The sequence below is a fragment of a genome, unplaced genomic scaffold (assembly GCF_019419815.1).
Source record: "Pyrus x bretschneideri cultivar Hongxiangsu unplaced genomic scaffold, Pyrus_bretschneideri_v1 Contig3, whole genome shotgun sequence".
Taxonomy (NCBI): domain Eukaryota; kingdom Viridiplantae; phylum Streptophyta; class Magnoliopsida; order Rosales; family Rosaceae; genus Pyrus; species Pyrus x bretschneideri.
In genome coordinates, this window is record NW_025999612.1 from 9,123,339 (window position 1) to 9,243,325 (window position 119,987).

At 38.0% G+C, this 119,987-nt stretch overlaps 19 protein-coding genes and 1 pseudogene across 26 annotated transcripts; 10 read left to right on the forward strand and 10 right to left on the reverse strand.

Moving 5' to 3' along the window:
- Positions 1 to 5,556: 5,556 nt before the first annotated feature.
- Positions 5,557 to 7,675, reverse strand: LOC103926772 (cytochrome P450 736A117-like). Its single transcript, XM_009335642.3, has 2 exons — positions 6,646 to 7,675; positions 5,557 to 6,369 (listed from the first exon to the last, which is right to left on the reverse strand). The coding sequence occupies exons 1-2, from the start codon at positions 7,636 to 7,638 to the stop codon at positions 5,758 to 5,760; spliced, it is 1,605 nt and encodes a 534-aa protein (XP_009333917.2). The 5' UTR covers positions 7,639 to 7,675; the 3' UTR covers positions 5,557 to 5,757.
- A 618-nt stretch (positions 7,676 to 8,293) lies between these two features.
- Positions 8,294 to 10,582, reverse strand: LOC103926775 (cytochrome P450 736A117). The gene is made up of 2 exons (XM_009335647.3): positions 9,348 to 10,582; positions 8,294 to 9,057 (listed from the first exon to the last, which is right to left on the reverse strand). The coding sequence occupies exons 1-2, from the start codon at positions 10,266 to 10,268 to the stop codon at positions 8,449 to 8,451; spliced, it is 1,530 nt and encodes a 509-aa protein (XP_009333922.2). The 5' UTR covers positions 10,269 to 10,582; the 3' UTR covers positions 8,294 to 8,448.
- Positions 10,583 to 15,239: 4,657 nt separating this feature from the next.
- LOC103926802 lies at positions 15,240 to 17,183 on the reverse strand (annotated as a pseudogene).
- A 3,213-nt stretch (positions 17,184 to 20,396) lies between these two features.
- LOC103926776 (serine/threonine-protein kinase AFC2) lies at positions 20,397 to 23,969 on the forward strand. Of its 3 annotated transcripts, XM_009335650.3 has the most exons (11): positions 20,397 to 20,583; positions 21,374 to 21,566; positions 21,774 to 21,954; positions 22,071 to 22,119; positions 22,216 to 22,330; positions 22,587 to 22,681; positions 22,809 to 22,965; positions 23,052 to 23,116; positions 23,206 to 23,303; positions 23,397 to 23,499; positions 23,616 to 23,969. In XM_009335650.3, the coding sequence occupies exons 1-11, from the start codon at positions 20,485 to 20,487 to the stop codon at positions 23,760 to 23,762; spliced, it is 1,302 nt and encodes a 433-aa protein (XP_009333925.2). In that variant the 5' UTR covers positions 20,397 to 20,484; the 3' UTR covers positions 23,763 to 23,969. The 3 variants fall into 3 exon arrangements, with proteins under 3 accessions (XP_009333925.2, XP_048445500.1, XP_048445501.1); XM_048589543.1 differs by lacking the exon at positions 21,374 to 21,566 and having other exon boundaries at positions 20,444 to 20,583; XM_048589544.1 differs by lacking the exons at positions 20,397 to 20,583; positions 21,374 to 21,566; positions 22,071 to 22,119; positions 22,216 to 22,330 and having other exon boundaries at positions 21,798 to 21,954.
- Positions 23,970 to 24,463: 494 nt separating this feature from the next.
- Positions 24,464 to 25,575, forward strand: LOC125479744 (phenylacetaldehyde oxime monooxygenase CYP71AN24-like). Its single transcript, XM_048589545.1, has one exon. The coding sequence runs from the start codon at positions 24,892 to 24,894 to the stop codon at positions 25,333 to 25,335; it is 444 nt and encodes a 147-aa protein (XP_048445502.1). The 5' UTR covers positions 24,464 to 24,891; the 3' UTR covers positions 25,336 to 25,575.
- A 366-nt stretch (positions 25,576 to 25,941) lies between these two features.
- On the forward strand, positions 25,942 to 27,132 carry LOC103926803. The gene has a single exon (XM_009335679.2). It carries the CDS (start codon positions 25,942 to 25,944, stop codon positions 27,130 to 27,132), a length of 1,191 nt encoding a protein of 396 aa, XP_009333954.2.
- Positions 27,133 to 31,838: 4,706 nt separating this feature from the next.
- On the forward strand, positions 31,839 to 34,266 carry LOC103926777 (phenylacetaldehyde oxime monooxygenase CYP71AN24-like). The gene is made up of 3 exons (XM_009335652.3): positions 31,839 to 31,854; positions 32,136 to 33,085; positions 33,428 to 34,266. Exons 1-3 carry the CDS (start codon positions 31,839 to 31,841, stop codon positions 34,046 to 34,048), a joined length of 1,587 nt encoding a protein of 528 aa, XP_009333927.2. The 3' UTR covers positions 34,049 to 34,266.
- A 4,295-nt stretch (positions 34,267 to 38,561) lies between these two features.
- Positions 38,562 to 42,765, forward strand: LOC103926778 (quinolinate synthase, chloroplastic). The gene is made up of 7 exons (XM_009335653.3): positions 38,562 to 39,480; positions 39,789 to 40,073; positions 40,293 to 40,511; positions 40,635 to 40,814; positions 40,978 to 41,478; positions 41,800 to 41,964; positions 42,055 to 42,765. The coding sequence occupies exons 1-7, from the start codon at positions 38,692 to 38,694 to the stop codon at positions 42,133 to 42,135; spliced, it is 2,220 nt and encodes a 739-aa protein (XP_009333928.2). The 5' UTR covers positions 38,562 to 38,691; the 3' UTR covers positions 42,136 to 42,765.
- A 486-nt stretch (positions 42,766 to 43,251) lies between these two features.
- On the reverse strand, positions 43,252 to 45,023 carry LOC103926779 (high-affinity nitrate transporter 3.2). Its single transcript, XM_009335654.3, has 2 exons — positions 44,890 to 45,023; positions 43,252 to 43,936 (listed from the first exon to the last, which is right to left on the reverse strand). The coding sequence occupies exons 1-2, from the start codon at positions 45,020 to 45,022 to the stop codon at positions 43,455 to 43,457; spliced, it is 615 nt and encodes a 204-aa protein (XP_009333929.2). The 5' UTR covers position 45,023; the 3' UTR covers positions 43,252 to 43,454.
- A 6,070-nt stretch (positions 45,024 to 51,093) lies between these two features.
- LOC103926780 lies at positions 51,094 to 52,116 on the reverse strand. The gene has a single exon (XM_009335655.3). It carries the CDS (start codon positions 52,114 to 52,116, stop codon positions 51,094 to 51,096), a length of 1,023 nt encoding a protein of 340 aa, XP_009333930.2.
- A 1,934-nt stretch (positions 52,117 to 54,050) lies between these two features.
- Positions 54,051 to 57,061, forward strand: LOC103926781 (39S ribosomal protein L19, mitochondrial). Its single transcript, XM_009335657.3, has 5 exons — positions 54,051 to 54,444; positions 55,287 to 55,526; positions 55,615 to 55,701; positions 55,820 to 55,953; positions 56,619 to 57,061. Exons 1-5 carry the CDS (start codon positions 54,205 to 54,207, stop codon positions 56,725 to 56,727), a joined length of 810 nt encoding a protein of 269 aa, XP_009333932.2. The 5' UTR covers positions 54,051 to 54,204; the 3' UTR covers positions 56,728 to 57,061.
- Positions 57,062 to 58,443: 1,382 nt separating this feature from the next.
- Positions 58,444 to 62,436, forward strand: LOC103926788 (probable serine/threonine-protein kinase WNK3). Of its 2 annotated transcripts, XM_009335665.3 has the most exons (8): positions 58,445 to 58,809; positions 59,030 to 59,067; positions 59,241 to 59,468; positions 59,569 to 59,792; positions 59,899 to 60,056; positions 60,515 to 60,695; positions 60,771 to 60,905; positions 61,028 to 62,436. In XM_009335665.3, the coding sequence occupies exons 1-8, from the start codon at positions 58,723 to 58,725 to the stop codon at positions 61,867 to 61,869; spliced, it is 1,893 nt and encodes a 630-aa protein (XP_009333940.2). In that variant the 5' UTR covers positions 58,445 to 58,722; the 3' UTR covers positions 61,870 to 62,436. The 2 variants fall into 2 exon arrangements, with proteins under 2 accessions (XP_048445481.1, XP_009333940.2); XM_048589524.1 differs by having other exon boundaries at positions 58,444 to 58,809; positions 60,515 to 60,905.
- A 1,049-nt stretch (positions 62,437 to 63,485) lies between these two features.
- On the forward strand, positions 63,486 to 65,093 carry LOC103926787 (elongation factor Tu, chloroplastic). Its single transcript, XM_018642470.2, is given in 2 exon segments — positions 63,486 to 64,449; positions 64,452 to 65,093. Coding segments are annotated over 2 exon segments (1,452 nt in total). The 5' UTR covers positions 63,486 to 63,491; the 3' UTR covers positions 64,946 to 65,093.
- Positions 65,094 to 65,365: 272 nt separating this feature from the next.
- LOC103926786 (protein DEHYDRATION-INDUCED 19 homolog 5-like) lies at positions 65,366 to 69,310 on the reverse strand. 2 transcript variants are annotated; one of them, XM_048589525.1, is made up of 6 exons: positions 69,054 to 69,310; positions 68,145 to 68,556; positions 67,449 to 67,591; positions 67,192 to 67,269; positions 66,873 to 67,087; positions 65,366 to 65,736 (listed from the first exon to the last, which is right to left on the reverse strand). In XM_048589525.1, exons 2-6 carry the CDS (start codon positions 68,377 to 68,379, stop codon positions 65,625 to 65,627), a joined length of 783 nt encoding a protein of 260 aa, XP_048445482.1. In that variant the 5' UTR covers positions 68,380 to 68,556; positions 69,054 to 69,310; the 3' UTR covers positions 65,366 to 65,624. The 2 variants fall into 2 exon arrangements, with proteins under 2 accessions (XP_048445482.1, XP_009333936.2); XM_009335661.3 differs by lacking the exon at positions 68,145 to 68,556 and having other exon boundaries at positions 69,054 to 69,300.
- Positions 69,311 to 78,572: 9,262 nt separating this feature from the next.
- Positions 78,573 to 80,677, forward strand: LOC103926785 (pentatricopeptide repeat-containing protein At3g48250, chloroplastic). Its single transcript, XM_009335658.2, has one exon. The coding sequence runs from the start codon at positions 78,577 to 78,579 to the stop codon at positions 80,575 to 80,577; it is 2,001 nt and encodes a 666-aa protein (XP_009333933.2). The 5' UTR covers positions 78,573 to 78,576; the 3' UTR covers positions 80,578 to 80,677.
- Positions 80,678 to 80,796: 119 nt separating this feature from the next.
- On the reverse strand, positions 80,797 to 84,249 carry LOC103926784 (pachytene checkpoint protein 2 homolog). Its single transcript, XM_048589617.1, has 14 exons — positions 83,935 to 84,249; positions 83,736 to 83,799; positions 83,438 to 83,544; positions 83,142 to 83,209; positions 82,958 to 83,061; positions 82,763 to 82,867; positions 82,554 to 82,643; positions 82,382 to 82,457; positions 82,201 to 82,270; positions 82,041 to 82,111; positions 81,802 to 81,892; positions 81,374 to 81,501; positions 81,124 to 81,249; positions 80,797 to 81,028 (listed from the first exon to the last, which is right to left on the reverse strand). Exons 1-14 carry the CDS (start codon positions 84,068 to 84,070, stop codon positions 80,888 to 80,890), a joined length of 1,377 nt encoding a protein of 458 aa, XP_048445574.1. The 5' UTR covers positions 84,071 to 84,249; the 3' UTR covers positions 80,797 to 80,887.
- A 1,769-nt stretch (positions 84,250 to 86,018) lies between these two features.
- LOC125479702 lies at positions 86,019 to 86,505 on the forward strand. Its single transcript, XM_048589424.1, has 2 exons — positions 86,019 to 86,358; positions 86,498 to 86,505. Exons 1-2 carry the CDS (start codon positions 86,019 to 86,021, stop codon positions 86,503 to 86,505), a joined length of 348 nt encoding a protein of 115 aa, XP_048445381.1.
- Positions 86,506 to 100,205: 13,700 nt separating this feature from the next.
- LOC103926790 (serine/threonine-protein kinase STY13) lies at positions 100,206 to 103,634 on the reverse strand. Its single transcript, XM_009335667.3, has 7 exons — positions 103,155 to 103,634; positions 102,827 to 102,961; positions 102,174 to 102,306; positions 101,841 to 102,036; positions 101,082 to 101,206; positions 100,837 to 100,995; positions 100,206 to 100,722 (listed from the first exon to the last, which is right to left on the reverse strand). Exons 2-7 carry the CDS (start codon positions 102,955 to 102,957, stop codon positions 100,408 to 100,410), a joined length of 1,059 nt encoding a protein of 352 aa, XP_009333942.1. The 5' UTR covers positions 102,958 to 102,961; positions 103,155 to 103,634; the 3' UTR covers positions 100,206 to 100,407.
- A 1,093-nt stretch (positions 103,635 to 104,727) lies between these two features.
- LOC103926791 (protein JOKA2) lies at positions 104,728 to 108,886 on the reverse strand. Of its 3 annotated transcripts, XM_018642469.2 has the most exons (8): positions 108,722 to 108,884; positions 107,279 to 107,915; positions 106,795 to 107,170; positions 106,575 to 106,698; positions 106,232 to 106,480; positions 105,910 to 106,059; positions 105,149 to 105,772; positions 104,728 to 105,056 (listed from the first exon to the last, which is right to left on the reverse strand). In XM_018642469.2, the coding sequence occupies exons 1-8, from the start codon at positions 108,743 to 108,745 to the stop codon at positions 104,958 to 104,960; spliced, it is 2,283 nt and encodes a 760-aa protein (XP_018497985.2). In that variant the 5' UTR covers positions 108,746 to 108,884; the 3' UTR covers positions 104,728 to 104,957. The 3 variants fall into 3 exon arrangements, with proteins under 3 accessions (XP_018497985.2, XP_048445272.1, XP_018497983.2); XM_048589315.1 differs by having other exon boundaries at positions 106,804 to 107,915; positions 108,722 to 108,886; XM_018642467.2 differs by having other exon boundaries at positions 106,795 to 107,915; positions 108,722 to 108,885.
- Positions 108,887 to 109,882: 996 nt separating this feature from the next.
- Positions 109,883 to 117,932, reverse strand: LOC103926793 (C2 and GRAM domain-containing protein At5g50170). Of its 2 annotated transcripts, XM_018642476.2 has the most exons (11): positions 117,239 to 117,932; positions 114,150 to 115,358; positions 113,842 to 114,024; positions 113,481 to 113,764; positions 113,169 to 113,285; positions 112,618 to 112,880; positions 112,336 to 112,510; positions 111,852 to 112,127; positions 110,948 to 111,768; positions 110,299 to 110,619; positions 109,883 to 110,189 (listed from the first exon to the last, which is right to left on the reverse strand). In XM_018642476.2, the coding sequence occupies exons 1-9, from the start codon at positions 117,588 to 117,590 to the stop codon at positions 111,556 to 111,558; spliced, it is 3,072 nt and encodes a 1,023-aa protein (XP_018497992.2). In that variant the 5' UTR covers positions 117,591 to 117,932; the 3' UTR covers positions 109,883 to 110,189; positions 110,299 to 110,619; positions 110,948 to 111,555. The 2 variants fall into 2 exon arrangements, with proteins under 2 accessions (XP_018497992.2, XP_018497991.2); XM_018642475.2 differs by having other exon boundaries at positions 109,883 to 110,619.
- Between the last annotated feature and the right edge of the window lie 2,055 nt (positions 117,933 to 119,987).

The window sequence follows — 119,987 nt, forward strand, 5'->3', positions numbered from 1 at the left end:
CTGGAGAAGTCATCAACAAAGGAGACAAAATAATGGCTACCTCCCCAAGATGCATTCTTGGAAGGTCCCCAAACATCAGTGTGAACATAATCAAGAATGTTTTTAGTGTGGTGAATAGCAGTGCCAAATTTTACCCTAGTTTGCTTACCAAACACACAATGCTCACAGAATTCCAATTTGCATGCCTTTGCACCTTTCAACAAGCCTTGCTTCACCAATCCTTGCAACGCTTTTTCACCAGCATGCCCTAGACACATATGCCATAACCTTGTGGTGTCTGTGCTATCGTCAATAGCTTCGGTTATGGCTGCTCCACCAATAATTGTACTTCCCTGCAAGAAATACAAGTTATTTCGTCTTATACCTTTCATCACCACCAGTGCCCCGTACACAGCTTTAAGAACTCCACTCTTCATGGTGATCTTAAGACCCTTGGATTCCAAAGCTCCCAGAGAGATAAGGTTTTTCTTCATATCCGGTATATACCGAACATCACTTAATTCTCTGACTGTTCCATCATGCATCTTCAAACAAATTTTTCCTATCCCTTGTGTTTTGCAGGCATTATCATTACCCATCAAAACAACTCCACCATCCAGCTCCTCGAAGCTAGAAAACCATTCTCGAATGGGACATATATGATAGGTGCAGCCTGAATCCAAAATCCACTCCTTGGAGTGACCATTAGTAGATGAACTAGCCAAAGCAAACTCGAGATCATTATCTCCTTGGTTTACAATATTTGCTTCAGGGCCCGCTTTCTCCTTCTCTTTGTTCTTCAATTTGGGGCAATCTCTCTTCCAATGACCCTTTTGGCGGCAAAAGGCACATTCATCTTTAGCAGGAAACTTCCCTCGTGACTTTGAACGAGATTTTCCCCGTTTCACATATTTTCTTTCCACTGTTCGACCCCTTGCAACAAGTGCCTCGGTTTGTGAATTGTGAGTCTTTAGTTCTTTCTTACGACACTCATGATTCACCAATGCCGCAGACACCTCATCAAGTTTCACCTCGGTTTTTCCATACAACAAAGTAGTTGTCAAATGATCATAATCATCAGGCAATGAATTTAACAAACATAATGCCTTGTCCTCGTCAGGAATTTTCACATCAAGGTTTGCTAAATCGGCAAGTATTTTATTATAATCATTGAGGTGTTCATGCATAGAAATACATGGACTATACTGAAAACGGAAGAGTCGTTTCTTCAGGAAGAGCCGATTTTCTGCGCTCTTGGTCATATACTTTTCCTCCAATTTTGTCCATAACTCCTTGGCAGAAGTTTCCTTCATATACGGGTATTTCAACTCATTGTCAAGAAATGATCGAATAGCAGCACAAGCATGAAGATTAATTCGCGTCCACTGCTTGTCCTCAATATCTTCTGGTTTCTCTTCCAGAACCATATCCAACTCTTGTTGATACAAGACATCCATAACTTCACATTGCCACATACCAAAATTATTAGAGCCATTGAATTTATCAACCTCTAACCTTGTAGTAGCAATTTGGTGTCTGTTGGATGTAGGTGCCGACTCCTTCTTCTTCACAGGTTCACCTTCATCTCCAGCCATTTTCTTCGGCACTATTCACGGGAATGCAGCGCCAAGAAATTTTCCCTTTTTTTTTCTTCACTCCCACGAAAAAAAACAAAGCCCTAGTCGAAAAACTGGGCTCTGATACCACTTGTTGTGCGGAAGCTTCAACAAGTGTGAGTGAAATATAATAAACCCTAGAAACTGATAACAGATAAATAGAACAATACCAACAAGAACACCAAGATTTATACTGGTTCGGCAATGCCTACATCCAGTTTGGAGACGACGGAGTATTTCACTATAATCAATGAGAACATACAATAGTGTTTATCACTCAATTTCCCAAAGATCCGAATAACCCAAGCTCACACACTTACAATAGGAAGAGAAAACCAAAAATACAAAGCAAGACAATTTGAGAAAATTCTTCTCTATGCCGAATGGCTTCTTGCTATTTTTCTTTCTTCCTTGTTGTTTTTGAGTTATGCCTACACCTCCTTTTATAGGCCAAGGCCTCTCATTAAGTAATAAAGAGTTAGGCATAAGTGCATCCATTTTTTTTCTTATTTCCCACATGTAGCATGCCAACCATAAAAATAGCCGAAATCATTTGTTGGTTTTAGACTACTTTGTTTGAGCCAATAATCAACACCTTATGCATTTTATTGAAGAATATGGTGTGAATTCTGGTCAATGTATTAGTAAAGGTAAATCTCGTATTTATGTTGGGAAATCGGCTTCTACGCGTCGTTTGCGTATTTTATCCTGACACAATGTCTTTGAAGGTGAGCTTCCATTTACTTATTCGGGGGTTCCTATTTTTAAAGGCAAACCTAAGAGGGCATATTTTCAAGCCAAATAAAATACGTTCTCGTCTTTCTCAATGGCAAGGTCACTCTCTCTCAATGGCTGGTCAAGTTACTTTAGTCAAGTCAGTTGTGGTAAACATGTTGTCTCATACTTTCTCGGTTTATTCTTGGCCACCTACAATATTAAAACAGGTTCGTAGTTGGACTCGAAATTTCATTTGGACGGGATGTGCTAATTCTTGTGGATTTTCTATTGTGGAATGGAAAAAATGTTGTGTTCCCGTAAATGAAGGACGTCTTGGCATTCGGAATTTTTCAGCTTTAAATAAGGCCTTTTTATTGAAAAAGTTTTGGGATATTTTGGTTACCTCATCTATGGCTTCACGGTTTTTTCAAGGTTGGTTTTTTAATTGTCTTGGACAGACGTGTTCTACATACAAGAGTTCCTCCATTTGGCCTGGTTTACGCCTCTTTTTTCAGATATTTTTCATGGATCAAAATGGGTGATAGGTAATGGTAAAGTATTAATTTTTGGCATGCGAGATTGTTAGATTTTCCAATAGTTGATAGGCTTGGTATGCCACCAAATTTATGTAAGACTTTTCGAGCTAAAGTTTCTGATTTTATTGTGGATGGTTGTTGGATTCCCCCACCTACTCTACATTCATGGCTAGTGCCCATTTGGGATGATATTTCTTCTATTGGGCTTCCTTCAAAGAATGGGATTGATGACAAAATAGTTTGGTTGTTTGCTTCAAATGGTGACCTTTCTTTATCTTTGGCTTATGATTTTAAACTTAATAAACAACCAGTGGTTCAATGGGATCAATGGGTTTGGCAATCTTGCTTTCGCCCTCGTAATTCGGTTACATTGTGGAAGTATTTACATGGTAAGATGTTAACTGATGATCTCTTGCAGCAAAGAGGTTTTGCTATAGCATCTATGTGCTCTCTTTATTATGAAGGTATGGAAACTGCTTCACATATTTTCTTTGAGTGCTCTTTTACATGTAAAATTTGGTCTTCTGCTTTGGAATTATTCAGAGTTCAATATTTATTTCAAGATATTTTTAGCTTTTTCCATTATCCTTTACAACAAGGTTTTGGTACCCAAGTGCAACTGCTTTGGTGGGGTATGATTGGAGTTGGTTTTTATTCTATTTGGCATGCTCGCAACGCTGTTCGTTTTCATGAGGAGATTGTTTCCATCAATTATGTTGTAAGGTCTATTAAATGTCAACTCCTTGAAATTGATTTTCTCAATTCCGGCTGTATGAAGAATTCTGTGGAAGAGCTTTGCATTCTTCATTCTATTAGTGTCGTGGACGTCCTGCTAAGGCTCCAAAAATTATTGAGGTGTTGTGGCGTCCGCCTTCTCAGTCTTGGATCAAAGTGAATACTGATGGTGCTGCAAGAGGTTCCCTTGGTGTGGCTGCATTTGGTGGTATCTTTCGAGATTTTACAAGTAATTCTCTTGGTTGTTTTGCGGGTTCAATAGGCTTAGCCTCTTCTTCGGATGCCGAACTACATGCTGTTATTCATGTTGTATCTTTAGCTTGGGATAAAGGTTGGCATTCCTTATGGATTGAATGTGACTCCTCATTGGTTGTTCATCTTCTCTCTTCATCCTCACCTTCCTTGACATCTATCCCATGGAGGTTTTTGGGCAATTGGCATAATTGTCAAATTTTAATATCCTCCATGCAGGTTCAAATTTCTCATATTTTTAGAGAGGGTAATCAAGTTGCTGATTGTTTGGCCAATTATGGTGTTGAGCACCTCGGTGTCCATTGGTGGGATTCATGCCCTCCTTGTGCTGCAGCTACTTATTCTCATAACCTTTCTAAGCCTCCTTGTTATAGGTTTTGCTAAAAGAGGTTTTCAATTGTTGTTATGAATTATTTAATGGTCTAGGTTTAGCCTCATGTCCCCCCTGACATATTGTATTTTTCTTGTTTATCAATAAATTCTCCTCAAAGTCTCTTCCCATGATAGTAATGCTGGAGTGGCCAAATTAAAAAAAAAAAAAGAAATATTCTTGGAACAACAATTTATAATGTTAGTATAAAAATTAATATTAAATTGTGAAGTAATAGAGAGTTATACTTTAAAAGAATCTTTTTATCATTTCTCCAGCATTAAATGAATTCAAAGCCTAACCCTTGTCTAAATTGAGTACCTTCCTTACTCTGGATTTATCCCTTAGATACTGCAGCTGTCTTTTTCCAATGGTACAGCTATGGAATAGACAAATGATTTGATCAATTGTTTGATATAGGCTATAGCCTATATAGAAACAAAAGGATGAGGATCATTTCCAGATTTTTTTTATGAAAATTCTAATAATTCTTAAATTTTGGTCGTTTATAGTACCTTGTACAATCAGTTTTATTTATGTTTAATTTAAAATAAGTAAATTTAAAATAATTTATGATCACAAGATATACGATAAATAGTTAAAAATCCTTACAACTTGAATCCGGATGGGATCCAAATCTGAAACAAAATGCACAGGTACATTTATGATATAAGCTATAGCCTAAATCTAAGAGGTATGAGACTGAGAGATTCCAGTTTAAAACTTTCTTTCAACGTTGTTGAAAAGAGAAAGAGGTTTTTTGATATGGGTTCAAAATAACAAAAAATTGAACTTATTTTAAAAATTAAAAATCACTAAAAATTAAATTTATTTTAAAAGATGATCTATAAAATTGAACCTATTTCAAATTTTCCCAAACAGAAATACCAATCAACCACAGCTTTCGGTGGTTTAGATTTTTAGTTTGACTGTCTAAAAATTTAGGAAAGGTAATACCATTATTGTTATTGCAGGTACCCCACAATATTCTGAACTTAGACTTCCATTGAAAGCGCCCAAAACCTAACCCTACGGTCCCTACCCAGATTATCTTCCACAATCTTCTGAATTTCTCTCTCTTAGACTTTTCAACAAAATGCGCCGCCATGGACGATGAAAAACGAATCAGGATTGTCTTGGTGAGGATAATAAAGATTCGTAAATTATATCTATTCATTGGTACAATGTGCGGTAAAAAATTATTTTAAATATTTTTATTTAAAATTAAATACAACAGTGTTTAATAAAAATTAACTGCATAATATACGATAAATGAATACAATTTATGAATTCTCAAGATTCTCCTCACCAAAGAATCCAGAGAGGATCTTGTTGGAGGGATAACAAACCCTTGAAGGAAATACCATGAATTAAGAAATTCCCAACACAACACATAAAATTCACACTCATGATAATGGCACGCATGTTGTGCTATGCTAGTTTGGCAGCGACGGACAGAGCGAACATAATAGGTGAGGATAGAAGGCTTAGAGCCTTAGACATAAAATACAAGGGCCAATACACGTACATTAGAGGATAAGGCCTCTATCTTTCAACATAAATATGGAATAGCAACAGCTCTGAGAGGATATTTTCTGTGTACTGTTATACCCGTAGATTCAGTCGTATCTAAATCCTCCCCACTTGCTCCACCAGGCAACTCCCAGTCGAACTTGTGCACGATATTTGCCAAGGCAATCTCATTAACAGTCATGCCAAACTGAATTCCAGGACAGACCCTCCTACCAGCACCAAATGGAATTAACTGAAAGTCATTCCCTTTATAATCTACCTCACTATTCAAGAACCTTTCTGGCTCGAACTCCTCTGGATTTTCATATAGTTTGGGATCTCTTCCAATTTGCCATGCATTGACCATAACGTGTGTCTTGGCTTTAATTTTGTATCCACCTATTTCCGCATCTTGGGTCGCAATCCTGGGCAACAGTAGTGGAACTGGTGGATGTAAGCGAAGAGTCTCGGTTATCACCGCCTTCAAGTAGTGCATTTCAATCGAATCATCTTCTGTTATGAGTTCTTCCTTTCGGACTATTTCACGTACCTCATTCTGCAACTTTTTCATGACCCTAGGATGCCTTAAAAGCTCGGTCATTGCCCACTCTAGGACTGTAGATGCTGTATGAGTGCCAGCAGTAAACATATCCTGCAACAGGTTATATTATTAATTAAAGTATTACAAATACATATTATTACATGGAGGGAGAATTGTAGTCAGTTTTAACGGAAAAATAGCAGTGGGAAGCACGACAACTTATCCGATTTGATTTACTTCTTAACTTATAACAGTATACAATGCTAATGTGGTTTATATATCACTGGAGTTCTTGTTTTTCAGCTATCGAATATCTTATATATGTACTAATCAGTCTGTTAAATAACTTTCTAACAGAAACACAGGGAGAGAGAGAGAGATGATTACCAAGATGAGAGCTTTTATAGTAACTGTATCAATAGAAAAACCAGGCAAGTTTTCTTTCTGAATTGCAAGCAAAACATCGACAAAATCCGCTTGGTCATCGTCTCCAGTCTTTGGACTCCGATCCATATGCTCTTGGACCACTTTATCTAAAAAGTCATCAAACTTCTTAGCCACCTTGTCGAACTTGGCTTCCAAACCGTTGACACTGCTCAACCAAGAAAGCCATGGGATATAGTCCCCAATTTTAGTAGTTCCCAATAACTCAAAGAACTCCCGCAAAAGTCCCTCAAACTTCATCCCACCTTCACCACTGTACTTCCTCCCCAGAGCCACTCTAGATACAACATCATTGGAAAGCCTCAGAAACATTTCGCTTAAATTCAAAACTGATGGTGATGATTTCATTATGTCGCTGATCATGGAGTTGGTTTCCTCTTCTCTCACAAAGCGAAAAGAGCGAACCCTTTTGTTGCTCAAAAGATGTATGACACATATACTTTTCACCTTCCTCCAATACTCACCATAAGGAGCAGATGCAACGTCTTTACAGTTGTAGAGAAGCTTCTCAAAGTTGGTGGACCTGGGTCGATCAGAAAATGTGTGGTCATGGGTTTTCATGATCTCCTGAGCTGCCTGAGCCGAAGAGACAACAAGGACCGGGACACGTCCGAAGTGAAGAAGCATGAGAGGGCCATGACGTTGAGATAATTTTTGCAGTGAGCGATGAGGATCCAAGCCTATTTGGTGAAAGTTTCCGATGATAGGGAGCTTCGGTGGAGAAGGTGGTGATGAGGTTTTGTTGGTGGTTGTGGTGGAGGAGTACCATCTGTATATGAGGATGATGAAAATGGCCAGCATTGTGAAGGCCAAAGGTTGCAAAAAGGAGGAGGTTTCATTCTCCAGCATCATAGTCCTATTTGGGAGAAGAAAATTTATGGCCAGTAGTGCGGGTGTGTTTGCTGCGCTTGTGTATTTATACAAGGTATAGGTCATCCATGATTTCACAAGCTTACATATATATCAAAGAGTGCTGATGTACTAACTCGCTAGTAACTTAAATGCCGCACTAATCACTCATCTAGATCTACTTTAAAATATTTTTCATGATTTATGAGTGATGACAAATAGGCGAACATAATGTAGTCAATAAACAATGAAATATTCACAACAATAACTAAAGGGCTAAACGATTTCCGATTTGAGTGAACTTGTACAAGAATGATTTACGAATGATTACCTAAAAACTCAACGGTTTGGATCATTGGATATATTTTGGAGTTGGACAAACCAAGTACATTATTAGTACATTATTAGAGCAATTTGGAGCCACATAAGAGTTGGTGGACTCAATGAGTTTGTTTCTTTTGTTTATCTTCCAGCATGTGGACGTAAAGAAATTCTCGGACAGTATAAAGGTCTTACCTGTCCCACCATACTCGGAGGTGCCTTTGCTTTCTTGTCCGCTCAGTGAAACGGACACACGATTTTTAACTTGTTCTCTTTTTTCTTCAGAGGATGTGTTTGGTCGACTAGTTAAATTTTCTTGTGGAGAAAGACAAGAAACTTTTGAAGTGCTTTAGGAAAGTAGAGCGTTTAACTTTTGATTTTGAAGTTTAGTAGCTCGATGGAGTTGCAAGAAAAAACAAAATCCAATCTAACACCAAGTTCTATTGACAAACGTTTTATATAAGGATGACAATCTAATTTCGTACAAGATTATTCCTACAAATAAATATAAACATTTTAGATACTTTAAACATGTAAATCTTCACAGGAACACAAAATGGAAATACAAAAGTTCCACTAGAACCTTGGTATTGCCATAGCTACAAGGGGAGCTTTTCGATGGATGACAAGACCGGTGCATTCTACCATGCTTAAATCTTTTGCTCTTGCTCCGTCGGGCAATGTCCAGTCAAATTTGTGCACAAGATTTGCTAACACAATCTCATTGGTGGCCATGGCAAACAAGGATCCAGGGCAACCCCTTCTTCCAGCTCCAAATGGGATTAATTCGAAGTCATTCCCTTTGAAATCCACCGAAGAATTCAGAAACCTATCTGGTTTAAACTCCTCTGGTTCATCCCACAATGAGGGGTCTCTTCCAATTGTCCAAGCATTGATTATGACCATTGTTCTTGCTGCTACGTCGTAGCCCCTTATTTTAGTTGCTTGAGTTGATTCACGAGGAACTAGTAACGGTATTGGAGGATGCAACCGAAGTGTCTCTTTGATCACGGCTTTTAAGTAGGGAGTTTTATCTAAATCACTTTCTGTTATGTCTGGTTTTCCAGTAGCAATTCCCATCAACTCATTTTGCAGTTTCTCCAACACTCTTGGATGCCTTATTAGTTCGGTCATTGCCCACTCTAGAACCGTGTAGCTAGTATCAGTTCCGCCACCAAAAATATCCTGCAAGAAACAAGAAAAAAACCTTAGTTCACCCAAAATCAATTCGCAATGGATGGAGAGGTAGATTTTTCACAGGAAGAGATTTTCGCACTCCCCTTTTGTTCCCGTGCACTCTCCCCTTTTTTCTAGCCTTTTTATTACAACAACGGAGAATCAAGGGACAAAAACAAGGTGATAAGTGCAGAAGGAGAAGAAAAAAGAGTATAAAGTTATGATACAAGTTCTTAAACAATTGAAGTTATGGAGGTTTCTTGCTAGCTAGGAGTTGTGGAGACAGAGAAGAGACTTACCAAGATGATACCCTTGATGCTATCTCTATCAAAGGAAAAGCCAGCCGTGTTTTGCTTTTGAATTTGGAGCAGGACATCCACAAGATCCTTCTTATCTTCACCTTCAACACTCGAATTATTACCGCAGTTTTCGCCTTTTGTGTCAAGACTACACATATGCTCTTCAACTACAGAATCCAGAAACTCATCAAACTCTCTAGCAACCTTCTCCACTCTTGTGTCTAACCCGTTAACGCGACTAACCCAACCGAGTAGTGGAATAAAATCCCCCACATAAAAACCACCCAACAAGATCATAAACTCCTCAAGCAATTTCTTGAACTTCCTTGCAGCTTCACCTCCACTATACTTTTTCCCGAAAGCCACCCGACAGATCACATCATTAGTAAGTGAAATAAACAATTCACTTAAATTCACAGGCAACGACGACATAGAAGACTGTTTCACATTCTTAGTCAGCAAGGCTAGTTCTTCTTCTCGTACTGCTCGAAAAGACTGAACCCTTTTGCTCGTTAAAAGCTGCAGCACGCAGATGCTTCTCATTTGCCTCCAATACTCACCGTAAGGAGCTGAGGACACACTCTTAGATCCGTAGAGAAGTCTATCGGCAATTGTTGATCTTGGTCTGTTGGCAAAAATGCTATCATTCGTTTTCATGATCTCACGAGCAGCGTCGGCAGATGAAATGATGAGAACTGGTCTCGCGCCAAAATGAAGCACCATGAGCTCGCCATAGCGCTGAGCTAATCGTTGTAGGGATCGGTGAGGGTACGTGCCTAGTTGGTGGAGGTTTCCGAGTATTGGGAGCCTTGGCGGTGAAGGAGGCAAGTGTTTCAGTGAAATTGTAGTGCTCCAAAGCCGTTTGATGATGAAGATTGTGAAAATCAGGCAGGGAAGGACAATTAGAAACAGGTGCAACATAGCTAGTGGTTGCTCACTAACTATGATCTCAATGTCAAATGTTTGATTTTCCTTGTACGATATTTGGTCGTGCTGATCATATTCATATATAGGTCACGAGGACAACACATTGATGGGGTGGAAGTAGGTGCGGTCCGTCTCTGAATTATTATATACTAGTCTCTTGCCACACGTATTTATAATCTTTTATTTTTCTGTTGAAATTTTAATGGGAGAGGGGAAATTTGAGTACTATGAAAGCTTCACCTATTGTGTCTTCTCCCTCTATATATAGATGAAATTCTAATGAAAGAGGCTTTTTTTTTTTTTTTGTCAAACGATATATTTGTTAGATTAGATGTTAGATTAGCCGTCAACGGGATTCGACCCACGCCGTCATGCAAGGAATAACACATTGCCACCATTATGATAAAGGGCTATTAAGAATGACAATTTGAGTATTACAAAAGCTTCGTCTTTTTTGCCTTCTCTTTTTATATATATATATATATATATATATATATATATATATATATATATATAGATTAAGTAAAAAAAAAAAAGGGAATAATATAATATAGTGCTGGCCTTCAATACACAAATATTATTTGGTCACATCCATACGAAACGTATCCGGCCTACTATCTCACACCACCTAATAAGAGTTAATTTGTTAATTAGTGCGTGGTACAGCCACTTGAAAATGTTGTATAAAAAATACAATATGGCTAAAAGTTGGAAATGGAGCCATGTGTGATGGTGATCTTTCGTTGGCACTCGTGGAAATTTTGGCAGCTTGTTCAATTTAGTATAGAAAATTGCAGGCACTGAAGAGTTCCTTATGTGAGTTCATCAAACACTATTAAGGTGCAAGAGCTAAGTAAATTGAGTTGTAGGAAGAGTTGGACTTTATTGGGGTTTTAATGTCCGGAAAAAATAAAACATATTAGAGGGAAAAGTCATTAAAGTGTTGTAAAATCGACGATGTGTGTACAGTGGAATAAATAAAACAAGATACAAAATTTACGAGGTTCCTCTACAGTCAGTATGACTGGAGTACGTCATCGGGCAGCAGTGATGCTTTCACAATAATTTGGAATAATAGGAGTACAAAGATAACTCTATGTATTCTCTCATCTCCTCTTCCTCTCTTTCTTTCTCTGCTCTCTATTGATAGCAATCGGAGTGCTCTATTTATAGAGCAACTCCGTATTATTACATTTTGAATATTTACACCACACCTTTGACAAATGATCTCCACATATCAATATTCTGCCAAGGTTTTCAACACTGTGGCAATGTTTTCAATGTTGTGGCAAGGTTTTCAATACTGTGGGCATTCATTACCCACTAGTATTTTTAACATAAAGCTATATCTAAATTATTTATTAATAAAACTATTTTTGTCAATTAAAAGATGACGAAAAGATTATTTAGTCTTTTATAACCCAAAAAAAATAATGGGCAGTAATGCAATTTCATAGATCTCAATTTTACTGTTTTTTATTGATGCCTCACTTACAGATGGTGATGTTAAAATATATTAATATTAAAAAAAATACAATAAAAAAAATTAAAAAAAAAACCTCCCACTCTCACTCCCACCCACGTTGTATTTCCCTCCCTTCTTTTCATTTTAAAAATAAAAACAAAAAAGTGTGCAAGTATATGCTAATTTGTAATTAAGGAAGCAGCTAACTTGGTGACAAATTGAAGGCCACTACCTTCTAATGAGAGAGGGCAGTTAGCAAAACATAGAAAGTAGTTGGTCCCTCTTGTACATATATACTGGTTTTAGAGTGCTTGCCCCATTGTTGTCTGGAAAACCTTGCTGTTAGTACAAGAGGAGAGAAGACGAACTTGCTGCTGCATATGAATGTCTTGGAGTGCAGGTTAGTCTCCATGATATAGTATTGGTATACTAGGGACGTTTACTGTGACAGAATTTGTAGCATCATGGATTAGGGTTTACTGCGAGTTTGCTGTAGAAAGTAGAAGCAGAGCTCTACCCCTGTTTCTGAAAACAACGCATTATTTTCATAGCAAAGCATCTCCAAACTAGCCCGAAAATTAATATTCAATGAAGAGATTGGCAGCCCTTACAACTTCAGAGAAAATCGGCTAATACCTCTTATGAAAATACAAATACACTATATTATGTTATGCTTAAGAAAATAAAATGATACAAAAAATACAAACAAATGCCACGTTTCTCAATATATATATTGGGAGATTATATAACAAAAGATAAATCCAATTGGTTCAGACTAGCTACCTAAAAATGTAGTGGCTAGAAAATATACAAACGGCCAAAGGTAATGCAAGGAAAACTAAATTTGTGGACAAAATTTTGTAAACTAAATAATGTATGAAAGTTGATTACTAAATTATTACTTAAGATTAATGTGTTTACTCTTTATTGATAACACATAATTTAATTTGCAAATTTAGTCTACCTGCCATTACCAAGAAAAAGTTAGAAATGGAGCCATGTATGATGGTGATCTTTCTGTTTGCGCTCGGGGAAATTTTCGCAGCCGCAGAAGTTTCTGCCCTTAGCCGTGATTAGAAATGGAGCCATATATCGAATAATCGAGTATGTGGTAGGCTACATGATGGTGAATTATATATTAATTAAGCAATGAGATACGTGTATAATACTATCATGTTAGCCGAAGCCCGAAGGGTATGTTGTAAATTAATTTTGGTGTTTCTTCTGGGGTTCTTGGTGTCCCTTTTTTGATCCATGATACCTCTTCGAGAAGAGAATGACAAGATGTATGAAACAACATTTTACTTCGATGATACAAGAAAAATTTTATTGATAATGGAAAAGAAGTCACATCTAGTCAGGGTAGACATAAACCTCACCCTTGATACAACAAAAAAAAAAAAAAAGAGAATACATGAAAAAGAAGGGGGACATAAACATTACCCTCTAGAACCAAAAACAAGAATGATACAAAAAAAAAAAGAGGAGAGAGGGGAGGGGGACATGAAAACCTAAGAGCATATCCAAATGAGATATCAAATAGACGAACATAGTGTTATCAATAAACAATGAAATATTCACAACAATAACTAAAAGGCTAAACATTTACCATTTGAGTGAAATACTATAAGGATGATCTATAAATAATTACTGAAAAATTAAACAGTTGGGATCATGAAATATATTTTGGAGCCGGACCACCCAAGTACATAATTAGAGCAATTTGGAGCCACGTGAGGGTTGGTGGACTCAATGAGTTATTTTGAAGTGCTGTAGGAACCAGAGCGTTTAACTTTTGAGTTTGAGTTTGAAGTTCAGTAGCTCGTTGGTGTTGCAAGAAAAATCAAAATTCAATCTAACACCAAGTTCTATTGACAAAAACATTTTATTTGAGTATGGTAATATAATTTCGTTCTTTTCGAAATTTCTTGAATAAGTATGATTGTGCATCGGGACAGTTTGTTAAATGCAACTAAGAGTACTTTTTGCCCATCCTAGAGAGCATGTCTCAAGACATCTTGGCCTTCCTTTAGGTCCCCATGGCTGGACAACTTAAATTGGTACAGTCTATTTATCAAAGCTTGTTTTATACATAGTTTCTCATTTTGTCAATTGTCAGCTTGACTTTTAGAGCATCTTTCTACGTGCGCAAGGAATCTTATGCTAATTAGAGCTTATTTTGGGGTTTAATTTTCTGATATCATTCTTCTCACCAAGGCGGAAAATATATAATGTACAAGAGTGATTTACAAGGAAAGAAACATCAAAAACCTAATTACAATTTGATTACAAGGACTCAAATAGGTAACTAAACTAATTACAAAATGTCAACTCTCCAACATTTTATTTGGTAAGGGGACTTGGCTTCCCGAGAGTTGATAACTGTTGATTAGAGTATGCATTGTGGACCTAAACATGATGGTGGGCTTGGTCTTCAAGATTTAGTTTCTTTAAACTTGATGGCTATACTCTTCTTTATGTGGTTCTTTTGCTCGTCAGCATTCTCCTCTTTAGCCTTACAAAAAATAAAATATCTATTTACGGTTCTATGCATGGCATGGTTTGAAGCGTGCTTTGCCTATTCTGAATAATAATAGTTGTTGAATTATTGGTAATGGAATGTCAATTTCCTTCTGTTCGACAACGGTTGGATGACCCAATTATCTTTTGTCATTTCACCTCAGGTTCTTCCTCGAAATTTAGATGCTATTGAAGCTCAAAGTTGGTTTTTGGCAGATTATTTATAATTTTGTTCCCTTCTGTGGTGCAATAAAGATTACGTCTACCTTTGGCTTTAAATGTAGAGGATGAAAATTTGATTTGGGAGCCCTCGCCTACTAGGAACTTTTCCTTGTCTTCTGATTATCATCTTATTCAAAGGAAACATGGTGATTGTGCTTGGATTAAAGTAATTTGGCGACATTTTATTCCGCCACACCTATCAATTTTGGCATGTAGCTTTGTCATGATAGACTTCCCATCGAGGTACACTCCAACGATGTGATATTTCTTTGGCATCCATTTGTTCTATTATAATTCTGAGGAATCTACTGCTAATCTTTTCTTTTGTTGTCAGATATCTAAGAAGATTTGGAAGCGGTTAGCATGTCAGTTTGGTACCTACTTGCCTCTTTTAGATACTTTGGCTATTTTTATTTTTTGGATATCTACATATGTAAGCCTTTTTCTCAACAGTTGAACAATCTCTAAATTTCGCTCATTTTTCAACTATTTCAGCTTGGAAAGCTCGTAATAAGTTTCTTTTTTAGGGTTGGCCAATCCATTTTCATCATCTTGCATGTCTATCAATTCTGGAATCATTTATGGTGGGAAGTTTATTCCTGGTTACTCTAAAAGTTTCAACACTCATATCATCTCTTATTTGGGGATCCTACCTATCTTTCACAAGGCGTCTACTATTTTTCCTGGTTCATGTTCCCACTCTCCCCCCAACGAACTACTTGTAACTTCATTTTTCGTTATCAACAAAATTCCGCTCGTACTGCCAAAATTTTCTAGAAAAAAAAATTCGTACAAGTTTATTCCTACAATAAATATAAAGAAACATTTCAGATACTTAACCATGTAAATCTTCACAGGACCACAAAATGGGAAAACGAAAGTTCTACGAAAACCTTGGTGTTGCCATAACTACAAGGGGAACTTTTCGACGGATGACAAGACCGGTAAATTCGGTCATGCTTAAATCTTCTGCTCTTGCTCCGTCGGGCAATGTCCAGTCAAATTTGTGCACAAGATTTGCTAACACAATCTCATTGGTAGCCATGGCAAACAAGGATCCAGGGCAACCCCTTCTTCCAGCTCCAAATGGGATTAATTCGAAGTCATGCCCTTTGAAATCCACCGAAGAATTCAGAAACCTCTCCGGTTTAAACTCCTCTGGCTCATCCCACAGTGACGGGTCTCTTCCAATTGTCCAAGCATTGATTATGATCATTGTTCTTGCTGCTATGTCGTAGCCCCTTATTTCAGCTGCTTGAGTTGATTCGCGAGGAACTAGTAACGGTATTGGAGGATGCAACTGAAGTGTCTCTTTGATCACGTCTTTTAAGTAGGGAGTTTGATCTAAATCACCTTCTGTTATGTCTGGTTTTCCATTAGCAACTCCCATCACCTCATTTTGCAGTTTCTCCAACACTCTTGGATGCCTTAAGAGTTCGGTCATTGCCCACTCTAGAACCGTGTAGCTAGTATCAGTTCCGCCATCAAAAATATCCTGCAAGAAACAAGAAAAAGACCTTAGTTCACCCAAAATCAATTAGCGATGGATGGAGAGATACAATTTATACAGTTCACTGATTTTCGCACTCTCCTTTTGTCCCCCGTGCACTCACCCTTTTTTCTTGCCTTTGGATTGAATATATCAAACGAAAATCAAGGGACAAAAACAAGGTGATAAGTGCAGAAGGAGAAAAGGAGAGAATAAGTTCATGATGCAAGTACCTTAAACAAGTGAAGTTACGGAGGTTTCTTGCTAGCAAGGAGTTGTGGAGACAGGGAAGAGGATGATGCCTTTGATGCTATCTCTATCAATCGAAAAGCCAGCCGTGTTTTGCTTTTGAATTTGGAGCAGGACATCCACAAGATCCTTCTTATCTTCACCTTCAACGCTCGAATTATTATCGCAGTTTTTGCCTTTCGCGTCAACACTACACATATGCTCTTCAACTACAGAATCCAGAAACTCATTAAATTCTCTAGCGACCTTCTTCACTCGTGTCTAACCCATTAACGCGACTAATCCAACCGAGCCGTGGAATAAAATCCCCCACATAAAAACCACCCAACAAGATCACAAACTCCCCAAGCAACTTCTTGAACTTCCTTGCAGCTTCGCCTCCACTATACTTTTTCCCGAAAGCCACCCGACATGTCACATCCATCATTAGTAAGTGAAATAAACAATTCACTTAAATTCACAGGCAACGACGGCATAGAAGACTGTTTCACATTCTTAGTCAGCAAGGCTAGTTCTTCTTCTCGTACTGCTCGAAAAGACTGAATCCTTATGCTATTTAAAAGCTGCACCACGCAGATGCTTCTAATTTGCCTCCAATACTCACCGTAAGGAGCTGAGGACACACTCGTAGCGTCATAGGGAAATCTATCGGCAATTGTTGATCTCGGTCTGTTGGCGAAAATGCTATCATTTGTTTTCATGATCTCACGAGCGGTGTCTGCAGATGAAACGATGAGAACTGGTCTCGCTCCAAAATGAAGCACCTTGAGCTCGCCATAGCGCTGAGCTAGTCGTTGTAGGGATCGGTGAGGGTACGTGCCTAGTTGGTGGAGGTTTCCGAGTATTGGGAGCCTTGGCGGTGAAGGAAGCAAGCGTTTCGGTGAAATTGTAGTGCTCCAAAGCCGTTTGTGATGAAGATTGTGAAAATCAGGAAGGGAAGGACAGTTAGAAATAGGTGCAACATATCTAGTGGTTGCTCACTAACAAAGATCTCAGTGCGAATGTTTGATTTGCATTTTATAATATTTGGTCATGCTAATCATATTCATCTATATAGGTGTTTTTTACTTCTGTTAAATCTAAAGTGAACCGATTGCAATAGGAGAATGGTCTAATTCTTATCATGTAAAATTTTTTTTAAGAATAATGTTATTCATACCATATTTCTATACCATCCTAGGTGACATCTGATATGAACAACCAAGTCACTTGAAAAATTTGCAAAACCCAAGGAAATGAATGAAAAAGACTCTTCGTATACCACAATCATCATTTAATTAACTAGTTTTTCTTAATTATTAGTTTATTAAATAATGAACTAAATTTAAAAATTTAATTAATTCAAATGATGTGGTTATCCACATCAAATGTCATCTAAGATGATATAAAAATATGATATAAAAATATGATATAAATAACATTACCTTTTTTTTTTTAATTCTCTAATGTGAGTTTCAAACTTTCAACTCGTTTTTTCACAAAACACGAGGACACATTGATGTCATGAAAGTATTATAAGTTGAAAAACGGATAATACAGTGCCGGTCTTCAATACACAACTATTATTTGGTTACATCCATGGGATACGTGTCCTACCATATGAGTAGTGCGAGGTACAGCACCTGAAAATGTAGCATAGAAAGTATAATTTGTCTAAAGTTAGGAATGGAGCCATGTGAGATTTTGGTCCTTCGTTTGCGCTATGGAAAATATTCGCAGCCATCGAAGTTTCATCTATCAATTATATCTTTAATATTATATTTAAAATTACTATTTAAATCGAATTCAACCGTTTTTATCAATTCATTCGGCTAACCTACCTCATATAAATCAAAAGTTCGAATTTTCAAATCGTTAGAATTCAAACACTAAGATCCAAAGATTCTTTGATTCAAAATTTATATTTCGTACCAGCCGATTAAGCATCATCATGTTAATGTCATATCATATGGCATGGAACTTCCGCATAAAAAATTAATAAAAAAAAGACCACGACATTAGAATATTAGAAAGAAAAAACCAAAACATGATATTATTCACCATGTTGATGTCATATCATATAGCGTGTAGCTTACTCGAAAAAAAAAAAAAACTTTAAAGAAAAAATCAAAACTTTTTCTTTTAAAAAAAGATATTATATACATTAAAAAAAGTAGAAGGGTGAGTTTAGCTCCACATTAGACTAGTTATAATATTATGGTTGAAATTTAACTTTAATGAGAATAGAACATGAAACCTTTTATTAACAAAAAGAAGTATATCAGAAATTATAGTACTAGGTGACAAAAAATAAAAAAAACTGAGCCATTAAAAATATTATAAAAACCAAAACATGATTTTTTTCAGCATGTTTATGTCATATCATATGGCGTGTAGCTACCCCAAAAAAAAATAAAAAGGACCAAGACATTAACGTGTGATGGTGATCTTGGAGAACTGAGATTTTTTTTTTTTTTTTTTTGATAAAAGATAAGTTTCTTATCAAAACAACATAATTACAAGAGAAATACCCAGTTATAATATCCATACAACACAAAAGTGGACCCTCAAAGTAAAACAAAAAACCCAAAACCAGGTTTTGAGCCCAACACCAAAAAAATGAAACAAACCCTAACAAGTTGTAATTTCCATCGTTGCTAGACCACCTCCTACCCACCATCTTAGACCGTCGCCCCCAACAATCGCATGAGATCAAGCCAAACATGGTCCTGAATTGGATGAAGAAGAAACACTTACATCCTCCAAAGAGCAACATTGAAATCTCCACCACAAATCGAAAGAAACATGTGGGAAGAACCAGCCCACAAATGACAGTGCCAACGAAAGCAAAGAGAAAGAAGGAGGTGGTGGTGTAAACACTTGAGCCGAAGCTCTACGCATCTGCCAGGGAGACCGCGAGAAATCGCGTTGAAGATTTGTTCAATCTAGTATAGAAAATTACAAGCATTTATTTCATGTAATTTTCTTGCTCCAAAAGGGCATAAATTATGGATTGACACTCAATCTATGTGAGTTGATATAAACTAGCTCTTCATTTAGTAATACCTCTTTCTTAATATTAAAGAAATCTCGAGTTTGAATACTCCTCACTTATTCCATAAGGAAAATAACATAACATTACAGAACAAATCATGTAAGACAACCTCAACCAACATACAACTGTTATGGAGACTTCACGTGTAGCAGAACAAGCATGAGCATTATCCACTAAGTGACCTTTAACAGCTACAACATCAGCCAAAAAATTGACTTCACGATAAACATGATGGAGATAAATATAATCAAGGGAAGATGCCAAGGACTTGGTGCCTTATATAATATTCTTTTTATGAGATTTATAAACATTGCAATTTTGGCTTGTTGATTTTCCCTATTGAGAGATTATATTCATACACCTCAAATTACTTTTCTCACACCTTTTTAATTTTTTATTATTTTCTACACACCACTAACACTTGATAGAAAAATATTACAAAATTAAAAAGGTGTGAGAGAAGTAATTTGGGGTGTGTGAATATAATCTCCTTTCCTTTTATATCACCTATACCGATCATAATAGATTCAGGGTCAAGTGGTGGAATTTTATTATTTTCAACTCATTGTGTATCGAGTTCAAATTCCTTATAGCAGTATTACTGCATTTAATAAAAAAATATAGTAAAAAATTCCCATTATCTCATCATCTATATCATAAAAATAAGGATGATGCAATTCACACACTTATTTCAGACAACCTTTGTTAATTTTTTTGTCATTGATCTTCTTCAATTCATTTGATCCTACAACTGAAAATTAATCAGGAGCGTGAGAAGTAAAAAAGAGTGTTTGGATAACGCTATCTTAAAATAAAAGAGGCAAATGGGCCACTTACTTGATTGTTTGAGGCCCAATATTTAGTCCTTTACCCATTATATTATGATTCGCTTTCTTGGGTATATCCAACTCCCCCCAAATAATATTCCGCGGAAGAATAAAGCTAACTTAACCACAGTTAAATCCCAACCCAAAAATCTAACGACGGTCAAAACAAAACCCTCGATGAGCTGGGATAACAAAAGGATCGGTCAGACATATGGACAAGAAAGCAACACGTGGACGGTCAGATCTCAACCGAACCGTGTTACGCATTATTTGTTTGGTTAAAATTAGGGTTAGCTGTTGGCCTCTCTCTAACGCATCCCAAACTTTTTCTTCCCCAATCCCTCGAATTCATCCGATTTCTCGTCAATTTTGTTGGAAGATCTTTTATTTCCCGATCTGCGATCATGGAGACTGAGCGCGTGACGGAGTTTCCTTTCGCTCACTTGGATCGCCGCCCTCGAAAGAGGGCGCGTTTGGGCTGGGATGTTCCTCAGGCCCCAAAGGTAGTATCTTTGTTCTTCAACTTTTCGGTCCGATTCAAAACATTTGTGGGTTTTATCTGATGAATTGATTTTCTGGTTTATGCTATTATATTTGATGATTTAAAGATTTTATGTATTTTATTGTTCTAGATCTGATATTAAAGTTTCAAAATTTATCAAAATTGGTAAATTTTTTGGAAGGTTATATGTAAATTTCCAGATTTTGGATCGGAGCGTGGATATACTGATTGAATCTATGTGATTTATGAGTTTTCAGTTTTTTACGTCGATTTACAGAAAATCTATCTATTTAGGAACTTATTTGTAAATTTAGGAAAATTTTCATTCAATATTTTCAAAGGGCTACTAATATGATCTTAGGAAGCTTGGATTTTAAAATATTAGGGATTAATCTGTACTTTTATCTGGTATTGTCAGTAAAACAAGCGAATCCTTAGAAACCCTTTTGGTTAAATAATTTTTGGTAAGTTGATATAGAGGTAATCAGCTTGATTTATTGAAGATTTTTATTGTTGTGTTATGTAATTTTATATTTGAGAATTTCTTGAAGGAAGATGTTGATATATGTGCATATTGTTGTTGGGAACGGTTGGTTATATTCTTTAATGTTTTAAATTTATATTTGCCTGTAATGTTTGTTCTCTAGTCTTCCTCGTAATTTATTAGCTTTGGTTATGATTTATATGAGATTCTGATTGGACTTGAGGGGTATGGACTGGGATGCAGTATTGGGGTTGGCAGAATTTTGAATTAATATGTTAAATTGTCATGAATGGATGGATGTGTGTAGGCTCAGGTAGGAATATTTTGTGGGCAAGAGCTTGGGAATGTGACAAGCTTTGCATCATTCGTGGCACCCTCAGAGCCCACTACTATTTCTCTATTTGATAAGGAAGTGGCTCGAAATGGTTCCCCCCCATGGAGAGAGGATGACAAAGATGGACATTACATGTTTTCGCTTGGAGAAAATTTAACATCTCGCTGTAATTACACAATCAACACAATAACTTATGTTCATTTTAGATTGCAATTGTTTTTCTGGTTATTTAATCCTCTAGTTTCTGATGTTTCAAGGAATTTTAGTGCTGGCCAGTTTTCTAACTCAATTCTTTATACGTTTTTTTATATTGGAATTTGTGAACTTTACAATTTAAGTTGTGGAGTTTAATTGTTGTTTTCACTTCTTTCAGACAAAATTCAGAGCAAAATGGGTGAAGGTACCTTTGGCCAGGTGTTGGAATGCTGGGACAGAGAAAGAAAGGAAATGGTTGCAATAAAAATTGTTCGCGGCATTAAGAAATATCGTGAAGCAGCAATGATTGAAATTGAAGTGCTGCAACAGCTTGGTAAACATGATAAAGGTGGCAACCGGTAAGTAGTAGTTGCTAATTTTCAACTTTTTACTGACAAGGAGTGTTTGAATAAGCTTTTTCTTGAACTTTTTTGCATTACTTGTTTGCATTGTTAAATGGGTTCATTCCTTGCAGTTGTGTGCAATTACGGAACTGGTTTGACTATCGTAACCATATCTGTATTGTAAGTATTAGATTAGTTTGTGATGGATTGATTTCCCCAATTCACAAATAATTTGGGGGTTAAAACTTGTTCGTGAAATTCAAATGGTTTTAACAGGTATTTGAGAAGCTTGGACCAAGCTTATACGATTTTCTCAAGAAAAACAATTACCGCTCATTTCCCATTGACCTTGTCCGTGAGATTGGCAGACAACTCTTGGAATGTGTAGCATGTGTGTAGTAATACCTAAGCTAGTCCCTTTCTATCAAATATATATTGCTTCTCTTCATATTTTTCTTACATTGTCAAGAGGGATATATCAATATCAATGAATTTTCACTGTTATTAAAACTTTATTAAAACACATTGTATGGGCAGAGATATGCTCTTTTCATACCAATCAAGTTAGGATTTGTTAACTTAATTCAAAATTTTCTTTTTTTTTTATTGTGGTCCTGCTTTCTGTTGATATTCTCATTTCTATGCAGTTATGCACGATCTTCGTCTTATTCATACCGACTTGAAGCCAGAGAATGTACTCCTTGTTTCTCAGGATTATGTTAAAGTTCCTGATTACAATAAGGTGGTTGCCGATTTCTTTTCTCAGTTTCTTTATTTTGTCTTTTGATTATTTGATTTTTGAGCATTCTCTCCTCCTTTCTCTTGTACTTGTGGAAATTTCTGTAACATTCTATCAATTGCTGCTGCAGAGCTCATCTCGATCACCCAAAGATAGCTCCTATTTTAAGAGAATACCAAAGTCGAGTGCTATTAAGGTTATTGATTTTGGTAGCACAACTTATGAGCGTCAAGATCAAACCTATATTGTATCAACACGGCATTATCGTGCACCAGAGGTTATTCTTGGTGAGTGAACTCACTGTGTACTGATGTCTTTGTGCTGTAAGCCTGTAGGTAGACATAATATTTAATTATTTATGATGGTTTTGTAGGGCTGGGATGGACCTACCCTTGCGATGTATGGAGCATTGGTTGTATCCTGGTGGAGTTGTGCACGGTTTGTCTGCTAACTATATGCTTTTGGTTATCAATATCTTGTTGTAATAATGTAAGCCATATTTATGATGCTTGTGCTGCTTGGTGTAGGGTGAAGCCTTGTTTCAGACTCATGAGAATTTGGAGCACCTTGCCATGATGGAACGGGTACTTGGTCCCCTTCCCCAGCACATGTTGAAGAGCACAGAGTATGTGATGATAATAACATTTGTTCATAATCTTTTTGAAGCATGAAGTTGCTAAGTTTTTCTTACGTAACCTTTGCACCTCGAAATTTACAGCCGACATGCTGAGAAGTATGTTAGGAGGGGTAGATTAGATTGGCCAGAGGGTGCAGCTTCAAGAGAGAGTATCAGAGCTGTTCAGAAGCTTCCTCGGCTTCAGGTTTGTGGTTCACTGCCCTTCCGAATTTCTGTTTCCTACTTGGTAAACTGTTGGAGCCAACTCCACGTCATGTTTATACCTAAATGTCCTAACTCGTTTCTCATTTTTTGTTGCAGAATCTCATAATGCAGCACGTAGACCATTCCGCCGGGGATCTTATTCACCTCCTGCAGGGTCTGCTTAGGTACGACCCCTCAGATAGGCTTTCAGCTCGTGAAGCCCTCCGACATTCTTTTTTCACCAAGGACAGTCTAAGGAGATGAGTTTATTCTCGTTTTTGCGTTCTGCCGAGTGAAGTGTACATTGTATATACTATTACTGAGCGAGGGGTGGACACACCGGCTATTCCAGTTGAACTGCACGCGGCCGATTTATGTAGTGTAAAAGTCTGCTAACCAAAGTCTGCATTGTACAGAAATGACATTTCTACATTTTGTAAGAAATAAATTCATCATCATCCTACGTCTTCATGTTTTGGCCCAATTACAGTTCTTGATTGCTTGCTTACATGTACTCTCCTTGGTACCCAAGTAATGACCTTCTTACGACTTGCTCCCCAATGAATCACTTGTTCAAGTTAAATTGTCATTTCCTTGTTCTTCAAGTTAAATGAGCTACAGTACTGTAATTTCACTCTGAAGCTAGACCAGCCGGTCCGGCACGGTCGGTTTCTTCGATTTGATCGGCCCTTGTGCGAAAAAAATGTCTTTAAGAATCTTGGACCACCACCAAGCTTACTTCTTGGGCCACCGATGTGCGAGAATGTGAACCAGGGACAATAATGTGTGCAGTGTTTTATGTTCTGGCCCACACATGTCAAGTTTTACCGGGCACATGCTCATCAAGAGTTGACAACACTGTTCACTACCTTGTTTTTGTTGATGTGAGCTTTTCGCTTCCGCATTAAATCGTGACACCATCACGGATAGTACTAGACACATGCCATGCTAGCACATTCTCAAGAGTTGACAACACAAGTTTACTATGTTTTTGTTGATGTGGGCGCTTGTCAAATCCGCATTAAATCGTGACACCGTCACATGTACAACTAGACACGTGCCCATGCTAGCACATTCTCAAGAGTTCACAACACTAGTTCATTACCTTGTTTTTGTCGATGTGAGCGCTTTTTAGATCCACTTTAAATCGTGATACCGCCTTATATAGTACCAAATACATGCTCACGCTAGCACATTCCCCAGAGCTGACAACACTAGTTCACTACCTTGTTTTTTTGTTGACGTGAGCTTTTTCATATCCATATTATATCATGACACCGCCACATGTAGTACTAGACACTTGGTCGCGCTAGGACATTCCCAAGAGCTGACAAACACTAGTTCACTACCTTGTTTTTGTTGATGTGAGCGACTTTCAGATCCGCATTAAATCATGAAATGTGTCATCAAAGAAAACCTAAGACTCCATCCTCCGGCTCCACTTTTAATTCCTCATGAATCAACCGCGGACGTAAAACTGGGAGGCTACGATATCCCCACGAAAACAAGAGTGATGGTCGGTGCATTTTCCATACAGAAGGACCCCAAAGTATGGGACAGGCCGGAGGAGTTTCTCCTGGAGAGGTTCGAGGACAGCTACATTGATTTCAAAGGCCAGGACTTCCAACTCATCCCGTTCGGTTCTGGGAGAAGGGGTGCCTGGGAATCGCCTTTGGGGTTGTTTCGGCCAAACAACATTCTGTACTGGTTTGATTGGAAATTGCCTAGTACTAGTGGTAGTGAATTGCCCGCGGCCTTGGACATGACTGAAGTTTACGGGCTCACAGTCCGTAAGAAAGCACATCTGGTTCTTGAGCCGGTAGCCTACTCTCCTTGATCCCGGCATCCAGAGATTTCGTGCTTAATTTTCACTTAATCTAGTTGTTCTGTTGTTTTTGTTCAAGAAGAATTTGTTTCTGCCTTTCCGTTTAATAGAAACACTAATCCGAAGTAGAAGAAGGGTGAACTCGACAATCTAAGTGCTACAAGTCCGTTTCTGCTATACAAACATTGGATGGAATCGAATTCTTATCCTGAATTCGAATCCGAATTTGCTCTTAGTGGTGAGCATTACACCACATGAAGAGATTGACATGTGCCATGCAGGTTAACCATAGTTAGTTACTTTAATTTGCTAGTTTAAATTATAGATTTGATTAGCAACATCCTACGGTTGATAATGATGCAATATTTTGGAATAGTGCAATGAACGATATGAAGTATTGAAAGTTTTCATATATGGAAGGAAATCGTTGAAATAAAAAAAATAAGTAAATATGGCCTAATTGATTAGGGTTTGCAAAATTCCTTGGTACCCAAGTAAACAGCTTTTACCTTCTGCCCAAATATTCTCTTCTCCCGTAAAAAAAATGACTGAAAACCTCCCGTCAGTTATATGAAAGCAGCAAACACAAACCTAGCCCACAAAATTTCACAATTTGCAATGAGGTTGACGGCTTATCCGAACTCTTCGACTCTTATCGTTCCTCCGGACCTTAAAATTCCCAGCAGATCACTCTCTCTGATGGTTCCGAAATTCGAGAATGGGACAGCTCCAGCCAAGAGAACAGCAATGAGCATTAGTAGGAGTAGGAGCAGAACCCCTCTAATGGCAATGGGATTCAGTACTAATGAATGTACCTTCCAACTCTCCTCGGCTGACCCCTGCCTTGATATATTTTTCAACATCGTCGAACCAGCCGACTATGTAAACTACGGGCACTACGTGTTTGCAACTGGATCGATCAAAAGGCATCCACCAGCCGTAAAGGCGGAGGTGGAGGCCTCCTGTGAATATCTCAGGCAACTGCTGCCGCTGGCATGGTCCGACAATCCCCTGACCACCCTCAAACTCATATGTTACCTAAATGACTTTAATGGAAAATCCTATGAACAAGCGTTCTACACGGCCGCGGTTTGGCTCCACCAAAACCACCCCAAGACCCTGTTGTGCAACGTTGCGTCTTTTGGGAATATGTGCTTGCATAGCCTTGCAGAGATTCTGCACCGCCTCCTACAAGGCCAAGACGGTAGATGGGGGAGAGTACAGCCCCTCGGGAAACTGACCAAGAAGGCTGTAGAGATGTACGAGGGTGACCCGGATTATAAGTTGTTACATGACCATGTTACCGATGTTTTTGTGAAGCGCTTGGAGTCAGATATTCAAAAATTGAAGGGACAATTCAAGCATGATTACCTTAAATATTATGTGCGTGAAGACATCGATGATGATAGTGATGGTGATGATGATCAGAAGTATGCCGAGGTAACCCATGCTGCAGACTGCTTCCTTTCCGGAAACCATGATGAATCCCGTGCTCCACGGGCCACTTTGCTGTGGGAAAGCGTTGCGCGGAAGGTTTTCCCACCAGCATCATATGCGGAGGAATACAAGGAAGACTACGAGAGCAGAGTTGTAGACTGGCTGAGGAAAGAGGTTTTGGCTCCCTTATACAAGTACTCCTGTAGTGGCTACAACGGCTGGAAGAGCTGGGAGGTTAAGGAGGAGAAAGGACAAGTTTCGTTCAAGGATATTTGGGACAGGGAAAAAGGTTGGAAAGTTGACCGGCAGAACCATGTCATGGAAGCAGCCATCTCCGGCAAAGAGTATCAAAGTCTCGTTGTTGTGGACTGATCGATCCATCACAGTCATATTCAACATCTATTTCCAAGTCATTTTTTAGAGTATTCGTTTCTTTTCACCCTTTGTAGTTTACGTGATATAATAAGGGTCCCAGATATATTTTGAATTAATGGATTTCTGTTTTCTTTGCAATGTTTTTCTCTCGTAGGTTTCAATCCTTTGGTGTCAAGGAATGGATAGTCACTGAGTTCTTTGCAGTATTTTCTGCTATAATGATTGAATGATACTCCATCTTCTTCCTTGATGATATGGTCTCAAAGTATAAATTGTAGCAGTTGCTTGTTTGCCTAGACTCTTTAATGCATTTCAACTAACACTTTGCCAATGCCACCATATATCCTAGGCTAACTTGTTGACCAAACAATATATCTTGGCTATCTGTGGCCGAACCTTGGATGAGTTCAAGTTATGGGAGAAAACAGGTTTTCCTTCAAATCACTGCTGCACTATATAAGTGCACATTACCGTATGATGGATACACTATTTGTAACCTAATAGAAAAAGGGGGAACCCCAAATCTGAGTACTACAAACGCGTTCCCGTAAAATGTAATTATTCTATCGAGAAACAGGATCTGTGTTTTATGGAGAGATTCTTGTATGCGGACTGTCGTATGTAGTAGCTAGGTTGAAACAGTTCAAGTTTGTTAATAACCTTGTAGATGAAGGTGTGATAAAGTTTATGACGAGAAAAAGCTTTATAGTTTAAGTATCATGATGCAAAAAACAGATAATAATTGACACACAAAAAAAAAAAGCCATAAATCAAGTATTATGACGCGTTTTTGCGTCATTTAAGGGCATGGTATCGTGCTGGAAGTTATACCTAAAGCTAGAAATGACGAACGTGAAATGGTGACGGAACTAGGTTTAAGAACCAAAAAAAAAAAAAAAAAGGGATCAATGGCCAGGACTTTGAATTTAACGTCCCATTTGTTGCCCTGCTGCATTCAACTTTGGGTTTCCAGCAGTTGAATATATATGCGATTGCCTTGCCAAGCCAACCTTTTGTATACTGATTTGATTGGAAGCCGGCTAGTCATGACAATGCATCCCCATCCTCCATACTAATTTAATATGCTCTTTTTTGCATTCCTTTTCATCAACGATAATCTACATTAAATGCATCCCCCTCCTCCATGAAAATTCAAACTTGAGAGCAAATTGGAACCAAAACAAACTTTAATGTATACACTAGTGTATGCTTAAAGTCGAAGATCTCGTTGGTCTTGTAAGTGGTTGAAAAACTACGACTGCAATTTTCTTTAGGAAGTCGCATAGCAGTGAAGCTTAACAGACAAAGAAAACGGTGAAAAAGAAGAGAGACTTACTTGTCTTTGCTCTCCTAGTTCAGGAAGACGGAAATTGCCAGTTTGGCTGGTCCAACCAAGAAAAAACATTGAACTTTTTGGGTGGACTCTTTAATCCGCACTACAACAAATAAAAATGTTTTCCAGATTGATATATGATGCTAAATCGAGACCAACATAAAGAGGGCTGCTCGTTGGCTTTTCAAGACAAATCATAAGAATACCTTTACTTTACAGCCTGATTAATGCGCTAAGCGCACTTCTATGGCCCTTTGTTGAGCTAGAGTTTCTTTCTGAGAATGTGCCCTTATCTTCACTAGTAGATTGGCAAACCTATTGTGAACTCAATTCCCTGAACTACCTAAGCAATCTTACAATTGTGTAAGTCTACGTTATATCACTTCACTCACTTCAGTTTCACCAAAATGATAACTAACTTGTCCCACCAGAGTGCTGTCTAAAGCCATAGGCCATAAGCTGATGATCTCCTAGCGCAAAAGCCACTGATCAATAGTATACAAGCACCTCCGACACTTAATACCACATCTATATAAATAATGCTATTCTTTTTCCTTATAAATGAGAAATTTTAAATTCGAATATTATAAATAACAAGTTCCATACCTATTTATTTCATCGCTCCTTACTATAAATATATTTAAAATAAATAAAAAAAACAAAAAAAAAACAGTAAACACCTCGAGCCTCCTTCCTCTCCTCCTCTACACCATATTTTGCTACCCGCCGTAGACTGTAGTCCTTCTATGTCAATAAAACAAAACCTTATAAAATGATACATTGTCATTTGTCAACGTCTCTCTCATCTCTTTCATGCAGTTTTAACAAATATTATTATTTTCTTCTTCCTGTTTTCTCTTCTTTTACTATATATGAAGAAGTATACAGAGGAGCAATAATGCCATTGTTTTGTTTTTTGAATAAACCATATTATCTAGTCATTGTTTTTTTATTTAACAAATGATATTATCTACACTAAAAGAGAAAAAGTGAGCAAAACATCACAATAAACTAGTATTAATGTTAATCACATTCGCCATTATTATAAAGTGAATATTATTAACGTCTCTCTCCCTCCCTCTAATTGTCTCAACACACCTTTCACCCTTTCAATTCTCCGGCACTTAAATATCTCAACGGAATCGAGTTCAATCTCTTCGGATACTAATAGATTCTAACAAATTTCAAGGAAAAATGACCACACCAAATCAAATCGAATTTTGTAGATGACATTTTATCGCAGTGACAGAAAACAATAATGCACATATACTTTAGTACGGGTTTGATTCTCACTGATCTCCAACTCACTGATGCTATCATTTGTCACAAAAATAAAAATAAAAATAAAATCATGTTCCTATCTAATAGATAATCGTTGATAAAATAGTGATGCGGTCAATGTTGATTATCGTTAAAACTCAAAGTTTTCAAACCCTTTTCATTAATTTTTTTAAAAAAATAATATCATTTTCAAATATTATTTTTTAAGTTGGATGTGATACACATGTGAAAAGTTTAGTAGGAATGCCCGGAGGAAAGGGGCAAAATATAGAGATGCTAGCTAAGGCATATCCCTGCTACAAATTCAGATACTACAAAGAGAAATGCTGAGGGGACTTTTTCAAAAACGGAATTCTCCATGAACTTTTTGTCATTTTATATTTTTTCCACAATGTTTTATAATGTTGATACGAAAATTGATGTTAAACTGTAAGGTGGCAGATAGTTCATAAAAAATTTCACTTTGAGATAATCTCCTAACCTACTTTCTGAGTAACTGAGATATGAAAAATTTAATACACACACAAGGTGGTCCCTTTGTGTTGATGCAAAATCATCAATGCAATCCTAATAGTTGATAGAATAGGAAAATAAAAGGAAACGATCCCTCCTTTCTAGGGAGGAGGATCTCTTTTATTTGATTACTCATTTTCCTCCCTAGGAAGACAAAAACAATGTATTTTAGGGTGGTTCTTTAGGCACCTTCACATCTACATCTACATCTACCTATATCAAGCACGTACACACAAGCAAGCTTGAAGCTCATCATTTTATCATATAAATGTCATAATTAGAATGGTTGATTCTCGTTATTGTTGAATGAAAATCATTCATAAAAAAATTCATTTGATTTGGAGACCCTTTTGTCATCCGTATGTGATAAACCATCGACAGTTTTGGTATCAAGTAACATCATCACGATGAACTGTTAATTTATTTGATTCATATGGATGACTAAACGGGCTCCAAGCCAAATAAATTTCTCTTCAGACGATCTCTAAATAATGATAAAGAGAATAAATACAGTAAAATAATATTTGGGAAGTATATTCCACTCCATTAATATTTGTACATATTATTTATTGTTTTATATTAATATTTAACCTTATCCTTATATTGTTATAAAGATAACGTATAATAATTCATATGTTAAATATTATACTATTCTATGTATACTTAAGTGAGTGTATGCAGTGAAATATAGAGAAATAAATTTCTTAGTAAATTTTGTAAATCATATGACGTACTTGTTGATAATTGAATTATTACCTAAGTATTAATTAATGTACTTATTTATTACTAGTATTACACCATATAATTTATAAATTTTATCTTAGAAATTAGTCTATTTAATGTTACTCGTTATATATATACTTAAAAAGGGGTTGGAAGTGACCTTTTTACAAAGTCAGACAAACACTAACGCATATGCAATCTTAGTAGACAATAATCCAAATATAAAATTTTGCATAAAATCTAGATTCTGTGGACCCTACAGTAATGCTTCATGGTGATGATACTTCATTACAGTAATGTATGAAGCATGACTAACATATGGAGGAAGGATGCTTTTAACGCAACTCTGCATGCTTTGCTTTCTTTTTTTGAGTGCTTTTCCCAGCAGTTTTTTAGGTCCCTTGCTTTTTGTTTCCTGTTTCCACTTTCCAGAGAACTCGTGCACATGTGAATTCCCATTTAATTTTTTTTACTGGATTTGGGATCCATATGATCCATGGAAAAGAAATGGAAGAAGATCACATGGGGGTGTATGCGTGGGAAATCCAACCACTTCTAAGCAATGATTATTAATTTTTTCTTGGAAGTTCTAGACATTTGTCAAAACCCAGAAGTTAAGCGTTCAGACAAACCCAGCAACGAGAGCTAGAACAGCATGTTAAAAGAGACCAACCCCAGCCCATTCTACACAAATCCAGAAAATTCTAGCACCAAAGTCGGTGCATCATGCAGGCATATCAATATGCTAGATAATGCTAGCATTATCCTATTAAGTCGGTGGGTGTGTGTGTATAATAATGTGCCAGAAAGTCCTAGCAGCTTGTACAATTGTGTGGCTGCCATAAAAAGCCCAATGGCGGTGGGCAATTGTAGTCGGCAAAACCACACCTATAAATATGTATGCATGTGTGTTGTTAAGTAACCAATTAAGCTTGTAATCAAGCAAGCAATCAAGTGAGAGTGAGAAGAAAGAGTACTCTTGTAAGAGTGTGAGTGATTTAGAGTTTGTCTTTAGAAAGTGAGTGAATGTCATAGCTTTTAAGGTTGTGTCTTTGTGAGTTTGTGTTGTAATCTTTTGTGAGTGTAATACAAGTAATTTGTTTACTTTTGTTGTCTCTCCAACACTTGGGTTAGAGTTGTGTACTCTAAGTTTTTTCCCAACACGCAATTGCTATTCTAGCTCTTGTGTTTGAGCAGCTGCAGAAGAATGTCTTTCTTCTTCCTCTTATCGAACTTTCTGCTTTCATTCTGTTTTCTCTTACTAAATCATCGTCCAATGGCGATGAGAAACGCAAACTCAAGTTACCACCTTCCCCACCAAGGTTGCCATTGATTGGAAACCTTCACCAGTTAGGCACATTCCCACACCAATCTCTCCATGCTCTCTCGAAAAAGTATGGCGATTTAATGCTAGTGCACTTTGGGAAAGTTCCGACTTTGATCGTTTCATCTGCAGAGATGGCCAAGGAGGTGATGAAGACGCAGGACATTGCTTTCTGTAGCCGGCCAAAAGCCACTGCTTCGGGAATATTGTTCTATGACGGTCATGATGTTGCGTTTGCTCCTTACGGAGAGTACTGGAGGCAAGTTCGGAAAATATGTGTTCTTGAGCTTCTGAGTCTTAAGAGGGTGTCACAGTTTCAGTACGCAAGGGTGGAAGAGGTTTCGGAGTTGGTCGAGAAGATTCGCAAAGCGTCGAGCCTCAATGGCGGGGGTCCTATTGTCCTGAGTGATCTGCTGGTGGCAACCTCCAACAACATTATCTGCAGGTGTATTCTCGGACAGAAGTTTGAGGGCGAGGAGAACAAGTGGTTTGGAGAGGTGACAAAAGATTTGATGTGCCAACTCATGAGTTTCAGTTTTACGGATTACTTTGGTCCGAGGATGAATTGGCTCGACCGTGCTAGAGGCCACATTAAACATTTGACATCGATTTGGTCCGAGTTTGACAAGTTTTTCGACAAGTTGATTGCTGAACATCAGGCGGCAGAGAAAGAAGGCAAGCCTCGCAAGAAGGATTTCGTGGATGTTCTCCTCCAAGTTCAAAAGGAGGGCAATGACTTTGAGCTCAAAAGTGACCACCTCAAAGCACTTCTGCAGGTCCGTATATGTACTGGTTTGGTATTAAGGTGTTTTTATAAGAAGTGGGTATAAAAAAAATTGAACTTAAAAAGATGTTTGGTAAACACTTAAAAACAGCTTATTTTCACAGTTTTGGGTGAAAAAAAAAGCTGAAAACGTAAAGCAGCAAAAATGAGTCTATTCTCACAATACAGCAGAAGAAGTTTTTTTTTTTCAAAACACTGCAATACTAAACCAGCCCGCCCTCCATAGCTCTCACTCATTCACTGTCTCTAACATTGATTATATACATATATGTTTGTGTGTGTGTGTGTGTGTGTAGCTGAAGATTGACTTGGATTCTTAATTTTAAGATTTCAGGACATGTTTGTTGGAGGAAGTGATACTAGTTGGACTGCCATGATATGGTTGATGACAGAGCTTGCGAAAAATCCACGCGTGATGAAGAAAGTCCAGGAAGAGGTAAGAAGGGTGGTGGGGAACAAGGGATTTGTAGATGAGAATGTTGACATCCCCCAAATGGCCTACATGATATGTTGCATCAAAGAAAATATGAGAGTTCATCCTCCGGCGCCTCTTTTAGTTCCTCGCGAAACAAGTACAGACGTGAAATTGCGAGGCTACAACATCCCTGCGAAAACACGAGTGTTTGTGAGCGCATACTCAGTACAAAGGGACCCCAAAGTCTGGGACAACCCCGATGAGTTTTACCCTGAGAGGTTCGAGGAGAAGTCTGTTGGTTTTGTAGGTCAGGAGTTTGAACTCATCCCATTCGGTGCTGGGAGAAGGGTGTGCCCTGGACTCGGCTTTGGGGTTGCTTCTGCCGAATATGTGCTTTCCAACCTTCTGTATTGGTTTGATTGGAAACTGCCCAGTGGTGGTAAGGAATTGGCCGAGACCATGGACACCGATGAAGTTTACGGACTCACAGTCCACAAGAAAGCTCCTCTTAACCTTATCCCGGTCCCATACAACCCTTGATCCCTCCATCGAGATCTGTCGTTCTTATATATGCTTTTTATTAATTTTGTTGGTTGTTTCTGTTGCACCTAAATTTGCATTAGCAATTCTGCAATTGACAATGTTGTAATCCTCTATGGGACGTCATGTCACCGTGTAGAAATTGTAGCAGAAACATTGTTTTTTTATAATAATACGTATTTCAGATGTCGTAATTCACTTTTAATATTTGACAATTATGTAATTCGTTTTAGCTATCTCTTGAAACATCTTAAGAAAAAAAAAAAAAAGGATAGGTATGGAAAAATGGAGGGAGCAATGAAGCGGTGGCAGATGGCAGCTAGGTGTCAGATGTGAGTTCTTCCCACTTAAGATTGTAGCCATTACTTTCGCACTGGTGGTGAGAGTAGCCAATTTTCCCCTAGACTTTTGAAAAACAAGGAGCAATGAAGCGGTACGACTGGTAGTTGAAGAAAAGTAGCAACGAAACCTAAACTAAAAAAGCAGTAGATTGGTAGGAGATATAGCTAAGCAAAGTTGTACTAGCAGAATAAACACAGGAACTAGTACATGCCTGCTTCAGCAGGGATAAACAAGGTAACCGAGACGGCAAGGTTGATCCATTAACTAACTCGTGTTCTTGACTTGACGGATAGTTCTATCGTCATTTTGTACTCTGTGTGTCAAATTTGCATCATCTTTGCTTACTTCTGCAAAATTTGCTAGGAAGTTTTACACTCTGATTAACTAATGCTTGGCTGAGCATGCACCGATTACAGTGAACACGATTTTTACATCCTAAAAAATGTCGAATTCAGCGGCAATGGACCGAATTGTTGTTAATCAGAAGCAGAGGAAACAGGCGTATTGGTACCACATTTGTTTTGTTGACATTCACTAAATCAGGTGGCAAACTTCACTTACCCTCATCCCCGCCAAAGCTTCCGGTAGATGGGAACCTTTACCAGCAAGGCACACAACCCTACCGCTCTCTTCGAGCCGTCTCTGGATAATATGGCCCTCTGCTGCTCATGCACTCAGGCCATGCTCCGACTCGTGGTTTCGTCTTCAGAATTTGCCAGAGGTTATGAGGACTCGTGAACTGTTTTCTCCAACCGGCCTAAAACCTCAAAGTACTTCATGTCTTTTTTTAGCGTCTTTTTTCGAGTCTTTTTTAGGCCTTTCTTAAAATCTCTTTTTTTATAATCTCTTTCCGAGTATAAAAATGAAGAGGAATATTGTTATCTAAATAGTCAATGATGAGCGTGACAAATGAATTAAAGGCAAGAGAGAAATGGAATCCACCATCATTTCGGTAAACATGACAATCTTCACTTTTGACAATACCATCATATTCATAACGATTCGCAAATTGACCAAAATTCAATTGTCTAGATACATGCAATTAAAATAAAACCAACGAATAAAGACAGACAAAGCAACATAGTGACAACAATTCTAACTAAATTATAGATTGATAATATACTTTATAGATTTTCTAGTAGCACCACAATATTGTTGGCATTGAGATCTTTGGTTATTGGATCTGTAATCATTAAATTCTGATGCATGTCATACACCGAAACATAATAACAATTTTAACACTTCTAATAAAATAAAACTCATGCATCTCTACTTTCGTTCAACCATAGAAGAAAAAATACACAAAATGGAGGCATAAGCCGGCTTAGGTCAAGTTACAGTCCTTAAAGAGTAAATCTAGAATAAAATTTGGTGGAGAATCCAACCAAGCACAAGGAAGTTCGACAGAGGAACCATAACGGGCTAGGCGATGAGCGATGCCATTAGCTTGGCGGCGGACACAAGTACAACTAACCTCAACGGTAATTGAAAGCAAAGCTTTTGTATCCTCCACAATTAGTCCACTCGGAGACAAATTGGTCAAAGAATCCTTTAGTGCTTCAATAATTTGACGGGATCATAGTTAATCACTTGGACTTGGCCTTCTCCATAATTCCCCAATAATCTAAAGGATCCTTAAGCATTCCATAATTCCTAACCAAATTAAACCATGCGCAAGAAGAATTCACTTGGACTTGGCCTTGTCCATTTTTGCACAATGCCACAATCATAGTTAATTACCACTTACCCTTCGCGTCGGACCTGCCGCAGCACAGCCGCAAGTGTATACAAGAATTTTTCCTATTTGGTCCTTTATACTAAAAGAGGAAGAGCCCAAATCAGTTTTAACGAAACACTTTTGGTACTATTTATTTTTAACGAAAATAACATTTTTACTCTAAAAAGTCATTCTTGGTATCATTCACTTACAATACATTTTTGTCATTTTGATTGAAACTCAAAGTTTTCAAGTCATTTTCATTAGTTTTCCTAAAATAAAAGGAATTGCATCCCAGTCGGATCCACTTAGATCCCTACATATTAGTCATTCATCTTGTATCGTGCTGTCAGAAATTATTTGACTTTTTTTATTTAAAATTAAACACAAATAGTATCTAACAAAAATTAATCGCACAATATATAATAAACGGTTAGAATATGAAGATTTTTAAGATCTCCACAAAATGGATTAGAAGATGATTCATTTTCAAAATAAAAAGGGTAAGAAAAGTGCATTTGATGTGGGGCACGATGTGACTTTCGTTACTTGTACATCACGAACTTTTCCACTTCTTCCACCCTTGGCTACATGGCTACATGTACACTATACTTTCCTACTTTTCTTGTGTGCAAAGAGCCAAGAAATTGCATACAAGCCACATAATTCTTCGATTTGTAGTGGAAGGAAGAATAATTGTCACAAAAAATTTCTACCTCTCCTGAACAGAGGGTCTGAATCCTGCTAATTAAGGAATACGGACCGTTGAATTAAAATCTAACGGCTACAAACAAAAAGACTTTTTAAAAATTATAATAATTATAACCGTTGAATTTTGATCAAACGGTCTGTGTTTATTGGTCAGCATGATTCGGATCCTCTGCTTAGGAGAGGATCCAAATCCGGTCGAAATTATTCATGATTTGGTGGTCAATGATAGGAAATGTTGCATCATTTACACCACGACAATTGGGAAAAAAAGTGCATCAACCTGTATTATTTTTATTTTTTCTAAGAAATGATAAAAAGATGCCTTAAAGTGAGATTTTATGATTAAGAGCATTTTAGAAGAAGATGTCAAATTTAAAACATTAAAATGATATTTGATGACTTATGTTGCAATTTGACATTTTATATAATTTTTTGCTCCAAATATTTGAATACAAAATAACATTCATTATATATTGTATCACATTCATTAAAAAATTCAATAAATAAATTTGACACTGTTGTCACATTGGAGTCCATCTTGTCGAATCGATGATCAATATAAGTTTACTGGTCTGGCTCTTCAATCAACGATCTATTGCTCCCTCTTTTTTGAGGGTAGAAGGCTTTGCATTTAATTGACTTAACGTTATTTAAAAAATTAAAGACTCGGTTGGATAGAGTTTGGTGCGATTTTTTATAGTTATATGTCTATATATCAGTTTTGACATTTTCTTTAGAGATGCTCTTATATTTTTTATATGATATTGATACAAAAATTAATATTAAACTGTAAAGTACACAAAATTTGTGGAGACTCTCACTTAGATTTTTTTTTTAATTTTCTTTTTTTCGTGGTCATAATTTATCCTTCAAAAAAAAAAGAGACATTGATCGGTGTGGAGATCGTACCAATCAGGTAATTGTCGAGCATGACTTGACGCTACCCATATTCTTTTGGATTGATGTTTATCTAACTAGTTTTAGGATTGATGTTTATCAAATTAAGCACTCATCGCCTTTCAATTCTCAGTGATATTATTAAATCCAAACACCATATGAAGGGGAAAAAAAACACAATGAAAAGAATAGGCCGTTTTCCGAACACCATCTGCAGATCCACTTTGTGAGACCTACCTTACTGGCGAGAAACTTTTATAGCACAAGTACATTTTGTCATCATAGTGTTATGTGCTAATAATACATATTTCATATAAAAGCTACATATACCACATGGCATGAAACATAATCATACCTAACATGTATTATTAGTATATAACGTTACAATAGCAGTATACTCGTTTTATGAAAATAGTCTTCTAGGCGGATACCCTTTAATTGGTCATTCTGAAACTGATGAGTCCACTTACCAACTCCTGAATTTTGGTCCACGGAGATGTGCGCCCAATATTGTGAAAGGATGGGCGGATTTGGATTTTCTCATGTACTTAGAAATCTGAATCTTCTAATCAAATCACACTAACAATTGGATTCTGATCAAACGGTTACAAACGGAAAATTTCTTGAAAATTATAATAATTTCAATCATTGGATAAAAATTTAACGGTTGATGTGATTTTATCGGGAGACTCAGATTTGGGCTGCTATATGGTATTATTAATCCTTATTTTAATAAATTCGCGCGTAGTTTCATATATATTGGTAGGAACTTGCTGGGTTCTTGCCTTCTTGGACCTTGGTTGCCTAAATTCCCCTTTTCACTTAAATTTTCAATTTTATGGCAAAGTTCATTGGAGCAGCAAAATCCATTTAAAGCCTCTGCTTTCTGCCCCTCTGCCTCCACCACTCAATCAAAGCCTCCACTTTTAACCCCTCCTCTCGCTCTCTCTCTCTCTCTCTCTCTCTTCCCTCCCCAATGGATGCTTCCTCTACAACAACCATGGCGCTCAGAGTCTCCTCCTCCTCTTCCTCCGCCTCCTCCTATTCTTCTTTCAAGCCCAACAAGTCACTCCCTTTCAAGTTCAGCAGTTTCCGGCCACGTCCCCAGCCCACACCCTTCAAATCCCTCAAATGCATCCAAACGCCGCCGTCTTCCAATCCCAACCCATTAAAGCATCCGCCGCCGCCTCCCCAAAACCCTGGCTCAGCCTCCCCCTTCTCCTGCTCCGCCCTCACCCTCTCCTCTCAAACCTCCGAGCTCGGCCCCTTAAAGCTCCAAACTTTGATCTCCGAGTTCCAATCTCTCCTTGAGCCGATCGACAGAGTTAAACGCCTGTTGCACTACGCGGCTCTCCTCCCTCCGTTTGATGATTCGGGTCGGGTTGATTCGAACCGGGTCATGGGCTGCACGGCCCGGGTGTGGCTGCAGGCCGAGATGGACGAGGAGGGCAAGATGAGATTCGCAGCTGACAGCGATTCCGAGATCACCAGGGGCTTCTGCTCCTGCCTGGTTTCGGTGCTCGACGGCACGTCGCCGGAGGAGGTGTTGCGGGTCAAGACTGACGACTTGTCGTCACTCAATGTGGGATTGCCGGGCGCGCAGAGGTCTAGGATTAACACGTGGCATAATGTGCTGGTCAGTATGCAGAAAAAGACTAAGGCTTTGGTAGCCCAGCGGCATGGTACGCCGCCGTTCGAGCCTTTCCCGTCGCTCGTCGTCACCGCCGAGGGAATTCAGGCAAAAGGCAGCTTCGCTGAGGCCCAGGTTAGCATAATGGATTGTGTTTCTGGTTGATTTATATGATTATATTGCCTGTTAGAAGTGCTTTATTAGAAAAGTTTCGAAATTGGTGTTAAAATATTAAATGCTTCCTGTAAAAGCACTTCAAAGTGCTTCCTCAAAACCACTTCAAAGTGCTTATGCAGAAAATGGTTCTATGACCCAATTGCTAAATGTAGTCAGAAGCGTTTTTGGTTGTCATAAATCACTTTTAGCAGTTCGGAAAGCAGTTCAAAAGAGGCCCTCAATCATTTGTATTAGATTCCAAGTTTGATTTGTATATTAAATTGCAGGCGAGGTACTTGTCTCCTGATGAATCGAAGGTTGGGGAACTTGTTAATGTGTTGAGGGAAAAGAAAATTGGGGTTGTTGCCCATTTTTACATGGACCCAGAGGTTCAAGGTATTTTAACTGCTGCACAGAAACATTGGCCTCACATCCATATATCTGATTCTTTAGTCATGGCGGATTCTGCTGTGAACATGGCGAAAGCTGGTTGCCAATACATTACAGTCTTGGGTGTTGATTTTATGTCGGAAAATGTCCGAGCTATACTTGATCAGGCTGGATTTGAAAAGGTAGCTGCTTTGCTTCCATTCATGTTTTAGTAAGAAATGCGAATTATATGTTGCACTTGTTAAGTTGGTTTTGACTAGGGCGTTTACGATTGAATGGCTTGATATCTCAAAGGTTCGTTGGAAAATTATTATAGTAGAGTTAATGAGATGTTGGTTCGGTGCCGCAAACTGGTGAAGCAGTTGATAATATATTCATTTTTTCATATACTTTGATTGCAGGTTGGTGTGTACAGGATGTCAAATGAACGAATTGGATGTTCTTTGGCAGATGCTGCATCTAGCCCTTCGTATATGGGCTATCTTGAGGCAGCTTCTAGGTCTCCTCATTCGTTGCATGTTGTGTACATTAATACTTCTCTAGAGACAAAAGCATACGCCCATGAGATTGTGCCGACAATTACGTGTACATCTTCAAACGTTGTCCAAACCATTTTGCAGGTTACCGGAATTAAAACCTTTATCTTAATCGTATTGAAATTCCGCAATGTCCACAAAATCAACTGGTACTCATTTTCTTTCTTCTGGCTATTGTAATAATGTCTAGTTCCTCATCTTATACAGGCTTTTGTTCAAGTTCCAGATGCAAACATATGGTACGGGCCTGATTCTTACATGGGTGCAAATATTCGAGAATTACTTCAGCAGATGACTAAGATGACTGATGAAGAAATTGCTGAGATACATCCAAAACATAATAGAGACTCAATCATATCTTTGCTACCTCGCCTTCATTATTTTCAGGTAAGTCTACTTTTATGGCTTTCTGGAGAGCTATTCATAAATTCCTTTCAATTTAACTCAAGGATAGCGTCGGAAATTTTCTTTCTGCTGTTTTCCTTGCATTTTCTGATTGTGGTCCTCTCACTGCTTATTTATTGCTGATGATGCAAATTTCTTGTATCAGGATGGGACATGCATAGTACACCATTTATTTGGAAATGAAGTTGTCGACAGGATAAAAGAAATGTACTGTGATGCTTATCTAACTGCTCATTTCGAGGTCCCTGGAGAAATGTTTTCTTTGGCAATGGAAGCAAAGAGAAGAGGAATGGGGGTTGTGGGTTCTACCCAGAACATACTAGATTTCATAAAACAGAGAATTCAGGAGGCTTTGGATAGAAATGTCAATGAGCACCTTCAGTTTGTGTTAGGAACGGAATCTGGAATGGTGACTTCAATTGTAGCAGCAGTTCGTAGTTTGTTAGGTTCTGCGAGGTCTGGAGGAGCAGAAATTAATGTAGAAATTGTATTTCCAGTTTCATCAGACTCAGTGACAACGTCAAGTTCTTCCCCTGGCCTTGACTCTGTAAAAGTTGGTGATGTCATACTACCTGTCATACCTGGAGTTTCCAGTGGGGAGGGATGTTCCATCAACGGCGGCTGTGCTTCCTGTCCATACATGAAGGTCGGCGTTTCCTTTTTGGGGTTTGATTTTGATAATTTACATAGGTTTAACACATCCCAAATGTTTTCGAGCATGATATCTGATAATAATTTTGGAAAGTATAGGTAGGAATCAAGGATATTCTCGGAAAAGTACCTAAATCGTTAGTTTCACCCTTAATGGTTGCAAGAATAGTTTATACTGGGTTTTCTTCTGCAATAGTTTGTCTTGGCGATTCTTATTACAAATTAAATCAGTAGAGATAATTAAATATATTCAAGTTGGTGATTAGGACATGCTTGAGCTAAGGTTTCTCACGCAGTCTTTAATGTAAAATGCCAGATGAATTCTCTCACCTCCCTCCTGAAAGTTTGCCACCACCTGCCCGATGAGACAAATAATACCCTTTCCGCATATGAAGCAGGCCGTTTCAAACTGCAAACTCCCAATGGAAAGTTAGTTGCGGATGTTGGGTGCGAACCAATACTGCACATGAGGCACTTCCAGGTTAGTTCCTCAGGACAGTAAACATCTTAAACTATACATAAGTAGCTTCTTGAGATTTTGGATTCATCTTTTTGTGGATATCCTTTGCAGGCCTCTAAAAAGCTGCCGGAGAAGCTAATTTCCCAGATCATTCATCCGTCTGGTGACGGCAACTCGGTGCTGTTAAATTAAGTGAAAGCTTTAGCCTAAATGATAGCAACCTTGGACTGCAAGCAAGATTCTGAATCCTGAGGGAGGCTTTTTCTTCAAGCAAAGTATTCGTTTCCAAACCTTTGTTGCATCATTTCCTCAATTTATTTTTCATACGTGACAGTCTTGCAGTTTAACTGGTTTAATTACACACAGCATAGTTCAGAGTTTAGAGATCTATAGGAATGGAAGTTATAATAACCATCGATTTTTATATTCAATCCCACGATCAAGGAATTTGAGTTCTTCCCGAGTCTTGCCTTCTAAATCTCCATCCCCGGGACAAATGCTTATGGATACGTAGATGTTTATGATGGTAAGCTTTCACTTACTGGTACTGACCGAATGGCGAGCACAGATATGCAATTCATTCCTCAAGCAGACGTACGATAGACGGCATCAAGAAGTTAGTAACTATTTCTTCTGAATTTTGTGTATGTTATTTGGAGATGTGTGATTATCCACAATAGTTACGCATAAAGCTCGAAAGGGCTCGTTGTTAAATTGTTCTCTTCCCGCTGCATTGTGTTGGGAGAGTAGGCAAGTTTCTCATGTTCTGTAATCTGTACTCCTATGGGGAACGTTATATACAAATTCACTATTTGACTGTCATTACCTGTGTTGTTGCTGTGCATTCGTGCTCTGCAAAAACTTGGTCTGTTCCCTGAAAACCAGCTGAACTTTTGTTGTAATTTTGATACAAGCTATGTTGTGGGAGAGGTGAATCGAACATAGGACCTCGGTCTCGTCTCTCGGGTGTAAAGACAAATACTCTTAACACAAATTTCTTCTAGCTGACCTTTGACTAAATAGTTTCATACTAGTTTTCACTATGTTCATCCATTCCAAGTAGACATAGAAAGTGCAGGTTGATAGGCACGTCCGATCTTGCACACTTCCCAAACGAGTATCGAACACCTAATCTGAGTGCAATTTCGATGGTTCATAATTTTTTAAACCGTTAATGTATGGGAATCTCATAGTGAGACTAACACACATCAAAGATCAAAGCATTCACGATTTTAATCCGTTTTGATAAAAATATGACTTGTAACTCAATTGTTTAAGAATATTTACTCTAGCACTATTGCACCAGTCTTATGCGTTTACTCTAACGTCTGAAATTTTATAGCGTTTGCATCGAAAAGTACAATCACATTTTTTTCAAGTAAGTAAACATTACTATTTGTCACTCTAACATACCCTTTTTTCTTTAAATAAAAAAAAATAAAGAGAAAATAAACTCAAAACATGCAAATTATAATCCAGCATTTGACCAACTTGACCGCTGCATATTTCTTTTATGACGACTTTGCCCTTCTCTTCTCAGCAATAAAGAAACCAGCCAGGGACAAAACCGAGAAAGCACTGAAGACAACCGAAGCAATGTCAAGCGACAGGTGGCGCCCGGTGATTCCCTCGACCACAAACAAGTTGGCGGTCTTTTTAGTGTCGGTAGTCTGACCGTAAGCCACCTCCTGACCCGCGGCGTTGAAAGCGTAGGCGCGTACGAAGTAGGTGGCGCCCGGCACGTCGCGCTCGATGATCCAGTCGAAGCTGTCGTTGGACTTGTTGCTGGTGTACGGCCTTTCGACGATCTTGAACTGGCATGTCTTGTCCATGGCGAGGTTGTCCACGGTCTTCCTCCACCCGCGGTCGACTTGGCTCACCGGCGCGAAGCATAACTTGACCTTGATGGTCTTGAAGGTTGAGTCGGTGCCGGCTTCGTAGCTCTGGTTTAGACCCCATGAAACGGTGAGCTTGTCTATCCCTGCTTTCAGAACTGCAAAAAAAATTAATATGGATTAAGAATCTAATTTTAGATTACCTAGTTAATTAAAATAAAAAAATTAAAGAAAACCCAGTCGGGAAGTTGGGGTTTTGGAGTCGAAAGTTAAGAGACTTTTTGTGTATGTGTTTATGTGAGCTTTGTGAAGTGTGAAATTCATTAAGTAAATTGGAAAAATGAAGATTTTGGATCAGAAAATGGAAAGGTTCGTAAAATTTGAAGAAGAATGATGCTAAGGAAATTAAATGTGCAAATTAAATAATGTGTTATCAATAAGAATAAATACGTTTATTAATATTTAAATAATAAATTAATCATCAACTTCGCTAATTTTCAAAACTTTAACTACAAATTTAATCTTCTTAGCATTACTTATAGATTTGAAAGTTGGAGATTTTCGGTAATAATTTTGATGCTTCCGTTTTCTTTATACCGGTGGATAGAAAAAAGTGCAAGACATGAGTGTGAATAGAAAAAAAAATCATAATTCATTTTTCTTTCGTATTTCTGTTATATTTTAAAAAATATATAGAAACTAAATATAAAAAAAATCATAATTTGCAATGAAAAGATAAAAAAAAAAAAAAAAAAAAAAACCCAATTGAAAAAGAGAAAAAAGGGTTTTGACAGCAAAATTAATATAGGAAACCTTGTTGCAAAATAAGGAGTTTGGACTAGAAAGTTGGAGAAGTAATTTTGATTCTAGCATTTTCATCTTTTGCACTCCTCCTATTTCGTATTTTGATCGAACAAATCGAAGACAAACGAAGTGCAGAAGAGAGAAAGGAGTGCGGAAATCATATCCCTATTGAATTTTGTTTATCTTTCCTAATTCGGAAACTGTAAAATTCGTGACTTACCATGAAAATATAAAGAAACCCAATTGAGGAATCAAGATATTGAACTAGAAAGTTGGAAAAAGTTTTAAGTTAAATGTCTGTATTTACCCTGGTTTTCTGTGTGTGAAGCGGTGACAAAGAGACTATCCTTGAGAGAAGAAAAGAGGACAATCCCATAGGAGGTTTGGGATAAGCAAGAGAGCACAAGAAGTAAAGCCAACAAAATCCCATGCGATGCCATCTCGGAACTTTGACTTGCAAATCCCCAAAAGATTGAAACTTTAGAGAGAGAAACAGTGTGGAGAGAGAAAAAAACACTTTAGAATCTGATTCTGGAGGTGATGCTATGAACTGGCACTTGCTACCCTTTATACACAAGTCCCAAAATTAAAAATTGGGTTTTTGCTGAAGAGGTCAAAAGGGCCAAATTAGGGATTCAAAACATGCAGATAATTTAGTTAAAAAATAGTTTAATATTTGATTGGAGTGTTTAAGTGGCCCTAAAGTGCACCGAAAGGGTGGGGTTATGAGTTTTCATGTATAATTTTTTTTTCTTCTTAAAAAAAATAATATTATCTATACTAAGAGTATGAAAAAGTGTTCATAATAAGGTATTAATAATGTGGTTCAAATTCGCTTTTGGCAATGATCGAATTTAAGAACTCTTAGGTACAAGCGAAGAAGAATATCACTAGACAGTAGTAATAAGAACCAATATTTTGGTGTTAGAAGTATTAAAAATTCAAGGATTTTGTGCTGGATGTGTATGATTTTTCTTTATGAGTAATGTTAGAGAGACCAAATTTTTTAAATCAAGTTGCAAACTAAATGATGGGTTAGTAATAAGAAATAAGCACGTTAATCGATACTTAATTAATAATACAATCATCTATAACCATATTTTTTTAGTTTGTAAATTTATTTTAAAAAATTTGATGTCTTTAGCTTTACTCTTTGTTTATTGGTTGACTCTATGCGGGTTGAATTTTTTAATATGTTCCTACTTGTGTGGGTGTTGGGCGGGGTGGGGGAAGAGGTGAGAAGAAAAGATATGCAAAACATGGTGGCCTAATGTGTTCATTCTTTGTTTGTCCTTTATGTCTTGTGAAGGGCAAACAGTACGAGTCACCAAGTAAGTGGGAGACAAGAGTTGAGATTCATAAATAAAAAATATATTTGTATCATCTTTTATATTATGTCTTTAATAAAGATGAGTTACATATGTATTGATGGATCTTATCTTTATTAGAGAGATAATATAAATGACTGCATAAATATGTGGTAAATGTAGCATTACTGTTAAGAAATGATAAATCCACATTTTTCTAATTAATTTTGTTACTTTTGGTTGATATATGCAATTAAATTTAAGAAATAAATAGAATTATGTTGAGAATGAATCTCACATTGATAAAAGCTGAGACTTTGCACGTGCTTATAAGTAGGTGAGCTATTCTTCATATAAGCAATTGGTTTTATGGTGGGGCATCAACTTCTTCGTAGTATAAAAGCAAGTTGGCCCATGTGTGAAGTCCAATGGCCTTAGGTGCTCCACGTCACCCAAATTGTGTTGTGCATGTGTTAGGTTTGAAACTTTGCCACACATGATGAGACGTGTTAAGAATGAATCTCACATTGATGAGATAAAAGACTTTTCATGTGCTTATAAGTCGTTAAACTACTCAACATACTCCCCTTATTACCAATTGATTTTATATACGTGTAAAGCCCAATAGCCCCACGTGCTCCATGTCACCCGAGTTGTGTTGTGTAAGTGTTAGGTTTGAAAATTCGCTACACGTGATGAGACATGTTAAGAATGAATACAACATTGATGAGAGGAAAGACTTTTCATGTGCTTATAAGTCATTAAGCTACTCATCCTACTCCCTGTATTGCTAATTGATTTTATAGTGAAATCTCAATTTTCTTACTGTTTTCCAATAAAAAATTGTTATGGTTTGCATAGTGATCTCATAAACTCCATTCATATAAATTCTAATTTTAAAATTTTTTGATTCATTATTGCTAAATTGAAATTTTATAGTGCGCATAGATGTTTAAGTGGCAGAAAGCCTCCAATTTCATATTCAAACCAACTCTTTTGCTCTCAAAATTATGCAACCAAGTAAGAGACTCAAAAGATGTTATGCACAAATTATTGAAAAAATTAGACAACTGTGTACCTTTCTCAATCCAAAGTCAACGAAAATGCTTCATGATTTCCCAAAGTAATTTAAGAGATTATATCCATGATCAAACTTCAATACAGCTTATGCAAGCATAAGAGAAGATTAACATATTTTTCTTCTTTAACTAGATTCTAAAATCAATGAGAAGGATTAGAATAATGAAGATTATTTTTAATAATTGTAATTAATTTGGGTAATTTTTAGGTGAATTTAAGAATGACCCTTCTAAGTTGACGGGGCTAGTCACTCGTGATTAATTGTTTTCTTCATTTATGAAAAGAGTGAAATAAACACCGTAAAATAATATTTATAGACAGACAGACTATTTTATTCATAACAGAGACGTGAAAGTTAATAACATGTCATCTTCGCTAAACACAATAACGAAAACAAAAATATGTTGTTATTTCAGAAAACAAAATAATATATGATTCATATAAGAATTGCCACAAAAATGGAGCAGGTGTTTCTTGAAGCCAGCCCCAACCAAGCAGGTGTTTGCGATAAGTAGTGCAAGTTTGGACGTGTTCTGATGGTTTTGTCACAAACTCAGTGGCTTGAAGTATTCCTGATTTAGCATTTGGAATATGTACGGTCAAATCGTAGCTGCAGGTGCGGTTTCTATAGGATAATATTCAGTTCTGTAAGCCGAACTTGCAGGCCTTAAACATGGTTTTCTTTGGGCATCAAGGTTGGGTCTTGATCGTGTTCTGGCAGAATTAAGAAGGAGGTGGAAGGATATAATAGTTTCTTTCCTCTAGAAACTATTTTAATAGTTTCATTTTATAACCACAATTTTTCAATGCAGAAACAAATGTTTTTAATAAAATGAAGAACAAAATTCCTCTTAAGATTGTTCTCTCCTCATGTGAGAGTCTTTCTCACCGTTGTGTGAGTGGTCTTCGCTTTCGTAGATCCGCGTTGCCGTTAGCCTTAGTTGTGGCTAAGGTCGGTGACGATCCCATGATTTGTCTTTGTTTTCATATTTTCCTTGCTCTTCATGTTGCCTGCAATTTTTCTTGTTCTTGCCCTTCACAATCTCCTCCTTTCTATTCTCTTTCTGCCTTTGATTTCACCATTTTGAGTCCTAATCCCTAATCCTCCGTGTCCTCTATCCTCCTCGATCCATTCCCTTCCATCATCTCCATCATTTGGCTCCAGCATCTCTCTGCCATCCCCAATTCCGTTTAGGTACCGCCTATTTTCATCGCGATTGTTGCGAATGTATGAGAGTTTGTGTAGAGTTTGGGCTCAGGTGTTCGCACCACCACCTTTGTCGGCCCTTCCCTATGTTCGTCCTTGTTGGCGATGTTGTACATGAAATCTTTCTTCCCCCGTACTTCTTTGATTTCAGGAGGCCTAGATTATTAGAGTTTTTATGTGTTGTTTTTTTGTGGGTTGGGCTCCAAGGCTGGCTTTGGGCTTTGTCTTCTGTGTTTTTGAGCCCATCTGATTTTTTGTGCTTAACTTGTATTTGAGCCTCTATTGTACTTATTCCTTGTTGGTAATGAATTTTATATTTGTCCAAAAAAAAAATTCCTCATAATAATGAGGTATGTACTAATCCCAATTTGGGGTTTGACTATAATACTTATGTATTAAATACAATCATTCTCTAACGGTCAAATATGTTCATCTAAATATATGTATTTAATACAATCACTATCTGACTGAGATGGTGATTGTATTAAATGCATATGATGATTGTATTAAATACATGTAAGTAGAGGTAGAAAAATACCAAAAATCCTGAACCGAACCAAAAACGCCTGAAATCAAACCAAAAAGGAATAGTCTCAATTTTATGACCCCATACAAGAAAAAAAAAAAAAAAAAAAAAAGGAAAAGTGTTTCCAAGGTATCTACTAGTTTCATCCAATGGACACGATTTTAGTTTAGCGAAAATTTATTTTTTGTCTTTTATTCTCTTTTAATTTATTCAATTCAAATGCTGGAGATGAAAAAAATTAAATAGTGCGGAAATCACTAGCAATTGTGACTATCTTGTTTTCTTTGATCTACTCCAGATGTCTGGTAAAACGATCTCCAAGTGAAAAGATATACTATCTTGTTCTTTGATGAAAAGCAGAAAGTTGATCATGAACTAGAAAAGAAGGAAAACTTTCCAATGAATGGCAAAGCATATGAGTTGGCCGTCAAAATAGAATAATCTTGTAGTAGTTGAAGAAGCCCAATCAATAATTTGTGAAGGTGGAAAGTAAGTTTTTCTTCCTCAAAAACTGATTTTCTATTTCTCCTTTCTTTTTGCGGTGGAAAGGGGTTTACTTATAGCCCTTCCACCCGTGTTGTCATAGTTATTATCCGAGTGTATCTCTATCTCGTAAAAAGGATAGTTCGTGGTAATTACTATTAAAAAATTATATTTTGTAAACAAATTATTAAAAATAAGATATTATTTTATCTTTGTCTATTCTTTTTGAAGGCAGATTTTCTGCCCTTCTATTTGGACGCCATTCACTTCTTCTTTTATTTTATACAATCACGGTTAAATCACGTTAATATTTTATATTAATTTTTTTTTAAAATAATAAAATATAAAATTTTGACGTGATTTAATTAGAGAAATAAAAGGAATGAGAAGGAGCGCAGACATTCTGCCTCATTCTTTTTCTCCATCATCTCTCGAAACATCGACCTCTCCTCCCTCTTTTTCTTTGCCCCCTCTGTCTTCCTCTCTCTCAAAACTCTCCTCCCCGTCTATCTTCCCCTCAGAAAATCACAACCCACAAGACTAATCAACACTCCACGCAACCTCACGACGCCAAATCTCATCACACCGCTACCGGCTATTTCTGACCATCCTCATTTGAGCCCCATCAAATCCTAAATCTAACTCCGCCGCTGGTTGCACCCAACACCCAGAGCTTCGTCCCTCTTCGACAATGACGATGACCTTAGCTCTATCCCCCGCCGCACGGTCGACGAAATCCTCAATGACACCGATTCGTCCGCCTCATCGTCCACGCCCTCCTTCATTATCCACCGTCTCAATTTGGATTCCATGGTTGAACGTGGCTGACGACAACGTGTCTCAATTTGGATTCCATGGTTGAACGTGGCTGACGACAACGTGACGTCATACCACTTGAGTAAAGCTAAAATACAAAAGAATCTCTAAGAAAGTTGTCTTGCGAACGACTTGATCGGTTATTTCTATCGAAATTTTCTCCATACTGTGAAAAAAACAATATAAAAAGTAATGAAAGAGAAAAAAGAAGAGATTTTTAACGAAAAACTCTCGGTACTATTTATTTTAACAAAAAATTACATTTTTATAATAAAAAGTCAATTTTGATATTATTCATTTTACCCTTTATTTTGTTCTTATCGTTAAAATTTAAAGTTTTCAAATTATTTTCATTAGTTTTCTTAAAAAAGAAAAGTAAATAAATAAATTTATATATATTCATATGTGGTGCATATATGGAAAATGTTGCAATTAGAGGTTCAATCATCATCAACAACTCCTCTCAACTCTATCACATATCCAACATTTTATGCTAGTTACAGCCATTCATTAACCTTTCAACATATTATCTAATATTTCTTTATATTAAGTTTGAAGACATCACATTCACATATACACATGTTGGTAGAAGAAATTTGCTCAATTATCAATATTAAATCAAGAAAGAGGAAAGAGAAATTTTGTATAAAAAAATATATAATATGTGGAAAGATGCCTCTCTAGGTTGGAAACTTATTGGGCATTCATTTGTGTATTTTGTCTGTCTTTCTCCAATCCTGCCCATTTGTTCAATCCCAGCTGTAACTGACCTCCAACCCCTCTCCTTCTTGGGCCCCACCTCCTCTTTTAGCAATCCAATCCTCCAACACACAATCCAATCTGCATCCTCACCGTCCCATGCTGTCCCCATTCCTTGATGTCCCATTTCATTTGCCACCCTGGCTCATTCCTCTAGTGATGAAACCAATGATATTTCAAATCAATCACGTAATGTCATGTAAAAATATTAATGTACATGTTATGTGCGTGAATAACTTGAGGAATTGTCATCGTGCGAACTTGAAATACCGTCACAATAATGTCTTCGTAAGTGATGATGAGTATAGTCTACCAAGAGATGGATACATTTTCTCATTCAACCTTCCAGGCATAAAGAAACAAGCAAAACTCGGATGAACAAGCAGAACTTGCATTAATCCCTTCTACTGATGCAGAACTAGTCTGAGATGACAATGGAGTTGATGCCGATGAAGAAAATGGCAGCGAGGACGACGAGGTTCTCGATAACGGTGGCAGAGAGGTACTTGAAGCAGGCAAACTTGGCTTGAAAATAAACAATGCATGCCTTAATCCAGGACTAAAAAGCCAGTCATGGACATCCCAATAAACCTCAATTCTCAACTTGTTGATACGAATGGACTCATTACCTCTAAACTTCCATTGAAGATGCTTCACATGAACCACCAAATGCCCATCAACCCTAATCTCCAACTCCGGCTCCACCCCATTTAGGGTACTTCCACTCCCAATGCTCCCACCGCCACCGCCACCGCCGCCGCCGCCTCTGTGTTTGCATTCAATTGCAATTTCGTGCAGCCTGCCTTTCTCATAAAACTTTGCTTTTGTGGAAAACTTTTTCTTACCAAAAATGTGCTCTTTTTTAGAAACCAAAGTCGGATCGGTGAGGGCAGGTCTAAAACCTGTTTTTCTGTATGCATCTTTTTTGAGATCACCAAGAAGCAAAACAACTTCCTTCTCACAAAGAACCGCAACGTAGTACTCTGATTTGGGCTCCGTCCCGCCGTTGAATTTTGCTGCCTTGAGGTCCCAGAAGATCTCCACTGCTTTCCCATCAACCACAAAGCGCTTGGAGCCTTGCTTCCTCCAGAAGTACCATGGCTTGAGCTCAACTTTGAAGCTGTGTTGGGTGTGCTGCTGGGTTTGATCTCCATCCTGGCCCTCCATGGTCACCGATAGGCCATGGAGGAGCAGGTTTTTGCACCATGTGATCGTGATCAAACGGCTCTGATCAGCTATCTTGGCTCTGTACACTGACATGTAGACACTGTGGCCTGACCTAGCCACAGCTGATGCATCATCACTTAACTTCTCACCTGAGGAGAAGCAAGCAGGAATGCCAATGTGGTCTTGCATTTTTCGTCACCACGACGGATTCAGGATTTGAAAAATCAGGTGCGTTGAACGACGAATCCAAGACTCAAAAATGAGGTGCGACGAACCTTTTTAGCAGTGACAGATCCAGGATTTAAAACTGAAGCATATTTAAAGGAGTTTTCAAAGCAGAAAGTTTCTCAAGAGGATGAAAACCAAAGGAGCGGAAGATGAGGAACAGATTGGAGGAAGGAGAGTTGGGGGGAGAGGGGGGTTTTAAGATGGTGGGAGAGAGTGAGTGAAAGAACCTAGTCACAAGATGTGTTGAGTCACAGATGCTGCCAGAGGTGTGTTTGGCAGCATTGTTTAAAGAACAATTTCTAAACTGGCAGATAGACTGGCAGTGTATTTCTAACCTCTCTCTTACCTGGATTTCAATTTATTTATTTTGTTAATTGTACTTTAAATATATTACAATTTTCTTTGCAATTTTACAAAGACAACTTTATTGAATCCGAGGTGGTTTTGCTTCTGCTGCAAGCACTTAAATTACATAATTCCATGCATGGTTAAAAGCAGCAATAAGACCATTTGTCAACACATTATTTAGGGTTCAACCATGTAATTTGACTTCTGTAAAAAACGAAACCTTAAATAATGAGTCAAACTATCAATCAACCATCGATCAGCATATCATGCATTTCATAAAATATATAATTCATAGTCTCTCTAAAATCAACAAAAAAATCCAGTCAAAATTATATAACGTAAAAGAGTTGGGTATTTGGTTTGCTTCCCGATGTGGGTCTTGTGGATTTTTTATTGTTTGAGTAAGTGTTCATAAAGTTTGTATATGGGAGGCGCAACTTTTTTCAACTTTGTATACAAACATGTGTAGTAATTTAGGAGAGGAATCTAATACTCCGGGGGTGGTGGCGACAATTGCTGAGGAAAAAGTCTGAGGAATCTAATGTTTGTAGCTGCTGCAGATCTGGTCCAGCTAGCTTCCTCTTTACATCGCATTGCAGCCCTATGGCTGCCCACTAATGGTTGCATAATAATGCTTGGATAATCCTCTCTTTTTTACCTATAAATGATATCACTGTGACGGTTTCATTTCAAGTCAATCAAAGCATTATTATGTATCTTAATTTTAATATTTGTTTTACATGATAATGCTTAATTCACTTGACATACTGCTATAGTGATATCCAAGTTGATAGACCAAAGTTGAAATCCAAAATATCATTAGGCAAGGAATGAATCCAAACTTTCTCACATAACTTAGAATGACCTATATTAGCAAAAGCATCAACCAGCATAGTTAGTTGTCATTCTTGACATATCAAAATGTGTAAACTAATACACAGGGATTGAAAAATGGGCAAGTTCCACGTTGAAACTTGGTATGTCATACCTGAATATCTAGGTATGTTTTTTGTTGTTCAACTCAAATCTTCATCTAAACCGCATATAAAGAGGGATTAAAAAACAAGAGGATCCTCAAACATAAACAACTAGATATCATTCCCCATGTCATTCTCTTTCTTCACCTTTCTTACACGAACAATGATTGGTTACTGAAAGAAGAGCATAAGCTCATGTTGAAACCCCATTAAAAATTGACGTGTGTCTAAATAAGTAGGGTGATGTTGGTTCAAGTTTTAATTCTTTATTTTTGGACACGTGTCCAATTTTAATTACACTGATTGAATTCAGTCGGAGCTCCAGCTTTTCTTTCGGCAGCCAATCCTTATCCTTTTTACACATGCCTCATGAAATATTACATTTAAACTTTTATTTGGTATGTGAAGAAAAGGGCTAGTCATCTTCAGGCCCAAATTCAATTACTGGGCCAGATTATACCGTTGATGTAGGCCCGTTTGTACAATCCTTGGGCCCAAATCAGAGCCCTAATGCCTTGAAGCCAATGAGGGCATTTTCGTCCATCTACCCTGAACATAAACCCCATTTCCCAAGTGACCGTGGGTTTTGGGTAAGCCACTGGTCATCCCTCCCCGTTTGGTTCCCTAGAAAACCCAATAGAAAATTGCCTCCATTTTCTCGTTCCCGCACTCCATTTTCTCAGCAACCAAACAGAAAATTTGATTGCATACCCACTTCGTAAAAATGCAGTCTTTAAGCGCGAGCATCCGATTGGTCCGAAGACAGAGAATAGACAGCTCAAAAATTGCTCATTTTAGATCAATCGGAGCTTACCAATGGAGCAGCGGTTCTGGGTTTAGCTCGTCGGCGTCGGATCGTTTGGCGTCTGCCAAGAAATTGGGGGATTCTTCGGGGTTGGGGTCTCTGAAAAGTTCCTTGTTTCAGTCAATTTCCAAGTTTTCGTATCGGTCTTCGGCCTCGTTCGTATGTTTTCGACTCGTTATACTCTATTTAACAGCATTTTAGCATGTTTTAGTTGATATTTAATTTGAAGATTGCACTTTTAACATGTTTATGGTATTGGATTTTACTTTGAATATGCCTGTTATTTGTGAATTTTAGGTGTTATTATTCGAAAACACAGTGTTCTTCGTGTAAACGAGTTACTGGGTGTTGGTACATTTGAAAAAAGAAGATTTCTTTGTTAACTTAAAGGTATTTGATGCACTTCGAGCTTGCGAATGAGTCTACAGGCCGATTTGCTTCGCATTTTGCTTTTCGTTTTTTGGAAGGTCACTTGCCAGTGTGCACAATGGAAAGGAATCCTCTCCGGATCCCTTTCCACCTAATCCACCATGTCCGTGATCCGGACCGTTGAAATTTGATCCAACGCAACGGCTACAAACAAGGGGTCCCTTTGAAAGTTATAATAAATGTATCCGTTGGATCAAATTTCAACGGCCCGGATCCTAGACTTGGTGGATTAGGTGGAAAGGGATCCGGAGAGGATCTGCACATCATAAGTCATAAATTTTGGTAGAGAAGGTGAATTGGACGACTATTTTATGTGTATGAGATGTATATATAGTTACAAGGGTTAACCGGAACACTTGTAAACCGGAAATGTGATAGAGAAGTAACTAAAAGATATTCTGGAGATGTGGATTATGACATAATTACTGTACAACTAGGAAACACGAACATTAGATGACACGTCATAAACACATATTTATGTTATACAGTGTGGAATTCATCTGAAGTGCAATATTTTGTCTTTCTTTCCTAACATCGATTTTTTTGTGATGCTGCGTGCTATATTGTACCAGACTACGACTAGCTCTCCAAGTGAGACATCAACTTGTTCGTGTAGTTCCAAGTTAGTCAAGAGTGCTCGACCAGGATTTTGTCGATGTGCGGCAGTTTTACCTCCTTTCCCAAGCAGGTGCATTACAACAGGGGCAAATCCTGTTCAATCAGCTACTCAAGATTCAGGAATGTATGAGTCTGATGTAGCTCCTCGCATCAAATTCAAGAGGCTTGATAAAACTGCTCACCACATAATGCAGGCATGCCTCTATCTGTTGGTATTCATGACAAGACATAACGCATGTTCTATTCCTTTTATATTTATATTGGCTCATTATATTTCTACAGATTCTAGATAAGGAAGCTGTAGAGGAAGTGAGGACACAGAGAGAAATACCGGATGTAAGGCCCGGGTACATGGTGCAACTCAGAGTGGTATGTTGTGTTCATTTTGAAAAATTAAAGTTTTGTAAGGTGCTTTATGTTGTGGACGGAGTTCCTTGCGAGATTGAGTAGATTCTTTTTTTCCCAATGCTTTTCTGTATGTGAACAGGAAGTACCCGACAACAAGCGACGTGTTTCAGTTGTGAAAGGCGTTGTGATAGCTAGACGTAATGCTGGTCTAAACTCTACAATTAGAATCAGGAGGCAAGTGGCTGGGGTCGGGGTTGAATCTCTCTTTCCACTGTAAGCAATTCTGGTTTTTATTTTCTTTTACATTGATGGTCCTAGCCTGTATTGTCTTTGCTACCCTGCTTTAAGTTGGAAAGAAAACATGTGAACCCTGCTTTAAGTTGGAAAGAAAACATGTGATTTTCATAGTGGGATGTCCTGGAAGTGGGTGTATTGAAATCTTACCGTGATAACTTATTAATTCTCGACTCTGATTATACGGGTATTACATACTTGTACAACATTATGCATACGACAATTCAAAGATTAGTTAGTTGTTGATTGTCTTATAAAATGTACATTAAAATGGAGCCCGTAGAAAGTTACTGAGTTATATAGTCATAATTCTGTACTCTAGAAATAAGAAACTAACCATGTTAGTAAACATTGCTAGTTAACGCTCTGGTGTTCATGACTACAAACTGATTAACTTCGACGCAAAGTCTAGATTTTTAGTTATTCACACTTCAATTACTATTTGGGAGAAACAGATGATTATTTTGTAAGATTATTTTGTATGCAAACTGGGTGTAGTGTCTTCAAACAAATATTTATATTGATTTCTGATTAGTTCATGTGCAACTCATGTGTGGGATTTGCCTATTCCTATCATTTGTTTCACATAAGAAGAACTGTGCTCAGTCTCGACAAAATTACTGAAAGTGGACAACGTATGGCAGGTATTCGCCTAATATAAAGGAGATTAAGGTGCTGGACAAGAAGAAAGTGCGGAGGGCGAAGCTGTACTATGTCAGGGACAAAATCAATGCATTTAAGAAGCAATCGTAGCCGATGGGATCAAAAGGATGTTGCCTGACGAAGATGGTTCCCATGTATGACTTGGGTCAGAAATCCAGCAAAATTTTTGGTGATCTCTTTTCCTCTTATTCTTTTTCTTTTGAACGCGTTATTAGTCTGTGAATCTTCATCAAGTCTTTGAGACTCTGAGATGCCTGGTAGAGATGTGCGAGTTCAATTGAATACCGGGCAAGTTACCTGAATATTTTACTTTCCGATTTAGTATGTACTCAGGTTTATGAATGTTATCAAGTTGGCATAAATGTGATTGCTACACTCGTAGGCTGTTTTATCATTTATTTTACTTTGGTTAGCTTCTTCTGTAGTTTCAAGTCCGCTGGCCATCTCTTGCGTTGCTTGCTACGGAGAAATGAGAAATTTTTCAGTGTAATTGTCATATTTCTTTGTGATGTTACTAATCCACATGTTACAATATGATATCGGTGGACAACATGGTTTAAACATAAGCGACCTAGGGTACGAGTGGAATTGTAACACAGCATGGCAGTGTGACCAGTCACACTGAATCCTTTGCTGACATCGCTTAAAACAATATTTGACAGTCAACTTTTGAATGCGTGAATTGTAATTGGTAGGTGGGACAGAGATCCCTTTTATTTATTTATTTATTTATTTATTAGTACATCGATATTTTTACACTAGAAAAATGAGAAGTTTGGCGAAGCTACACAATTGGCAGTCTTATTTGGTATCGAATTTGTCATCCACGAGATTCGAATCTAAGACCTGTAATTTTTAAGTCAAGAGGAATATCATCAGATTGTAGTAGTATGTCTTTTTTAGCTTATAGTTTTTGGACGTGAATTCAAGCTACGAGGTCACCATCAGCATTTGTGTGCTAGTTCGTCTTGTCTTTATGAATTAGAAAGAAAATGGTAACTGGTGATAAGATTTCTTTTGGAAAAATTATTTTTGTACATTAGCGTGACGAACATGATTAATTAAATTACGATTAATTAATGTCACATTAGGTGCTAAATATCCTGTATTAAAAATTCAACGAACAACCCACTAACCTTATAGTACAATATCTAGTTGTGTCGCTCTCATGAATACTAGGTCCATTTTTTGGTGTTGGCGGAGATTAGTTTTGGTGAGCGTCTTTTGATGTTTCGAACTACAATTTACACAGGTATTAAACTGTGATTTAAATATTTTCACTTTAAATTACAAATGGGATCTCTCTTTTCTCTAAAGTGTAGCTTTGTTCAAGCTACCATCTCGTTTGGAAATATTTCTAAAATGATTGAAACCGTTTTTGATGAATGTTTTCTTAGATTCAAAAAACACTTGAAGCGTTTTAACTAAAGATTGGTTCTAAAAACACTTTTATGAAAAACATTTTCAATCATTTCAAGGCGCTTTCAAACGAGTCATTTTCAATTGATTGGTAGTTGTATAAAACTTGAACAGTTCTGAACATGGATTAACCTGCTAACTGGTTAGCTTGCAAGTTTATAAAACACTACCACTTTTTTGGATGAATATGTTTTTTAGCAGTCGTCTATTTATTAAGAAAGTCAAACTAATATTAATCAGTAGAGCCCACTTGCAAAAATTGTCAACCGTTAGATGGCCGCACATAAAGAATCAACGTAGCAGTTTAAGGTGCGAAAGCAAGCTCAAGAAACGCGCGTAGCACATTACTCCCACTTGACCGAAATAAATACAACAAAAATAATATAAATCAAATCAAAATCTCAGTTAGTTCTATCATCTGACTTGCTCTCTCTCCGTCTCTCTGCCAATCCGACGGCTTCGCTTTCACGTCCCAATCTCTCTCTCTCTCTCCTCCTTTCACTTTCTCACATCTCCGCAAACGCACGCTCCTACGTCTGTGGTCTCCGCCTTCATACTTCAGCACCTCCGACTGCCGGTTTCCTAATACCGTGCGTATTGGAATTTGATCCGAATCGGGTCATTTTCGGGTCGATTCGCTTGGAAAAGACGAACGTGTCATCGACAATGCCACATGATATGTCGTCGGAGCAGGACACCGACGATGCCGATAGCGAGTTCGTTGAGGTTGATCCCACTGGTCGATACGGTCGGGTCAGTGGCCGTTACTTTTTTCACTCTCTCTTTTGTTTTAATTTCCATTTTTTTCTGTTATCTTTTTTTTAATTATTTGTCGATTTGATTTAGCTGGTATACTTTTGAAATGTTTGGAAATTAATTACTCAATGCCTTAAAGTCCTAATATTTTATTAACAAAGTTGTGATTTTTAGATTGATATGTGTTGAATTCTCTTTTGTTTTGGTGATTTTGCAGTATAAAGAGGTTCTAGGAAAAGGGGCTTTCAAGAAAGTGTAACCTTTTTGCTCTCATTTGTTTATTTACTTATTTATTTTGTGAATTAATTTTTGGGTTTTTAGTTGGATACAAATGCGTTTGAATTTGAACCATTTTACTTGATATTATATCGAGGCCGAATTGTGTTGTGGATCTGTTTTTGTGTGGCCTTGATCGGTAAGGAACTTAGATATCGAGCATTTGATGAATTGGAAGGAATAGAGGTAGCTTGGAATCAGGTTAAGGTGGCGGATCTACTACGCAACTCCGAAGATTTAGAGAGACTTTATTCGGAAGTTCATTTGCTTAAGACTCTAAAGCACAAGAACATAATTAAGTTTTACAATTGGTGGGTCGATGCCAAGCATGAGAACATCAACCTTATTACAGAGATTTTCACTTCGGGAACTTTACGACAGTGAGTTTTTAGTGATCTGTTGTTGTATAACATTCAATATATGTGATTCCTTTATGCTTTTATTCAGTGTCCCAGTGTCTCAGTGTCCATTATCGTGTAGGTACCGGAGAAAGCATAAGCACGTTGATTTGAGGGCGTTGAAGAAATGGTCTAGGCAGATCTTAGAAGGCCTTTGGTATCTTCATAATCATGACCCCCCAGTTATCCATCGAGATTTGAAGTGTGACAACATTTTTGTCAATGGGAACCAAGGTGAAGTCAAAATTGGTGACCTAGGACTGGCTGCTATTCTTCGACAGGCTCGTTCAGCTCACAGTGTCATTGGTGAGGACTACAATTATAGTCATTATTCATATTTTTCTTCTGGGATAGTATTTAGTTCAGAATCTTTAGTAACAGAGCCGGCAATGTAATTGTTTCATATCTTTAGGTACTCCTGAGTTTATGGCGCCAGAACTTTACGAAGAGGAATACAATGAGCTTGTAGACATTTACGCCTTTGGCATGTGCATGTTAGAGTTGGTGACCTTTGAGTATCCATATGTTGAATGTTCAAATGCTGCTCAAATATTCAAGAAAGTGACATCAGTAAGGGCTTCATGACCTTTTTATGCATATTTTCTCTGTCATAGTTGAGAAGAATTTCCTGTCCTTGAAAGTTACACCAATTAAAAGTGTGGACATGAACAGTCACTGTATCTGTCAGACTCAAGTTTTTTAGTAATTTAATTTTTCTAGATACATTGCATTATTATTTCTTTTGATTGTGGTTAATGATTCATCTCATTGGATTGTGATGCATGATTCAGTTGTGTGGATTCTTTCCCACCAATAGAAGGGTTTATACTTGTAATTCTAGGCATATTTGCACAAACGCCCCTTGATCTCCTGTTCCAGGACCAGCATAAATTTTGTTAGTTTGCCACTTTTCTGAAAAATAAAGTTGTTAGAAGGATTGTGGCGAATGATTGTGATACATTCTAACATGGGCCTTGAATCAGTTATAACATGCTACTTATATCGGTTCTTTTTTTTCGTTATGGGAGGGAGTAAAGCCAGCATCGTTGGCAAAAGTGACAGATCCTGGAGTTAAGGCATTCATAGAAAAATGCATTGTGAAAGTTTCAGAACGCTTGCCTGCAAAAGAACTTCTTATGGATCCTTTTCTCCAATCAGATGACGATCGGGAAAGTATAACTCGCTCTCTACGACCCACTCATTATTCAGGTAAAGTGAGTTTTTTATCTAGTGCTCAAAGGCTTTTTGTGTCATTCTCCTCACATTGTGACATGCTAGATGCAGAAGGCAGTTCTGATCAGATTGATATTGAGACAAAGGATATGGACCCTTCTCATGAGATAAATCGAGACTTCAGTGTGCAAGGTCAGAGGAAAGATGACACGATATTTCTGAAATTACGAATAGCAGATTCTACAGGTAGCCTTTTCTTTCTTTTTTTTTTTTCCCACTTTTCCAGTTTATTTACTTTTCAGTCAAAGAAGTATGTTTTTATGCCAGTTCCTGGTCTTAAAATTGAGAAAGTTTCCACCTGGGCCCAGGTCATTTTCGAAATATTCACTTTCCATTTGACATTGGGGAAGACACTGCAATTGCTGTTGCTAGTGAAATGGTTCAAGAGTTAGACCTGACAGATCAAGATGTTTCAACAATTGCTGAACTAATCGACTCCGAAATCCATTCCCACATTCCAGATTGGCCGATTGGAGAAAATTCTGGAGATCATATTGATGGTGAGGCCTCAACTCCTTATAGCCATGCTTCTGAGTATAAGGAGGATGCTTCCCCCGTGACACACGAGGCCCTTCTTTCTAGTAGTCTTGCGTTAGAAAGATTGCCTTCAGGCCGCAAGTACTGGTGTGAATCACCCAAGGAAGGCGGTGGAAATTCTCCAGGGAAGTATGTCATTACCAATTTGAATTCTCCAGCGGATTCGGTCACTGCGGGAGGTGCTGAAGAAAACGAGAACTCTCCTGGTAGCAGCCCTAGGGAGGAAGATGATGAAAATAGTGCTGGCGCCTCAAATTCACCAAACGGTGGTGTTGAGGAAGATGAGAAATCTCCTGGTGGCCATAGAGAGGAAAATAATCCAAATGGTGATGGAGCCTCTGAATCACCGAGTGGTGATAGTCATGCAGCTACTGATCCACATCTTATTAATGGAGTTCATGCATTTGAATCAGAAGAAGTAAAGATCATTGCCGAGAAACTTGAGAATCTATTGGTAGAACAGAAAAAGGAGTTAGACGAGCTCAAGAGGAAGCATGAATTAGCAATATCAGACCTATTGAAAGAACTCCCACCAGTTTTCTGTCAAAAAGTTTTAGGTATATGCAAGACGAGATTTCCAGACTACAAAGTGCGGTATGAGGGAGACAGCTAAACCAATCAATTTGCAGATTCAGCTTCTCGTTTCCGTTTCATATCTCCACTGCCAATGCTGGGATATATAGATTATTCATTTGATTTTCCAGTGACAGAAATAGAAGTTGCAGATATATCCTGTACTTAGGTAAAGGTTGGGGAGCATGAGCTAGTAGCCGTGTTTTTGGCTGCTGGATGTGGATATTGAGGGAGATTTGTAATCTAGATCAGCTTGTAGAGTGACCCGGGAAGCCCTACAGATTCCGGCAGCTGGAACTCCCGCGAGGCAACACATGAGTCTGATAAGTCGATTTGATGCCCGAAGATCAACAAGCTCGCCTACATATAACGAATACGCGGTAGCCATCACATGGAGTACATACCTGTACAGATAATTCTTTACCCTTCTTTCGGTTATACCTCAAATCAGTGCGTTGAGCAAATGTGAAAATTAATTTGAATTTCTTAGCTTTGGGGGTTTTACTTGTTTGTCAAGCTATTGTTGTGGCATGCTTTGACCTTGGTTTATTGTTAAATTGCATAATAATCATAACATGAAAGTTGAAATTTATAATTTGCCCTTGTATTTTTCTGGATTCCAAAATATGAGGCTGGTGTTCGTGGCACGATTGCCATGGTAGATTGTGACTCCACAATCCATGGTTTCATATGATTTGTTTCCAAAAATTAAGGTATTTGCATCAACTACGTGGCACAAAGGGAGTCTGGCTTTTGTGGGTTGCCATCACATAATGGATACAAATCACCATCGATCAGTCGACTGCACGTACTTTGGAGCCACAACTTGATGAGGTGCATTATGTCGGTTCGGAATTTCTTTTAAAATGACTAAAAGTGATTTTGATGAGAGTATTTTTAGAATTAATGCTTAGTAAAAATACAAATGAATCATGGTGTTTTTTGATAAAGGCACTTAATTGTTGATTCTTGCAAAAGTATTTTAGTGTTTTTAAAATCCAAAAATATTTTCAATCATCTTTAAATTACTTTCAAACAAGGCATTCTCAAATGAATTTAAGAGCCCCATGGGAATTTTTTTTTCTTTTACTTTAAAGAAAATAAATTTTTACAAGCTATTTTTCTCTTTCTTAACATTTCTGTTTACTTATGTTTCTTAATAATCATTTGATTTATTCATCAAATGATCAGTGGTAAACTTGAGTGTATAATGGGACGGAAGAGAATGTGTGAAAAGCGGCAAAAATATTTACGTTGAAAAAGAGTGCGATGGTGAGTTGCCAAATCAAACTATTTTCAAAATAATTTAGTAGTTTAAGCTTTGAAATTTATAGAAAACTCGGAGCTTGAGGATGGATATTCATACTCCAGAAGTTCTTTGCAATTGGAGTTGAAATCGAAATCCCTAAAAATGCAAATAAGAGCAGGAAAGGTTTTACTTTCACACGTGTGAGCCCACAACCCCGGTTGCACAGAAAGCCCAAATTCCTACCAGTAATCCACAAAGACTAATCCCTCCAAAACTCTGAGGCAGAGAAATGGATAGACCACCCCATATGAGGTCCTCTGTGTCTTCCTAACCAGATAACACTCATCTCACTCTCTCACTCTCGCTCTCTCTCTCCCTCTCCCTCTCTCTCTCTCTAAAGACTCAGTCTTTCCATGGCAATTTCCACAGCAGCAGCTGCAGCTGCAACCTCAGCCTCCTCAAAGCTCACATGCCCATATGCCTCCACAGCCTCCCCATCCCCCACAACCTCTTCTTTCTCCATTAGACCTTCTTCCAAGCTAACCCACCTCTCCTCCTCCTTCCTCAACCCCTCCACCATCCTCCACCTCACACCCGCCTCCACCACCCGCCACCACCGCCGCAACTTCACCGTCAAAGCCGCCAGAGGTAAGTTCGAGCGCAAAAAGCCCCATGTCAACATCGGCACAATCGGCCACGTCGACCACGGCAAGACCACCCTCACCGCAGCCCTCACCATGGCCTTGGCCTCCATCGGCAACAGCGTCTCCAAGAAATACGACGAAATCGACGCCGCCCCGGAAGAGCGCGCCCGTGGAATCACCATCAACACCGCCACCGTCGAGTACGAGACCGAGAACCGCCACTACGCCCACGTCGACTGCCCCGGCCACGCCGATTACGTCAAGAACATGATTACCGGCGCCGCCCAGATGGACGGCGCCATTCTCGTCGTCTCCGGCGCCGACGGCCCAATGCCGCAGACCAAAGAGCACATCTTGCTGGCGAAGCAGGTGGGTGTGCCGAACATGGTGGTTTTCCTGAACAAGCAGGACCAGGTGGACGACGAGGAGCTCCTGCAGCTCGTCGAGTTGGAGGTGAGAGAGTTGCTTTCTTCCTATGAATTTCCTGGTGATGATGTGCCTATTATTTCTGGATCTGCATTGCTTGCACTAGAGGCTCTAATGGCGAATCCAGCCATTTCGCGAGGCGAAAATCAATGGGTTGATAAGATTTATGAACTTATGGACTCTGTTGATGATTACATTCCGATTCCTCAGAGGCAGACTGAGCTGCCATTTTTGATGGCCATCGAAGATGTGTTTTCGATCACTGGCCGTGGCACTGTGGCCACTGGCCGTGTCGAGAGGGGAAGGTCAAGGTCGGAGACACCGTCGACATTGTTGGCTTGAAGGATACCAGGAACACAACTGTCACCGGTGTCGAAATGTTTCAGAAAATTCTTGACGACGCCATGGCTGGTGACAATGTGGGGTTGTTGCTTAGGGGTATTCAGAAGATTGATATCCAGAGAGGGATGGTTTTGGCCAAACCCGGGACTATTACCCCGCATACCAAATTCGAGGCGATTGTGTATGTGTTGAAGAAGGAAGAGGGGGGAAGGCATTCACCGTTCTTTTCGGGTTACAGGCCGCAGTTTTACATGAGGACTACTGATGTCACCGGGAAGGTGACTTCGATTATGAACGATAAGGATGAGGAGTCGAAGATGGTGATGCCTGGCGATCGCGTTAAGATTGTGGTCGAGCTGATTGTTCCGGTGGCGTGTGAGCAGGGGATGAGGTTTGCTATCAGAGAAGGAGGGAAGACTGTTGGAGCTGGTGTTATTCAATCCATTATTGAGTGATACAAAATACAAATTATGTGATGGTCTCAACTTGTTTTTGCAATTTGGTGCCAAACTTCCAACTCTCTCAGCTTCAAAATTTATCTAGTTTTTGACATTTTGAAGCAATTTCCGCAATGAAATGTTATATATTTTGTAGGTTTCATCATCCCAATTTGCTCTGCTTTTTGTGATCAATAACGTTACTGTTGCATTTTATAGCTCATATTTTGTATGTTACCAAATGAATCAACAGCTAGAAACCGCTTATGTCCGACCGATTTGCCATGCCGCCGCTGTATGAGCTTCAAACGATATGGCCACGGGGTTGCCTAAAAATTAGGTGAACAAAAATTTGGTACTAGTATATAGATTAGTAGATAATATATTCACTAAACCTGTCATTCTCTGCTAATCAACACTAATTATAAAAAGTCTGCCTTTAAAACAAGCTGTTTATATATAAATAGATATTTAACGACACATTGTACACGATATAGTACACATATTGCCTTGCTGCAGACAAATATTGTCCATCTCAAAGACAACTTCTCTCTTACTTACTTGCCTAACATAGAACTATCTTACTTTCCTAAAACCATGCTCCACTGTGTGTGCTGCGAGTGCCGGATGATACACCGTCCTTAGTGACTAAGATCAGTCCTCGGCGTCCTCCAGAAAGCTTTGTATTCTGATGAGTTCATATATCCAAGAATATGGTTGATGCAATCAACTCTTGCACGAATGTCGCCCTCTGCCTCCTCTCTTCTCTATCCTTTTCACAAGCTTCATCTGGCAGAGATGGCTCAGCGCTGCACAGACAAAATGCATCAGTAACGGGGCATCAACAGGCATCACCATGATATCACATATCCTAAATGTTAGTTAGCGAAACCAGTAGAACTTGCAGCGGAGTCGTGTCATCATGACTTTACCCAACAAAGTAGAAGAAGGGCAACGGAAGAGTAATAAAGGGAATTAATAACAACTTGGCTAATTACCCACTTACGACAGCATTAATAACAAGTAGTGAATTACCAACTTACGACAAATATCAGGGCAAAATGAAGTGAAACAATTTAATACTGCATCTTGATGAAATATGTCGGACACAACTGCGGGATAATGGTTGGGTTTCCTTGTTTCCTGCTTCCTATTTCTCTTCATCTCCCCCACAGAAAACTGCCTAACTGGTGTGATGGAATTGTAACTGTCCTTCACTTTAGTGCGAAAGTGAAGTTGGTTGGAATTGAAGTAACATAACATTTCAAAAAGTAAAGAGCCCAGGTAACGTAAAAAAGCACTATCCCATAATTCCCAGATGATTATGCAACTTTTCGGACATGTACAGTTAAGGTGTCAACCATATATTTCGAACGGTAGTAAACTCATCAGATAAAGTTCCAAATCAATACCATACAAAGCTACTGGTGTTCATTGGTTATTAGAATCAGTGAAAGTAAACGATTAAACAAGAGGTTACGAGACGAAGATAGGAAACAAGAGGAAAGATCTACAATCATATTACGATAACTTAGACCCTAACAGAACTAAACAATTCAAAGGATTTGCAAAATCAATATATCTTGAAATTTTTGAAACCGTAACTGAAATCAGATTTAGATGCAATGTAAGCCTTTCCCAGATACCAAATAGTTATTAGGGTTGGAAAACATTTATAAATCACAAATCTTCTTTTTTGGAAAGCTTAGAAACAGAAGATATTTCGTACTATTGGAACATATAGTAAGGACATTTAGTTTCTGCTTTATGAAATCACTATACACCTGGGTTTTGAAGACCCATTTGCGATCATATCATCAGTCCATAATACATGGTGATATTAAAATAAAGATTTCTAAAGTTTGAAATCCCTATTGTACCTCACACTCAAACAATCACTAATATGGTATCGTTAAACTTTCATAAAACAGCACAAGGAGTGTACCTTTTCAGGCCGCAAGTGACACGGGAATCGATATTGGAACAAACATCTTCGGGGATACCTTTGGGGTCTGGAAAAGACATATTGCAGATAAATGGTGAGAGGAGAGGATCAGGTGGAGATTCCTGTGCATATGACCTTCCATTTTTCAGCAGTGCCTTCCCAAGCATTGCTGAACTACCAGGCCACAAACCGGATTTTTGCGATTTTCTCCTGTGCTGAAAGATAACAGATGAATCCCTTAAGGGTCCGACAATGATCAACAAAGTTATTGGCTAAATTGACTATTATGAATCCCATGAACCAGTACAGGTAATTATACCTTGAAGGAGCTTGCATGATGTACCGTAAAATGTGCAATTACATCTTTCCCCAGATTCGCAGCACACAAAGGACAAACCTGGAATAGCGGGATTAAAGTTACCATCAGGTTCAAATTCTAACTGAAACATCCATCAATTTCACACAGCATCTTTTTTGTCAAAACCTTAAAGGAATGACCCAAGAATTCAAGTTTGATAACATCTATCTCCTTTAAATTGCACTCCGACAAAATATCAGGTAAAGGAAAGCGCTTACTGCATTTTTAAAGTCAAAGCAGTGTTCTTCCTCCAAGTGGCCGCAGAGCAATGGGACTTCAATATCCACATAACAAAAAGGGCATGGAAAACAAGATTTTGCATCATCATCTCCTTCAGAATCTTCCAAAGCCATATGATTATCTGTTTAACATATATGGAAGATAGAAGATCGATCAATAGATAAATAAATCCCAGATGTATATATGTACACGTGTATATGCGCACACACGTGGATTTAACAAGAAGAAATCAAACGCTCCGAGAAAGTTGATCTCAGTATTAAAAGAAAGTACTTGTCGTTTCCATTAAAGCAACATCTCAAATGTTCAGCCATTTAAATTACGGGATCAAACACATGCAGACAAGCATGCATGCACATACACTCAAACGGACACAAAAATGACTATATTAGAATGATAGAACCTCACACGCAGCTATTACTCCGGCCCCAAGAAATTACTGTAAGTGAACTCTTTGCCTCGCATTGGGCGATCAAGTACGGGATATTCATGAAACAAACACCATTTGATTCTTCCCCAATCGGACAATAGGCAGAGACTAAGAAAATATGAATGGATCTTGTTATCTATACACTGTATAAACTGCAAATGAATTAACCAGTCCAACAACCATCCAAAAGCGGATTTTTCATCTTTCTCCATATGTTTTTCAATCGAACCCTCAAATTTCTCACCTTCACGAATAACAACACTAGAAGCACCAAGCTCAGATTTTCCTTCACCCAAGGCCTTGGACAAAAGGGCTTCTGCTTCCTTCAATATCTGCTCTCTCAGTCTCTGCAGATCTTCCCGATAACACTCAAGTTCTGATTTGTCTACATTTCTCTCTCCGAAATTTTCGTGCCCATCATATTCTTCACATTCACTATAATTTTCCTCATCGTCTTCATCCGCAGTATAATTTGTCATGCTGATAAATCCTCTTTAGTCTCTCTTTTGTGGGGTTGATTAACCCCAATATAATCAAACTTTCTCCACCTAATTAATTAAAGCTTCTTGATTTGCATATGGTCTATACCAAACCCTAATTCAAGCAGAAATTGAGGGGCCCAAATAATCACACAAACAGGCAACCCTAAGTCCCTACTGCAATATTACAAACAGGGAAAGCTTTTATGAACAAATCTAGGAAACTTGATAAAAATACCAATATTGCTCATACGAGATATGGAAAATCTCAGATTTTTCGGACTTCTTTATTTTATTAAAATGTGATATTTTCCCATATTTATATTTCAGGATAAAACATTATCCGCTTGAAAATTCAAGCAAAATTAGATCACTTAAAACAGGGTTTAACAAAAAAATTAGTAAAAAACAATGTGCCAATTTCTTTCTTAAATCCAACCAAAGTTTTAAACTTTAATCCCAACCCAGTTCTAGAAATCTCTCACACAAGCATTGCTTTACTCAAACATAAAAAATAAAAATAAAACTGAATCGGTGCAAGTTTTATTAAAATTTAAGGACCTCAATTAACGGATTTTTAGTTCAGGACCAAATTTAAAATATGGTGAAAGGAAAAGGACTACTAAAGTTTACTCAAGACAAAATGTTAAAGCAAAAACAGAAAATTGAAGTACCATAGTGAAGGCGAGCAGTATGAACAGCAGAAAAGCTTTTAACTGTATGAACCCTGGAAGCCAACAAGTCAGCGTCCATGGTGAGCCAACTCTCCGGCGACCCAAGTCAGCTTTTTCCGGCGACAAACGGTGGAAACGGTCCCCTTGGGAAATGGGTTGGGATCAAAAGGCTTAAAGTTCGAAGCCTTGAGAGAGATTTTGGGGTGTGAGTGTTGTGGTGATGTTTTGCTTACTCACTCTCCTCTCTCATATATTGCTCTGACACTGAGTTTTTTCTGACACACAAAAGATACTTGATGGATAGATGACACGTAGACTTTTTATTTATTTATTACACCATTGTTTTTTTTTTACCAGATGAAAACATGTTAAATCATTTGTATGATAACGTAAATTTAAATGTCGTCGATAATTAATTTAATATTTAATTTAACTAAATTTATGATTTAACAAAGAAAAATATTGTACATGATTAATTGCAGTAGCTGCAGTTCTGCGTGTCAATTATCAATCTTTTTGTCAAAGTGCAGAGAAAACCATGATTTTATTCTATTTTTTTTAATTATTTAAATATTATATTTGCTTTCATCCTGCATTTGACATGTATTAAAGCAGGATGAGTCTAATTTAATAATTAAGTCATTGTTTTGTTAATTTTTTGGTCAATTAATTAATGTGATTGTTTAATGACCACAAGAAAAGAAAAAAGAAAAAATGGAGTTGGTTTTATTTTATATGACTTGTGTGAAATAACCTTTCTGCGCATCACATGGAAGCTTTTGGCAGGTCTTGAAAGAAGCCATTGATGCTGACGTTGCACTTCTTTTGGGACCTTTATCTTAAGTGTGAATGACGTGCGGTAATTTGGTGAGATTTGGATTCTGGGAGTGAGGCTACAATACTTGACGGATAGTGATAGTCATCCGCTTATTTTTACTTAGCACGTAAGTTTTTTAATTTTCAATCGTGAGATCAAATAAATAAAAAAATATCATTAGTTAAAAATTAATAAATATATATGAAAAGTAAAAATAGATATTTGAAATACTATTTAGAAAATTTAAATCCAATTTAATGGTTGTCTAATTTCTTTTTATAGACGTTGAATTGGATCTAACGAATCTAAGTAGCAAAGTACTTAATATTTCCATGTATTATAGAATAGATTTCTTGAAAATTATGTTCATTGTTTATAAAATTCAACGTAATGTTGCTTTAAATGTGACTCTTATGATATTCATTTATTTGGAGTTAGGAAAATCACGAATTGAAATAATATTTATGTTTTAATAAGGGAATTGTTATTAACACTCCAAAAATCTTATTCTACACTCCTCACAAGTGTATTTTTCTTTCTAATTATAGAAAGTTTAGAGTGCCAAATGAGATTTTTAAAGTGCTAAAACAAATTCCTTTAATAATTCTACGAAAGGCGAGATGTGGAACTCTTAGACGAGATTCACTTTCAAGAAATATATAATTATAAAAGTATCTCATACATCACGTGATCAGTCATTCATATACTAATTTTGCACCCCATAATCTTAAAAATGTATGTGAAAACATACTACACTAAAATATATATGCGACAACTTTACTTTCTAATGCATCTCCAATTTTACGTCTAGAATTCGTTTGGTAACAAAACGAGCATGTGCCACCTTGACAATTACAAGGTAGGTTATTTCCAACTTACCTCCACACTTGTCGAGGTTTTCGAACTCGTGCCCTAACCAGAAAATACAAAACAATTAGGTTTTAGGTGATCAACTTTGATACACAAAGATTAATAATGCAAAAAAAGATGGGGAAACAGATGGGGGTGACAAGGACAACCTAATAACCCAAGGGTCAAAAGACTCAAAGCATAGATAAGCATGCGATAACAAGTTGGACAAAAAGTTGCTTTGGTGAGGAGGATGGTGGTGACTTAGCGAGTGGTTCATGCATGAACTTGGGCTAGGACGGTGCACTACACCTAGAAAAAGAGCCAAAAAACAAATGCTCAAAAGACATGTGAAAAGGAACTAAAATCTCGTGTGATGACTCAGCCTGAATTGGATTGTTTTAATTGAATTAGACTAATATAGTAGTCACTTTTTGATGAACTTGTAAATGTTGGAATTAAGCTTATTAAATTGGAAAGGAGTCCAATATATTATGTCTCCCAAGTGTTGTTAGAAGGGTTAGACATAATAGGATTGGCTTGTACTCAACTCCAATCTTAATCCAATCTTAGCCACCAAGCAAGTATAATGGAATCACAATATAATCAGTGGATCCCAATTGGGATTGAGGCTAATTCAGGCTACACAAAATAATTAATGTTTGGGATTTGTTAGTTTTGTTGACTAAGTAAAACAATAATCCACTCAAATAGGAGATGGATTATGAAGACATTATTAATTTACATATTAATAATGATAATATGAGAAATATGCTTGGAATGGTAGACTTGATCTAACCTAAGATGTTCCATCCTAAACCGTAGGAAGACCACTATAAATAAAGGTCTTGCGGAAGGGTTAAAGGCATCAAAAAACAGCAGCCTCACACTAGCCAGCCGAAATTCCTCTTGAGAATTCCTCTCACCCACAAAGTTTTCTTAAAACACTCGGTTCACCAAGGTGGAGGCGGGGACCTAAAGAGGAAACTCTTGGAAGCCATTCTAAGTAGCCAACTCTCCACCCTACGTCCCAAACCTGTGCATGAAGGTCTAGCTTGTGTGTCTTCGTTGTTCCTTGCTCGAAGGTCGCAAGAACAAGACAATCGTTCGACTCAAGGCATAACTTCTAACTTGAGTATTCGTATACGTTTAACACGTACATATATATCCAACAGGGATGAACTGATATTTTCTTTGAACAAATACTAGGAAGGACTTAGCCCAAAGTTTGAGAATTGTGAAGAGATCCAACATTAGAATGGGCCAAAGGTGCTCATGGTAGGGGGATATCACTAGCCTTGACAAAAAAAGGAAGCTAGGAAATCTTTTCATGGATGTCTAAGACCACTTTGGACATATTTTTTCTAGGCAGATACTATTGTTTTGTGTGGATTTGATTTGATTTGAGGGACAAGTGGACAATCATGAGGGAGAAGTCATGGCCTTTTGGCAATTGTATGTCTCTTAATTTGCAAACACTAAAGCTTTAAGCTTTCATAAAGACACATTTTTAGTTTTTTTTTTTAATTTACATGGACCAATGAAGATATGGATATGTTAATTGTCCCTTGATCTGCTGCCTCAATTTGTTCAAACTTAAAACAGAAAGAGAGTGGGACTGACAAAAGGCCAAGCTAAAGTCATTCTAACTATTTACCTTTTATGAGTATAGAACTTTAGACCAATAAGGCTACAAACAATGCGGATTATTTTTTTTCACCATTTTTAAATGATGGTAATATTCATTATCTTATTAATCATCGTTGAATGAGTTTTAAATTTTGAGATATGTGTAATGGATCGGTACAAATCTTAAAATTTAAACTCATCCAATAATAATAAAGGAAAGTAGTAACATTTCTGCCAGATTTCATGATATCATGATTCCTCCTCATTCCTCACTTCAATTATTCATTATTTCCCATCATTTAGTTAGTAAGAAAAAAAGAGTAAAGAAAGAAGAATATGATTATAGTACTCAAGAAAGCTTCATTAGCAGACTGATGGTCAATAGTCTACCTATGCTTTTCAAATCGGGATGCTATGCTCAATCTGTGCATGGTAAACAATTTCTACACCATTTTTCCTCTCCCTTTATGTACACATGTTTAACATTTTTCTTTGATTTTCTTTGGTTTTATTTGAGGAGCAACGGCATTGTTGTTTCTTTGTGACCGACAAGTTATCGGTTCAAGTTGTGTAAACAACCTCTTTGCAAAGTAAGGGTAAGACTCTCTCTTCGATCCCTACAAAGCGAAAAACCTTACTAGCTTGTTTCTCGTATATAAAAATGGTGTGATGAACAGTGGTTCTAACTTCCAGAGGGAACCAGCACCAACCATTGTGGTAAATCTGACAAATAGGCCCCAAAACCTAGAGGACCATCACCTCATCAGATGTCAAACTTGAGTTCCCCTAGCAATGGAACGTATGACATGTCCTTTCCTTTAGGGATAATGCTTGCATCACTGTGTGAATGCAAATATCTCATCCTTTACAAATAAGGTATTTTTACCGTATACATTTCATATTGAAGCTATTTAATTTCTTAATATACATTTGAAGATTATCTCTACAAAAATCATTCGAATCATTTAAAGGCTTTCGTGTGGAATATACATTTTCTTGTAGTGGAAAGCTATTCAAAAACCAGGCAGCACTTCAAAGTTTATCAGTCGCTTCTGGACTTCTGGGCTGTGCACTCTTCAATACTAATATTACAAATGGAAATGGAAATGAGTTTCTTCAAGACTATTGTTGGGTCTTACTCCAGTTTTCTTTAGATTTTTACCAAAACATATGAACACCGTACTATTTTTGGTCGCAGTAGAGATACATATAACTAAATTACATGAATATATATACCATATAGGCTAGTAATTTGAAATCTAGCTCAAATCCAACCCTAAGAGAATGCTAAAGCTATTAATTCTTATTCTACATAATATATACATACACACACACACACACACACACACACACACATATATATATATGACTGCATAGTGCATATATATATATAGCAACTGCAAAGACATAATTGAGACTAGGTCCTTTCATTACACATCCATACTACATTAAATCTTACAAGAGAATGAAATATGAGAGCCTGACGGCATCATCATATATAGAATATATTTGCTGCATAAACTCAAAACGAAAAAAACCAAAAAAAAACTAGAAATCAAAAGGAAAAAGAAAAGAAAGAAATAAAATAAGGTGATTGATCGGACCAGGAGAGCTTCATTCCCCCGTTAATGGATGCTATATATCCATTATATCACTCTTGGCTTGGAGAGACCCCAAAGTTCTTTAAATGGCAGTTCCAAGAAACACCCATCTCTTGAAATTGAGGAAGAAATTAACCCTAATTTGGTTTCAGTACTGCACTGGAGCACCAAATATTTCAGAAACAGTTCCAACATCGTGATCATGGAGAGAGAAGATGTGCAGTCGAGTGAGAGTAAGAAAGAAGGCAGCAGAGTTAGAGAAACTCATAGAATATGTTCACATGGTACACACACACATATATATAGATGGATGTATAAATAGCTATATCTAGAATGTTATATATACAGAGCTTTATATCAGGGAGAGAGAGAGAGAGAGAGGTGAAATATTGTGAAGCACGCATAGTGTGGACTGTGGAAGTGTGGACATCTTATATTCCCGCATGCAGGTTTCTTCTCTTTAAGAACAGTGCTATAGGGCACGTTTCCACAGGGAAAAAGGAACACCCAACAAACAAAAAGGGGGACGACACACATACACTGGTCACTGTGGACTGTGGAGGCAAATGTGTGTGTGTGTGTTTAATTTTTATCGTGGTTACATTTTTGTGAAGGCAAAGCAAAGTAGCAAACTTAAAGCATGATATATTGGTGCCCGAAAGGTGGGGCTAGCTAGCTCCCTAACCTTTGAAAAAGGGTCTTTATCTATGTACAGGTGTTTGAATTTTTGGCTCTTTCTCCCTTTTATCTTTTGGTCGGTTCATATCGAAAAGGGTTATAATTTTCTTTTTGTGTTGCCTTTCATATGCTTTTGTGGTTTGATTTAGGTTTACTTTATTTTCAACATCTTATGAGATTAAGTTAAATATCAGAAATTTAGCGTAGTTGGTGAAGTTGGTTTGACCATCAAAACTTCGTTAACGCACATTTAATTAGACCAAGACTAATTATGTCTTACCATGTGCAAATTGGTTGTTAACATTCTTCTTCCCCAACCTGCATTTCAGTATAAGAATTATTGTATAGTGGGGTTAACTGCATTGTTAAGTGTAAATATACCGTCATCTTATGATATTGACAGATATAACGATTTTACAGTTGATAAGATTGTGCCGAACTTGGCAGCGTACGTAAACTTGTAAATTGTAACTAAATAGATCATTAAAGTGATTTATGGGTGATAAAGCCTAAGAGAAATGAGATATGTTGTTAGAAATCTGTTTGAAACCTCTTCGATTCCGGATTAACAAAATACATTCTAAGTTTCTAACAGTCAGCCACCAATTAATTCTGAGCCACAAAACCCTTGTTTCCGTTGTCAGATCAAATTGGTTTCTGCATGAAAGCTGTTCACCTTGATTTTAGCTATAACATATCCAAAAATCAGAACATCCAACTCATATCCAGCCAGCTCCAGGCGTCGATCCGGGCAGAGGCTGTGCGGGTTACTCGGATCTTATCGTTTCAGGGTGTGAGTGAAGAATGAAGATGCAAAGGAAGACAACATAGAATCCATGAAAAATTTAGTCAAACCATGAAGCGGTAAGTTTAGGATTATAATTTACAGATTTTACTTTCATATTTCATATCGGAAGTTGATGAGTAACTAGTTCGTGATGAGTAAAGGGGTTCATACAATTGAAAGATTACATGTGTCACGCTATAATACACACACACACATGAAAAATTCTAGATATTGCTTTAAATATGTTCGCATGTTATATAGAAAGCCAACGGAAATGGTAACTGTGCAGCACAATTTTTTTATGGCTAGATGACCAATTTACCCTTGCATAATTTGAAACATGATTTTGGGCAAGTTTTGAATTTTTTGGCTGAGGGGCATTTTGATCCACTTATTTTTGTCGAAGCGTATGACACCAAAATTTTTGTCTCATGTGCGACCCCAAATTCCACTGTTCATCACACTGTTCTCCGCTGTTCATCAAAGAAAAGAATAAAAAAATGAAAGGAAAGAGAGAAAATAATAAACAAATGACAAAGTTGATGTGCCCACGTGATATAAAAAATGTCTTTCACGTGCGGATAATAATGTGATTAAATAAGTTGTCAAATGATTGTTTTTTTTTTATGTAACAAACGATATTATCTACACTAAGGGGAGGGGGTGGGCTTAGCCTCACAATGGATTAGTAATAATGTAATTCGATCAGTTGTTTATTAAATATTATTTTCTCTATTTTTAAACATGTTCAAAACATCGTAAGAAGCGTGTAATGCCTGTTATAAAAACGGTCTTTCACATGCGGATAATAATGTGATTAAATTAATTGTCAAATGATTTTTTTTAACACACAATATTATCTACACTAAAGGGGAGAGGGTTAGCTTGGCCTCACAATGGCTAACAATAATGTGATTCAATTAATTGTTTATTAAATATTATTTTCTCTATTCTTAATGTAAATTCTATAGAGACCGATTTTATTATGTAAATTCAGCTGCTTTAATTGGTTGATGAGAAGTTACTTCTAGCATGATCTAAAATTATTTATTTACTTCAATATTTGACTTTTCTTTTGTCAATACAACGATAAACAGTATTTTAATATTTTACTATTTAATGTACATTGTTAAACAGTTTTTTAATATTTAACTTTTTCCTATATAGATTTTTTTTTTTTTAATAATTAGTACCTCACAATGAGTGATTCAATCAGTTGTTTATTAAATATTATTTTCTTTATTTTTAAACACGTTCAAAATATCTTAAGAGGCATGTAGTACCGGTTATAAAAAAAGGTATTTCTCACGCGCATAACACATAATTAATTCTTTTTGTATACTTTTTTAATATAAAAACATTTAAAAAGTGTAAGTCCATCGTAGCACACCGTGTTTTTTTGTTTTTTTTTAATAATTAGTACCTCACAATGAGTTAGCAATAATGTGATTTAATCAGTTGTTTATTAAATATTATTTGCTCTATTTTTAAACACGTTCAAAATATCTTAAAAGGCATGTAGTGCCGGTTAAAAAAGATCTTTTGCACTCGCATAACGCATAATTAATTCTTTTTGTACAGTTTTTTTTAACTTGTAAGTTCATCGTAACACGTCGTGGTTCAAAAAATATCTTCTGCATGTGCGTGACAGGCGTGCATGAAGGCTAGTGTAAAAATTGAATTAAGAACCAAAATTTCATTTCTTTCTCCTCAATGAAATGAGAGAAACTCTGATTGACTTGATCCCTTTATCGAGTAAATAGGCAAATTAACTCGAACAATTGATGCAACCAATAGGAAAAAAAACAAACAAAATTAATTGGTACTATGTAACTCGTTAAGCTTAGTCATGTCTTGGGGTTTGTTTTAGGGTGTGACATGTGAGGTCATTTAAGCATGTCCTAAGCTATATATGTGTCAAAATACTTATGTATGATATATATATATATATATATATATGGGAGGTTCAGTATTTTCTTATGTGAAACTCCCTTTGTTAGTTAGTGTGTTTATATTTGTCTTGACAATCGCTTGACACACACACCCCTCTAAAGATAAGAACAACCATTCTGTCAAGTTTGCTATTGAAAAACGAATAAAAGGACTACCGTTGTTATGTTGCGTGAGTTCTCTACTCGATCCTTTCCGCGGTTCCACCGTCCTCTTTTCTCCTATATACACCCGCCACGTGTATTCCGACTCTGCAGAACTTCCCGCACGCCGTTGAGAAAAAAGGGTGAGTTGCCGGTTCACTTTTATACCGACACGACTTGGCGTGAAAGAAAATCAAGGTGCGGCCCAGGTGAAGAAATTTTTCATTGGGATGGAATACGAGTAATACATCATGTGTTATTATATAAGTGATGAAAAATTTAATTTTTTTAAGTTATTAATTTTTTAATATATATATCTCACTATTTGTATAATGACACATTGTATATCATCTCGTATTCCGATCACATTGAAAATTTCTTTACTAGGTGACCGTCCCTACAACATTGGTGGGTCCCTACTTGTGAAGGTCCTATATAAAGTTGAGAAATTTACACAAATGGCAGGTGGACTTTTTAATTTCTGTGTTTTTACCCCCGAAACTAGAAGAGGTTACAATTGACCACTTTCGCTTAATATGTTTTGACAATATTTCACTTGTGTCCATTTCTATGCCAAAATTAACCTGTGTCCAATTCAACCCACAATTTTGTTACGTATAATCATGTGACATGTACGATCCAATTATTTGAAATCGATTTTGGTTAAGGAAGGTAACGTATATCTGACTGGTCCTTAATTCTACGGGATGAGCGCAAAATGAATGTAGATGGTATGTTGTCAAAATAACTGAATAAGGAAATTGACCTTCGAAGTTGGTTTGTGAAAGTAACGTCCTCGAATTTTAGAGGATGAGTGCAAATGAATGTGAGTGGTATATTGTCAAAAGTAACTGAAGTCCGGTCATTGTATAAAAGTGGAAAAGTATGTTCCAGTTTTGCAATTTTCTCATAAAAGTACCATGGTCCCTATTTGGGTTGTGAAAAGCCCATGGATTCCCATTTGGGCCCATCAACATATGACCCAAGAGAAAATAATCTGCAAGTCCACATTTGACCCAATTATATTCGGGTTGACCCGGAAAATGCTTAAACCCTGGAAATCCCGTCAATGTCTCTGTACGTTGTCCCAGTGAGAAGTTTGGCAGCCATGAATCGAGCAATGGCGGCGTTTCTCACTACCCGCCGATTCGCCAACTCACTCGCGGCGGCTCAGTTCGACTTCATAACTAGGCCGCTTTATTCTCAGGTGACTCATTCCTCTTACCTCTCTCGCTTCCTTTCAAATCAATCCCACTGTCATTCCCATTTCCTCGACACCCATCAAAAGCTCTTCTTTTCCTCGACCCCCAACTCGGTCCTGCAACTCGTTCTGGCCAACAAGTGGTCTGCCGAGTTGGAGTCCGAGTTGTCCGAGTCGTACCCATCACTCACCCACGATGTAGTAATCTATGTTTTGAAGAAATTGGATAAAGACCCACGAAGGGCTTGGGATTTTTTCAATTGGGTCTGCGAGAAGAACGGATTTAGGCCGAGTTCTTCGGTGTTTAGCTTAATTCTTAGGGTTTTAGTGCATAAGAGCTCGATGATGGAGTTTTGGATTGCTTTGAGGAAGATGAAAGAGCAGGGGTTTTTCATTGATGAGCAAACTTATGTGGCAATTAGAGAACAGTTGAAAACGGGGAGGATGGATAGTGATGTCGTGGCTTTCAAGCATTTTTACCAGAGGATGATCGAAGATAACGCGGCGGATGATGTTGTGAAGAGCGTGGCGGATGTTATTTCGCGGTCGGATTGGAGTGATGGGGTTGAAAAAGAATTGGGGGAGCTCAAAATTGAGTTATCTGATAATTTTGTCGTTAGGGTTTTGAAGGATCTTAGGAATTACCCGGTGAAAGCGTTGAGGTTTTTCCGTTGGGCTGGTCAGTGTTCTGGTTATGAAAACAATACAATTACATACAATGCAGTTGCGAGGGTTCTTGCGCGGCCTGATTCGATAGGGGAGTTTTGGAGTGTGATTGAGGGGATGAAGGGTGCAGGTCATGAGCTGGATTTGGACACCTATATAAAGATTACGCGGCAGTTTCAGAAGAGCAGGATGATGGAGGACGCGGTGAAGCTGTATGAGTTCATGATGGACGGCCCTTATAAGCCCTCTGCTCAGGATTGCAGCATGCTTTTAAGGAGCAGCTCAGGGAGTGATAAACCGGATCTGGATATGGTGTTTAGAGTTGCAAAGAAGTTCGAGTCTGCAGGGAATACCCTCTCCAAGGTTGTTTACGATGGGATTCACAGGTCTTTGACAGGCGCAGGCAGATTTGATCAAGCGGAGGAAGTTATGAAGGCTATGAGAAATGCAGGGTACGAGCCGGACAACATTACATACAGCCAATTGGTCTTTGGACTTTGTAAGGCCAAGAGACTTGAAGAAGCCTGCAATGTGTTGGACGAAATGGAAGCAGACGGATGCGTTCCTGATATCAAGACTTGGACCATTTTGATTCAAGGGCACTGCACCGCTGATGAAGTTGACACAGCGCTGATTTGTTTCGCAAAGATGATGGAAAAAGGCTGTGATGCGGATGCTGATCTGATGGACGTCTTGATAGAGGGGTTCCTTAAGCAGAGGAAGATAGACGGTGCATATAAACTGCTTGACGAAATGGTGAAAAAAGCTCGTTTAGTACCGTGGCAAGCCACATACAAAAATCTAATCGAAAAATTGTTGGAGGTCAGAAAACTCGAAGAAGCATTCAAACTTCTTCATTTGATGAAGAAACAGAACTACCCACCTTATTCAGAACCGTTTGTCCAGTATATATCAAAGTTTGGTTCTGTGGAGGATGCTGCAGACTTTTTCAAAGCATTGACTGTTAAGGAACATCCGTCATCTGCAGCGTATGTCCATGTTTTGAAAGCATTCTTTAAGGAAGGTAGATACTCCGAGGCGAAAGATCTGCTTCATAAATGCCCTCATCATATTCGAAAGCACGGTGAAATTTGCAAACTTTTTGGTTCTACGGCAGGCAAGCTGAAGCAGATTACTACAGAAGATGAAGGCAAGCGGAAGCAGACTACTACCGAAGACAAGCAGAAGCGGACTACTACTTGACTTGTACGTAGATAGTTCTTGTAGTAATTTCGTGGCTAAACCTCAAGAATTTTGTAACCTCTACTCATTTTTCAAAACATCAACCAAGTTTTTCAGACAAGATTGTTGTCCACACCAAATTGATTACATGTTTTTTGCCAAGAACTCGAACCATGCCTATTTTTGTATGATTTGTTTTTTGGTAGAGATACTTGATGACATCTTCATCACAAAGGAAGCTACTAATGCTTTTAAAATGAATTAGATTTTGCGTCGTCGTTTGCAGTAAGTGTAAGAATACATTGTTTACAAGATGTGAAAACTGTTCAGTTCAGTCAGGTAGCTCAGAACGCTCCCTCCTAGCCGTATCTGTCATTGTACTCAAGAACTTGCTAGGGTCACAACCGTAAGGATCTGCGAGAGCCGCATGTGCTAGGAACGGAAGCTTTCTTAATGATCGCCCGCTCAATCCCTAAAGAAACCAGAGACAAATCAACTATCAGATAGACTGAAAAGGGCCTAACTTACAACTTTAGAAGGCAAGGAATTGAAGAATCCGTTGCTGACCTCGCATGCTTCTGCAGTTTCGAACAATTGTTTACACAGGTGTAGTGGTGTCTGGGCATCTTGTACCTCAGGCATGTTCAGTTTCTCTTTCAAGATAGCAAAGTTAGGAAGCATGCTTTCACAATCCTACAATTTACAAAGTTCATTACGAATGGCTTGGAACTTTCCCACATACTCGAGGGAGAATGTTAATATGTTAAAACTTTAATTACAGTATCAGAACAGAACAAGGTTAGCCAGACAAATGCACCTCTAGATGTGATAAGATTCGTGTTCGTATAAGTTCATGCAAGCAGGATCTTAGGATTTCATAACGCGCTTGCAAAGTTGGGGGACCAACATATGCTTTGATATCAGCTCGATCAACAAACGCAATATCTGCAACCCAAGAAATGGTAAACCCATACATACTAGAATGGTGAAAGTTAATTTTTTCCCTTCAACAGAGAAAATAAAGTATTTCTCTTTCTCTAGCTTGTCAGAACCACAGAGACCTCGTGACTGACAAGAGAGACTGATAGAAAGAGAACCAAAAAGAGACTAAAATCTTTAATATAAGGGAAAAGTACATTAACACTTGGCAAACTACAGTTTACCTCTCGAATGTACAGATGAAAAACTGCAAGCAAACCTAGAGAAGTTCATTTTACGTGTTAGGAAATTAATTTGTAGCCTTACCAATAGCAGCAGTTATGTTCGACGTTGTCAGAATTATAACATTTGGTGCTGATTTCAATTTATCCAGCTGAGTTAGCAGCGCATTCACTACCTGGCATGTCAATGTTTAGGTGTTAATTGAACTCAAACTGAGCTATCCTGAACTGTATCAAAAATGTTACATGTAAATCATCTGCACTGTGTTCAATCAAAAAGCTTAGAAAGTAGTCTGGAATGGGATAAAGGAGAAAGTACGGTACCCGAATAGAATCTGAAGGTTCGGAGCCAGATAAAGCAGCTTTTCTAGCAGCAGCAAGGCTTTCAACTTCATCTGCAACATCACCGTATATTCATGAATTATAATCCAAATGGAAGATATATGATCATAAAATGAAAGCTCACAGTGAAAATAAATCTCACCAATCAAAACAAATACCAGATTGTTTTCCTCCTCAACCATCTCCTGAATTTTTGAGAAAAGCTTCGCAACCTACGATTGAGAAATACTTTTAATGAAAACAGAGAACTGCATGTACCAAATCCAACTCCTGTTAACAAAGAGCAAAAGCATCTTTTAGGACTTGCAGTATCAACTACATACCAACTTGCCACTCTCAGAGAACCATTTACTGAATAAAGAATGTGCATTAACTTCAATCAGTTGGCATTGCGGGTACCTGCAAAGAATAAAATACTGAGTCTGGGAATCTACACGGACGCACATCCATTTTAGTGATGCATATTCATCTGAACAAGACAATGCATCAACAAACCTGGAGTTAAATCGAATAGAAAGTTTTTGAGCCAGTGCTTTGCATAAAGAAGTTTTACCAGTCCCTGGAGGTCCATGTAAAAGAACAATGCTGCAAAGAGATAAAAACAATCATATAGGTGCCAAAAAGCAATTCCTCAGCAATAAGGGAAATAACAAGCATATATGTGTATAACTGTACATAGATGAAATCAACAAACAATTCCTTACCGATTCCATGACACAAGGAAAGGATTGACACCCTTTTCAGTAAAAAGCAATGCACTAGCTGCATAACGCAGCAACCTTTGCTTGAGACCAGATTCATAAATTAGGCTGCAAAAGTAGATGAGCACTGAGCACGTTACATTATCAGTTGATTTCAAACTACGAAGGAGAAGAAAATTAGAGAAGTTGCAAACCAACCTTTCCCACATGCCATCGAATTCCTTTGCAGGAAGGATCCATTCGTTGAAGGTGGAAGGTTGTCCATCCCCACTTCTATCCTCACATGCTCCCTCTTCGCTAAGCTAATGAGCACATACAAGCAGGAGATCAACACTTGAATAGATATCGAGTCCCAAAGTAGTCCAGATGGTACACCTATTACCTGGAAAACATGCACAACAGGCTTCACTTGCCAGAACAAAAGGATCTCATGGTTCTGCACCCACTCATCTACAAAAACAAACAGTTCAAGCATCAGAACCCGCAAATATCTTAAGACTTCATCCTCCTCCTCCTTTTTGTAGTACGTAAAGTATCACAAACTTTGTGCAGTCAGATTTCTGTTTTATCAGATGAAAAGTTGCAGTATTGATTATAGCTGACCATCAGTTTCAAAATTTCTTCACTTTGCCTTCAAAAAAATAACCCGTGACTAGTTCAAAGATAAAAAAAGAATACCCGTATCGCAAATACAGATACTTTGCACATTTTCTGTTAGAAACCGATCATCAAGTGGCACCGGCACGGGTCCATCAGAATAGCTCAAACTCCTCTTTTCAAGCATTCTAAGCATTTGACAAAAGAAGAAGAAGAAGAACAGAAAACAAAAGCACATTATGTTAATCCTCAGCGCTGATTACCGAACTTTGCCAAACCGTTAAGCTAAGCAGGCATTTCATCAAACACATAAGACCCAATTGAGAAACAACTGAAAAATCAAAATCGATGATTCTAATTAACGAATTTAACAGCACACCTCTCAACGGCAGACTGCACGTCGTTGGCCGGAGCTGTGCTGGAGGGCTTGAGGCTGACTTCAACTGAAACCCACAATCAATTTCTCTTAAAGAAAGTAAATTTACAACTAAATCATCAACACAGCCTCAAATTAGAACAAATTGGCTCAAAAACTAAGAGCAACAACTAATTGAAGGCAAAAACGACGCCGTACACACCTGAAACGAGGACTTTGTCTTGGGGAAGAATGGGAGAAGGAGCTGAGTCTACTGTGACGCCGCCGTTTTGGTCGGGGATGCCGGCGTCTTCTTGGGGGTTTTGCATAGAGACCTCCATGGGACTGGGAGCGCTCATTTTTTGGGGGTTTAGTGTTTAGGGGGCTATGAAGTGGAAAGCATCAGATAGCTGAGAGCAGCTTGGAGAATGGAGGAGATGAGCGAAACCCTAGACCCCAACAGAAATCTGGGAAATTGTTCTTCGAAATGAGCGGGAAAATTTGAAGGATTATACTTCTGTGTACATCGATAATGCTATTATACATTTTGGACCGACTACATTTTACACCTATATATGTGATTTTGAAACAAGCCATGAAGTTTTAATTTTCTCACATTGCTCTTTACCGTTTTGAAATTATAGCAATTTACACATTTTTGTCTCATGAATTATTTGAATTTCACTAAATTGATGATATAGTGAGCATAAAATTCGTAACAGGATTGATATATAAGCCGCATTTACATCACATTCGTCACCAAAAAACTCATCACTGCAATTAGAAATTCAAATCTATCAAAGGTGAAAATTGATACAATTTTAGGACCTTAGAAGAGAATGTGAGAAAATTGAAATCTCATGGTTTGTTTTAAATCACTTCAAACTTTGAGGATGCAAAATGTAGTTAGCCTATATATTTTTTCTTAGCTCAACAAATGTGATTGCTTGTTCCTTTTGGTACCGTTTGGTATGTGGGATGAGACGGAACAAAGTGGGACAAGGCGTTCCGTCCCATGTTTGGTGCGCCTAAAACGGGTGGAATGAGTTGTTCCACGGGACGAGTTTTGGGTGAATTTTCGTTCCACCTCACCCCCCTATAACGACTCGTTCCACATACGTGGAACACAAAATTATAACCTCTCCATCTCCTTCTTCTTCCTCCTTGTTTCCATCCGAGGGCATCTTTGCTCCCGCTTCGTTCCGTTCCGTCCTGTCCTGTCCCGTCCCGTCCCATTTCGTTCCGTCCCGTCCCGTCTGCATACTAAACGATACCTTAGGAATAAGTTATATGTTTTTAAAAAAAAAAAATTGGTAAACGTGCGGAAAATCTACAATAGCTTGCAACTCAAAATAAAATGAGTTGAGATTTGAAGAACATATTGTACATCTTCATCACATTTCTCTACTCCATAGATATACCAATGCACTTAAATCACGAGATATTGTAGCCACACTCGTTGATATGAATGACATAATTCGACAATTAACTTTAATTTGCTACATTTTATCGCCCAAAGAATACATTTGTGCTAAAAGAATCAAATGTCCTCACTTCTATAATAATTTATGTAAAAAATAAATAAATTTAAATGTGTGTAAAGAAAATTGAGATTTTACCATAAAACCAATTGACAATATAAAAAGTAGCTCAATTACTTATAAGCATATGCAATGTTTTTTTTTCTTTTCCGGGATGTGAAATTAATATTCTCAACAATGTGTCACATGCCCTCAATTTTAGAGTACTTTCGTCAAGTAATGTCTCTCTTGATGTCTATAACAAAAATAAGACTTTTAAGTAAGGGTGCAACTTAGGTAGATTGACACAGATTGACCAGTCACCGCAATCCTAACTTTGCCTTCACAATTTTGGGATTGGGTTTTAGTCAGGTTAGGCTCACTTGGGTTGGGCTAGAGTTGCATAACTTTACTCAGCTCAATCGTGTAACATCTTGTTTACAAGATTTTTTTGAAAGTTTGAGCTGAATAACGTGAATGCTAGTTAAAATTTGAACTTCGAAATTATGCCAAAAGTTTGATTCAGGCTGTTCTCCTAAAAAGTACTTACTCATTCTATAACACCAGCAATGAGGCTAGCCCAGCCCATTTTTGATGCCCATTTCCCGATCTGTAAGCGTTCACCTCACAAGCATGTGAAAGACAAAATTCTTACGCCCACAAAAAGGATATGGTTGCCTAAACTTATCTCCGTTTGACACAGTACCAATTTGTGAGGCTCTAAGTTACTCAAAGATTACATGCATGGCCCATACAAGACTTTGTTAGAGCAAAAAACTAACTCACCATGAAGCAAAAGCTACAGCTTGAAGATGACAGAGAACTTGAAATCCTCAAGGCTGTGGCACAAGCTTGGTACAGCCACTCCGGCAGCTCCCGGCCCATGTCCAAATTTGACGCCTGCCCGAGAAATTACAATGGCAAATCGCCATCCCGATTCAAGCTTGAAGCAATGAGAAAATCATCATCAGCTGGTGATACAAAATGGGATTTCGGGCAGTCACTATGGGATGCTTATGAGATTGTGGCCGTTTCGAAAAGGTTAGAGACAGGGCTAGTCCTTGATGAGTTGGAGAGTGTGACACAAGTCCGTCGGAGGCGTAGGGAGAGCAAGCACAGCCTTAGAAGTTTATTCAATAAAATATATCTTTAAGAGCATTTGATGAGGCTAATGTTCCCCCAGATGACGATCCATAATTCGTGGCCTTGTTTATTTTTTGCAGCATTATTGCTCTTGTTAACATAATTTTTTCTCTGAATATCTAGGATTTTGACACTAGGAGTACATTAAAAAAAAGGAGAAAAGTCTGAATTATATGTGCGTTATTTATTTTTTGTGTGAAGAAATTGTTATCTTTCAATCTTCATTTGCTTTGTTGGAGATCAAAGTCTTTGTGTTAAGCTAAAGTAGTACTGCGCATCGTAACTTTTGGCAAGCGAATGGTGTATCGCGGTATGTTACCAACAATTGGTTTCGATTGATTTCTGCAATGATGTATAAAAGTTCTATGTTGGAGAACCAAACTAAGTTCTGCAGATGGCATAAGACATGAGGTAGAGCAGGATTTTACTAGATGTTTTCGCCCATCTCACGGAAAAAACACCAAGGATTAGCATTTAGCATCAGTTCTTTTACTGTCGATTCTCAAACCATCACAAAGTCTTACACACTTGCTGCGGGAGTAAATATCACACATACCGCTGCTGCTGAAGTCTTGTTTCAATAATTGAAGATTAATAACTGAGACAAAAAGGAAAAAGAAAAACTAATAACACGAGAATAACAATAAGTAATAATAACTTGTTTATTTAGGAAGTGAAATACATTAAACATGACGATGGCATCTTATTAAGAGCCTAATTAAGGAAGTTCATCAGAACGGAGAATTGCAAGCACTTTCATGGGTTGCTTATAGTTTGCTCGCCAATCATCCTTGTCAAGAACTCTCCGGCGCCTTAGCGTGGTTTGAAGGTCCTCCACTTGAAGAGCTCAAACCCCTTGTGCTTCTGCTGGATGTAGCCATCGGCCTTAACATCAACAGTTTCCTCAGACACCACACAGTTCCCGTCTTTGTCGCACTGCGTGACTCTCTCGGTCACTTCAACCGTCTCGTGAACTTCCGGCTTGTACTGCGGGTTCTGCTGACGCTGTTCGTAGTACTGACCGCCATAGCTCTCTCTCCCAGGGGCCTGGTTGCTGAATAGGGTTTGGCCATGAGGGACATCAGTGAGGACACTAGGGGTTCTTGCCATCCTATGCACATGGGAGTAATAGTCGTTCCCATTTTGGTGCTTGGTTGGGCACTCGTAGCTTCGCCTCATTTTTTTTCTGTTTTTTTTTTTTTTGGCAGTCACAAATTCACAAGTACCTTGAACTTGAAGCATTAGGAGGATGCAAAAGCTTCAATTTATAGGCAAATTGCTATGGCCTTTATTCTAAAATGATAAGGGTGGCATCTAGTTCTGCTGACATGGTTCTAAAAATCTCCGCGTAGCACCGCTTAGGCCCTGCTTAGGCGCTAGACGGCTGGCCATCAGCCCGATTAATGCCTAGACATTTGAAAATTAAGAAAGGACGCCTAGACCTGTTGAGGTAACCGCTTAGACCGCCTAGAGACCTGCCTAGCCCGTCCAGACCCATCTAGGCATGTCACGCCCTGAGCCCGAAAATATTAATTTCGGGAAATGATATTGGTGACGGCCCAAAAACGTTGCTTTATTTCGCAGAATTTTAAATCACGATTCTTTATTTAAATTCCTTAACTCCCTCTCAATAAACATAAACATAAACATAATTAATTTATAAGGTTAATTCTCATTTTATTTACCAAATTCCTTTTCTTTGTACCAATTCTCAACAAAGGATTTAATTTGATTATTTAAGGCTGCATCTAACACAGTTAGACTGCCTACGTACCCTGAAACGGGATCAAGCCTTTCGTAATTCACCTTTCCAAAAATTCAAACCAAATCCAAATATATTCATTTAATCCCACATATACCACAATCGTATTAATATTCAAACCATAGCAGTTAGGTCTCAAAAGCATAATTAGAATAACAAAGTTCGCATAAAAACACAATGTCGGCTCCCTGGCCGTGCGCCGCCACACCCGCCGCCGCGGCTCGCTGGAAAATTCAACTATTTCTAAAAATTCTCAAAAATTACAGAAATGAAGATCTCAAAGAGTAGAGCAAACTTTATACCTACGGCCAAGTCCAATTTGGCCTGAAAATGCTCCAATTTACCTCGAACCCGCGGGAAACCCTATAATTTAGGTGACCTCGATCCATGTCCTCCGTTGTTCCACCACCCCATCCAAGGCTTGGGACATGTTCTTGGGTTCACAAGGAGTCCATTGATAGTGGTGGTGGTCAGATTTGGCTTTAGAAAACGGCGGATTGCCGCCAAGGAGCTCCGGCGCACCCCGCACCCACCATGCTAATTACACGATTTCCATACCCTTTTATCTTGAGTTTTTGGAGTGGATTGGGTAAAAGGGAGGTCGTGAAATGATTTCCCAAGGTTTGATCGACGTGATTCGCCGGGAAACCAATGAAAACCACCGGAGAAGATGAGGAAAATGGGTCGGGTCACTGGGTTCGTGTGATCCAGTGTTCCCCCATCTCTATCCCTTTCCTCCTGGTTCTCTCCTCCCATTGGTCACAACCCCCCCCCCCCCAAAAAAAAAAAAAAATCCTTTCTTCCTTTTCTCATTTCTATTCTTTCCTTTCAATCACAATCGTCCATCACTCATTTTTTCTTTCATCACAGCCACACATGTGGCACAGCTCATTGCTCCAGATTTTCTGGAGCCTTCTAAAATGGAGTAAAATTACCAAAATATTCCTGACTTTAAACGTTAATAACTTCTTCGTTATAAATCCGTTTCACGAACGATTTTCGCCTACGTGCTCGTAGGATCATCCTCTATCCAAATATGTCAAGAGATATGCCAAAATATATGAAGATAAAATACATTACCATATAATTACCATATAATTACGTTAAGCCAACTAGTCGCATTTAACTTCTCACAACCATAAATCGATTTATTTTCGATTTTCTCCACATATTCATATCTTTAAATTTTCAGGGTATTACATTCACCTCTTGTTAAAATAAATCTTGTCCCCAAGATTTCAACCACCAAGTTATGAAAAGAAATTAAAACTAATTCCACTATTTCTTTTATGGTGAATATAATTATAATCTCAATCTACAATTTTATTCAAGCTCTAGAAATAATTAAACCAACGAATAGTAATCGTGATTCTCACTCACACTCTCAAATTCTCAGCCACATTCATTGGCAAAATAAGTATAAAAAATTCTAACAATGCCCAATGGCAAAATAAATATCCACATTAAGCCAAAATTTCTCATGGCCTCCATTGGCTATACACAGCCGTTACCACAATTCTTCTTCTAATTTTTTTTTTTACCACCATTATTAACGATACCAACAAAAAAAATACTCAATATTGGCAGCATACATATTATAAATTTCCAGCCATAACTATTTTCAGTCAATTTAATATCAAAATTCGAAGTCATCCATTAGTAACCTAGTAGAATCTCAAAATTTCAAGCCAAAGCTTTAATTGACAAACCGAATATCAAAAATTTCAACCAAATTCATTGGAAATTTCCAATCACACTTACTTGTTAATGGAAAGAAGATTAAAGCCAAATTCCAAACACCACTAACATAAATTCTCATTCTATGATTCCTTTCATTTTCGCAATTAACTAAATTGCCCATGGTAAAAATTTAAAGCCTTTTAAATCTTTCTTTAAATCGCTTTTCTTTTTAATTTACTTCAAAGTGCAGCCACAATTATAATAAACTAGCCTCTCCGCATGCGCTCACGCGCATGCGAGAGGCATTTTTGCATCACGGGCGCTACGCGCCCCAAAGATATGTTGTTTTAGATATTCTTATATCCTAATCAGCGTTAAAGAGCATATCTTTCAGCATACAACTACATTGACGGGTGTTACACATCTCTAAAGATCTTTTTATATTATGTCAAGTCCACATCTATCATTTGGTATACGAAACTATTCAGCATTATACAAAAAGTTCAAAATTCTATCAGCCATTTACTTAAAAATTAAAACTCTATAAAAGATGCTAATTACACCATGTAGCAACTATAAATTGACTACTCCCTTTGATGACATGCTTCAGCGTGCACCAAGGTTCTAGGCAGTTGCATCTTTTATATGCATGCCTCTTTTTCTCCATAGGCGAGTGAAGAAAAGCTTTCATCATCATATCTGTAATAGAAAAGAAACATGACATTCAAATAGTGTAGTAAAGGAATACATACAGTTACAAATATAATACAAAATGCAGAAAAAATATACCAAAACATAGTTTCATATAACAAATGACGAATGTGGGGTCAATATAATATAAAAGGATCTTTAAAAATGTGTAATACCCGTAATAAGAGGCTAAAAAGCTACAACATGACATGTAGCTTTGGCATAACGTAAAAGATCGTTTGGAAAAAATATCAATTGACAGCAACGAAGAAAGCTAATGTATTTCTCTTTTATTCTTTATTTGTCTGTCTTCTCTCTCTCTCTTGCCTTTACGTTGGCTTCTTCAACCGTGTCATCCAATCTCAGTTCTCTGTTGACAAATTTCATTGGGGCATAATAGTTAGACAAATTAAACAATGACAGTGATTTTATAAAAAAAATTCAGAAAACTGGAGGCAAAGGGATGAAACAAATTTACTTAGAAGAAATGAAAACTAATTTTCCTCTTCTTTCTGTCTTGTTTTACATTCTAATAAGCAATAGATGCAGCAGGGCAAAATTAAACACAATAAAGTTCACTGAGGCATAATATATCATTGCTAGAAAAGGAACCATTCGCTTTTAGGTTTACCGTTTTTCCGTTAGTGTAACAGAAGCACTGAATTGGGAAGATCTAGAAACAAAATGCACACCCCAAATGTTAAAATCCGGAAATAACTTACATTTACTTCGTCAATGATGACCAAACAAAAACCCTGAACTTTGAATTGCAATAGAACTTAAAATGACTTTGAATTGCAATCGAACTCCATTAAAGATTCAACTAATTTAGCATCTTTAACTTTCCAAGTAATTGACTAAGCTCAAGTTGATGCAAAGATGAAAATATGTTGTAAATACACTTGCCCAAGATAATTAATTGTAAATGACACTATCCTAAGTTCCAAATTATATTCAAAATTTCAGTTGATTTAATGTTACTTTGTTTGACATATAGGCACTCACACACAAAAGAATTAGGGTATATTGTTTACCATTTAGAAGATTGTTATTGACATATTGTGTGCTTTAACTATTGGTGTTTGTACTTTTTGTGGTGGGAAACATGAATTTTATAGCTTGTGGTAAAATACAATATTACAGAAGGCCAGAAGAGAAATTCGAATGAAAAGTTTCTTAAAATCATCAAAGAAGAACAACATAAATGTTAAAATGAAAATATAACTTTGTACATCGCACGTAGGATCCGTGATTACAACCAATTTACACAAATCTTACAAAATTAATCATGTTTTAATTGAAAATTCTAAAACTGATCTCACTACGTAAACATAATTCAACTTTGTGAATTCAAATCCAGAATGATGTGAACAAATTCTCGCTTTAGTGTAGCAAGACCAAAGAACTACCATGATCGAGCTTCATACCAAATTCTAAGAAAATTTAGATTCACGATTAAATTAGATTTTCAAACGCATAAATGAGTAATACTCACTCAAATTCAAAACATAACGTTCAACTCAAAACCAATATCTTCCCCTCCTCCCTATCTTTCTAGCAATCAAATTTAATAAATTCCTACATAACGGCTCCAACTTTACTAATTAAAACAAAAACCTATTTGTAGTACCGTATTAGCATATGTAGCTAAATCCTAAATAATTTTTTTCATAAAACTGGGTAATGCACCAAATCCGCAGCAGTTGATGATCAACCAAACATGGGAAAGCAAACAACCCATCACCAAATTTCCCAAATCCAAATTACATAAATCATACAGTATATTGCTATACACTAACAAAAAGTTCCAGTCTTTAACGTTCAGCAAAATGAATGCATAGCTGAAAGGTTAACAACAAATTCATAACGTTGTTTCATACCTTATTGACATTGAGATCAATAGGCCAATAATGGAGGAACTTGTAGAAGTAGTCGAATGTTTCCAAAGACAACCCAAATGAAATAAGGCCCCCATTTGTGATTCTCAATTTCCTTCAATTTCCAAAAAAAACTTTGACCGAAATTGAACTCGGATGTCAACTGGGATAACATTATAGTTAAACGAATGATGATTAAGTCAAACAATTTACTACCTGGGTAGCGTCGGTGGGCTAAGTACAAATTTGGTACTTCTTGTTGACCATTGGAAATTATGAGAACTTTCTCGGTGTCTTCATCGTCGTTTGCGCTTCCGAATTGCGACAATGGTGTCTTGTCATATGGCCAGCGGTAGCACCGAGTGACCCTTGTAGTCTATGTGCTCTCTGGTCAAGTTCAGTCTCCTTGAATCCACCGTCCGGTAAAAAACTCAAACACATGCACAAAATTGAAAACTGGGAGGAGTGGCCGTAGACGGCTTTGAGGGTGTCGTGAATTGGTTGGGATCGGAAGGTCTTCGTTTTTTGCCATTTGTGCCATCAACTTGATTAAACACAAACTGAAAGCTCCCCGTGACGATGACGGTGACGGTGACGCAAGCAAACAAAAGCTTTAAGTTATCTAATTAGACAATATTTAGGACACTCTTTGATGAAGACAATGATGATTGGATTATATAGGACACTGAAGTGAATAAAATCTTGGGTACCTGGAGGACATGGTAATGAAGACGATGGCGGAGGCGGAAGTGAGAGAAGATTCAGAGGACTGAATGCTTAGAAGGCCGGAGACTATTGGTGGTGAGGGCAGCGAAGAAGGATGCGTTCTGGTACACTGAGCGACTGTCTAAATTTCTCACTGGTTTGCGAGGATGGAGTGACCCATTGCTCACCTTAAACGTGTGTTATATGGCAGTTCCATCTCTGCAGTTTGCAACCGCTGCTAGTGCTGTGAAGAATTCTGTCTCTGCAATTTGCAACTGCAAGTCTGCAACTGCTGTGGAGAGTTCCGTCTCTGCAGTTTGCAACCGCTGCAACTACTATTGAGAGTTCGTGGCTTCGTGCCCATCTGAAGTATTTTTTTTCTTTTATTTATTTATTTATTTACTTCTTGTTTTTTGTATAGCAGAAAGATAGAATGTAACGAAGTAGTTATAGGATGATTAATTTAAGGGATGATAATGAATTTAAAGTGTGTGTTTTCATCTAGTGGTTCATAATTGTCATTGTTGTGATGGGTGCATATATTGTTTGCAATGGATAATTTTGTTTTTTAACTTGTAAATGATTTATAAATAGTAACATATTTACGAATTTGACCCTATTTTTGTGAGCAGTTATCCGTGTGCCTTATGTATGAAATGAGGGCATTCTTGGCATTTCTGAATGCTTCACCAAACTGACCTTCTCCCTTTATATATATAGATGAGTGACTCACTCTTTCATTATAATAAATGAGTGACTCACTCTTTCAGAATGCCATTCACATTTCATCAATTAAAAGAGAAAATTGAAATATGTAACACTTTATTAACCAACAAAAATAAACCTTATTTATCACATAGCCACGAGAATAAGTGCTCGTCCTCAACTTGGTTCGCAATAACCAATTCAACAATGACAATTTATAACTGTAGTAACCAAACCCATCGAAATTAAATTTACAAACTCCTCCATCAATTCTAGCTGTAATCGTCAGTGGCTAAGTAAATATCACAATATCAAACCAAACCACTAAAATTGACCTTAGCAAAAATTCCAACCAAAACCATAGTCACTATTTTGGTAAGAAAATAAAAAGAAGTATATGAACATGTTGTCATGAACCCACACAACACCCCCAAATTTGTCACGATACCACATACGTATTTTGGCATGTCAAGAGGCAACAAATTGTGTAGAAAATAGAGCATCAATGAATCTCTTTTAACTAAGAGTGGTCCAATAATTTCCTCTTACATTTACAAATCTAAAGCCAAATCCCAAGCCGTGACTATCATGGCTAACAAAATATCATAATTTCATGCCATAATTCCTCTTATTTTAAATGAACTCAAATTTCATTCATATCCACCCACCATTCTCATTATAATGGCAAACCATAATCACAGTTTATAATTTCATTCCCCTTCAACAAATCACCATATCTTCCACAAATATTAACATTTCCAACCACATTTATTGTTGGCCATAACATTTTAAAATTTCTATCCACACTTATCATTGACAGAACAATGATTTCACCATCATTTTCTTTTATTTCAATTAGTGACTAGTAGGCTGGAAAAGATTGTAATATACTTGGCCAATACACATCACACTTTCTTTTTCTTTTCTTCTTCCTTTTTTTTTTTTTGTCCTTTTCACATCTACGGGCCTTTTCCGCCCAATTTCACATTCACATGCCTTTCTTGTCCAATTTCACATTCACGGGTCTTTTTCGCCCCATTTCACATTCACGGGCCTTTTTTTCGCCCCATCTCACATATCCACGGGCCTTTTTGCCCAATTCACATATCCACCCTTGTATCCACGGGCCTTTGTGCCTAATTCAATTTCTCAAGTGCCTAATTCAATTTCTCAAGTGCCAGGTATAATACAAATTCTCCATCTACTTATCACCACCTCACAATCACCTTAACATTCAACATTTTCATAATGCATAGCCTAATATCGATTCAATTCAAGATTAATCCAAAACTTTAATCAAATGCTCATCTTCGAAGCTATAACATGAATACGATATTTTAAAATTTTCCTACTCCCATTCAATTCAATTCAAGGCATCATAATTCACAATATATGCATTCCACATAATTCCCATCATACTCATAGAACTTATGAAATAATGCAATATAAACGCAAATCACAATTCCCATTAACAAAACTTTCATATTTACCAAGGAAATTGCACCACAATCATAATACAATTTATATATGTATTTCACATATAAAACATGAATGCCACTTTATTCCTAAAAATATGAATTAATGTAACCACAATGCATGTCATAATTCACACCAACAAGACTCACGAATAGTGCATCTCGTACAGTTGGATCATTTGCTCTGATACCATTTGTCACGCCCCAGGCCTGAAAATACTAATTTCGGGAAATGATATTGGTGACGGCCCAAAAACTTTGCTCTATTTCGCAGAATTTTAAATCACAATTCTTTATTTAAATTCCTTAACACCCTCTCAATCAACATAAACATAAACATAATTAATTTATAAGGTTAATTCTCATTTTATTTACCAAATTCCTTTTCTTTGTACAAATTCTCAACAAAGGATTTAATTTGATTATTTAAGGTTGCATCTAACACAGTTAGACTGCCTACGTACCCTAGAACGGGATCAAGCCTTTCGTAGTTCCCCTTTCCAAAAATTCAAACCAAATCCAAATATATTCATTTAATCCCACATATACCACAATCATATTAATATTCAAACCACAACAGTTAGGTCTCAAAAGCATAATTAGAATAACGAAATTCGCATAAAAACACAATGTAGGCTCCCTGGCTGTGCGCCGGCGCACCCGCCGTTGCGGGTGGCTGTAGGCCACCCCGGCTCGCCAGAAAATTCAACTATTTCTAAAAGTTCTTAAAAATCACAGAAATGAAGATCTCAAAGAGTAGAGCAAACTTTATACCTGCGGCCAAGTCCAATTTGTCCTGGAAAGGCTCCAATTTGCCTTGAACCCGTCGGAAACCCTATAATTTGGGTGACCTCGATCCATGTCCTCCGGTGTTCTACCGCCCCATCCAAGGCTTGGGACATGTTCTTGGGTTCACAAGGAGTCCATTGATAGTGGTGGTGGTCGAATTTGGCTTCAGAAATGGAAGATCGCCGCCAAGGAGCTCCGATGCACCCCGCACCCACCGTGCCAATTACACGATTTCCATACCCTTTTATCTTGAGTTTTTAGAGTGGATTAGGTAAAGGGGAGGTCGGGAAATGATTTCCCAAGGTTTGATCGACGTGATTCGGCGGAAAACCAATGAAAACCACTGGAGAAGATGAGGAAAATAGGTCGGGTCGCTAGGTCCGTGTGATCCAGTGTTCCCCCATCTCTCTCTTTCCTCTCGGTTCTCTCCTCCCATTGGTCACCCCCCCCCCCCCAAAAAAAATCCTTCATTTTCTCATTTCTATTATTTCTTTTCAATCACAGCTGTCCATCACTCATTTTTTTTCTTTCATCCCAGCCACACACGTGGCAGAACTCATTGCTCTAGATTTTCTGGAGCCTTCTAAAAGGAAGTAAAATTACCAAAATATCCCTAACTTTAAACGTTAATAACTTCTTCGTTATAAATCTGTTTCACGAACGTTTTTCGCCTACGCGCTCGTAGGATCATCCTCTATCCAAATATGTCAAGAGATATGCCAAAATATATGAAGATAAAATACATTACCATATAATTACGTTAAGCCAACTAGTGGCATTTTCGTCATTTCCACTTAACAATAATTTTACTACGAAAATTATAATAATTCCCGGAAACAGAACTTTAAAAGTTCTCAATTTAACTTCTCACAACCATAAATCGATTTATTTTCGATTTTCTCCACATATTCATATCTTTAAATTTTCAGGGTATTACAAGGCACCCGCCTAGGTCACGACTCACTTAAACAGAAAATATATCACTTTCATTTTGCATTTTTTTTTCAATAAATTGTAAGAAACTTGTTGCATGCTTAAATAAACACACATTATATCCTTGTTTCCCATATTTTCATTAGGCTCCAGCCAACCACTCGACTAGCGCCTAGTGTCTTTTAGAACCTTGTGTAGAATAGATGGTTAAGTGGATTGAAAACGAAATAGACCTAAGGAAGACAAAAGGACGCAGTGAAAAATTACATATTTGTTGTCCAAGCTACGTTTTGGTGCATTGAAGATGAAATAGAACGAAGTAAGACAAAAGGACGCAGCGGAAATTTACATATTTAGCTGTTCAAGGTCGTCTAGACTTCCAAAACAGCGTTTTAAAGTTTGTAATAAAATTCAAACTTTCGATTTACTGTCCGGTTTATGTCATTTCAATGTCCCTAAGACCCTTGAACTCCCTCATGGCTGAGTTTAAGTATATTTAAGTCTTTTGGCTTTGTAATATACATTCAAGAATTAATCAAATAAACCTTTCAGTTTTCTTCCAAACTCTGGTGGATTTTTCTTCTAGGGTTTACGTTTGTATCTCTTGTTATTTCGGGCCCCTTTCTTTGAGTTTAAAAATTAGAATATCGTCTTAGTCAAATAAGAAGGTGGTATCTAGTTTTACTAAGAGCAACTACACAATTGTTAAGGTCCCCTAGGGCTATTCACTATTTAATCCATCCAGTGAACAATAACTGTCTTTAATGAACAGTAACTAGCTTTTGCATCTCCATTCCTACACTGAATAGCCCTGGCAATAGGCAATAAAATAAAAGTATTTTTTTTTAAATAATACAAAATAATTTTATTTGTAATTTCGGATAGGATTTTTAATCGGTTTCGTTGTACCACTTTCTATTAAAATTTTAATTAAATATTTAAAACAAAAACAAAAAACAAAAAACCATCCACACCCAGATCCTTCCGCCCCACCACCCCTCGCACGGAAACTTCCCATCAACCCATGTCCCCTCCCCCCCCTAAACAACACACCCAAACCTTTCTTCAGCACTCCACTACTACCTCTCTTCCTCCATCTTCACCATCTCACCCAGCTCAGCCTCCATCAACAGTCCCAATCTTCCCCACTCCCTAACCAAACTCTCTCTCTCTCTCTCCCCCAAAAATAAATCCCAAATCGTGCGATCTGGGCGCTCAAGTGGAAGGAGGGGGATTGCGAGTGCGTGGGGGCAAAGGCGATTTGTCTGTGGGGTACGACGGCAGCTGTGGCGGCAGAGGGACTGGATCTTTGTCATTTGTCTGTGGGTGTATCAACAACCTCGACGACGAACTCCGGTGAGAACCGTTAAGTTCGAAGCCTATTGTGTTTTACATTTTTTATTTATATTTTATATTTTTATTAATTTTATATTATGGCTGACGTCACCCTGACGTCAGCCTTTTGTCACGTTTCCTTCGAGCTCTCGGGCCAGCTACTCATGCTGGACCTCTCCCATGGGCCTGCTCGGGCTCCCTCGCCAGCACACGGTGGACCACCTTCCTCGGGCTATCTAGCCCTATTTGAGAGCCAGTCCATAAGGCTATTGCCCATTGTGGAACTGCTCTATCGAGAGTAAGACTAGTTTATTAGGCTATTATGCCGGCCTATTTTATTTAAGTTTGAATTTCTCTCTCAACAAATACCGTCTTGTTAAATAAATAAAATAACATCTAGTTCTGTTGATGTGAGTTAACCTAATTACCAAAGCAATACGTCGACCTCTTTACATTCAAGTTCAAGTATTTTTCTCATGTAAATTAGAATACTGTCTTGTCAAATCAAAAGGGTGTAGCATCCAGTTCCCTTGTCTATTTCAAACTGTTGATTCAAGCATATGAATCTAACATGGCTGGAAAAAGGAGGTGAGCCAGAACTAGGCCTCCTTTGAAGAAATTTTTAGTTGTAACGGGAACACAGGTAGTACATCACGTGTTTTTATATAAATAGTGAAAAATTTTATTTTTCAAGTTATTAACTTTTTAACACATATATCTTATCATTTATATAAGAACACGTGATATATTATTCCGTGTGATAATCACACTGAAAAATCCCTCCGCAAGGTTTCATATCTCCCAAGGCATAATATCAGTTTCCATCCTGATATTAAATTATTCTCACACTTTTCCAGAAGCTCCTGTTCCTATTTTATCCAACAACTTGCCACTCACTTTAAAGAAAACGGATTTGGATCCTCTCCTGAGCTAATGGAGAGGATCCTCATGACCAATTATTGTGTACCGTTGAATTTTTATCCAACGGCTACAAACAAGGGGTCCCTTTAAAGTTATAATGATTGTAGCCGTTGGATAAAAATCCAACGGCTCATGATGATTGGTCAGGAGGATCCTCTCCATTAGCTCAGGAGAGGATCCAAATCCAAAGAAAACTAGCTTTCATGCACGCATTCACGTGCATGCAAAACATATTTTTAGAATCATGGTGTGTTGTATGCGAATTTTTGTTTGAACGTGTTGTCTATATTTAATCTAACAATGTAACATGCAAATAGCTCGAGGACAAGGAAGTGTTTACATAAAAGAAATTGGGACATTAAAAAAACACCCCAATATTGAACAAAATGGCAATAACAACCTTTATTATCCCTCCCGCCAAACCCAGCACTGTAGGTTCAATATTTTAGTAGATAGAGTGTTGAATTTCCATCCATACGTTCAAAATTCAGAACTCCTCCTCCCTTAAATTCTTGTAATGGTTTCGATCATTTAATGTTCACAAAATCTATTTTCGTGACATTTTCGCTTCATCCTAAGCTTCGTAGTGTTAATGCAAAATGATTTTAGAGATGTTCTGGCCGACAAAAATCCGTTCTTGCTATTTTTAATTGATTTTCTGTATTTCAGCTCAAAAGTTCAACCAAAATTACTTATGTGACAAAATAAATGGTCAAACCGCTTCCAAATCATTATCTGCACGCAGAAGAATCTACGAAAAATTAACAGTTGCATTTTTACACAAATACCGTCAGCATTAATGCAAGGTTTGTCATCGTTTTTGTGAAGTTACAGCTTCGATTTTCCGAGCAAATGGAAGCCGCTTCCGATGAAGAAAATTCGCATATAACACACCGTGATTCAGAAGTATTAGCTACCAGACGTTGAAGAATATCAAATCGGGGTTAAGATCCTACACGTCGACAAGATCCAGCGGAACATTGGATAGATACAAAGTGGTGTATTCGACAATTGAACTTGATGAAATTCGACACTGATCAGCTTAAACATTTACCATGTTAACAAAATGTACCTGATCGGACTAGATTCTGGTGTTTACGATCTTACCTCCGAACGTTATTGACCCGAAAGACGGAGGTTATGGATCTTCTCTTCAACTACTCAATAACACTGGTTAAAGCAGAAGAAAAAACCTTTTGGCTTGTCTTCCATTTCTCCTAATTTGGGCGTCTCCCCTGAGCCTTCGCGTGCTGCCATCAAGGCGCTTGTACCAGGAGACTCTGGTGGCAAGACAGTGTTCTCAGTGAACATCCGTGATGGAATGACAGGTTCGGGAGGAGATATGGTGTAAAGAAAATCGAGTAGCATTTGAATTATTTGGCTGAAATTAGGCCGAGCATTCGGGTCCTCCTGCCAGCATGAAGTTAGGATGATGTTCAACTCCTCAGGGATGTTCTCAGAACTAGGCCTCACATTCTGAAATGTTAAGTATCCATTAAATAATTAGTAAAACTTAGCAGCACCATAAGCATTTTGGAGAATTAATGGTTGGGATCGGAAATAATGTATCAATGAGGAAGATATGTTTACTTTAAATGCAGCTGCATATGCTGCCTGGAGATTTGACATGCCTTCGAAAGGCAATTTGTTGTGTAAGAGTTCCCACAAAACAATTGCGAAGCTATACGCGTCCACTTTGTGGTTGTAATGCTTTCCCTCTCCTTGCCTTAATGTAACAGTACTGTACAACTGCCGAAAAATAGGAAATATCAACTCAATAAAGAGGTATTTTTAAGCGTCAACAGTTCATGAGTGTGGGGGAAGAAGGGTAGTACCTCCGGAGCCATCCAACGGTATGTCCCGGTTTCTGCAGTCATCATCTCTGTTAATGACTCTTCTCTTGCCAACCCAAAATCCGCTAATTTAACTGTTTTGTGGTCTGCAGTCAAGAGCAAGTTTTCTGCACCCAAAAGTTAAAAAAAGATAAAATAAGAAAGAATATGAGGTAAAAAACAAGTAATTTTTCAAAACCGAACAAATAATTCACCCATCCACATCAATGCCTTGAATCATACAATGCAGATCCGTTGTTAGAAATGTAGAAACAAGGGAAATCCACGAGTAGAAGTTTTTATTCAAAAATGGAACTGGAGAGGACTAAACCGACTATAAGCGGTGTATAACCCTCAGTTTGGAGCCCCTCGGGTTCTGTTTTTGAATAAAATCTTCTACTCCTTGAAGCGCCATCTTACAAAAATTAGTCTGACGTCGAATTTGGGAACTTAAACATATGACTATCTACTATCTACTCTTTTTAATATAACAGTACAGTTCAGAATAATAATTCCAGCCTGACGGTATGGCAGTGATGAAATCTATCATCATAATGCAAACACGGCAAATATTTATTAAAAATTTAATACAAAAAGAAAGTTGGGTGAATGAGAGTTATTGCAGCCAAAAAAGTCTGCAAATATTGACTACAGAAAAAAATACGAAAATCCAGTTCTGAAACAGTTTATGAATCGAAACCTTCTTAAAGTTACTCACACTTATCGAATTCAAAGCAGTTAAAATGGGATAGGAAAAGTTACCAGGCTTCAAATCACGGTGTATGATCCCATGAGAGTGCAAGCACTCCATCGCACGAGCAATATCCAATGCGAAACCAACAGCAACGCGTATGTCCAAGCACCTCGGCCGCATGTTTAGACAATATTTACGCAATGTACCTCCCAACAAAAGCTCAGTAACTATCACCATTACTGGCTCCTTGCAGGCACCAATAAACTGTTGAGAGGCAGGGTACCTTTATTAATTATCAGATGTCGACACATAATAATTTGATGTTCATGACTACACAATGTAACTATTGTCACCCGTTACCACAATGACTTATCAACTAAATGGCGGCAATTAAATCGAACCTTCACTAAATTTTTATGTTGAACTCTCGACAACATTGCAACCTCTCTGGCAAACCGTCCTTCTTTCTTAATAATCTCCTCTGGAGTTTCTCCTCTATGAACAACTTTGATTGCAACAGTCTGGTTTTTGTATCTGATTGGAATCCAAAAGGCCGAAATCAAAAGGAGTGAGATAACTGCAGCATAACAGAACTCAAAATTGAACCATAATTACTTCCAAGCTGCCAATCTAATCGCTTAAGAAACTCATTTTTCGCCCTCAAACCAAATTCATCAGGTATCTTCTACTGAACTACAATTCACCAAAAACCTGACCTTTTTCGGGATCCTACCAAAAGTTGAATCTAACCACTAAACCAGATTAAATTTTCAGCAAAACCCAAAATGCAGTTCAGAATGCAAAACAAGAAAGGAGAAAATGTATTGCTAATCGCCACAAGAACGCAATCGTAGTTTATCTAATCTAAACAAGATGAACCAAAAACTTGCAAATCTAAACAACATTACTCTCAAATGAAACGAAAATGCGAACCGCGGAAACGTCATTAGCCACAAATCAAGACACAAGGTTTCCACTTATGCAGACCAAACAATTCATGGGTACAAATCGAAAACTCAAAAAATTGAAAGTGAAGCGAAGCAGTACAACTTACTTGCCCTCATAGACTTTGGCATGAGCTCCCTCACCAATTCTTGGCCCAACAAACAGATGCTTGGGATCAATCAGCCATTTGGCATCCAATCTGAACTCATCAGCTGAGTAAAACCTACTCCCAGATTCCATCTTTCTACACAACCAAACAATCCAGCATCAAAACCCAAAATCCATATAACATAATATCAGAAACCCAAAAGCCAAAAAGCACTTGTTGAGAAGCTAATTCATTCATTGATTCTCTGTGAGTGGATAAGCTGACACAAAAGAGATAAGCAGCATCCCAAAGCTCAAAAAACTCACAGGAAGGAGAAGATGGTACTTACATGTCCTTGGCGAAGGCAAAAGCATGGAACCCCACATGTTCTACCAGATAGCAGATTGACAGCAAAAGCCCCAAAACAAAAGCTCAATGCCCGAAGTGCTTTTTTTTTTTCTTGGCAAGTTTTTATGGGGAAATGTGAAAGAAAAAAAAATGCCTCAGAAAGGCGAAACCAGAAGGTCCAGAAGCAGATTAGCAAAAGCACTTCCCCAAGTGAAAACTAGAGTACTGCATACGTATGCTAGTTTGATTAAAACTCCATAGTCCCCATCATTGAGGGTAATTAAATGGGGTGTGATGGGATTTGTGGGATTAATTAAGCTCTGATGGAAACAGTGGCTTCAGTCTTGATCTGCAGCTGGAATCATGGGAAGGGAGAGAGCCTAAAGATCAAGTTTTTAAGAATTTGGTGTGTGTGTGAGGAGAGAGAGAGACAGAGAGAGAGAGAGATGAGAGAGAAGGGAGTGTTGAATATATTGTAGTTAAGTGGGTGGGAGCCATAAACTAATCTAGAGCACATGGAAACTGATCTTGTCAACATGGAGGGTAAACTGGTAAAGCTACTCAACAACATGAGTACTATCGAGCTCCTTCCTATCTTTTACTTGTACTTCACTTCAATCATGGCTAATCATTTAATTTCTGGTTTTAACCGTCTGCATTCTAAACTGAACCACCGAATATTTTACGACTTATACTTAGAAGATAAGTATTATATACGTAGTTCTGGATAATTAATAAAGATCAATTCGTTATATGTAAGCAGTCAAACAGTATTACTTGAAAGGGAGAGATGTGGCAAGAAATGCGAGGGTGTGGAGGGCAGTTAAAAAGACGAGAGGCAACCGGTGGGAAAGGAGATGAGATATGTCGGTAAACGAGCAATCCATGCAGCAAAAAGTCTTATCCTTTCCCTCCAAATCACTTGCAACGTTCGAGTCGTGGACCAAAAAGAGGATATACAGGATAAGTCGCTTCGACCGTCTAATTTGCCGTGCAAAATTGGCAACTCCAGTTACTCCACCTTATTTCCAAAGGCACGAGACCGGACAAACGGGTTATTTTTGTCGTCTTTATGTAACATTCATATTATCTTAACAAATTATGTCTTATTAAATCAATTACCTAAATAGATTCTAAACAAATGATCCGTTAAAAATCCGACTTGTGAATAGACCGTGCTATTTCGTGTCAAATTAATAAGTCACGCAAAAGAATTTTATACTTTAATGTCTAGACCTGCAAATGGATTGTGCTCGTGTTATTTATGTGTCATGCTTCTTACCTTAACAATTTCTTAACAAATAACTCAATAACAACCTAATCAGTTAACAGACAGACTCGAAACTTGTTATTTTTGTGTTATTTCATGCCAAATTAACAAATCACACCGTACCTACCTTACATGCAACCAGAATGCTACAACACCTATATCTCAAGCGTATCCACACACCAGAGCAATTAATCCTTTTAAGATACTATCATCTTGACGTCTCGGTGGCATATAACTGAACTATAAAACGAAGTCGTGGGACGTTAAAAAACATAGAAATCAATAAAGTAAATGGCCACATGAATACATGACATAGATTGTAATATTAAATCCAAAACTTGGATATCAGTACCAATTTACTAATACATAATTACATACTACGAAAAAGATGCACATGGACATGGTCCCCAAAAGCAAGCAAGGCATCATATTGCATATCGCAAAATGTCAGTCCATTATTTCTGAGATAATACACACACACACACACACACTAGGATTATATAATAACATGATTTATTAGTAGTTGTCTTCCAACTAAAGCTGCTCCCCGTTTATCAGATCCATAACCACACGCTTGATGCTTCCATTGTTCTTCACCAGCAGCTTCTTGTTCATTTCGGCATCACAGAAACCCTGCACACAGCGATCGTACTCAGAATACATCAAAAATTTGGAGAGGGAACTCTCCGTCAAGGTTTTGTTACAGTCGGGTTGTACAAACTTACCATTTCCTGCAGCTCTTCAAGGATGGGATCCCAGTCAGAAACCTCGCAGAGATCATCGACAGACTGCTCCATGTTGTAGTCATTCATACGTAGAACCTCCTTGTTCAAATTGACCTGCTTAAATCCCATCGCCTCAAGCTCCTTCAGCATGGTGTCTTCCACGGCATTGTTTGAACTGGTCCCTTCGGATGATGCTGGTGCATTGACAACAGGTGACAATTTGGGGGAGGGCAGAGATGGTTCGAAGATATTGACAGTGGGATACAACACGGTTGAAGAACCCTGTGGCTTAACAGTGGGATACAACACAGCTGAAGAACCTTGTGGCTCTACAGTGGGGTACAACAGAGTTGAAGAACCCTGTGGCTCAGTAGGGGCAGAAGCGCTGTGGCCAACTAGCAAGCTATCGTTGATGGGGAAGTGGAGCTCCTGGTCATGTCCAGGTAGCTCAGTAGGCATGGGCTTCACCGGTTCCTTAAGTGGGCTGGAACCAGAAGGCCGGAGAAAGTCACTGCCAGCAGCCGGTTGAAGGTTCACATCTATTTTTTCAGATTCTTTTGGGGGCAGATTCAAGTTCAGACCCTGAAAACTCTCAAAGAATGAATCCTTCAAGGATGTATCAACCTGCACAAGGGAATAAAGGATAAGAAGAGTTGTCTAGTTACGGGCATTAGGTATAAAGTTGTTCCGGAAACATCCGCCTGTATGCATAATAAAAGTAGAGGTCATCAAAAGAACACAATTAATAATAAGGAAGATACCTGAATCAGGACCCAAACACGTTGCCCAAACTTTTGGCCAGATGAGGTTGCCATCCGCCAGTATGAGATGTAGCGACCAGGTGACTCGGGTGCAGTAAAATCAACGGCAATGTCAATTTCATTTTCAGCCGGCACACCATTCGCAGGAATCTGTAACAAACCATGAAATTAAAAAATGACAACAAAAAATCTCTGAAATAAAAGAACTAAAACAAAAATGAATAGAAGTGCCAACTAAAACCCAGGAAATACGGAAAGACAACAAAAAAGTAAATATTAAGTGCGACTCGAACAATTCCAGAACAATGTCAAAGTATGCCACCTCTATTTCAACTGAATCTGAAGTGCTAAATCTGTCACCCCCAATCCACACAAGTGTTGTTCCTTGAGGCCACACCATACCACCATTGTTGCGCATCCGCCATATTTTGGTAAATGGAGTAGATGGGGCTATAAAGGTACCATCCATTACATTGACATCCAAAACAAAGCGGCTATCAAGCTTAGGGCGGCCTTGCTTCATACTACCTCTCAATATTTTTGGCATAACTGGGGGACCTAACCATGGAGGCTATCATTAAGAATGAAAAAGAAAGGTCAAATTCATAACAAAAATAAAATATGGTATCTATGGGGAAGAAGAAGTATTAGAGGGATCTACATACTTGCTCATACAACCCCTTGAAGGGCCGTGGATGACGATGAGAGATAGGGTGGTCAATCCTAATGTAATCAGTTGCATTACCCTTACTGGCAAAACAGATCTGGCAGAGGTCATAATCCTCTTTCCTGCAGAAAAGAAACAGAAAGTAACATCAATAATCTGAGTTCAACAACGTTTCACTACCAACTTAGCATCAGAGATTTGATAAGTTCCATTCTTACACTACTGACTTGAATCGAGGTCCAACAATTGGATGACAACCACAGCCATCACAGCGAACACCCGTATGGAACATACCACCCATCGCTTCGGAGTGATTTCTTTTGAAAGGAATGCGCCGACAGGCAGCAGGAGTAGCTGAGTCATTTGCAATGGGAGTCCCTGTAAACGGACATTCGTTGAAACGATTACCAATCATATCATGAATATTCCTCGCAGGACGAGCTGAACTTGCAGACGGACCACAACCAAAAGGCTTCTTGTTGTGAAGTTTCTTTTGAATATTGAGAAGACCATTGGGAAGCTCCTTAGACTCCTTCCTTGCATCACTGGTGTGAAGACTTGATCCAGCTGGTGAATCATTAACGGGCGTGGGTCCTGATAGATTAGAATCAGTAGGAAGGAAATTGAGATCAAGAGTTGCATAAAGAGGTGGAGCAGACATCCCCACATCCTTGGTCACATTCACAGAGTCTGTCGCCTGACCTTTTTTGGTGCTTGATTCCTCAGCTGCAGAGATGGGTTCTGACCTGCCATCACCCTTCATATCATTTGACTTAGAAGCAGCTGGGGGATCCACAGGACTCTTAGAGGCGCCGCTTTGCTTGCCCGAATCTCCAGCAGTCTGAACCTGGGCATCTGGAATCAAGTATGACAGGCCCATCTTTGAAAAGCAGTCAACAAGCTCCGCTAACACCGGACTGGATGATGCAGCTTTTGAAGCCAATTCAAGAGGAAACTTCGAAGCGAATTCCTGAAGTGGCTCTGGCAGGGACTTCAAAACTTCGGCAGCGTCAGCATTAAAATTTGGTATTGGAGTTTGACCTTGAGGGGACCTCAAAGGAGTAGAACTTCCACTTGACTTAGAAGATTTGTCCTTGTTAATCTGTACATATATCTTCAAGAATTTGAGCTTCTGCCTCATTGTGTCACGCAGATCACCATCATCAACAAGAGTTACTACATCACCATCTTCATCAACGTAGGCCAAAGTAATGTCAGCATCAGGGTGGAGATTGAAAAGACTCAAGATCTTTTCTCGCAATCCACTCATGTCAAGATCCAGTTGATCGTTCTCATTGACACTAGCATTGAAACGCCTTAGTGTTTCCGCATATTGAACCTTTCGAACAACCAGTTACATATTAGTGCATACGAAAGTAACCAAATAAACATAGAATGTAATTGCACCATGCTGTTGACTGACTTGATATAGCTAACAAAGAGTTACATATGCAGCTATCCAGCTAGAACATTTATTAAAATTCATGACAATTTTAAGATAAACACAACAGGTAACAGATATCCCCAGTCTAATCAAAACCTAATCATTACCCTGATAGCGCAACGATGAAAACGACAAATAACAAACAAATAGATTAAATTATTCTGAAATGGATTAACGGTTAATAAGCATACACATCGAACAAGAGCAGTAATACAACAGAGAGAGAATTAGAAAATTAATAAACCTTTTCAAACCCAAGAATTCAATAAAAATGTTGACACCTGCAAATGACAAAATCAAATTGGAGTCTGAAAACAGCACACAAATTTTGCCAAAATTCAACCGACCCATGAACAAACTAGTCAGGGTTACCTAGATTAACCACGTTACTTCTCCGATTATCCAAATAAATCAATAATCTTTCCGAGAAAATAACATTCAATCAAATAAACATGCCAGGCATCAAAACTCAAAATTCAAAAAATTATCATCACATAAACCCTCTTCAATTACAAAAAAAAAAAAAAAAAAAAAACCCCCAACATAAATTTATCAATCAAGAACCCCATTTCATCCCACAGCTCAGTTGCATGTCAAATTTCCAAACCTCTTTCCCTTATCCCAAATTTTCCTGTCAACCAAACAGAGAATAACCAAAAACCCAAATCAAATTCGGAAACGAAAGTTCGAAAAGATCGCACCTTGATAACCTTGGTCGACGCCATAGCTGTAGAAACAACCACTGTGCTCCAAATCCGATAACTAAAAGTAAACCTAACCCTAACCCTAAACAATCACAGAACCGTTCAGGAACGAGAAAATCGAACGTTATCTCGGAATCCCAAGCGTACCTGTCAGCCGCTACTACCGCCTCTTTCCCCTCTCTCTCTGTCTCTCTCTCTAGCTTTCTCTCTCTACGAAACGCAAAGCGGAAATACAGACGGGGTATGTGTGTCTATATATTTATATTATTATATATCGCTCTTGGCTTGGCGAATAAGAAAAATAATTATTGCTGGTTTTCTTCTCGCCAAAGATAGGGGCGCCCTGCGCGGATATACTAAAGGCGCGGTTGTGTTCTGGTGGTTGGAGGACCGTCGTAATGGTGTGGAATCTCATACGTGCAGGTGTTATTTTTTTTTAGGTGTGTTATCCATACATTCCTTTTTATTCCTCTTACACCTCTTATTAATTTATATCATTTAATCTTCTTCAATTAATCCGATCCGAAGGCCGAAAATTAAAAAGATGTGAGAAAAGTAAAAAGATGTATGTGGATATCACATTTTTTTTTTTTTTTGTGTAATCTTAGTGGTTGTGTTGACCCAAAGCCATTCTTGATAAACATGGAATTTATGACGCTAAAACTATAATGAAAATATATGGGCGGAAAATGATGAAGATTCACAATACAGTTACGTAACGTTATTATTGTACTTATATTATAGCACGTGCCTAATCATGTGGTCCCTCTTATTAAAACACGAAGAATGATATAATCACGCTACATGTGTTCCTAACACTTATAAAAATTTCTCGTTCTACGTGTTTATTTACACGAATTCGAGGAGAGAAGGAATGAGTACATGGTGTTGTGATCAATTGCCCCTTTTAATCAATTTAATTGCTTATCTTTTTCGCGTATTGAATTAGAGATTTCTGTATAAGAACGCACTTTATTTGATTTTATATGTGCTAAGAAACGTAAGAGAAATTGAATATTCATGTATTAACCATGTCAAGATTTACTCTCAATACTTACGTATCAGAAATCAACAATTAATAATTTTCATAACTATAAGTAAACATTTGATCATTTCCATGAAGTGCTCTACAACTCAAGCAATTACGAATTCACGAAATACAAAGAAGACAATCAACTCATATCACATATAAATAAAAGAAAAGAAACAAGCTGTATAAATTCCAATTCCAATGTATATGTTAATTGGCAAGCAGACTCAAAATTGCTGCACAAGCCAAAGCAACAAAGCCTCCCTTTTTCTTTAAGTTGAGCACAAAAACAAGCTCACTTGCAGAGGAGGTGTTGTAGAAGCAATCAACACTCCGATCCATGTCGCCGGGATAATAACCGGACCGACACTACGAGGGCCAACGCCGCTAACCACAGTTTCGCGACCTTGTCATTGCAGGCGCGACAGCGAATGCCTGCGTCGCACATCATACCACATTCGTCTTCAGATTGTTTAACCCTAGGACTAACAGGGTGATCATAATTTGCCAGATGGAATTCATCAAACACATTGCTATTACTCACATCACTTGTTGCATTTACAGCATCCGTCACGTGACATTTTCCGGAGCTTGAGTTTTTGCCGCAGTTTTCTTTGTCATCGTTCATCAGCACATCGATCCTGAAGGGCTCCAGACGCTGCCTCATTGCTTCCCGCAGATCATCATCGTCCACAAGAGTAACGACATCGTAGTTTTCATCAATGTACGTCAGAGTAATGTCAGCAGCGGGTGGGAGGGCACAAAGGCTGCGAATTTTTCTCCGCAATGCTCCCATGTCGAGATCCAGTTCGCCATTGTTATCAACATGAGCACTGAGATGCCTCACTCTGCCGCCGGCTCTAACCTTCATCACACAACCAGTGAGATGTTAGTAGCATTCAAAACTAAGCAACCAAATAAAAACATAACACAATCTGGAAAGTCTCTGTACCCAGAAACACAGTTTGCAAATTAATTTTCCCAGTAAGATAAAATTATCAATTTTATCCGACTACGGCCTGTCAAGATTTTAGAGAGACGGGCAAGCGGTGCTCTACAACTCATACAGATATGATCCACACAACTTGCATCTTACAACCTACTAGCACATCATATTTTCTCCCTGATTTTCTCAGCAACCAAACAGATCAGAGCATAACAAAACCCAACAAACTATAAACTCACATTCTTACCTTAGAGGTTCCGAAATACCGGACGTCGATGACAGCGGTGGAGGCCATCGCTCCACAGAAGGAGCGGTCAGAGAAGAATGAAGTTGGAGAAGATGATTCAGAGACTATAAAGATTCAAAGTCTTCGCAAGCCCTCGACTTTTTTGGGTTCAAAATTCCAACTTTTGGTTCTGCCGTTCACACTAGGGCGGCAAAAAGATAATAGGGGAGAGATTGTCTTGGACGTAATCGTAATGGCGTATTTAATCTCTTGCATATATTTGACGACAATCACTCCTTATTTTTGTCAAAAATGTCTATTGATTTGGCCAAAATAAAGACTTTCGAGTAAATTTCTTATTTTTGTCAAAAATTTCTATTGATTTGGCCAAAATAAAGACTTTCGAGTAAATTTCAGAATGCTTTGTTGTTCTACGTTAAACAAAATAAGGAGGAAATTCCTACAACGAAAGCAGAATATAAGAAAAAAATATCGAAAGGTCCTACATTTGGCCGTACATTTCCTGGTTTGGACTACGTTGCTGATTTCGTATCACTATCCGGCCGAAAGCTCCAAAAGAATCTGTGATCTATCTGAATGTGAATGATCGTGAGGCTAAAGAGTGTGTGTCAAAGGGAAATGTCTTGTCCCGGTGCCAAGAGAATCTCCCGCTCGACGAATTCGAATATTTCCTTGAATCCATGGGCGAATTTCCCTATGATGTTGCGTGTGACCCTGTCCTGAAACTTTGTCCTTTTAAGCCAGAAGACCCTGACATGAACATTGCATTTACATGCATTATGAGCCATTGCAGATTTCTCGATGCGGTACCTGAGCTGAACCTGCACGATGAATCGAATATCTGTATTAAGCGAAAATGTAGGCAATGTCAAAAGGTAGCGATTCTCAGTTTGATGTCACATACACGAAAGTGATCCTCAAATGGAATGCCGTGCAGAGCCATAACTTCATCCACGATCCATCCTTCACCGTTTGCCAAGGGGGACTTTTCTTGTCTGCATGTAACCTCTCCTCCAAAGATCGAGACCTGGCGGTTGAACCTGTAAGATAGTTGTCGTTCAAAGACATCCGGCTTTTTTGTAGGTTCCCAAGCGGTAGTTACATAGTTAAGACAGCATGATTTCCCCATGATTTTATGCTCCAACTTTCCTCCCTCGAAAATTTCCATCAGAGATTTTGTCTGCGCCAACTCTAATTGTTAGTCACCCATGTTACGTTGTCAAATTGTCAACCAAGGCTATGAAGTCAGATACAATTTCACATGAGCAACAGTCTTCGTTTCACTAAAGAAACGAAGTTCAAAGCTGAATAACAAATCATGCAGTATAAACTCTTTAACGATTAACAAAGCAATAAAAAGGAAAAAGAGAAGATAACCAACAACTTACGTTAATAGGTAGTTCTGCGGTATAAACTTTGGACATCTTTTCATACTCAAGATTGAGTATGGATTCAGTGTCTTCAAGCATTATGGGGATGTCTTTCTGATCAAAATGTCCTTCAGCAATTTGTGTTTTCTGATCAGCACTAAGTGTTCTCATTCTCCACAAGCCCATTATTGTCCTGCCAGGAAAACATAATCAGTCATCAAATACTTTCTACATGTATAAAGACTGGCAAAAAAGAAATCATTTGTCTTAAACATTTATATAGTTCCCTAATATCACTACCTGCTGGCTGAATTAGATGATACAAATGATTGGAAATGAAATTTCAGCCTGCCTTCATTGTCTTGACACTTCGCACCATGCCTTGCATCAATTCCTCGATCCTTTTTGAGAACAAAGGCCAGCAAGGGGCTACCCACAGATGACAAGGATGGGGGAAGAACTTGGATATCTTCAATATCCTCCCAAAGAAAGAAAAATTTTGTTTTGTGTCCAAACAAGTTCGAGTAAAACCCAACTATCCTTGCAGATAGAAAAAGTCGGCCCTGCACCAGCAAGTCATCGTTGCTATAATCAGATATGCGCACGCACTGAACATGCATGCACACACACAAAGGCTTCATAGTGCTCAACGCAGCGGAAGTTTTCATTCCTCATCTAACTTATACCACACAAATAGAAGCTAACATATCTTTCTTATCCTGTATAATTGAGCTCAGACGAACCCAGATTTAATTGGAATGCTAGAAGATCTAAAATATCTATCAATTTATTGTAATTTATTCTTTATTTTTCAAGTAGTTGAATAGCATGATAGAAACCAAATATGGCACCTGTAAAGGCATTTTCCTCCTCAGGGAGCATGTAAAATCACTGATAAGAAATTCTTCTGGTGGCAACCCAAACAATTTCTGAAATGTTGAATTCCTCTGAGGTGATCGCAGATTCAACTGTCAAACCAAGCAGAGTTTTGATCAACATCTTGAGTAGAAATTAGGCTCAATTGTAGGTTTTTTTTTTTGTCAAGAGATAATGTTAAACGTGCAGCAACAAAATTATAACCTGTAAGAGGGAAACTCACGTACATAACAGTTAGGTTAACTCAAGAAGAAAAGAAAGAAGAAATCGTGACGCAAAGTCCTCACCTTCTTTCCAACTTCCTTTTCCATTTTGGTCATATAATCCCTAATTGTTTCAGCTCCCTTGTTATTGTCCAAAAAGATTCTGACGTGCAACTTTGATTGAGAAGACTGAGCAAGCTTTCCGTCAAGGGAGACCCACAAATCTGCAAGTTCGGTAGCTGAGTGTTTAAGAAAATTGATCTCAGCATGTCCAAGTGATGTAGCTCGGTCAAATGGGCCATCAAAATCAAAAACTTCAACATCCAGAACTGATGGCGGTTCTTCCATAGCACCGAACTCAAGTATATCTGCATCACATTTGCAAGAAGGCATCAGTAAATATATGGTTGGAAAAAAAATGGACAAAGAAGGAAAAAGTCGTCACCGTTCCATTGAGGATCGCTTGTTTGAAGCTTGACAGAGCTTGCTCTTGTTTTACCATTGCAGGTGAAAACCACGTAGGGATCAGAGAACCCTGATGAATCCAAGGATGCTAAGCTGTTCCCTTCAATCAAAGCAACAGTAAGAACCCATCCATCACCTTGTGCTTTGACTCCATTATCACTTCCTATTGAAAGAGACCGAACGATTGAGTAAATCCCAGGACAGTGTTAAAGATGTGACATCGAGTGTGAAGGCACTGTAGACTCAAATAGTTTAGTAAAGTTAATGCGATGCTATAAATGTGCTTACCTTTCTGCAACCTAGCTTGTACAAAGTGTAAAACCATGTTATAAACGCGCTCCAACTGAAGGATGAGAATTCCACATGTGATGAGCTCTCCAAAACTGTCTGGCAAATCAAGTCCGATAAATTCCAAGGCCTGGGGTGTACTGGGCTCACAAAGTAGAATATGAACCAGGACATACAGAACCATAAAGATAGTGGTAAATAGAGTGAAATTGCAGAAGTATTCAGTTGCCAACTTCAAATCTGATTGTTGCCCTGCCTGCATACTTGCCAGGATATGATCCTTGTCAGACAAGTCTGTTGAATCCAGCATTTTGAAATTCCGAGCCAGCAAGCTGGAAAACTGACCAAAACTCTCCTCAAGTCCCTGTCGAACTCCTCGCTCAATCATGCCTTTCATCATTGTGTTCTGGAGAAAGTTAATGTCCCAGGATACCACCAGACGGGAGGATTGTTCCACTGAAGGTAGCTCTGGTCCAGACATTATCTTGTAAAGCAACTGAATCTTGAATGAATTTCCATATGGAACATCAGGTGTACTCACACTGATTAATACAGCAAATTCCTTTCCATCTGCTGTGATGTACGTTTGCTCCTCTGTGGCTTTAACAGCCTTAACTAACTTTGAGGCAGCTCTTGTGTAGGAAACAACTCGTGTCAAACATGGCATCTCTCCGGATTTCCACATCCAAGGCCCCTCCTGTAGATCTGTTGTCCCCTGAAGTTCTGCAAGATCTCTCCAAAACTGTGAATTTGGGGTAAAAAGAGATGCATTAAGTTCATGCTGTGAAACAGCATATTCCTGATCAATAAGAATCCCTCCCAGCAGTTTTTCCGGCAGTTTTTGTTCGCTTCCTCTTGACCGCATCATCTCAAGAGACTCTTCAAAGCTACAACTACTTTGATGCTCCTCCACACAATCTTCATAATCAGATACAGAAGTAGACAACTCCGAAGAATCATCTGTTTTTGAGGCTTCATCGTTCTTATGCATAAGCTTGTCCATACGTCTCACAATAGCCTTCAACAACAGTATACCACCTGGCATCTTGGAACATAAAGATTTGGAAGAAAAGACACCGTGAGTTGACATAAATGGACTGTCCACCTCATTAGGTTCCTCAAGGCTTATATTTGAATGATCACTAAGAACGTGATCAATGGAAGCATCATGGCCTTTTTCATGCAGAGAAAGGGTGAGAAGAATTTTCCCTGCATATGAACGGCAATGATTCAATCAATAAAGAGATCCCATTGATGCTTAAAATGCTAGAAAGGACATAATGCGTCGTAACAATGCCCGAGTCAACAACTTTGTTTGACAAACTAAAGCTTAGGCCTAAGAGGAAGACAATGGCAGGCAATTTAGTAAAAAGGCAAATTTCTTCCCTACCAGAATTTTTCCCATGATCCAATAAAAGGTGATAAACTGAAAATTACGACTCAACAGTAAGAGGAAGAAAAATATACTTACTGCAGAACTACTCAGTGCTACTGAAATACACCACAATTTTCTCTACTAAATATAAAGCACATACCCTGATCATCTGATTGAATTCAGAACAACATAGAAAAATCCAAAGCCTTACATATTTTTATTTCCTTAAGATGTGAGGCATAGAAATTCGCATGACGGATAGACAATCATCACCCTCGACCCAAACTAATGTACACAATAAGAAAATGAACAATCTTGTCTAGAGCAGCAGAACTACATTAGGGTCAGATGAGATGCTACCCTTCCCACCCCACCCCTAAGAAAATGACTATAATCAGCCGGTTAATCTTCAAATAGTCAAAACAAATGATATTTTTTTACCAAAAAAAAAAAAGTATGTTGATGCACAAAATTAGTGAAGACTTTGGTACAATGTAAAGTGTTAAGTTTGTGACCTTCGCTCGGTTGCTCCAGTCACCAGTGAGGATAAATATGTAAAGAGATAGGGATAGAGAAGCAAACACAAGATGTACGTAGTTCACCCTAAGTTTGGCTACGTCCACGAAGTAGAGGAGTTCTCATTAATAGTGAAGGGTTTACACAAATACATAGGTTCAAGCATAATCATCATTAGTGAGTTCTAATGACTAGTTTAAGTACAGTAATGACATTAGGGATTAATTGTAGGAGAATGGTCTCCTTTTATAGTTGAGGAGAGTCTTTAGCTTTTATCTGCGGTCGATGTGGGACTCGATGAGATTTATTATGACGGTGACATGTGTCGTGCTGTGATTGGCCTCCTTTTTGGAGGGAAACTCTTGTGCTTCGACAAGGGTGCCTCAGCATGAACCCCTCAGTGGGTCCTTGAAGGTATGACGTTGACCCCAGGATTGGTCAAGTATGGTACAAACAAAGTCAAAACAAATGTGATTTTAAAAAATTTTGGTTTTCTAGATATTAATTTTTATTTTATTTTATTTTAATTTAATTTTTTAATATTTAGTTAATATTTAATTAATAGTTTTATTTTTTTTTTAATTTTTAATAATATTTTATTAATTTTTTTTTAATAAAAAATGGATCTCGCATCATGCCACGTCAGCATTTAACAGAGGAACTAACAATCAATTGACGGAAGGTATGACATTGCAACAAATTCGAAGATAAGGTATGACATTGAAACTTTTTAAAGACGAGGTATAAAACTATTAATGATCCAATAATTAAGGTAGTTTTTTGTAATTTACCCATAAATTAACCTTAACTCATTGTGCTTAAATTTCTTCAATCCATAATCCAGTACAACTGAGATCTCTATTAACAACAAAACCAGTTTTTCTTATCATGTTCATATCAATTCCTTGAAAACGGATGCAGAATATCATCATATCATATAATAAGGTATATAAATTGCTATAGCATCCATATAAATCCAAGTTCTAATTAAATGTCTGTGAAAGCAAAGAAAAACACAATATATGAGCAAAAATAATCAAAACGAAGAGAAATTTTCGCACGCTCATTTTCACCCATGCAGACCCAGATTATTTTCTATCCTAAAAATAAATGAAAAAAAAATGTGCAGAAATCATTTTCCCTCTTGAAAACCCGCTACTGAAACAAACCAGAACAACAGACATAAAAGTTCACTAACCACAATCTTTGCTAATGAACTTCCCAGTCCTGGGACTTTCAAGAGCATACCAAGCCGGAGGCAAGGTGCAAGTACTCTCAGCAGCAACAGATGAAACCGGAATCGAAACCCGACCCACCAACTCAGACCCGCCATAGAACAAGCCAGACTGCTCCTCATCCTGGTGATACACAGACACCACAAGCTCCTCATTCACATCATGCACCCCGAAAACAAACTCCTCATTCCAAACCGGGTTGGTGGTACTTCTCAAAACCCGGGTCTTGGACTTGTGCCTCCGCACCTGGAGCTTCACGTACGACTCCCTCACGGGCAAGTCCTGAGCTTCCATCACGTAGACGTAAAGCCTCATGGTCTGCTGGTTCTACAGGACTTTCGTCAAACAGTTGGTGGGCAACAAAACGGAGGAGATGGGTGCTAATAAAACTAAGAAATGGGTTCTAATGGGGTTGGAAAATGGAGAAATGGGTCCGTGATGAGGATGGTTAAGGAGGAGGAAGTGTGAGTAAGAGGCCATTCGAAAACGTGGAAGCAGAAGAATACGGACACGATGGCAGTGAGAAGAAAATAAGAGAATAAGTGACGAGGCTGGGTGAGTCGGTCTTGCCTTTGGAGAACGGAAGGTCGAATGGTATGGGGGCGCATGTTACGTAACGTTGGCAAGTTTGTGCGGAAGTTTTTGAAAGGAAGCCGCAATGATGCGTAGCTTTACTAATGTTCAACTTGTAATATAAGTAAACGATAAAGTTAATACGTGCGTTTGAAATAGAGAAATGTTAAACTAATTCTTTTAAAATTGGACTCTTCATGGATTTCTGCTATTTCATGTTTTTGTACAAAATTTTATAATATTGTCACGGAAATTGACTTTAAAACTGTGAGGTGGTAAAAAAATCCATAGAGACTCTCACTTTTGAGAGAGTCCTTAACATTTTTCCGTGAAATATGATATATAATGAATAGATGCATGTGTTATAATATGAATGAATGATACGTATCAGAAAAAGTATTGGAGTTTGTGAGTTTTCTATTCTTTCTATTCTTCTAGTGTTCAGTGAGTATTTGGTTCCCCAAAATATGATGTTTTGGAGGCTTTTGAGAGTGAGATTAGGCTGAATTACCAAATAACCAAAGGAGATTGGTGAGAGAGTTTGGGACCACTTTTCTTGTGCTCATGGCTTTTTGAGGAATCTAAACTTTGTGTCTGTTCATTGGCACTGTCAACATGTATGCGTAGATTTTGAAGCAATTTAGGTTGAACGTGCAAAAGCATGGTACATGTATTATGTATATAATATGGAAACTTTGTTTTTGTACATCAGGATTCTTCTAGTAATCTGTGAACTTATGAACAAGATATTATAATATCATAATATGACTCAATGATAACTATATACTTTAAGATGTAATAAGAACTACGAATGAGTAGCACTCAAATGTTTATGAGTAGCGTTACACTTATCATCTTGTACTATTATTTGTATTATTCTTCTAATAGAAGTAGCTCACCAGAATATGTAGATCGTATTTCCTATTAGAGAGATGGTACATATAGTACTTTGAATGTTTATTAAAAAAAAACCCTATACTTACCACACTTTTCATACCACATCCGTACCACCTTTTAATGAATATACATGTGTTTGTGAGTCGGACCTCTATTAAAAATATGATACAAATGTGATATAAAAATATGGTAAGAGTAACATTTTTAAGAGAAACAATGACCAAACATATGTTCTCCCTTGTCCTTAGTTGAGGTCGGCACAATCTCTCTTGATCTAGTCCCTCTCTCCCACCCATCTGTCTCTTATCTTTATCTTTGGCGATAAAGTCTTAACGTTGTGATTATTCTCTGACTCTGTCGAGAAAAACTTTTGTAACGGCTATGGCTATTGCCCAAAATTAAATCTTTGAGTGTGGGTTGTTGTTTAAAGTAGATCAATGATGGTTTTTGGGTTTTTTATGTGCAAGACAAATTTCTATGAGAGGAAGGTAGATAATTGTTTGACGTGATTCATAGCAAGAGTTCTTTGCTAGAAAGAGATTTTCTCCGGATCTCTCTCACCAAGATCATCGGATCAAGTGATCCGGACATTTGAAATTTCATCAAACGGCCAAAATTATTATAGCTTTTAAGAGACCAAAACAAGGGGGCCGTTTGATGAAATTTCAAAGATCCAAATCACTTGATCTGGTGACCTTGGTGGAAGAGATTCGGAGATGATCTCTGACACACCCCGGCCCGGGGTGAATCACTTCCCGGGCCCGCTCCACTACCATAGCACGATATTATCCGCTTTGGGCTTACCATTCCCTCACGGTTTTGTTTTTGGGAACTCACGAGCAACTTCCCAGTGGGTCACCCATCATGGGATTGCTCTAGCCCCCTTCTCGCTTAACTTCGGAGTTCCTACGGAACCCGAAGCCAGTGAGCTCCCAAAAGGCCTCGTGCTAGGTAAGGATGAGAATATACATTTAAGGATCACTCCCCTGGGCGATGTGGGATGTCACAATCCACCCCCCTTAGGGGCCCGACGTCCTCGTCGGCACACTCGCAACCAAGGTTAGGCTCTGATACCAAACTGACACACCCCGGCCCGGGGTGAATCACTTCCCGGGCTCGCTCCACTACCATAGCACGATATTGTCCGCTTTGGGCTTACCATTTCCTCACGGTTTTGTTTTTGGAAACTCACGAGCAACTTCCCAGTGGGTCACTCATCATGGGATTGCTCTAGCCCCCTTC

Excerpts from the sequence above, each read along its gene's own strand:
- LOC103926772 (XM_009335642.3), bottom strand. The coding sequence starts at position 7,638 with ATGACCTATACCTTGTATAAATACACAAGCGCAGCAAACACACCCGCA. Across the intron at positions 6,370-6,645 it reads CTATAAAAGCTCTCATCTTG|GATATGTTTACTGCTGGCAC; the intron begins GTAATCATCTCT and ends AACCTGTTGCAG.
- LOC103926775 (XM_009335647.3), bottom strand. The coding sequence starts at position 10,268 with ATGTTGCACCTGTTTCTAATTGTCCTTCCCTGCCTGATTTTCACAATC. Across the intron at positions 9,058-9,347 it reads GCATCAAGGGTATCATCTTG|GATATTTTTGGTGGCGGAAC; the intron begins GTAAGTCTCTTC and ends TGTTTCTTGCAG.
- LOC103926776 (XM_009335650.3), top strand. The coding sequence starts at position 20,485 with ATGGAGACTGAGCGCGTGACGGAGTTTCCTTTCGCTCACTTGGATCGC. Across the intron at positions 22,331-22,586 it reads ACTCTTGGAATGTGTAGCAT|TTATGCACGATCTTCGTCTT; the intron begins GTGTGTAGTAAT and ends ATTTCTATGCAG. Across the intron at positions 23,500-23,615 it reads AGAAGCTTCCTCGGCTTCAG|AATCTCATAATGCAGCACGT; the intron begins GTTTGTGGTTCA and ends TTTTTGTTGCAG.
- LOC125479744 (XM_048589545.1), top strand. The coding sequence starts at position 24,892 with ATGAAATGTGTCATCAAAGAAAACCTAAGACTCCATCCTCCGGCTCCA.
- LOC103926803 (XM_009335679.2), top strand. The coding sequence starts at position 25,942 with ATGAGGTTGACGGCTTATCCGAACTCTTCGACTCTTATCGTTCCTCCG.
- LOC103926777 (XM_009335652.3), top strand. Across the intron at positions 33,086-33,427 it reads ACCTCAAAGCACTTCTGCAG|GACATGTTTGTTGGAGGAAG; the intron begins GTCCGTATATGT and ends TTAAGATTTCAG.
- LOC103926778 (XM_009335653.3), top strand. The coding sequence starts at position 38,692 with ATGGATGCTTCCTCTACAACAACCATGGCGCTCAGAGTCTCCTCCTCC. Across the intron at positions 40,512-40,634 it reads TTGTCCAAACCATTTTGCAG|GCTTTTGTTCAAGTTCCAGA; the intron begins GTTACCGGAATT and ends CATCTTATACAG. Across the intron at positions 41,965-42,054 it reads TGCACATGAGGCACTTCCAG|GCCTCTAAAAAGCTGCCGGA; the intron begins GTTAGTTCCTCA and ends TATCCTTTGCAG.
- LOC103926779 (XM_009335654.3), bottom strand. The coding sequence starts at position 45,022 with ATGGCATCGCATGGGATTTTGTTGGCTTTACTTCTTGTGCTCTCTTGC. Across the intron at positions 43,937-44,889 it reads TTCACACACAGAAAACCAGG|TTCTGAAAGCAGGGATAGAC; the intron begins GTAAATACAGAC and ends TTTTTTTTGCAG.
- LOC103926780 (XM_009335655.3), bottom strand. The coding sequence starts at position 52,116 with ATGCAAGACCACATTGGCATTCCTGCTTGCTTCTCCTCAGGTGAGAAG.
- LOC103926781 (XM_009335657.3), top strand. The coding sequence starts at position 54,205 with ATGCAGTCTTTAAGCGCGAGCATCCGATTGGTCCGAAGACAGAGAATA. Across the intron at positions 55,527-55,614 it reads CTGCTCACCACATAATGCAG|ATTCTAGATAAGGAAGCTGT; the intron begins GCATGCCTCTAT and ends ATATTTCTACAG. Across the intron at positions 55,702-55,819 it reads ACATGGTGCAACTCAGAGTG|GAAGTACCCGACAACAAGCG; the intron begins GTATGTTGTGTT and ends GTATGTGAACAG.
- LOC103926788 (XM_048589524.1), top strand. The coding sequence starts at position 58,723 with ATGCCACATGATATGTCGTCGGAGCAGGACACCGACGATGCCGATAGC. Across the intron at positions 59,068-59,240 it reads AAAGGGGCTTTCAAGAAAGT|ATATCGAGCATTTGATGAAT; the intron begins GTAACCTTTTTG and ends TAAGGAACTTAG. Across the intron at positions 60,057-60,514 it reads TATTCAAGAAAGTGACATCA|GGAGTAAAGCCAGCATCGTT; the intron begins GTAAGGGCTTCA and ends TCGTTATGGGAG.
- LOC103926786 (XM_048589525.1), bottom strand. The coding sequence starts at position 68,379 with ATGACAAATTATACTGCGGATGAAGACGATGAGGAAAATTATAGTGAA. Across the intron at positions 67,270-67,448 it reads GCTTTGACTTTAAAAATGCA|GTTTGTCCTTTGTGTGCTGC; the intron begins GTAAGCGCTTTC and ends CCGCTATTCCAG. Across the intron at positions 67,088-67,191 it reads ATCATGCAAGCTCCTTCAAG|CACAGGAGAAAATCGCAAAA; the intron begins GTATAATTACCT and ends GTTATCTTTCAG.
- LOC103926785 (XM_009335658.2), top strand. The coding sequence starts at position 78,577 with ATGTCTCTGTACGTTGTCCCAGTGAGAAGTTTGGCAGCCATGAATCGA.
- LOC103926784 (XM_048589617.1), bottom strand. The coding sequence starts at position 84,070 with ATGAGCGCTCCCAGTCCCATGGAGGTCTCTATGCAAAACCCCCAAGAA. Across the intron at positions 82,868-82,957 it reads TTCGATGGCATGTGGGAAAG|CCTAATTTATGAATCTGGTC; the intron begins GTTGGTTTGCAA and ends CTACTTTTGCAG. Across the intron at positions 81,029-81,123 it reads AAACTGCAGAAGCATGCGAG|GGATTGAGCGGGCGATCATT; the intron begins GTCAGCAACGGA and ends TGGTTTCTTTAG.
- LOC125479702 (XM_048589424.1), top strand. The coding sequence starts at position 86,019 with ATGAAGCAAAAGCTACAGCTTGAAGATGACAGAGAACTTGAAATCCTC.
- LOC103926790 (XM_009335667.3), bottom strand. The coding sequence starts at position 102,957 with ATGGAATCTGGGAGTAGGTTTTACTCAGCTGATGAGTTCAGATTGGAT. Across the intron at positions 102,307-102,826 it reads GCCAAAGTCTATGAGGGCAA|ATACAAAAACCAGACTGTTG; the intron begins GTAAGTTGTACT and ends GATTCCAATCAG. Across the intron at positions 100,723-100,836 it reads CATATGCAGCTGCATTTAAA|AATGTGAGGCCTAGTTCTGA; the intron begins GTAAACATATCT and ends TTAACATTTCAG.
- LOC103926791 (XM_018642467.2), bottom strand. The coding sequence starts at position 108,745 with ATGGCGTCGACCAAGGTTATCAAG. Across the intron at positions 107,916-108,721 it reads CGTCGACCAAGGTTATCAAG|GTTCAATATGCGGAAACACT; the intron begins GTGCGATCTTTT and ends GTTGTTCGAAAG. Across the intron at positions 106,060-106,231 it reads CAGATTCAGTTGAAATAGAG|ATTCCTGCGAATGGTGTGCC; the intron begins GTGGCATACTTT and ends GGTTTGTTACAG.
- LOC103926793 (XM_018642476.2), bottom strand. The coding sequence starts at position 117,590 with ATGAGGCTTTACGTCTACGTGATGGAAGCTCAGGACTTGCCCGTGAGG. Across the intron at positions 115,359-117,238 it reads GTTCATTAGCAAAGATTGTG|GGAAAATTCTTCTCACCCTT; the intron begins GTTAGTGAACTT and ends GTTCATATGCAG. Across the intron at positions 112,881-113,168 it reads GGAGGAAAATGCCTTTACAG|GGCCGACTTTTTCTATCTGC; the intron begins GTGCCATATTTG and ends TTGCTGGTGCAG.